The sequence below is a fragment of the Rhinatrema bivittatum genome, chromosome 4 (assembly GCF_901001135.1).
Source record: "Rhinatrema bivittatum chromosome 4, aRhiBiv1.1, whole genome shotgun sequence".
Taxonomy (NCBI): Eukaryota; Metazoa; Chordata; class Amphibia; order Gymnophiona; family Rhinatrematidae; genus Rhinatrema; species Rhinatrema bivittatum.
In genome coordinates, this window is record NC_042618.1 from 328,564,382 (window position 1) to 328,708,560 (window position 144,179).

Sequence of the window (144,179 nt, forward strand, 5' to 3'; positions counted from 1 at the left end):
TAAGGGAAGTTGGGAGCCTGGCTTGGGTCTGAGCTTGCAGGCAGGACTCTCGTCAGGGACTGGTCTCTCTCTCTCTCTCTCTCTTTTGCTGACTCATTTCCCTGGATTGGGGTAAGTGTGCTTTTTAATTTTCAGCGTTTTGGTGTTCTGCTACATGGGGTGTAAGCTGGTGGTCCAGCCTCGCCCCCATTTTGCCAACCTGCTGCCTGTCAGCAGCAGCCCTTGGTTGTCAGAGAAGCATCGTCCTCTGACAGACTGACAAAAAAAAAAAAAAAAAAAAAGATTGTAAAGTGAAGGAGTCTGAACGCTTCAACCTGACAAAGGACTTCATGTACCAGAATTCCCTGCTTCATGACGGGTTTACTTACAGTCTGCAATACAGCTGTAATTAGGACATTGAGAAACTCTCTGTCAGCACATTGCACATTTTCATTTTTTTGGCTTCGCTGTTCTTATTCTCTGATAAGCTTTCACTGCTGTAACCTAGATTAGAACAATGGATGTATTATGTGATGGGCTGTATTACTGCAGACTCGCGAAATTCCTTTCCAGAACTGCAAGTCCCAGCAGCCTCTCCTGCAGAACATGGGAGAAGTTTCACGAAAGTTCCAGGGTGTCTAGGGAGGGGGTCAGTAGCCCCTTCAGCCGGAATATGCTCGCTCAGCAGTTTGTAAAATGTTTGTTCAGCAAAACCAGAACGCATGTGTGAAAGATAAGAACTGTAAAGTGTATAAAGGTTTGCTCCAAAGGGGGCGTGGCATGCAGTTGTACTGAGCCTTTGTCTTAGCTGCATCTTGCTGGCAATAAAAGTCTATCTTTACGGATCAGTTGTCTGGGCCTCCTTACTGACTAAAAAGAGACGGTTACATTTGGCGAGCCAGCCAGGAGGTACCGGAGACGCTATTTTAGCTCTCCAGAAGGTCTGGTAGTTTGGTGGCGGAGCAGTCCCCCAGATACACCTGGTGAGTGGCCACCGCTGAGTTCAGCGATCAGGTTTCTGAGGGGATCGTTCCACAGAAATTCTGCCGAGATCTCTGGGTTGATGATCCGGGAAGAAGGCTTTCGTGACGATCGGAAGACCCCTGCAGGCGAGTATTATGGGTACATGGAAATAAGTAAAGACTAGCTAGCTCAGGAAATAGCCCGGTCTTTTCTGGCTGACCGAGGGGGCCTTGATCACACCCCACGCAGTGTGTTAGTAGGAATTATGCTCCGAAGACCACGCGGATAATCTGTATGGAAATAATAAGTAACGTATACGTTAGTGGGAATAGGTTTCTTGTTGTGTGAAAGAGAGTGAATGGCCTCGCAGTTCTAGACCGGGCGACCGCATTCTAGTCGGGGCAATTGTGACCCTTTGTGTCTGACGGATACGGACCCCTTACCTATCCGTCTTCCCTTCCCTCCTTTGTCTGTGAATTCTATCCTGATGGGAGGGAGCGGGTCGACTCCGTTAAAAGTCATGACGGAACACTATAGCGAAGTGTTCGATGAACATAAATGTACAAAATCCGGAATGATTCAACGATGCACCCATAAATGGCCCGGTTTCTGTGTAAATTGGCCTCCTACAGGAACTTTTAATTTCCAAACGGCCACACGGGTCCATAAAATAGTCATACGAGAAGGGAACCCGGGTTGCCCTGAGGATATACCATACATAACCGCGTGGATCGCAGTTATTGAAAATCCTCCGTCGTGGGCAAAGAAGCTAGTAGAGGGAGCCGCCCTCATAATGATAACTCAAGTACGCAAAATGGGGAACCGGAAGTCCCCAGTGTCTGTCTGTCTGTAAGGTACCTGGGAAAAAAAAAAAAAAAAAAAATTCTACTGTGGTAGATCGGTTAGACAAATTTCTTTTTGTGATCAAATGCATTATTTCTTTTGATAACTGCTATCTGTGAATTGCAAGCACATGTACCAGGGATTTTTTAATTGTTTTAAACCCTAATAAGAAGAGATTTTGGTTTACAGATGCTGCACAAGACTACTATACAACAAATTAATGTACAGTGTTAAGTTAAAATACTGATTTGATTACTGGAGAATGCATTTACTGGTGTTGAAGTTTAGAACTTGATGGCAGTTAAGGGTTAACGGCAGAGATAATTACAGGAGAGAGGAGGGGATCGAGCCAGAGAGAGAAGAAAAAAAAAAAAAAGGGACATTTGGCTAGCCTGGGTGAATGAAAATTGTTTCGTTTGTTTTAACAGAACATTATTGAAAGTTAGTTCATGGTGTGCGTATGTGAATAAAGATAGAATTGTGGTATGTTAATTAAAAGAAATTGTAGCTCCGAGTTTCTGCTGATTAAATTTATTCTCCAAGGTCCTTGCTAAAACTGTCTGTAATCTGACAAAGGATTGCTATTTGCAAAGAAATACCAGAACCAAGGGTCCCTTACAAATCATTTAGTGCCTTATGATGCGGGCTATTTTTAAGACATTTTATAGCAGCAAATTCATTGCGCCTTCACTCGATACATCCACAGGTTAGTCAATTATTCTCTAAAACCATGTTAATTATTGTTCTTACTTGTCTCCTATATATTATATGTTATTTAAAAGTTACATTGGAACGCATGATAAAATATGAACTCTCTTTTGCTGACGCAGTTTATTTTGAAGCTGTCTCTGGGAAATTTAGAGAAATGATTAAGAATGGGTTCTTTGTTAAAGTTTTCCTTGTTGCTTCTTTGGCTAGCAGTAGTTAAATATGCAGAGCTACTCCCTGTTTTAAGGAACTGGCAAGATAAGACAGCCAAGCATGTGCAGCGCTGACTGTGGGAATTACAGGATGCCGTTTGTAAAAAAAAAAAAAAAAAAAAAAAAACGGAGAAAACAAAGACTTAATATTAAAAATTTTTGATTCAGTGGCAGGCGCAAGATAAGGATTATTGGAAGTTGTGGGCAAGAAAAGGGCCACTATGCAAGATTAGGAACAAGAGCAAATATGAGTCGGCCCAAATGATAAAGTAGTAGCACACACATATATATATATATATTGCAATTATGTTCTTTTACCACTGGTGGGGGCTGGGCTCTGGCTATTACCATATGTTCTTAGTGTTTGCAATGTAATTGGTACAAGGCTTCCAAGGGTTTGATCATCACTCCTGCACACCTAAAGCGCCCCCCCCTGGATCCTTGCCTGCAGATCCAGGTTGACTTTATTGAATTAACCCAATGCCAAACTTACAAGTATGAAGGAAGCAATGTTTTGCAGCTTCTCAGCCTCGTCAGAATTGATTTGCCTCCAGGCACAGGTCACCTATTCAATTCCCAGATGGACTGTGATCTTTTCATCGTATTTTGAGATGTATGGGAACAGGGATCAGGAAGAGAAGAAAAGGGGCCCGTCCCTGCAACCAGGAACTTAATAATAGACCTGACATCCGAAAGAACCTGCAGAAGGCCGAAGGCTTTGAGGGCATGAGCCTCAGCCAGTTAAAAGCTATAACAGACCAAGTATGTGGAAATAGAGAAGTGGAAGAGAAAAGAGAGAAGCAAGTAGAGACATGAAGGAGAAAGTGACTGTTAGCCGCCGCTCTCGAGGACACTCAGGACGGGAAGGAGCCAAGACAATGGCAGACCGCGAAGAGGAGGGGGAACAAGACCCCCCCCCCTTTTGGGAAAGAATCAGTGTGCGTACTACAAAAATGAAGGCCATTGGAAGAGAGACTGTGAAGAATGGCAAAAGAAATACGGGAGCCCTGCAGTGAATACTAACGACAAAAATGGACCTGCACCGACACAAAGGGGCCGAGGAGGAAGGAGATTGGACAACCCCCGCTGGCAGATGGCGGAGGAGGCGACAAGGAGCATACAGCCTGAAGAGATCGGGAGGGAAGAATCCCCACTGACCCTCTGGTGGAGATCCATGAGGTAACACAACAAAAATCAGGGGCCTGTTGGACTCAGAGGCCAACGATCTGTCATGACTGCACCAATCGGCCCCCCCCGACGAAAGAGACTGTTTCTATAGTGGGTGCCTCAGGTCAGGTACTCACTGCCCCTCTGCAGAAAGAATGAAGTATACAAGTAGGCGGGACCATGGTATCCCTTATCGGATGGAACCTGCTGTGTAAGCCTCAGACCACATTGAGATTTCAACCAACAGGGGAAGCTAAAGCCTCCTTCGAGGACCATCCAGTGATACTCATCTGTCCCCTCCAAGAAGAATGGAGACTACATCTTCCCATAGTCGAACGAACCATCGAACATCGATATGAAAACAACACCCCCCTCAACAAAAACGAAGACAACTGATGGATAGAGATGAAACAGAATGCACAGGTGATTAATCAACCTCAATACCCCATTCCATATATGGCCAGTCAAGGAATCCAGATACATCTGCAAAGACTGTATGATTTGGGAATTCTCAGGCGAATCCGATCTGCTTGGAACACCCCTCTACTGCCCGTAAAGAAACCCGGTTCTTCTGACTACCGACCTGTACAAGATTTACGGAAAGTGAATGATCAAGTAGCAGATCTAGTAGCCCTTGTACCAAATCCATACTCAATCTTGGCTCAAGTTTCCCCTACCTCCAAGTGGTACAGTGTCATTGACCTCAAAGATGCTTTCTTCTCCGTTCCAGTAGCAGAAGAATGCCAGAAGATCTTTGCCTTCACATGGGAAAATGCACAAACTGGAATCAAGCAGCAGTACACATGGACTCGCTTACCGCAAGGATTTAAGCACTCACCCACGATGTTCGGGGAGCAACTGGCAAAAGACTTGAAGATGTACCAAGTCACGTATGGGCCAGTCATACAGTATGTGGATGACCTTCTGTTGTTTCGTGAAACGTATCACGAATGTGCTATAGCCACACTCCACTTATTAAAGACGTTGTACTCAAAAGGATACCGTGCAAGTAAAAAGAAGGTGCAAATTTGTGAATTGGAAGTAGAATACCTGGGATTCCAGATCCGGGAAGGTACCCGTTGCCTTGGAATATCCCGTACCAGTTCAATACGAGGTCAACCTGTACCCACTTGCAAGAAAGAGCTCCGAGCGTTCCTTGGAGCTGCAGGATACTGTAGGTTGTGGATTGCTAACTACGCTGTTATTGCCCAGTCCCTGTACGACAAGCTGCGGGGAAAGGAGGCAGAATCTCAGCCTTTTCAGTGGGAAAAACCATGAGCTGAAAAGCTTACAGCAACTGAAAGATGCCTTGATTGAGCCACCTGCTCTAGGATTGCCAGATGTAATGAAACCGTTCCATCTATTCGTCGATGAAAAGAAAGGCATGGCCATTGGGGTATTGACTCAAACTCTAGGCTCATGGAAACGACCTGTTGCATATCTGTCAAAAGGAATGGACAATGTTGCAAAAAGATGGCCTGGTTGCCTTCAAAGCATTGCTGCTGCATGCTTACTGATACCCGAAGCTGTTAAGCTAACATTTGGACAGACTTTACAAGTAACAACTCCTCTTACTATTCAAGGACTACCAGAGACCCATGGATCAAAATGAATGACTAATTCACGTCTCGTCAAGTATTAAGCCTTACTGTGTGAAACACCTGAACTTCAAATACAGGACAGCAAAAACTTGAAACCGGCCACTCTTATGCCGGCACCTGAACCAGTTGCCCATGACTGTGAAAAAGTCATGACTACAATACATTCCAGTAGACCAGACCTGAGGGATCAACCCTGGCAGGGAGCTTGGACTTTATTCACTGATGGGAACAGCCAAATCATTCATGAGATACGTTCTGCTGGATATGCTGTTGTATCCAAAGATGAAATCATTGAGGCTCAACCTTTTCCCCCAGGAACGTCTGCACAAAAAGTTTAATTAATTGCTCTTACTCGAGCTCTGCATTTGGCAGAAGAAAAACTGTAAATATCTATACAGACTCTAAATATGCCTTTCTTACAATTCAAGTGCATGGAGCATTATAAAGGGAAAACAACTGAACAATCAGGCTTCAGGCAGTCCTGGAGCTCATCACCAACGACTGCTTTCGCTCTTAAACTCTGAGCAAAAGAAAATACCAAAAATTATGACTGCAGTGTACCAGAATAGATTGGTTTTAGATTACCCTCTGGCCCAGGAAGGAGGGTTTGTGGAACATTTAACCTCTCCAATTGTTGTTTACAGGTAGATGACCAAAGCAAGGTTATCCAAGATATCACTGATCGCATGGTCAAGATGGCACACGTCCCTGTCCAGCAATGGAATAGTGCTTGGGACTGGACCAATGGATTCCGTGGTTGGTTTTCCATAATTGGTGGATTTAAGAGCTTGTTTGTTATCCCAGCCAGTTTAATTCTGTTTTATCTTTTAGGACCCTGAATTATTCCTTTCTTGCTCAAACCGCCTTCGTCGGGTGATGAAGGACATTGCTGAACGCAAAACAGCCACGCAGCTCCTGTTACTGTACATGTATTCCTCTGAGCCTATAGAACCTGTTTAACCATCCTCATGTTTTATCCTGGGCCATCTTCCCATACATGACAAGTTCGGGCTACAAAGGGGGGTGGAGCCATTAGGGCCCATCCGTCTCAAACCCGTGAAGAAACCATCGGACTGTTTGGGAAATTAGGGCCCCCTGAGAACTCAAATTGCTAATTTTTCTTGTTACTGTTTCTTTCAGTTCCACAGTTGCGTTGTGATGGTGTGATACTTTTCATAGTGAATGATAAGTATCAAAGGGGGGAATGAAGGAGTCTGAACGCTTCAACCTGACAAAGGACTTCATGTACCAGAATTCCCTGCTTCATGACGGGTTTACTTACAGTCTGCAATACAGCTGTAATTAGGACATTGAGAAACTCTCTGTCAGCACATTGCACATTTTCATTTTTTTGGCTTCGCTGTTCTTATTCTCTGATAAGCTTTCACTGCTGTAACCTAGATTAGAACAATGGATGTATTATGTGATGGGCTGTATTACTGCAGACTCGCGAAATTCCTTTCCAGAACTGCAAGTCCCAGCAGCCTCTCCTGCAGAACATGGGAGAAGTTTCACGAAAGTTCCAGGGTGTCTAGGGAGGGGGTCAGTAGCCCCTTCAGCCGGAATATGCTCGCTCAGCAGTTTGTAAAATGTTTGTTCAGCAAAACCAGAACGCATGTGTGAAAGATAAGAACTGTAAAGTGTATAAAGGTTTGCTCCAAAGGGGGCGTGGCATGCAGTTGTACTGAGCCTTTGTCTTAGCTGCATCTTGCTGGCAATAAAGTCTATCTTTACGGATCAGTTGTCTGGGCCTCCTTACTGACTAAAAAGAGACGGTTACAAAAGGACACTGTTTTAACAAGATAGAGGCTTGGTGCTGTACCTACTCTCTGGGGTCGAGCTTGTGAGGAAGACGCAGCGTGGTCTCTCCGCTGCAGGCAGCTTTCGGAGGTCTCCTCAGTTTTTGCCTCCATGCCGCGCACTGCGCGATGCCCCGCATGCAGGGAGCTGGCCTCTCGCGTGTCTCGGGACGGTCTGTGTGCTGGTTGCCTCCCCGGAGGGGAGGTTCATCTAGGCCGAACGAACGCACCGTTTCGCATGCTAAATCGTGCCAGGGTGTTGCAGGAACGGCGGCCATTTTGAATTCCTCCGATGCTGCCTCAGTGCATTCTGCTGCTGATGTGGACCTTGTGCCGGCTCCCTCGCCCCCGATTTTAACTCCAATGGACTTACCTGATGGGGATTTGCCTCGGGGGGTTCTTCCTGCTTTGCCCCCCCCCCGGGCCTTTTTCGACAGAATTCATTTTATTAATGCTTAGTGCATATCTGGCTCAACTGAGCCAGCAGCAGTAGCCTCTGGACCCGGTTTTACACCCCCCCCCCCCCCCAACAGTCCCTAGGGTGGAGGAGTCCCCAAGGAGGGCTGGGGGTTGCGCCTGACTCGGCTGTGGTCCCATGAACCTCTTGGGTATGGGTAGTCGCACAGCTCTCTCTACCGGCCCCTCCTCTTCCTCCTCCTCAGGACCCCTTTGGGAATCTAGTTCTGGATGACGTAGCTCCACAGGTAGAGGGCGATGAGCCCAGGGTTCTCCAGTTATTTCAACGGGAGGAATTAGATCACCTCATTCCACACGTCCTGGAGGAGTTGGATTAGGACCCTCCACAGGAGTCACCGGAGCCCATTACCACTTCCAAAAAGGGGGATCCGGTTCTGGTGGGGCTCCGGCCAAAACTTTTCCATTTCATCCCAATCTCCTGCAATTGTCAACTAAGGAATGGGACACCCCTGAGGCATCCCTGCGGGTCGGCAGGGCCATGGACAAGCTATACTCGCTCCCGAAGTAGTACCTGGAGCTCCTTAACGTGCCTCGAGTGGACTCTCCAGTGACGGCGGTCACTAAGAGAACTACCATCCCGGTCACGGGAGGGGCCGCCTTGTGAGATCTGCAAGACCGCAAACTCGAGGTTTATTTAAAGCGGGTTTTTGAAGTATCCGCTTTGGGGGTCCGGGCGGCAGTCTGTAGGCTCCTTGATGCAGCGAGCAGGGTTACGGTGGGTCCAGCAACTTCTTAGTTCCCGAGACCTTTCCTTGGAGGAGGAGCAGCAAACGGAGCGCCTGGAAGCGGTTATCTCATATAGGGCGGATGCCTTATATGATCTTCTCCGGGTCTTAGCGTGGTCCATGGTGTCCGTTGTCTCGGCGAGGCATCTCCTCTGGCTATGTAACTGGTCCACGGATTCTTCATCTAAGGCTCAGCTGGGTTCGCTCCCTTTAATAGGGAAGTTACTGTTTGGGGACGAGCTGGACCAGCTGATTAAGTCGCTGGGCGACAATAAGGTGCATAAGCTGCCGGAGGACCGGCCTCGCAGCTCCAGGGTCTTCAGTTCCTCATGCACCCGTTTCCGGGGGCAGAGTTGTTTTCGAGTCTAGACCTCTGGCTCACAAGTCTCCTGCTTCTAGATCACAGTCTTGGTCTCAGTCCTTTCACAGGCAGTGGCCCGCTCGCGATACCTTTCCTCAAGGAGCAGCCTCTAAATCCTCCCAATGAGGTGTTGCCGGTCCGCTCTTTGACTCCCAGAATAGGGGGACGTCTCTCCCTCTTCCTCGGCGAGTGGACAGAGATCACCTCGGACCGGTGGGTCTTAGATATTCTACAACACTGTTACGCTTTAGAATTTGCTCGGCCTCTTCAGGACTGTTTCATCTTCTCCCCCTGCGGGCCGTCCGGCAAATGGGAGGCTGTCCGCCAGACCCTCGCTCTCCTTCGTACTCTCAGGGCCATCATTCCAGTGCCGCTAGCGGAATACAGGCATGGCCACTATTCCTTCTACTTCGTGGTTCCCAAAAAAGAGGGGTCCTTTCGGCCAATCTTGGACCTCAAGATGGTCAACAGGGCTCTCCATATTCCTCACTTTCAGATGGAGTCCCTTTGGTCGGTGATTGCGGCGGTACGCCGCGGTGAGTTCCTGGCCCGGTTGGACTTGACGGAGGCTTACCTTCACATTCCCATCCAACAGGACCATCAGCGTTTTCTGCGTTTCAAGATCTTGGGGCAGCATTACCAATTTCAGGTTCTACCCTTTAGCCTAGCAACGGCGCCTCAAGCCTTTACCAAGATCATGGTGGTGGTAGCGGCGGCTCTTCGGAAGGAAGGCATCCTGGTCCACCCTTATCTCAACGATTGGCTCATCCGGGCGAAATCCAGCAACCTCTGTCAGCAAGCCATCGGCAGGGTTCTGCATCTTCTTCAGTCGCTGGGCTGGGTGGTCAATTTTGCCAAGAGCCAGCTCACCCCATCACAGTCTCTCGATTTCTTGGGAGCGCACTTCAATAATGAGGTAGGCAAGGTATCTCTCCGAGTGCAGCCAGCGCTGGCCCTTCAGTCGCAGGTACGACGTTTTCGGTGCCTGCTTCCCCCTACTACCTGGGATTATCTACAGCTTCTGGGTACCACGGCCTCCACCATAGATGTGGTCCCATGGGCTCTGGCACACATGCGACCGTTACAAAGAGCTTTGCTTTCCCGCTGGAAGCCGATCTCCAGGGAGTTTCAGGCTCCTCTGCTGGTTCCTCCATTAGTCAGCACCAGCCTCTCATGGTGGCTCAGTCTGGACCACCTCCTGCAGTGAGTGGACTTGGAAATACCGCACTGGATAGTCATCACTATGGATGCCAGTCTCGCAGGCTGGGGAGCAGTGTGCGGCCGGCTCTCGGCACAGGGCCAATGGACCCCGGAACAGGCAGTCTGGCCGATAAACCGTCTAGAAATGAGGGCTGTCCGTCTAGTGCTCGAGCGGTTTCTCCCACAGGTCCAAGGCTGTGCGGTTCGCATACTCTCGGATAATGGTGGCTTATATAAACCATCAGGGAGGAACCAGAAGTCATCATGTGTCGCAGGAGATGGACATCCTCCTTCCTTGGGCAGAAATCCATCTCTCCCATCTAGCGGCCTCGCACATTGCAGGAGTGGACAATGTCCAGGCAGACTTCTTGAGTCGTCAGCACATCGATCCCGGAGAGTGGGAGCTGTCCGAGCAGGCGTGAAGGCTCCGCGCTTCTTCAGCCGACGAAGGGAACGCGGGGTGGAAGGCGAGGATGCCCTAGTCTTGCCGTGGCACGTCCTCCTCTATGTGTTTCCACCCTGGCCTCTGGTGGGAAAGGTTCTTTGATGAATCGAATTGCATCCGGGTCCCATCCTCCTGGTGGCTCCGGAGTGGCCACGGTGTCCGTGGTCAACCTAGCTGTGGACGGTCCTCTGCGCTTGGGCCATCTTCCAAACCTTCTGCGGCAGGGTCCCCTATTTTTCGACCAGGTAGAACGCTTTTGTCTTGCGGCCTGGCTTTGAGAGGCACAGACTAAGAAAGCGGGGCTATCATGAAGCGGTCGTTTCTATGCTTCTAAAGGCTCGGAAGACTTCAACTTCGGCGGCCTATGTCCGGGTTTGGAAGGTATTTGAATCCTGGTGTGTTCCTTCTAATATCTCACCACGCCGGGTGTCAATAGCCCAGGTTCTGGCTTTTCTGTGAGGGCTGGACATGGATCTGGCTTACAACTCATTACGAGTTCAGGTGGCAGCCCTCGGGGCTCTTTTGCGCCTGGCAGGACCTCCGCTCTCATCTCATCCGGATGTCGTCCGCTTCCTTAAAGGAGCGAAGCATGTCAAGCCTCCGGTATGCAGTTTATGTCCCTCCTGGAGTCTAAACTTGGTTCTTCGGACCCTGGGAGGCCCTCCTTTCGAGCCCCTAAAGAGGGCCACTCTTAAAGACCTCACGATGAAGACGGTGTTTCTGGTGGCTATTTGTTCGGCCTGTCGGATCTCGGAGCTGCAAGCCCTGTCATGCAGGGAGCCTTTTCTCCGTATTACGGATTCGGGAGTCACGCTGTCCACGTTCTTGCCGAAGGTGGTTTCTACCTTTCATTTGAATCAATTGGTGGAACTCCCCTCCTTTTCAGATGAGGAGTCCCATCAGCTGCAGCGGCTTGACGTTAAGCGCGCACTCTTGCGCTATCTACAAGCTACTAATGATTTTCGCTTATCAGATCATTTGTTTGTCCTCTGGTGTGGGCCTCGGAAGGGTCACAAGACATCGAAGACTTACATTACCTGCTGGCTGAAGGAAGCTATATCGGTAGCTTATATTGCTGCGGGCCAACAGCCACTGGTGGGCGTTAAGGCGCATTCTCTTCAAGCTCAAGCAGCTTCTTGGGCAGAGATCCAGGCGGTGTCACCGCAGGAGATTTGCAGAGCAGCGACTTGGAAGTCATTGCATACCTTCGCTCGCCATTATCGTTTGAATCTTCCGACTCTGGAAGTTGGTTCCTTTGGGGCTCAGGTCATCCGAGCTGGGCTTTCAGGGTCCCACCCTACTTAGGGGAGCTTTGGTATATCCCACGGTCTGGACTGATCCTGGTACATACAGGGAAAAGAAAATTATTCCTTACCTACTAATTTTCGTTCCTGTAGAACCATGGATCAGTCCGGACGCCCTCCCTTGGTTTTTGGGGGGTTTTCTGGGAAAGCTTCCTACAGCTTGTCTGTCTACTGATTTGTTCCTGGTCCTACCAGGCGGGTGTTTTGACTAGGGGGTCATTCTGCAAGTTCTTTGTTAGTTGGCGTTTTTAAGTTACTATGCGTTTGGAGGTTTTCCATTCGCAGTTTCATTTGTTCTCAGATCCATCCACATTGTTTGTTCTTATTGCTTGGATATACTTAATACTGAGGGGACACAGAGGGCGCTCTTACTAATAGGGGTCCGCCTTCTCAGCTTTTGCTCTGACACCATCTACTGGAAGGGGGAAACAACCCATGGTCTGGGCTGATCCATGGTTCTACAGGAATGAAAATTAGCAGGTAAGGAATAATTTTCTTTTAAGCTACACGAGTGTCTGCCCTCACATTTTGCTGTGACCCTTGTTAGTGCGAACCTTAAATATTTGCTGATGTGGTAGCAGCTGGCAGAACTCTTACAGCTGATAGATACTCAAGCTGTTTTACAGATCACGGTAGCTTTTCACGTGGCTTACAAAAGCTTGGTTCTGCCTGATGGGTACAGACCTTGTAAACGCTTAGCCAACAATTTTACTGCTGTTCAAGAAACTTTATTGGCATGGCAATTTATACACATTCCTAAAGTAATACATTAAGTATTAACAAGGAAAGCGCAGACTCCTGCCAACTCAAGTGCTTCATTTCTTAGTTGGTTTCACAAGTCTGTAAAGCAGGGATCTCACACATCAGTACTCAAGAGCCTCAGACAGGTCTGGTTTTCTGGATAGCGCACGCATTAGACAGGAGATACATTTGCATACACAGGGTCTAAAAGGGTCAGATTAATCTCTCTTATCGACATCGGTCATACAAAGATCAGATTTGCACACATTGAGCAAAAGCCCATTGGTCCTTTGTTGTAAACAAATTTGCCATTATATCTTTGTATTTTCATTATCTAACATTAAAAAGAAATTTGTAAAAGTATCACTAATTTCAGTTTAGAAAGGGATGTTCCAGAGCCTGAGGTTCTATTACATTCTGTTAATCTATTTATAAATAGCTGAAGGCAGCATTCTCTATTGGTAGTACAGAAAAACAAACAAAAAAACCCCACCCAGGATAGTTTTCAAGTTTCATGGTACTGTATTATTGCAACTTCTGCTGCAGAGTTAAAATAAGCAATATTTTCATAGCCACAACAAGAGGTCACCTTGACAGATAAGGAGCTTAAGTCAGGTTGTTGAACAGCAGGGTCATTCCATGGCATAAAGGTTCAGAAAATTCTGGGCTTTTTTTTTTTTATTAAAGATAAAAAGGTTTACTATCGAAATAAGAAAGGAAGTTGTAATTCTGACTAGTATTTTGTTATTGTACTCCAATGATAATTTATTCTAGTTGACTGAAATCAAAGGGGGGGGGGAGGGAAGAGGGGGTAATTGTGAAAAAACTGTATGCAGTGGTGCAAAGGCCACAGATATTTTTTACGTGTGGGCTTCACACTAAATTTTCAGAGGGAACGTACACGCGGACTTCCCCTTTGAAAACAATCCCAAAAAAAAGGACCTGCCTGCATTTACACCTGCTCCTTTGTGCAGGTGGTTTCTGAGAAACATGAGGTGTGTGCTTTTGAAAATTCAAAAGTAGGTGTGTGCAAGTGCAAACCCCTCCCCAATCCCACCCCTTACTGCGGGTAAATATGCGCATAGAGGCCCTAGATGTAAATTTTCTAAAAACCCATTACCTAGAGAAACGGCTTTGAAAGAACAGGTATAAATTCTACAGCAGGACTTTTATTATTAATAGGCATCTGTTTGCCCAAATAGGGTTATATGAAGAGACTCTTCAAACTGAGTTATGTAGCCACCCAGTAAGCCTTCCTCACCCTGAAGCAGATGGATCTTCCTATTTCTGCGGAAATAAAGCATGGTAACATCTTGTGTGCTTCCAGCAGCCCTGGCCACTTTTCTCCCTTAGTAATACAAAAAATAGATAGCACCCAGTACTTGCCATGTACTTTCCTGGAAGTGGCACATGGTTAAAGTACACCCCAAGGATTGGGACCCACTAAGGACTCTTCAGGTGCTTCTGCTTATGGCAGAAATTATTTAAAAATGCACAAGATAAAAAAAAAAATAAAGCTAATGCTTGCATTCTATATTTAAAAGAAAATAATATTTAAAAGTAAGAGCCAGTGGTAGGATACTCTAGCAAAAATGCTTTCACAGTTAACAGAACAATGAAAACTTATAAACTGGAGGAAAAAAAAAAGCCAGATGTAAAACATACTACAGAATATAAAAACATTAAGTTAACAATTTCGTACCATTTTTCTCCAACCGTAGCAGTGTTGGAATCAAGATTGTGCCTGGTACACTAGCACTCTGATTTGGACTATGCTCTTCTGAGCACATGGAACATGCTTCTCATAGGCAGCAGTACTGAATTCTAACAAAAGTAAATCAAAAACCGCTGTTTCCAAAGCAGTCCCTGAAACACAGGACATACATCTTTGGATAACAAAGCTTTAACTGCAGCTATCAAAATATAAACGATGGGAATCCAAGAACATTTTCTTCTTACAAAATTAAAAAGTATTCCAAGTGCAACATTCATTTTTTGAGATAGCAACGCTATTAAAAGAAACAAAAAAACAAACAAAAACAAAAAACAACCACCACATGGACAGTGTGCATAAGCCCACAGAAAGCAGCGTAGGGCCCTACAGCCCACGTAAATTAGATGGCAAACACCCACATAAGTTATACCGATGTATAAAGCAAATTTAAGCACTAAGCTTGCTTTGAAAATGATCCTTTCAAAACTTCTCACACACAATTACACCTATTATGTGCGCATAAATTTTATGTACACGCTTTTGAAAATGCAGACGTACAGTGTATGCATGTAAGTGCAAACCTCTTCCTAAACCCTTGCCCTGGGAACACCTCCACTCTGGTTACATGCATACAGGTTACACCTGCCTAAGTTTACTTGCACCAGGGTTTCCCCTACCCTCTTCTAGAGGTACGCCTAAGCCAGTCGGGTTTTCAGGATGGCTACAATGAATATGCATGAGATAGATTTGCATTCAATGGGTCTCCATCGCATGCATATTCAATATGAATACCCTGAAAACACAACTGGTTAGGGTAAGGCTCCAGGAGAGGGCTGGAAAACAGTGGCCTACAAAATTGGTTGGGGTGGTTTTATAAACAAGCCATTTCTGCAGGTGAAGCATCATTTTATCTGCAGAAATGTCTTAGCAAGTTACCTGGACAGGGGGCAATTTTCAAATGGACTTGCATGCATAAATGTCTTTTTTTTTTTAAATTAGCCGGGGTGGGGGAGGGGGCAGTTTTGTGCATAAAATATGCACAAAAGCAATTTCATGTGTACATATGAGCCAAGAGGTATTCCTGGGGGTGAAGTCATGATTCACACACATTTATGTTGGCACTGGCTCTACGCAGACCTGTGAGTTTTCACAGACTTTAGCTCTGCAGGCTGTTTGAAGATTACCCTCATAAAAAGGACAGTTCCTGCTCCTTGGAGCTTACAATCAGTTAAGACAGGACATAATGCTGGAAAGCAAATAGGCGTCTTTCAGCTAAGACAAAGCTATGACAGAGGTGGTTTGAAGTGCTCAGAGGCAGGGGTGAATTGAGGATCGAGTGTGACAGAGCTGAAAAGCTAAAAAAAGAAAAAGCGAGAACTTTGATTATGTATGGTGTTACTGATCAGCCCATTTAGTGTACAGGGGAACAGAATATCTACCCCAGACTTTGACAAGTCCCTCTGCTACTGAAAGGAAGCACTTCAGGCTGGAGATGCGAGGCCTTCCGCCCAATTGCAGAAGGGAGTTACACTTACACCACTGACTATTATGCTGAACTGGTTGAGGGATTGTGTAATGCAGACCACCAGACTCTTCAATGGTGATATACAAATACATTGGAGTTCCAGCCTTCCACTGTCGAGAGACAAGCAGAACTCTCCCTGTCCATCTCCCTCTGCCATCCGCTAATTACAGAAACTCTCTGTGGCTTAAACCTTACGATAGCTCACTGTGTGTGCCAGGGCTATAATACTACACTTGAAGAGGTTGTACATCGGTCTGTTCAGCTTCCATGCATTCATGGTAGGCCAGTAACTACCTTTTCTTTTGCCTAATCAAGGCTCATGATTGAAACAGAGATATCAGCCATTAGAACCAGATACATAAAACAGAAATAGGATTTTTTTTTTTTTTTTTACTGGTATAGGCCAAATGCATTGATATTTTCCCATTGTCTAATACATCTGGCCCTCCCTGAGCTCTAGTGCAAAAGGGCTTGCCGTACCTTTTGAAAGGGCTTTTAAACATCTCGCTCTCATTCACCCCACAAGATTTAAAAAAACAAACAAAAAAAACACACTACTCAAAACACAACTTGTTACTAAAAAAACAAACCATGTAAGAGAATAGGTGTCCTATTTTTAATTGAGCCAGCACCAAACCGAGGGAAGACTGTCTGCTACCAACGACAGAACAGGGCTCAGGTGGATCATTCTAAAGCTCTGCTCACTAAAAGCTCTTTTATAATGATCACAGCTTTCATTATAAAATGCTGCGAGTTTCAGTTGTCACATAAAATGCACCCTTTTATTTGGTTAAAAGAACCAAAAGAATCCCTGGGTAAGATCCCATACTCCATAAGCTTTATAAAACTATGTAAAAACAAAAAAAAAGGAAATCTATCTCCCCTAGGGAGCAGGTAATTCATTGAAGAGCAAGGATGTGAGCACCCTGTTACCTGGAGGACAACAGTCAAATAAATAAGAGGTCCAGAAGTTGGAGAGTACAGCTCTCCAAGAGGAACCAGGCAATCCATGTCAATGCTTGTTCTGAGCAACGATCATTAGCACACACAGCTGATGGAGAAGGTTCCCACTTGCATAGAGTATTTCCAGTATATTTCTTTAGGGTTCTGATCAAACAAACTGAAAAATTTTTTTTTTTTCTTTTAATGTCTTTTTGTCAGCTGGGTCCAGTTTACCATTTGATATCTAAGCTGTTCATGGTCTGTTTTGATGCACTGTATTTGGTGTGCAGCGTTTCTTGGACCTTCTTGGAGTCTGTTCCTTCTAGCCAATCCTGATACAGTTTCTGCACATGTGCACTGGCTTCCGGAGGTCGAACGGGCACCGTCGTGTACGCTTGCTCCATCTGCTGAAGCAAAGCTCTCTCAGGTTTTCCATCTTCCGTTTGAGCTTGGCCTTTTCCATTTAAGCAACCTTAAAACAAAAACAAAAAAGTTGGCTGTGATAGGGCGAGGTAAAAGAGCAGTGTTTCCCAACCTTTTATGCCCAAGGCACACCTACATTAACAAAAATATTGTGCAGCACACCAACCTTCATAGGGCAGACAACACAGACATGGAGAGGACTCATATGGCCAAAAGAGCTAGGAAAGCACTAATATCCCAGCAGTATCTCTTCTAAAGTTATAAAAAGGAAGAGGGGGCAAAGACACATGAAGCCCTCACGATGGACCACCTCATTCCATATACAAAATGTAGGAGAAGTGAGAAGCCAGTGTGTTGCAGGGAGCTGGCTCAGTTAGTTAACTTGGCTGTTGTCAGAGCTCCTTGACCACTGCTGCTCCCAACACTCCAAATGAGTCTCATCCAGTACTCAATGGACACTCTCCCCATGTCACTCAGCCTGGGGATAAGACATAGGCTTGAAGGTCAAAGACGGGGAAATGAGACAGTGCTGTGCATTATGTATGCTGCACAAAGCAGAACCCAGTTATCTGTGCCCTGCATGCTGCCCTTTTATTGCCACTCTCCAGGCCTCATGCTGTTGCTAGGAAGAAGAGGCATGCACGATTACATGTTCTTAGAAACTCCTACAAATTTAAGAGCTGGTGTCTCTTGTAGTTGCAAGATGCTCAAAGCAGAATCCAGAGGCTGGCCTGGATCTGAGCCATAGGCAGTGGTAACATTTTCATAGCACAACTGATCAAGCCTAAAGGTACACAAGAAGCCAGCGAGGGTTCCAAGCTTGAATTCTAAGAACACCCTCTCCCCCCCCCCCCCAAAAAAAATGGATATTAGGCTGTGTCACTATAGGGGGCTGTGGCAAGACTGGGAAATCCTGTGGGGGGGGGGGGGGGGGCGGGGGAAGTGACATTATTTGCTTATATTTTCTATTCAGAAAAATATATATAAAAAGCTTAAAGACAAACCTACAAAAATAAAAGCAATCTCAGAGCAGAAACACCAGGAGTATAAAAACTTTTGATATGTACTAAGAATTGCTGCTAGTTTAATCTATATACTTGCACTTACTCAAAAAATCTCATTGCATTACAATTATACCTTATTACTTCTCTTCTGTTTTGAGTTGTGCTTTTTTTTTTTTTCTATTAAAGGTACCTCATGCTAAAGCACATATTACCTTTTGCCTGGTATTTTAAATCCTTTATGTTGTTATTGTGCTATAAGCTATAAGTGACAAAACACCATAGAAAAAACATGACAGATAAAGACCATACAGCCCATCCAGTCTGTCCAGCCACATCTCCTACTTAGCGTTATAGTCCCTTCCTATCCTTCAGAGATCTCCCTATGCTTGTCCCATGCTTTCCTGAATACTGATACCATCCTCATCTCCACCACTTTTACAGGGGAAACTGTGCTTTGTCTACCACCTTCTCCATAAAGAAATATTTCCTTAGATTATTCCCAAATCTACTCCCTTTCACCTTCATCCCATGACACCCCATTCCAGAGCCCAGCCTCCCAAGCAACTATTTTTTGGTGGTAATTAAATGTCTATCATGCAGTTTCAGACTGCTGTTAATCAGCACCATGGACCCAGTTTTGCCAGCAAACAGAAAAGTGTGTCAAGGCAGAGCCAGCTTTTACTAGAAAAAAAGCTTCTGATTTTCTTTTTCTTTTTTACCAGGGTCTCATGAATCCAATTTAACTCTTACCTCCAGGACAAGCTAGAACCTCCACGAAGTGATAGGGGAATTTTCCTCTCTTTAGCTTCAGGATCATGTTTTGGATGTTTCTAAAGCCGTAGGCTGCAGCGAAGCGCAACACCGTCTCACCATCTTTTTCCAGGGTAACCTCATGAAAGTCTTTATTTCTGTGAAACAGAGTCTGACTTCAGATCAAACATGTTTGCTTACTATAAATGGTATTTTCCGTAGATAGCAGGATGAATTAGTTATTACATGTGAGTTGATGTCATCTAGCAGCTCCGAACAGACTTGTCTCTTAAAGCTTATAGAGCTTTGAGCTCTACCGAGCATGTATGGGAGTTCTCACGCAGGCATTGCTTTGTGAGCCTCCTCAGTCAGTATCAAAGCTGAATCTAGCTATGTAATTGACTCTCCAAGGAGGTGGGTAGGTATTCCATGGCCAATTCAACCTGCTGTTTATGGAAAACACTGTTTACAATAAGCAAACTTGCTTTTTCCATCGATAAACAGGCTGAATTACCCATTACATGTGGCGAGTCCAGAGCGGAGGGTCACAGTAGAGCAATTATTTAGTAAGCAACCTGGACTCCACTGTGGAGAGTAGACTACAGCACAAAGACTATGCAAAACTGCTTGTCCAAATCTACTATTAGATTTTGAAATGTTATCAAGACAGTAAAGAGATGTGAATGTGTGGACTGAAGACCACATTGCAGCTTTGCAGATATCCACGATGGGTACTTCTTACAGATGAGCAAGAAAATAAGCCATAGCTCATACATGATGAGCTTAGACTGACTCCGTAACCTGCAATCCTGCCAAGTTGAAGCAGTGATGGATGCAATCAGCTAACCAGCTGGATAAAGTTCACTTAGCAACTGCTACTCCAAGGTGGTTAGGGTTGTACAAGACGAAGAGCTGTTTGACGTTGAGGTTGAGTACATCTTATAGTATGCCAAGGCTCGTTTGTAGTCCAAAATATGAAAGTCTTTCTTACCCTTGTGTGCATGAGGCCTTGGGAAGAAGGTAGATAGTACTATAGATGGATATGGAAAACAGACTATAGGTAGAAATGCTGAATGTGTTTGGAGGACCACCCTGTTTTGATAAAACTGCAGATACAGAGGATAGTGGCTAAGAGCCTAGAGTTTGCTAACTTCTCACCAAGATGGCTGAGATGAGGAAAAGCACTTTCCAAGTCAGTAATTTCAGAGAAGTGAACTCTAATGGCTCAAAAGAAGGCTTCATCAGTTGGGACGGGACTACATTAAGCAGGCTTCATTGGGAAGGGACGGGACTACCTTAAGATTCCACGAAACAGACTGTTTCTATATCTGGGATTTGATGTGCCAAAATCCTTTCGTAAAATGAGATATACACGGATGAGCGGAGACAGAAAACAAACCAAAGTGTGATATGCCGGGCTGGCACTCAAATGGACTCTCACTGAAGAAATGGCGAGACCAGAGTTAGAGGGATAAAGCTAGTGTTGTGGAAGTTTGCATGAAAAGGGGTCAGAATCATGTTGGCACCAGATGGAGAATTTTTTCCATTTCAAGGCATAGTTTCTTCTGGTGGAAGGCTTCCCAGAGGAAACCAATATTTCTGATGGCAAACAGATTTGCAATCACTCTGAACTCAAAATCCAAGCTGTGAGATTGAGGGCTGACAGATTGGAATGCTGACAGATTGGAATGGAAGAGTCCCATTGTCTTGAGTTAGAAGAGAGTGTCTGACCCTAGAGGGAGGACTGCTGAAAGCATGTTGAGATATGCATAGGCGGGTGCAGCTTGAAAAGCTTATGCACTTTCTTGCCAATGGAGAGGTACTGGTGAAAAAGCATATATGAAGCTTTGACCCCAATTGATTAGGAACACTTCTTGAACTTGTCTGCAATCGCTTGTTAAAATCAGAATTGATTTAGTTTTGTGTTTTGCTGTGATGCAAACAGGTCCACTCTCGGTAGGTCCAAAAAGTTGAAAAGTGTTTGCTATTGATTGATGCAGAGACCACTTGTGAGGTTGAAAAACTCTGCTAAGGCAATCTGCAAGAGTGTTGGATATGCCTTGTAGTTAAGTGGCCTGAAGAGAGGCCCGATGTCTTTCTGTTTAGTTCCATATCTCAGTGCCTCTCAGCAGAGAGGTCATGAACTTATTCCCCCTGCTTGTTGACATAGAACATGGTGACCTGATTGTATTAGAATGCTTTTTCCTTGGAGAAGATGCGTGAAAATGATGAAAGCAAAATCATATCGCTTTAAACTCCAAAAGATTGTTTTAAAAGAGGGTTTCCAGATGAAATCTTGGGTGCAGAAAGATCCCATATGGGCCTCCCAATCTTTGCTAGAAGCATCTGTTGTGAGGATGAACTGATGGGGAAGTAGTTGAAGCAGGGCTCAATTCTGGAGCATGTGAAGCTGTAACCACCACTGCAAGTCCTTGCCATTGGTGGTGTGATCCACAGTACTGAAGAGAAGGTTTGTGTGAGTTGATCCCACTGAGATTGGACCCTACTGTAGACAACAGATATGAAGGTGGGTTAGCGGAACTACATGGGTAACTGCTGCCATATGACATAAGAGTACGAAGAGCTTCCTGGCTGTGGAAGCCGGATTGGACAGTTGTTTCCAGATCAGCAAGGATATGGTAGTCATTCGATTGTTGGGTAGGAATGCTGTCTGTAGTGATGAGTCTATGCAAGCCCCTATGAACTGAAGGCCCTGGGTGGGCTTGAGGTTTGGCTTCTTGTTGATGAGAAATCTTAAGCTTTGTATGAGATGAATAGTCACGTCCAGGGATTGCAGAACTGCTTTTCATGACTATGCTGTAGCCAATCGTCAAGGTATGGGAAGACTTGTATTCCCTGATAATGCAAGTATACTGCTACCACCGTGAGGCACTTCAGGAAGACTCAGAGCAGAAGATAGGCTGAAGGGAAGGAATTTGTACTGGTAGTAGGAAGAATCCACTTGGAATTATAGGTAACATCAATGGGAAGGATGAATTGGGATGTGGGTATAGACATCCTTGAGATCCAGTGCACACATCCATTCATCTTGCCAAATAAATGATAGAATTGTGCTGAGGGAGTTAATTTTGAATTTCTTCCAGAGGATGTGCTTGTTTAGAAGCCTTAAATCCAAGACTGTGACCAATCACTGTTCCTCTAAGCTATGTGCATGTGGACAGACCGTGAACCCTGCGTGCATGGCAAAACACAGTGTGCACAAGAAATCCCAATATTTTTTGCATTATACTGGCTCATGGCACATACATTTTTACTCTGCTTATAAAATGTTGCACAAAAGAAAATTTGTGTAGATAACCTTTCAAAAATTAGAGGGAACATTGGTCACAATCCTCCAGATTTCTTGGGGATGAAAAAGTACCTGGAATAGAAACCCTGCATGTGTGGCAATGCAGGGATCAGTTCCACTGTGACAGATCTGGAAAGAGATGAATAGCGAGGAAGGGATTGGGACTGGGAGAAATGCAACTGTATCTATACTGCACAATCCTGATGACACAGGAGTCCTTGTTATTGGATGCCATTTCTCCAGAAAATGTTGAATTTGTCTCACTACTGGAAGGGAAGGGAGGGGATTGGCCGATGGGATCAAAAACTAGGCCCTAGTTTAGGTTAGGCCTACTGAGTGTTTTTTTGCCGACAGCGCTCCTGTTGTCTATATTTGGCTGGAAGCTGTTGGCACTGTGCAGGAAGAGATGGAAGCCGGTACTGCTGAAAAGGCTGGTAAAACTATCTGTGGAAATAGGGTCACTTGGAAGGATAGTATTGCTGTTCTGGTACCATGGAGAGTGACTGTGCTGCCACATTTTGGTCTTTTATTTGGGAGACTATTTTGGAGCTTCTCTATGAAAAGGTGGTCTCTCAAGTATGGGAGGTCCGCTAATGTCTCGTGAAAGTCCTCATGGGTGGAACTTGTTCCTAGTCATGCCATATTTTGCACTCTGCTAGAAGCTGCAGAGATACATGAAATGGAATCAAACGTACACGGAATGGAGGTATTGGATGGCTTTTTCTATATACCAGAAAGGCTAAGAAAAGTTATTTGTGATCGGAAAAGATTGATACAACTTCAACTTATGAAGACAGTCTAAGTATTGCACCATGCAGAACTGGTGGATGGCAATGAAAGCGGAAAGCATAACAATCTGGAACATTCTTTTGCTGAAATTGTCCATGGCATATGATCTTTGCCCAGCAGGGAGTTGGAATGAATGCGAGAATTCTTTGCTTTTTAGTCATAGCAGATTCTGCTACTATTCATTGATGTGCAGATGAATCACACCAAAGCCTGGTGATTGTTGGATCCTATGCTTAAAAGTCTAGTTTAAACCTATGGTTTAAAAAATTTATGAAATTGGCGTTTCTCATAATTTAATCAGTAGGACTTTTAGAATGTCGTGATCTCATAAGAATGCAGGTTCAGCCGGTGTATCCAGAATTTTAAGAATTCCAAGTAGTTCTGAATGTGGGTCTTTATCCTTACAGATATGAACACCTAGTGCAATTCCTAACTTTTCCACAAATTTTCACTAGGTAAGATTATCCAGAGAGGAGGTGTGGTCCAGATGATTTGATGGTATTCCAGTGGACTGCTCTTCTGACCCTAGGTGTACAGACTCGCTCATCCAGGACTCCAGTAATGAAGAATGCGACACAGGGGGCTCCTCTGGTTCAGCTTTCAGAAGAGTGGCCTGGTCCATTGCCTCAGACAGACTGGAACCTGCTGCAATTGAATGTGATGAAGAACTGCTAATTCGGGGTTTTGATGATGATGGTACACCTATAGGTGAATGTGGTACTCCTTCTGTGGAACTGTGGAAGTGAGAATTGAAGAGAGACTGGTATGTTCCATCTGCCTCTTGAGAGAGAGAGAGGTAAACAAACTTCTCACTAACCCCGCAATTTTGTCAAGCGACTATTGTGTTCTCTGGCCTGGGATAGGTAGAGGTGCATCCTCTTCTGACATCAAAACAGTTTCTGGCACTATAGCTGGTGGTCTGAGAAGAGCAGAACTACTGAACACACAGGATCCACTGATTACAGGCGACGACCTTCAGCTAGTAACCAAGGAGATATTAGTGTTCTGACTATTGGAGGAGATAAGGGTAATATCACACTTTCTCCTGCATATCTCTGATGACTAATATATTACTGTTTAGGCAATCCTGATTGGTCTAGGGAAACAGAATGGTGCAAAGGAATCGAATGCCTGGACATTCCAGAAGTCCTTGAGGCTTTCATATGTTTTTCTGCTGCCCCAGGGGAGGAGTAGGGGAGTTGAAAGCTTGAGTTGGCTCTGGGGAGGAGTTGAAAGCTTGAGTCGATGACTGGCCAGGTATTTCATGGAGTGAAATATGTCGCATGCATTGAAGCCTGCATCCGGTGCACTAGTGCACTGGGCCAGGAATGCATCATTGTGTCAAATCTCCAATGCATCGTACCAGTGGTGAGTGTATAGTGTGCGTCAAACACTGGGCTCCTAGGTGCACTGTGTGTCGGGTGCATTGGTGCGCTGTATGCTTAGGAACATCAATGCACCATGCTTCTGGTGCTTTGGTTTACCAAGTTTCGACTGTGGCGTGGGATCATGCATTGGACAAAGCTTTGTAGCACCATGGGCCACCAACGCCAAGGAGGGGCATGCCGATGATGCCAGTGCTGATGTACTGCAAAGCTTATGTTTTTTCGATGCAGGCTGGGCCAGCTCCAAGGAATGATGTCATTTTTGCTTCAAAGCAGAGCGGCCAGCTGAACTCAACCCCATGGCCTCAGCCTGAGCAGACAGGGGAGTTTTGGAAGAATTGTTGTTCAAGCCTTTTCCCCGAGGAGACAGACATTGTACTGCGGAAAGATTTATTACGACTCTGAAAGATTTTCGCAGTTCTTATATGTGCAAGGCCCTTCACTGTGAATGTGGGGACATTCATCCACAAACTTCACAGTTTCTGGTTTTGGTTGGGTCCCAGACAGTGATCGGAGTACTCTTGGCAGTCTTTAAGCAACATGATCCTTGCCACACGGACAGTTCTTAAATCCACACACCATAGCAGACTTTCTTCTGGCCTGACTTTTTTTTTTTTTAATCAAAAAGGTTTGAAGAACAATAGAGGAGAGACTAAGATACATGTCTGTGCTTCTGCTCAGACAAAAAGAGACTGAGGAGACTCATGAGGTAACATGTTCAGCAGAGCTAAAAGCTCTGCAAGTTTGGAGAGAAAAATCCGTTAAATGCCGCTGGATGATATCACCCCACATGTAATGGCTAATTCAGCCTGCTTATTGATAGAAAATACAACTTTATTCATCATAAGAGCAGTTCTATTGAAGCCAGTCCTCAGGCCCAGACTGGCTGATCTGATTCTCAAGTTCTTTACTGAATATACCTCAGATTTGTATATCAACTTTTTTTTAGTGCCAACATATGCAAATCTCATGTATATTCATTGTGAATATTCTGAAAACCAGACTGGCTAAAGGTAGTGCAAGGTCCTGCTACTTCAAGCTAGCTTCTTGACTCATATAAACTATGTACTAGAATACAAAAGCCAGGATCAGAAAACTTTCAAAGCATTCAAAGTTTGAAAAGTCCTTTCAACTGTGCAGCACAGGAAGGTTTAATTTCTTGTGACTCTAGCAACCGCAACTGTGGTGTCGTCCCGTCTACGTTCCTCCCACTTGCCCAATCTCCTACTACCCCCATTACCTCTGAGTGACCCATAGCCATGCATGGATACATTCTTTAACACAAAGGAACAACAACAAACATGGATAATGGATAAAAAGGCCACATATATCTATATATATATATATATATATACATACATACACACACACACACACCTCTCTAGACAAACTGGTTCCCGAGCTGGTATGGCAGTTGCCCAAAGACCATGGTACACCACCACCTCCACTGCCCACTGTAACCACCAAGCAAGGCAACATCAAACCCAGGCCCCCCACCTTGTCCCCAAGCAAGGGGGCCTCCGACCTGCGGCGCCAGTCCACTGCTGATCTGGACTGTGATGCCCACCAGTACCATGTCTGAAATGCCCCTACTGGCCCGGTAACTGCCATAGGCATGAGGTAGGGGGCATCCTTGCCTCATGACCCCCACCAACATCTAGCTGCAGCTGACTTCAATCCCCAACAACCATCCCTCCAGACTCTCCTGCAGGGTGCTGATAAACATATCATAGCCGATGAACGAAAGATGGACTCTGTCCAACTTAAACAAACCTTTACACTGGACATCCACCCATTCGTGCCTTATCTGGTGACCATCGAGCTTGAAGTCCATACTAATCCCTGGTAAGCATCGTGCTCTAATAGTGGAATTGCTGTCTAAACTGGCCTATACCATCTCTCCGGGCAGTTCTATTACGGGCAAACACTTAACGTATTGACAGTTGAGCACAAGGATGCCGCTTGATTGTTGCCCCAGAATATGGTTTGCTTATCCTGCAGCTTATTTTTCAAAGCACTAGAGCCACCAGCAAGGGAAATAACTCGAGGAATGTGTTGTTCCGAGTTAATCCTACCTCCACCCATGTGTCCGGGTCCAGGCACAGTGGCCATACATCCAGGCAATACAGCCCAAAACTGCATCCTCCAGAGGCAATAGAGAGTATATCTAAGTCTCTGCTGGAAAGTGGAAGCTCCTGCCACAGAGATACCCCGAAGTTGGCCATGAAGGATACCCAAATGGGGATGTCGTGATGAGGCCTGCGCGTGCACCTGCAGTCACCACAGTCAGTCTTCTAAGGAGGATCCTTCCCGTGGGTATCCCTCTACATGCAAAATTCAGGTTGCCTACGATGGGTTGCAAATCTCGGAGAGTCTGATTCTTTGCTTTTGCTGCTTTGTTTGACCTATCCTGCAACTTCACCACATTATCCTTCATAATCTGGATATCATCTCCTCGGAATAGAGCTCAATGCCTGAGAAATGAATACAGGTAGTGGGGTCTTCGATCTTCTTCTGATTCCAAGGGACTCCAAAATTGGTTTCCATAGCCTGAAAATTGTGGAAGAGGTATGAACATCAGTTGAACTCGCTTGTACCAGCGAATAAGAAGTCGTCCAGATAATGTAGGATGTTATCGACCCCGGAACGTTAGCTGATGTCTAACGAAGCAAAAAGAGCTGAACAAATTGAAATAGGCACAAGACACCTAGCAGCCATGGGCAACTGATCCCATCTCATGCTACTTCTTCCCATCTGGTGCATATTCACCCTAAGACTCTCACTACCTCCTTTTTATTACAATGGCAACAAATTGCAGTTAGCTTCAGGGCCTGCTGCTCGGATTAAACTTTCTGCTCTCAGAGGTACTCCACCACCGGCAACTGTTGCACTGACCTGGCCAACCTCTGAAGAGTTTGCTCTTCAATCTGACTTCTCCTATATCTCCACTTTATCCCAAATAAGAATCCTCTGTTTATCTCATATCCTCTTGAGGTCAGTTCCTGTTTTAGCCTCTATCACTTGCTCCAGGGGAGTGCTTCATGAATGCACACCCTTTCCTTGAAACAATATTTCCTGATAATATTCTTGAATCTACCATTTTGGAGTCTCGCATACCGTCCTCCCATTCGAGAACTCTCCCTTCATTCAAAAGGTTCATTCATTGTGCTTCATTACCATCCTCTAGGTATTTGAATGACCATGCTACACTGTCCCTACAAGCCACAGACCAATTCCGAATCCTATGCCAATGGGGAATCCACCAAAAATGTGGCCTGTGTGCAACCAAAGGGGCCCCTGCTGAACCACATATGGAAGAAGAATGTGTACCTCGCGCCGATTACAGCTGAGACACCACCGGTCCCAGTGAATAACTGTCCACTGCAGACCAAGGGTGCTGGAGAAGCATCAACCGGTATCCACCTATGAGCACCCCTTTGGGTCAAGCACCAAACAGCTCCAGGTCCCCACCCAGAACCACTACATCCATAGGACCTCCATCCACCCAGCCTGGATGAACCCTGCCCTTGAAAAGGATCCTCTACGTGCATTCTTCCCCTATACTGACCTCCCTCCCCTCCCCACACTGCACAACGAGCCCAGGGAGTCTCCGGTGAAAGGAACGAAAGTTCTTTCTAAAAGGTTATTCACTGCAATTATTTTTTGCCAGAGGAAGAAGTAATTTGCCTTTAGTAAACTTTGAATGGGACTTGACCCTGGCTTCCTTGGTTCAGGGCCCATTGCTCTGACCTAGGCTACTACTCCACTCTGCGAAGGATGACACAAGTGTCCAGCACTGCTCGAACCCCAGTGCTCTGGCCTCCCTGGCCCCTAACCACCTCAGTCAACCCGGGTTGCAGGGAGGGTGACCAGCCATGGAACTCTCCCATCACCGCTGCAGCATGGTCAGCTGTGCAATAGCCAGCCCCCAATCCGGTCTATCAAACTGGAGTCAGTTCAGCCGATGCTGAACAGCCCCCACCAGGCCGTACAGCCTATAGCATGACGAGAAGCTCCTCGACAATTGAAGCCTCGACCCTGGGCATACCCTTGTCTGCCACGTCCCCCCTCACCTCAGTCGCACTCAGCACCAATCGCCCGCTCTTCACATCGGCGAATGAGCTCAAGGTCGGCTCCTACACGGCCTTGGTGCCTCAAATGGCTATAGCCATGACCAAGAACATCGCACCACCAACAATTGTGCTGGTGGCCTGGCTCAGCTCCAAGCTGGTACCGTCTGCAGGAACCCCGAGAAGACACCTGAGCGCAAGCTTCCCCAGGGGGATTGAGACCAAGGTGTGTGTGTGTGGGGGGGGAGGGGGGGGGAGGTGGATCCACCCAAGCCCCAGCCTCCCTCTACTGCGACAGCAGCAGCAAGGTCTTCTGCTGTTAGCCTCGGCTGAATGAAGCTGGCTTGGGGGAGGGGGGGGGTCTTATCTATTTATTTATTTAGTGTTTTTTCTTGACCGACCTTCATCAGAGATATCATGCCGGTTTACATGTAACAAACCAATATGGTCTGCGAAATACCCCCGACCCACTGCACACCTCACAACCCCCAAGTGGAGAAGCATGGCCTCTCCCGCAGCCACCCCACCAACAAGCACTACGGCGCCATGACTGCTGTTACCGGGGTGGGGAGGTGATCACTGCCCAATGCTACACGTATTCCAGCACGTTGTTTCAGCCGCGTGACCCCAAGGCTTGCTTTAGAAAAACAAAAATTTTTTTTTTGCCTAGTGGGGGTTCAAACTCGCCACCAAGATAACCCCAATGCTGTATGTCCTGCTGTACGTGAGTTCTGTTGAACAGTGATGCTGTGAAAAAAGTGTCACCGCCCGTTCCTTGCACCGGTGGCAGAGCCCAAGGTTGGCTCCTCCACGGCCCCTAGCGCCTTGAATGGCAACAGCAACTAGCAACATCCTGCCACCAACTCGGACCATGGGGGAGCGGTCACCGGGCTCCCCTGCCCCATCGCCAGCCACTTGATCCCTAGCCCGCGATCTGCCTTGGCAACCCAGAGCAGATGCACCCAGTGCTGCACTGCCCCCCCCCCCCCCCCAGGCCGCCAGCGGAGACTGTACCTTTCTCTGCCTCAGCTGCACTTGGAATTATCGGCCTCCCGCTCACCGCGCCAAAGGCTGAGCCCAAGCCCAGAACTTTCATTGCCTCCTGGCACCTCTACAGCAGCAACGACAACTGGCAACATCCTAGGCCGGCATTGTCTCCAGGCATCCTGGCAAACCCTCCCTCCCCCCCGAACATGCAGCAGCCTCGGGGCCCAAAAGACACACAATTCCACAAGCGCATAGCCACCAGGGTGCACACCGAGCCAGAGCACAAGCAGCACAAGAGCCCCTCTGTAGCTCAAAACCAAGGAGGGCCTGCAGATCCACCCCGCCCCCGACCTCCCTCACGCCCGATGGCATCAGCAGTGTTTAAATAAAGCAGAGGTTGCATGTGAACCATTGAACTTTGAGCTTATAAGTAGCTCACTCCCAGCCTTGAACCACCGTCAAGCCGCCGCACGATCCTGCCCCGCCACGACCGAAGGACGCCTCTCCGACACCACACAGCTGCCTTATCGCCCTGCACTGGGGCCTTCTTCTGAACACTGGCCGGGAGCAAAGAGGCCGATGCACCTCGGTCATGGCCCTTTAAACGGGCCAGGTCATCAGCCAGTGACCTCTCGACCCCCTTTCCCCTCACCTGGCTGTGTCACCATCGAGCCGGGCCGAGGAAGGAAGGGGAAGGGAAGCTGCGCCTTGACTCCGCTCACCGCAACACTGAAGTCCCCCTGGCTAGAGGCAACCGGCTGCCACATGTGGCGCACGGTTACAGGAGGGCCACGGGCAAGGGGGCGCAGGCCCACTTATTATACATCACATGGCACAGGAATGAGCTGGAAGGACAGCTCCTCAAAGGCAACTCAAAAGGTCTTGTTCTTAGAAAGACTAATCTCCAGTGAAAAAATTTAAAAGATTCAAGAACACTGCAGGAAAAAAAAAATTAGCTGCTACCAATGGACTATGTAATAGATACGCAAGATCTGGCTTTAAATTTTCAAACATAAAATTCTACTTACTTTAAAGCTTTGTACGTAATTTCCTTAACATCTATATCAAACAGCTCCTTGGCAGCGTATTTAAAGATGTGTTCCAGATAACCATCTGATCTTGTTCCATGTCGCACTATTTCCCCATCCATATCACCAAACCTAACCAAAGAAAAATAAGGAGTTCAAATCCAGGACTAAAGAAAATCTAATTACCCAGTCAACCCCAATTACAGACATAATTTAGCAGCACTAAATTTTGCTACTGGAATTTAGGGAATTCTGGCATGGAAAGAGCCTGCTGCAGACCAGCAGTGAAACCGTGAAAATAACTGGACCCATAACACCAAAGCAAATTACATCATGAATGGTCACTGCAGTGGGTATTTATATATATATGTGTGTGTGTGGAAGAACAAGGAAACTGTTAGTGCCTTGTAACAATACGTATATACCCTTATACACTAATGGATCAGACACAGGCACAACAATTTCTTAATTTAACCTGTAATTATTTCACTAAAAAATTAAAAAAACAGCCTGGTAGAAGATCAAATTAAGACTTGATCAACTTTAGTGCAGGAAAACCCCTGGAAATAGTCCAACATGAATTTCAGAAATCTTCACAACTTAGATATGGTCTCTTATCTTCATAGGTTGCAGTCTGAATTTGAAAAGCTGGCAAAAGACTTTTCATTCTATAGATCTTACTTAAAGATCTCACAATATTTATAGCAGACTGGAAAAAAAAAAGGAAAAATATAGGTCTTTGTTTCCATTCTTCCATAGTGACAAATTCTAAGAAGAATTTCTAAAGGGGACTCAATGCCTGTCAAAGAAAATGGCTTTAAGATATTTTACAGATAGTAGTGTACCCTACATTGATTACACAGATTTTGGACTGAACCATTTCAGCTCTATTGTAGCTTGGCAGGCACCTTTTACATGTTCTGAGATTGTCATGTGATTAAAAAAATATACTAGAAAGATTCCATCTTGGATATACAGGATCACAAAAAAAGATCTCTGCCTATGAATCCTGATGTTTCTACTGGGTTGCAGGCCATCTCCTTAAGGCAGTTTGGCATTATATCGCAAAAGCCTGGACAGTATTAACCTTCCATCCAGGACTGGTTCCAATACATACAGGCTGCACACAGTGCAGCAGACAAAGAACTAGGGAAGTCAGAATTTAAATCCAACCAACACTTCTTGTGACCTAGGACAAGTTATTTTATCCTCTATTGCTTCAGGTACCAGCTTAGATCATGAGCTAATCCACAATGAATATACATAAGATAAATTTGCATACACTGCCTCCATTGTATGCACATCTCATGCATATTCCATTATGGATATCCTGAAAACTAGACCTGTTTGTGACTCTTAAGGACCAGAGTTGGCTACCTCTCACTTAGGGTCTGATTTTCAAAAGCATTTACACGTGTAAATGCATTTAACCCATGTGAGGGGGCTTCTGAAAACTGCTATAACAGTTACATTTACATGTTCAATTCCTTTAGAAAATTACCCTCTTAGTGTATATGCTTTGAAACCTTGAGCTTAGATCTGGAAAGATGTTGCATGGTGGGCCTTCCTAGAATCCAAAAAAATGGGGATTTTGGAAGCTCAAAAACCCCAGAGCCTGTTTTTGTTTACCAGGCCTTATTTTTGGAAGAGCCCAGATTTAAAGAACCAGGTCTTCCCTTTCTTGGACTGTTTCATTTTTGGAACTATGAATTGTGACACATTGAAAAAGGTAGTTTCCTATAGTAGCTGAGACAATACAGGAAGATCTTCTCATTTGTAAAAAAAATTGTTTTTGTTTTAAGTTGTTAAAATATTGCAGAAATATGTAGTGACCCCCTTGTCCCTACCATAGAATAATTTAAAAGGTAGTGAGTGTGGCCTAGGTCCCGAATTCTAGTAATGTAATATTTATTTTGATATCAATTTGCACAGAACTTCAAAACAATATACAAAAACATACAAAAGCCAATAAAAACATTACTTGATCCAATACAGTCGTTTAACCTCTACTTTTGGTTATGTTGTGATTTTGTGCTGTTACAGAGAAGTGTGGCATGGCTTTTGCCTACTTCTAAGAAATGGTGTACATGGAAGACCTCAAAGGTAGTGTTTCCTAACCAGTGTACTATCAAACCTGATTAAGTGTGCCATAGAAAAGTCATCACCTACTAATGCTCATACCCAGACTAACACCTGGTAGAAACAATGTAATTTGTTTTGAAGGGTCATGAAAGACGGAACTACAAAATAAAAAACACAAGACGCACCAGCAATGGTAACTGACGTGGAGGAACGACTTTTTGAGAACATGTAGTCAAACATGCCTCTTCGTTCTAGCTACAGCATGATTTCCCAGAGTATATGGAAATTAATGGGCACTATGCAGGACACAAGATAGCCAAGATAGTTTCTTTTGAGTAGCATGCTGAGCACTGGCTGTGACTGACTTTGAGTGCTGGGAGCAGCTCTGGCAGCTACATGCGGCAGCAAACACAATTATCATAGGGCTTGATTCATCAAGGCATTTTCCCACAGACACAGAATGGGAAAAATGCCTTCGTGAATCAGGACCAGAGTTGGCTGCTCATGCCACAACAGACTTCCTTCTACATGCAAGTGCAGAAGGGAGGAGTTGGTCCATTTTCAGGAGTTCTTGTGTCTCCACCCCCAGTTCTCCCTGCATTTTCAAAATTTGAAAGCGAGATTGGTGGGACTTTCAGTGCTGTTATAGCTCTTCTTTTGGCCACACGAGTCCTCTCCATGTCTGCACTGCCTGTGCCACACCACATTTTTATTAATGAAGGTGTACCTTGGACTTATAAAGGTTGGGAAGCAATGCTGTGGGAGTGGGTCCTATGTCAATATAAGTGAGTTCTGAGTGGGAATATGCGATTCTACATACGTTTTTCAAGAGAAGCTGGTGATGCAATGGTGAGTACTGGTAAGCCTGTTGGTGGCAGGAGTCCTGCCAGACTGGAAAAACCAAGTAAACTGGAGTGCCAATGGAATGCTTCTAGATATTGCCAAGAGGCACCTAGATGGACTATGGACCACAACATCATTCCCACCCATATTCAACACGACAACTGTACCATTAATACTGTGAAAGAATTACATAACCTGGCATCATACTAGACTCCAAACTAAGCTTAACCACGCATACCAAAACTCTGCAGAAATCATCTTTCCACAAAATCAGATTACTTAAACACATAAAATCTATATTGGACCCAGTCCTTTATTCTCACTAGCTTGGACTACTGCAATTACCTTTTTTTTAGGACTCCCACAATCCACTATTAGACCACTTCAACTCATACAAAATTCAGCCAGACTGCTCTCCAATAACAGGAGTTTTGATCACATAACCCCCTACTCTTTACAAACTCCATTGGCTACCCATAAAAGCAAGTTTGTTTACCGTAAACAGTGTTTCCGTAGATAGCAGGATGAATTAGCCATGCTGTCTGGGAGCATGTATGCGACCCCTGTAGGCAGAGATTTTCTCTCAGTAGTCACAGAGCTTTGAACTCTGTGCGGCTGCGCAGTTGTCTTCCCGCACGATTCAATGTCCTCCTCCTCAGTCTCTTTGTAGCCAAGCCAGTATTCATCAACAAAGGATTTTTTTTTTTTTTAAACTTTCTAGGGAGATGGGCGGGATCGCATGGCTAATTCATCCTATCTACGGAAACACCGTTTACGGTAAGCAAACTTGCTTTTTCCCGTTGATAGCAGGCTGAATTAGCCATGCTGTCTGGGAGTCCCATGCTTTCGGGTTGTGTCCGTGTAGAGTTTGTTAGAAGCTGAGGACACTAACCCGCAGAAAGGTAGACAGTCTTATCGATGTTGAAGGTTTGACAAGACTGCTGAACCAAGTGCTGCATCAGAGGCTGCTTGTTGGTGCAGACAGTAATGAGACTTGAAAGTATGTATGGAGGACCAAATAGCTGCTTTACAGATGTCTAGCATTGGTACCTTCTTATTTATTTTATTTAAGGGTTTTTATATACCGCGGTTCGTTAGCAAACATCACCTCGGTTTACAATGAACATAAATTAGCAACAAGCTTTACAATCCAAACATAATTAAATAGGGATACATTGTTGATAACATTAAATTATAATACAATTTAAATAAATTAACTTAAACTCAATTGACAGGGGTGTAAGGAACCAGAGAATCAAATTAATGGTATATTATTAACAGTACAGATCTTACAAAGTCAGAATTAGATAATAGCTAAATAACAATATTAATAATATTGCAAGAAAACAGTCGCCAAAGTGTGTTTAATGTTATTATATAATAGATAGACTGGAATGGGAAGATAAATTATATAAATGTCATATTATAATTTTACAGAAGGGACAGGATCACAGATTGTAGGTTTGTTTAAACAGCCATGTTTTTAAGTTCTGTTTAAATTTCTTGTGGCAGGGTTCCAGGCGCAGATCAGTGGGCAGTTTGTTCCACAAGTTGATTCCAGCTATTGTGAATGTTCGTTCTCTCGTTGAGACATATTTTATCTGTTTAAGCGTTGGAGTAGTTAGCTTAGCCTGGTGCGTTTTTCTAATTGGTCTGTCTGAAGTATGGAATGTAAAGAACTCGGATAACCAATGCAAGTCTTGGTTATGTAATGTCTTGTGAATAAGGGAGAGTGCTTTGAATGTTATCCTAGATAAGATCGGAAGCCAGTGCAGGAATTGTAGAGCTGGAGTAATGTGTTCGTAGCGGTGCGTGTTAGTTAGCAAGCGTGCAGCTGCATCCCACCTTCTTGAGGTGGGCGACTGATGCTGCTGTGGCCCGTATCTGGTGCGCATGAAGCTTTTTATCTAGTGTAATAGAGCGCTTTTCGTAGCAAAACAATGCATTGCGATAGCCCGCTGGCAATAGTTCTCTTGGAGACGGGTTGACCAGGAGCACTGGGGTTAAAAGAGAGGAAGAGCTGAGAAAGTCTGGAAGGAGATTGAGTTCTCCCGTTTATAGTAAGCTAGAGCCCGTTTACAGTCCAGTGAGTGCAAGAGGCGGTCTCGCTCATTGTGATGGGGCTTCGGCACGAAGGTCGGTAAGGTTATGGTTTGATTGAGATGGAAAGTGGACACCACCTTGGGCAAGAAGGTGGGGTGAGGTTGAAGGGTAACTTTGTTGTGGTAAAATTCCAAGTAAGAGGCGTAGTGAGCTAAAGCTTTGAGTTCGCTCACTCTTCTAGTAGATGTGATCGCCACTAGAAATACCACTTTCCAGGTCAGTTATTTTTTGTGGCAAGTTTCTAAAGGCTCGAAAGGAGGCATTATTAGTTGTTCCAGGATAATGTTAAGGTCTCACGGTACAGGTGACTTTGACACTGGTGGCCAGAAGTGAAGCATGCCTCGCATGAATCTGGAAGCCAGAGGGTGATTAGAAATGGGAAGGCCACTGTGGGGGTGATGAAAGGTTGCAATAGCACTGATGTGCACCCTAACTGATATGGTAGCTAGACCATTCTGGTAGAGAGTGTGGAGGTACACCAGAAGATCTGTAGTGGTAGAGGAGAACGGATCAAGTTTCTGTGATCTGCACCATTCGGAGTGGCGATGCCATTTCCCTTCATAGTTGCGTCTGGTTGAACATAAGAACATGCCATACTGGGTCAGACCAAGGGTCCATCAAGCCCAGCATCCTGTTTCAAACAGTAGCCAATCCAGGCCATAAGAACCTGGCAAGTACCCAAAAACTAATGATGCATTAGAATTAGACAGTGAGGTTCCAATAATAAGAAAAGTAGTCCAAGTGCCTGTAACTAAAAACTCACCTGAGCTAAAAAATTTCTAACTTATCCCTATCAATTAAGAAGCAGAATGAAAATACAAACAAAATCAAACTTTGAAATGTTTGTATGCTAATGCCAGAAGTCTAAGAAGTAAGATGGGAGAATTAGAATGTATAGCAGTGAATGATGACAGACTTAATTGGCATCTCAGAGACATGCCTTGAGGCAATAAGTATAATTTCCACATGGAAAGGAAGGCCAAGGTGTTTTAATATCTGCCTTTCAATCTTCACGTCATCAGGTGGAGGGAGTGATGCATCGGATGGAGTGAACCTCCTTCCTGTGTGAGGAGCTGTTGGTCAGGTGAGGCTATGGAAAGCCGGATAAGATACGCATACCATGGTTGTCTCGGCCAAGCTGGAGCTATGAGAATAATGAACGCTATGTCTTGAATACATTTCTGAATGGTCCATGATATGGGTAGGCACAGAGCAAGCCCTCCATCCATGGAATGAGGAAGGCGTCTGGAGCGCACCGAATCTTGCTGGGGTAGATGGAGCAAAAGATTTGAGTTTGCCGGTTTTCTTCTGTGGCAAAAAAGATCAATTGTTGGGAAGCCCCACTTTTGAAAGATGGTGAGGGCTACCTCTCGATTTAAAGTCCATTCGTGTGGGTGAAAAGCCCTGCTTAGGCGATCCGCTGCCAGACCCGGCAAGTAGGTGGCCTAGAGGGATACATTGGCTGTCTCTGCCCAATGGAGTATCCAAATTGCTTCCCGACAGAGTGTCCATGAACCGGACCCTCCTTCCTTGTTTATGTAAAACATAGCGACTTGGTTGTCTGTACACCATGAGGTGTTTCCCTCTGACCTGAGCAGAGAAGGTCTGTAGGGCTGTCCAGATTGCTCGGAGTTCTAGGAGGTTGATTTGGTATTTGGATTCCTCGAGAGACCACAAGCCTTGTGTCTTGAGATCAGCCAGGTGAGCTCCCTGTTGCGTTCATGCTTGTTCTCGCCCTCGCTCCACCCTCTCTACCTTTGTGGCGACTCTCTTCGGCTCTGACGGACAGATGCTGCCACGGCTTCTCCTCACCCCTTCTCCCCGGAATCCCCGGGCTGGCCTGATGCTGCGGATCCGCCATGTTCCTGATGACGTAAGGGCGCGCGCGTGCGCTCCAGAGTTTGTACCGGCAAGGGCGCAAACCTCGGGGGCGTTCCCCCATACTGACGTCATCCACTTCCAACTTAAATGGTCTTTGTTTGCTACTACGAATTGAGTTAGCATGGGGAAATTTCTCTCTGCTGCTCTGCCTCCACAAACCTACTAAGGGGTACCCGCTCCTCGGGGGCCCCGCTCTCTCTTCTTGATTTCAGACTGCTAAGACGGGATCCGGTATTTGCTCCTCGAGGGCCTATGTCCCTGAATGCTCAGAAGACTCCTTAATGCCTGGAAGCGATTGCAGACATGAACACTGTGAGTTCTATTACAGATAGGAATCGGTAATCGTTATATGAGGTCTTATGTTCCTAATCTCTGAAGACTCCTTTCTGTCTAAGACGTTATCGCAGGTACGGAGATCGTGAGTTGTCATTGCAGATAGGAACCGGTACTTGCTCCACGAGGGCCTATGTTCCTAAAACCTTCCAAAGACTCTCTTCTATTACAGAAGCCACCTCATACACAGATATTGTGAGTTTTTATTCCAGACTGCATATAGGAATTAGTACTTGCCTACGGCTCCTGTTCCTGAATATACTAAAGACTCTGTTGCACTGAAGCAATTACAAGATATCTACAATTGTGAGTGTACCATCTTCTACTGGTTATGTATCCAGCATACCCTGTCTACTCACTACCTATAGTCTCTCTCTACAGCTCAGCAACCCAGAGATCACAGTTCAGTATCTGAGAGACTTCAGCCCTGCCGGGCACATCAACCCACTACTGCCACCTCTGGTGCTTCTACTTCCTGTCTAATAAAGCACTATGTGTTTGTCTCCATACTCCAGCCTAGCCGGTGGCCCCTCTCAGGATATCCTCCTGGGGGCGCTGTCATCTGCCATCGGCCCAAGGATTCACCACTTTCCATTCATTGTTAATTCCTTACACTATTAGAGTGGTATCATACAGACTGCCACTCTGTGGGAGCCAACCCACAACAGATCATTAACTCCATCTACGGAGTACATCACTCTGCTGACTATTCCCCTCTGAGGAAGCAGATCCATATCAGACTGCTAACTCCGCCTCCCTGGCGGGGTGATCTACATCAGATTGCCAGCTCCTCCCCTCTGGGGGAGCTGATCAATAATAGATTACTAACTCTGCCCCCCCACCCCTTGGCGGGGTGAGCGCTAACACTCCCCAACCCTTCCTGGAGGCATCTGTTGTGAGTATTAGCTGGTGAGGAGGAACCCAAGAGTTCCCATGGACAGGTTGGTGGGAGAAAGTCACCATTGAATGTCGATCATTGGTTTGGTTAGCATTACTTTGCTTGTTAGCATTTGTAGGAATTGCGTCCATTGTTGTTTGAGGCCCCATTGTAAGCGACCCATTTGTAGTCTCGTGTGAGGCACGACATGAATAGCTGCCGCTATATGACCCAAAAGCTGAAGTACCTGATGTGCAGAGGAATGACATTGGCTGCGCAAGCGTTGTGCTAGGCAGGAGAGAGTCAGGAGTCTGTCTTGTGGTAGGTAAGCCCTCCCCGCTACCGTATTGATCAGGGCTCCAATGAACTGTAGTGACTAGGTAGGTTGTAGGTGCGATTTCTCGTAATTTATTAGGAAACCCAGGTTTTGTAGACAATTCATCGTGTGTACTGTGTGTGCTTTCAGAGTATTGGGATCCGAGGCTACTAATAGCCAGTCGTCCAGATAGGGGAAGATTTGGATTGACAGTTGTCTGAGATGAGCCACCGCTAGACATTTCATAAACACTCTCTGGGCTGAGGAAAGGCCAAATGGCAGGACCTTGTATTGGTAGTGGCTGTCCTGGATTAAAAAACAGATGGGTGCATGTGAGTATGCCTCCTTCAGATCGATGGAACACATCCAGTCATTGGGTTGTAGGAGAGGGAAGATGTTTTTGAGAGAGGTCATTTTGAACTTTTCTTTCTGAATGTGTTTGTTGAGGTTCCGTAAGTCTAGGATGCGGCAAAGTCCGCCCGACTTCTTTGGAATGAGGAAGTTTTGGGAATAGAATCCTTGACCCCATTGTTGGTGTGGAATCTCCTGGACGGTCTCTGAAGTAAAAGATCTGAGACTTCCGCTTGAAGGGATGATAACTGGATTGTTGCCCCTCGAAGAGGGGCTACATGAGGAAGCGGTGGGGAGTTTATGAAGTTGAAGTGATAACCATCTCGAATTATCTCGAGAACCCAATGATCTGAGGTGGTTGACTCCCAAGCGTTGTAGAACTGAGAGTCGTCCTCCTATGGAAAGCGGTGGGGGATGGCTTGGCAAGTTTCAAAAATTTGGAAGCGGCTTCTGAGGAGTTGTCGAGCTTTGTCTGGGTTGTCTCTGCTGGTGTGGACGTGAGCGAGGCAGTTGGGGTTGGCCTGAAGGTCTCGGCTGGGTGTACTGTTGCGACTGGTATGGATGAAAAGGTCGGAATTGGCCTCTTGGATACGACCCTCGCTTGTAAGAAGGGTAGTACCTTCTAGATGTAGTGTGATTTTCTGAGGGGGATGTAAGGGACAGCACTGCTTTGTTCCTTTAGATGTGAAACTGTTTTTGCCAAACTTGTCCCCGAATAAATTATCTCCCTTGCACGGTATGTCCGCTAGCTTTTCGTGGGCATAGTCTCTAATTGCACTTGCCCATAATCAGGCAAGGCATTTGGCTGCGATTGCCGCCGAAGATGTCCTAGCAGAGGTTTTGAAAGCCTTATAAATACTTCTTAGCAAATGACATAAGCCTTCTTCCATATCTAGGAAGGGTTGTGGCAAGGTTTCCTGGGCCAAGAGACAGGCCAGTCGTAAGGTTTGCAAACACTCGTACAGGTTATGTAAAATTGATGGTGGTGAATTGTTGAAGATAACATAGCAGTGTGATAATTTTTTTGCCCAAGTATCTGTGGTCTTTGCCTGGTGGCACATTGGTGTGTAGTTTGGATCTTTTGGCTTTTGCCATCGCAGATTCTACCACAATGGAAATATGAGGTAATTGGGCAGACGCGTAGACCTCATGCGAAATTTTAAGTCTGTTTTTCGTGACACAGGGAGGGTTGAGAAAGGGGATTCCCACATCTTGTTAAGTACCCCGTCCAGAACTAGGTGTGGTGGTTTGGGCTGTCAGTTCCGGTAGCATTTCAAAGATTTTCAATTTGCCTTCAGATCGTGGGTTTGGGATTTTCCCCGTTTCCATCTTGAGTAGATGTCCCACCTTTTCGATAAATTTTGCATCTAAGACAGATCTTCTGGCGATGAGTATGGTTCCGGTAATCCTTCTAGTGGATCCGAGGGCATACCCGTAGAGGAACTTGGAGAAGAAACAGATATCTCTGAATCCAGGCTGTGCGAGTGAACGGAAGCTGGAGAAGGAGGATTCACCGTGTCCCCAGGCCTAGGAGGGAAGCAATCGGGGGCGAAGTAGATGGGGAAGCAGTTGGTTGCTTGACCCTCGTCTCCATGGACTCTAAGTCTGCAAAAAAAAGAAGAGAACTTAGAGCTTGTGAGGTTTGGAGCATGGCCTTAGATGCCAGAGTGCCAGGCGGTGGAGGAGTTTGTCCTCTATTGACTGGGGGTCTTGTAGGCAATGCTCCAAGTAGAATGTCTTGCACCCCTGTACGACCCAACTGAGGACCTGGCGGTATCATGGGAGATGGTCTATGCCTCTTAAGTAGGGGTTCCTGCAGTTGAGGTGGTAGTCTTTTCCTTTTGGATACAGAAGACAAGTCAGAGTAGAAGGAATCTCCACTTCTTGAAGGACCCTTAGAGGATGGGTTTCAGGGTCTGATAGTAGTTCCACATCAACATCAGGACTTTCTCACGGTTGTTTTCGGTGTTGAATGTCCTGAGCATTCCGAATGCGTCGATGGTGTTGCAGGAGCATGGTGTTTGGAATGCTCTGTGTGTTTAGGATGCGATGAATGCTTCTTATGGCTAGAGTGCGTCATATGCGCCAGACGCATCGTATGCTTTGATGACTTCAGCGCTGTTTCCCGCCCGACGCATCTGGTGGTTCTCCCCACTGAGGAGATAAATTACCCGATCCTTGGGGTTTCTGAATAGGCGCTGGAGGTTGTGTTAACCTGGGCCCAATGACTGGAAAGGCACTGGGTGGGCCTCACGGGCCTAGTGAGGATGCCCTCTTCTTGGTCGACGCTTTTTTCTTCACTGGACCCGTGGAGGTATGGGTCGACTGCGTCGGGACATAGGAGCCCGATGTCTTGAGTTGCACCATTTTTTCAGTGCATTGTCGCTGCGCTCGGGGGGGGACATCCGACCACAGTCCCGGCAGGAGGACTGGTCATGGTCCAGCCCAAGGCAGATATAGCAATAGTTATGTCCATCACAGATGGACATAACTTTACTGCACTGGCAGTATTTGAAGCCATACGGTTTTGGAGCCATTGTAGGCAAAAATCACAAAAATCCTGAGAGAGAAAAATCCCCGTGTGCGGACGGCACACAGAAAAAAAAGAGACTGAGGAGGAGGGCACGGAATCGCGCGGGAAGACGACCGCACAGTCGCACAGAGTTCAAAGCTCTGTGACTACCGAGAGAAAATCTCTGCCTACAGGGGTCGCATGCACGCTCCCAGAAGCATGGCTAATTTAGCCTGCTATCGACAGGAAAAGTTTTATATTGGATGCGCCATTTTATCAATTATTCACAGTCTCATCTACAGCAATAACACCTCCTGGCTCTCCGCATCACTACACATTTACACACCTTGCAGAAACCCTTAGGACAAAAAATAAATTATTTTTGCAAATCCCTTTGCCAAAAACTACAAGATTGGTCACTATCAGAGAATGAGCTTTCTCCATAGCAGGCCCCATTTTATGGAACACCATCCCTCCAGAGATACACTTCATTAGTGACAAGAAAGCCTTCAAAAAAGCCCTCAAGCACCATTTGTTCCTTCATGTTTTCCCCAACCAATGCACTCAATAATTCACCATAACCAGTTTTATGGTTTTTTTTAATTCATATACTATATTATTTATTTTTATTTTTAATTCAATTTGTTAAATCTTTTCCCTCAATTTTATTTAGGCCTCCAATTAAGTATATACATTACATTTTAGTTACTTTGTTTATCTTTATTATTTTATCATATGTATGCATCCTATTTTAAATTTTTATGTATGTATTGTTGTTACCCGCCCTAAACCTTGGAGGGCATGGGATATAAATAGAATTAAATAAACAAATAAATAAAGGGAGATCTTGTGACCTTATCTAGTTTCCTCTGACAAGAATTCAGTGAGATGGTATTCTTCCATAATCTCAACAATACTCACAACTAAACAGACTTGTTCGGAGATTAAGATCTAAATGCTAGAGAGAGGAAGCGGTGTATTTTGTTGCTGCTGCTTCTCTGCTTGAATCCTGACTTACCCCTTTGTGGTGATTTTTATTGTGAGTGGACTGCTGTTATCTCAGAATAAAAGTTTGTAACTCTGAAATATAATCTATGGAGTGAGACTATTTGCTTAAACCCAGAATTGTGGGTTCAAGGTGCAAGTGCCAGCATCCAAAGATTGTAGTGGTGCAATCAGATGGGAGGGCATTTTACCTATCCAGCAGGAGAAAATAGTGCCCCTTCCCTCTGAGCCAGCTCCAGTCTACCATTTACCCAAAGTATTTTTTTGTAAACATAACAACCCACATGCACTGGTATCAGGAGCACAAAAACCAGCATTAGATCCCTTTTATTTTATGTGCCCCAGGGTTACATGTGCAATTACATTCTCTAGTGTAAAATATGTTTCAGTGCAGAGAGGAAAATATTGTGGTTTGTGCAAGTTCCAGTTTCCCTAGTATGAAGGGGAAAAGTGGTGGTAAAGGGCTGGGAAAAACCTCTACTTGGCCTCACTACTACACCAGGTGAATTAGGAGGAAGACCGAAGCTGTAAAAGGTCTACTGAAGGACTCTGGCTTCAGATCTCCATCTAGACATTCCTGGGGGCATGTGTCCGAGAACCATGAAATAGAGAACATTTGTGTTTGGATTTAAGGAAACCATCAACTTCTCCAGGGTAGGAGAAGTATTAGCAGTCCTAGAGAACTGGAAATGGTGTCAGACTGAAAACAATTTGGGCAAGGCCCTGTACAGGACTTATTTGCTCTGACCCAAGATATTTCCCGTCCATATTCAGAGGCTTTTGTTACACCAACAATTTTGAGGTTTGGAGCACAGTAAATGGGGAAGAGAAAAATGTATTTAATTGTTGCTGATATCTACTGAAAATATTTAATTCCTAGGAAAACTGCAACTGAACTTGTGTTATCTGCCTTTCTGAATGAGCTGGAAAGAGACAGTAAATATTTTCTTCAAGTAAAAAGATTGTTTTGGGAGCCACATCCACTGTATTGGATTTTGGCAAGTGAAAGTGTGTAAAGAATTTCTTCATTTTGCTGGAGAGCCTAACATCTACTGACCCTCTGTTACAAGAGGCACCTACTATAAAATATTTTGTGTGACCAAATGAGCTGGGCAGTTAGTTTGATAACTCCATTAGTGTTTAAAAAACACATTAAAAGAAAATTGGTTCTTACCTGATAATTTTCGTTCCTGTAGTACCAACGGATCAGTCCAGAAATCCTGGGTTAATTCATCCCTGCCAGCAGACGGAGACAGATTAAAGCCTCGCTGACACTGCTTGAAAACCTCTGGTGCCACTTGCAGTAGCTCAGTATTGATCTGTACCCAAGCTGAAAACAACACTATGCACAATAACTGACTAAAAAAAAAAAAAAGTCACAAATAACTTGAATAAAGTGTATTAAGTTTACAACAAAGAACAGAAGTTTGCTGACAAAGTTATAGCTGAGCAGATGACTCTCCCTTCTAACCCGGGTGGGTTCTGGACTGACCCGTTGGTACTACAGGAACGAAAATTATCAGGTAAGAACCAATTTTCTTTTCCCTGTACATACCCGGATCAGTCCAGAACTCCTGGGATGTACCAAAGCCTCCTAGAGAGGGTGGGACCTGGAGAGTCCCGCTCGCAAGACACCTTCACCAAAAGATCTGGAATCCGAAAATCCCAAATCCAACCTGTAATGCCTTGCAAACGTATGCAGCGACTTCCAAGTCGCTGCTCTGCAAATTTCTTGCAGAGATACCAACTGCGCCTCCACCTGTGAAGCAGCCTGAGCCCACATCGAATGAGCTCGCAAACAGTCAGGAACCTGGCAGCCCTTGAGAATGTATGCTGACCCAATAGCCTCCTTAAGCCACCTGGCAATTGTTGTTTTGGAGGCCTTGGTACCCGTTTTTGGCCCGCTCCATAACAAACAGATGATCCGATCTTCTGAATTAATTAGTAACCTTGAGATAACGAAGCAAGGTTCTGCGGACATCTAACATCCTAAGCTCCCAAGCATGCTGCGTAGAAGCATCCAAGTCTGTAAACGCTGGGAGCTCGATAGTCTGATTAACATGAAAGGCAGACACTACCTTTGGGACAAATGAAGGAACCGTACGCAATGTAATACCTGAATCAGATATTTGAAGAAATGGATCCCTACACGACAAGGCCTGCAATTCTGAGATCCTCCTAGCGGAACAAATGGCTAACAAGAACACCACCTTGAGAGTCAAATCTTTAAGAGTCGCTCTCCAAATAGGTTCAAATGAAGCATCACACAATACTCGCAGAACCAGATTAAGGGTCCAGGGAGGGCAAATTTTCCACACCGGAGGCCTCAAATTCTTAAATCCCCGAAGAAACCACAGCACGTCCGGGTGAGAAGACAGGGAATAACCCTCAATTTTGTCTTGTAAGCAAACAAGTGCCACTACCTGCACCTTAAGGGAATTAAAGGCAAGACCCTTAGCTAAACCCTCTTGTAGAAAAGACAAGATGTGAGATATCGAGGCCTGAACCGCAATAACCCCTTGTTCAGAACACCAAGTTTCAAACACTTTCCAGACCCGAACATATGAGAGGGAAGTGGATTGCCGCCGAGCCTGTAAAAGTGTAGTAATCACCGGTTCTGGGTATCCTCTCCTTCGCAAGCGACGCCTCTCAAAAGCCAAGCCGCTAGACAAAAGTGATCTGCCTGATCGGAAAATACGGGACCTTGACTAAGCAGTTCCGAGAGGTGACTCAGGCTCAACGGTACGTCCACCACTAGATTGACGAGATCCGCGAACCACAACCGACGCGGCCACTCTGGAGCTACCAGGATCACCTTTCCTGGCTGCTTCTCTATTCTGCGCAATACTTTGCGCACCAGCGGCCATGGCGGGAATACATACCGTAAGACTTTCAGAGGCCAAGGCACAACTAGAGCATCGACACCCTCGGCCCCGTACTCTCTCCTGCGACTGAAGAACCGAGGAGCTTTCGCATTAGGCCGAGTCGCCATCAAATCGACATGGGGATGGCCCCACCGTCTCCGGACTCCGCCAACTCCCACTCGCCTGGATCTAAGGTTTGACGACTGAAAAAAAAAAAATCAGCCTGAACGTGGTCGACCTCTGCGATATGAGAGGCCGCCAGCTGAATCAAGTGCCTTTCGGCCCACTGAAACAACTCTTGCGCTTCCATCACTACCCCTTGACTCTTGATCCCGCCTTGGCAATTGATGTACACAACCGTTGTGGCGTTGTCTGACAGAACTCTGACCGAACGTCCCTGAACAAGGGGAAGAAAGGTTTGAAGTGCCAGCCGTATCACTCTGGTCTCCAACCGATTGATTGGCCACGAGGCTTCCATCACCGACCAAGTACCCTGGGCTGACTTGCTCGCAGACCGCTCCCCAACCAGAGAGACTGGCGTTGGTAGTGAGAACCACCCACTCCAGAACCTCTAGGCTGATTCCACGCTGTAGATTATCATGGAGTCTACAGTCTTCCAGACTGTTCCGCGCTGACACATCCAGCAAAACCGGTAAATGAAAAGCCTGCGACAGAGGATTCCATTTGTCCAACAGAGTCCTCTGAAGTGGACACATAAGCACGAAGGCCCATGGTACCAATGCTAGGGTGGAAGCCATTGAACCCAGAACCTGTAGGAAATCCCAGGCTCGTGGAATTTTCAATGCCAATAAGCGGCGAACCTGAGACTGAAGTTTGAGCATCCTCTCCTGTGTGAGAAACACCCTGCCTTGGCTCATGTCAAAACGAGTGCTGAGGTATTCGAGTACTTGGGACGGCTCTAAGTGACTCTTTGTCCGGTCACCAGCCAGCCGAGAGACTCCAACAGGTGAACTACTTTCTGAACTGACGCACGGCAACCCTCCAACGACTTTTCCCGAATTAGCCAATCGTCGAGATAAGGGTGTACCAATACCCCTTCGCGTCGAAGAGCCACCGCCACCACCATCATCACCTTGGTGAATGTGCAGGGAGCCGTCGTTAGCCCTAAAGGCAAAGCTTGGAATTGGAAATGTTGACCCAACACCATGAACCGGAGAAATTGCTGATGTGCTGGACAAATTGGGATATGCAAGTATGCCTCCATCAGATCTAGGGATGCCAAATACGCCGAGAACGGATCGCCACTATCACCGAATGGAGCATTTCCATTCAAAAACGTGGGATATGTAAGGACCTGTTGACCGATTTGAGGTCCAAAATGGTGCGAAACGTCCCCTCCTTTTTCGGGACAACGAAATAGATGGAGTAGCGACCCCTGCCCTGTTCGCAAGGCGGTACCGGAATCACCGCTCCCAACTCGCGCAACCTTCGCAACGTCTCTCAACCGCTCAGCGCTTTATTGAAAACCCGCAAGGGGAGACTAAAGAAGAGGTCGGGAACGGAGTGTGCAAATTCTAAAGCGTAACCGTCTCTTATCACTGAGAGTACCCACTGATCCTGTGTGATTTTGGTCCACTCCCCGTAAAAATCCACCAGCCGGCCCCCTATATAGGGAACAGCGGAGAGACACCCCGGAGCCTTACCGTCAGCCGACTTCCTGCTTGTTACAAATTTTAAGTTTAAAAAAAAAAGTTAACAAACACAAAAACAGAGCTTCTCTCCCAGAGCTATCCAGCTCAACACAGCTGCTGAAATAAAGGGAGAGAAATCCTCCGACCAAAGGAAAAAAGGCCGGCCTCATGAGGGAGGGATCTGGACCACCAGATTTACACCCCACGGTACAACTTGGACCTCGACCGGTCCACCTTAACCGAACAGAGAAGGGTTCCTCAAGGAACCAATCCCCTGGGAGGAAGGCTCACCCACAAAGAAAAATCTAAAAGGAAAAAACAGCAAGGGTAAAAAGAAAATCCCTGCAGGTTAATGCACCAGCCATCTGCTGGAGACAGATAAATACTGAGCTACTGCAGGTGGCACCAGGGCTTTATCTGTCTCCACCTGCTGGCAGGGATGAATTAACCCAGGAGTTCTGGACTGATCCGGGTACATACAGGGAAATACTAGTTATATTAATAACTAATGTTGAGGAAGACAGACTAATTAATCCAAGTTTTTTCTTACAGGCGCAGCATAAGGAAAAAAGTGGATAAATGAGGCCTGATATTTTTAAGTCAGCATCTAAGTGGAGTAGTAGTAGTAGCTGCTAAGTGAGGAGAATGACATAAGAGTGGCGATTACATTTAAAGAGAAGCATGGATGATTCATATTCAAGCTGAAACTTGTACTGAAGACCATCCTGCTTCCTGAGAACATTTTGGATGCATCCAATACTAACCACTTCAAAGGTTGCGACTGGTTCAGCATTTATCTGGTGACTCAGATGCACTACATGGGCTGCTGAAGAAGTTCATTTGCCAGTCATACCACCACCTGATCTAACACCAGAATTTAATACTGAATGCTAGTCTTGAAAAGTTTCATGAGTATTAGATAGGAAACCAAACCAAACTAGATCCAGTGACTTTAAGAGCAGAACCTGGTATTCCTCAGACACTTCCTATGTAGCTTCTCCTTTTAATTAATACTCCCTTATGGGTTTATTTGACATTTAGTCATTCATGACATGATTACTATTTATATTCATTTTACCACAGAAACTAGCCCATATTAGAAAGTGACTTGCATGGAGTAGTTTATAGCTATCGGCTCCTGTGTTTCCAGTATACTGCAAATTTTCCTAATCTGCATTTTAGTTGACTTACCCCTAGGTGTGCTCGTGTCATCCCTCTACAGGGAGTAAAGAATTGCTGTGGTGAAAGGAGCATCTCCTTCTCTTCCAAGGTAGGGTGATCTTCAAATATCCCATTAGATCCACCCCTTTAAAGAAGCAGAAGTGGGCCCACAGCAAGTCTACAGTATGTCATAATGCTGGTTCAATGGGATGCTGCTACCAGGCCAGCGGCATCCCTTTCAGCCCATTGCCCTAACAAGTTGCCTACACTGCCTAGTCGGAAATCCCAGTTTGATTTTCCTGTTAAGTCTTCATAATACAGTTTGTGCTACAACAAAAATTTAGAAAAGCAAGAAGTCTCAGAGACAGAAAAGGCCCATGCTTGGATTCTTGAAAAAATGATGTATTTTGCTAGGATGACACAGTAAAGTGGCAGTACTGCCACTCAAGACAAGAGCAATTTGGAAGACCTACTTACAGACTCTCTAGGGGGCATTCTTCCACTTCTTTCATGGAGATCTTGGTCTGTTCCATTATCTGAGCAATTTCCCCTGTGTATCAAAAGTAATACATTTTGAAACAAACAAAAAAAAGATGGGACAAATTTCATTTTTGTTGCATGCGTGATATGTAGCTTTTTCATATTTTGGAATTCTTTGATGCCAAGATAATTTTTGAAAATGCTTTCTACTGAGCAAACCTCACATGTGTTTAGTTACCTTAAAAAAATGCATCCCTTTTTAAAAACAAATATGGACTAGATTAAAAAAAAAAAAAAAGCTGAGGCACAAAAAGATAAAGCCTGAATCCTGTATGCTCAATCCTTGTATTTTTCTTAGAGAAATCCGAACTATAGGTAAATAGATGCAAGAGGGTAAAATCAAGACTGGATCAGCCTGTCTTTTTCCACACAGTGATTTAGTCACCTTTAGCTTATAAATGATTTCCTAACAGACTGCAAAATGGAAAGGAAAACAGGTTAGTCTCTTTCTGCTGTCATCTGTTCTTACTACTTGTGATCATATGATGCTTCGCTTCCTTCCCTGGCTCAGAAATTTACATGTGTTATGACTACTAACCAATGACAGGGTAGTTCAACGATATCACAATTTGTTCGGACTTCCTTGAGACTACAACTAAACTGGCCTGTTTCTTTATAACAAAATACAAAGATGTGCAGCGCAGGAAGTGGTCAGGGCATAGGAAGGAAGTGAGGTTGGGGGTGGAGCACTGTATGATCAACTATGGCAGAAAATTTCAATGAAGCTGGCTGAATTAGTTCAAAAGTTATGGGGGGCAGTGGGGTGAAGGAGAGGAAGAAATAAGAGACTATGATGTTGCTATTCAGCACCACATAGCCATTATAGTCAGACTTAGGGGGTTATTTTCTAAAGCTAGCGTACGCGAAAAGTCCCTTTTGGTGTGCGATAGCTAGATCGGGGAGGAGTAGCCACTGGAAGGGGAGGAGTTGGGGGCGGCACCGGGGCGGACGATGTGAAGACAGCGCGGACAGCGAAAAGGTAAGGAGCTTTTTCGCTTCCAATTTCATGCTCAATAGCACCACCTTTTACGATGGCGCTATTGGGTGCAAAAGCAGGCAGCGATTGCACTGCGGAGGTGCGATTGCTGCCGGCTATCGCAGGCCCACCCCCCTCTTTGCCCCCCCTGCCCCGCGCGATTCATAGAGCTGAGCGTCGTTAGAAAATCCCGGCCTTAGCCAGCTAAGTGGCAATGTCTGAATATTTGCCCATGCTCAACCACTGCTACTTCATGTGGGACAGGATGAGAGTATTCTGAGTCGGATCTACTTTTCTGGCTCTTATCTAAGTTAGACAAATCAATGCCACTGGTACAGCGATTGGAAATTACAAATAATCAATCTGGAGCAGCTGCTCGATCGCTGGAATATAAAGATATTGAAGACTTAAATACCGATTTATAAATTATTTGTTGGAACTGGTGTTTAACAACATTTTATGACACCTACCCTATATTCAGTGTATACTGGTATGAATGAATAATTTGTATGATAATTTTAAAAAATGTTAAGGAGTGGAGGGAAAGTTTCATATAAACTCATTGGTGTCTCGGCACCACGGTTATGTGGTGGTATAATCATTAACTGACCCCCTCCTCCTGTGTGCAATTTTTTTTTACTATAAAAGGTTTTTTTCACCTATGTAAACTCTTCCGTGAAGTGAACGTAAAACTTAATTATAAAGCCATAACAGTGCTGTGTTTAAAGAGCTAAAAATGCTCTACTTTTAAGGTATTATGGAGTAAAGTTCAGACTTCCCTTTATGGTGTTGGTATGCGCTGTCCAATTTCCAACAAAAGTCCCGACACAGTCGATCAGTGTTTCAGACTATAAGTCTTTCCTCAGGGGTGTGAAACATTGTAGAGCTGCCAACTTGCTGGGAATCTGGATGAACTCCATTAGGTGTGAGCCTCTGATGAACTTGAGGTATACGACTCTTGACGGGGTGGCTCTCACTCCATCACCGGAAGAGGCTCTCACTCCGTCACTCTTCCGGTGACGGAGTGAGAGCCACCCCGTCAAGAGTCGTATACCTCAAGTTCATCAGAGGCTCACACCTAATGGAGTTCATCCAGATTCCCAGCAAGTTGGCAGCTCTACAATGTTTCACACCCCTGAGGAAAGACTTATAGTCTGAAACACTGATCGACTGTGTCGGGACTTTTGTTGGAAATTGGACAGCGCATACCAACACCATAAAGGGAAGTCTGTACTTTACTCCATAATACCTTAAAAGTAGAGCATTTTTAGCTCTTTAAACACAGCACTGTTATGGCTTTATAATTAAGTTTTACGTTCACTTCACGGAAGAGTTTACATAGGTGAAAAAAACCTTTTATAGTAAAAAAAATTGCACACAGGAGGAGGGGGTCAGTTAATGATTATACCACCACATAACCGTGGTGCCGAGACACCAATGAGTTTATATGAAACTTTCCCTCCACTTCTTATCTAAGTTAGTCAGTTAAGTCTCGGACAGCTATTTGGATGTCCTATAGTTAGCCCGTTAAACTTATCGGGCTAACTATAAAAAATTATATTCCGTGTGGCTGCACCACTGAATATATCAACTAAGTCAGCCAGATAGTGACTGAATATTGGCCTCCATGATCTTATAAGACCACTTTCCCTGTAGAAAATGCTAAGGAAAAATTTGGTCTTACCTATAATTCTTTCCTTAAGTCTAATCAGACCAGTACAGACACATAGGTTTAGTCACTCTACCAGCAGATGGCAATAGAGAACTAGAAATCTGCTATCAGTCTATAAAGGGTCCAATGCAGCCTCAGCTCATCAGCAGTGCTGAGGATGTGCCTTGGGATATAGCATCTCTCCAAGCTCTCTCACTGTTGAGAGTCCCAGTTATGCAGTCTGGAAAGGGCGAATGAACAATGGAAAGCGAAAATAAAAAACTAGTATCCTCATTCTAGCATTGGAAAACAGTCTCCATTTTACTGCATTACTTATTATACTGCATTATTTTATAAAAATAATGTGGTTAGGTTTAATATTATGTAATAGTTTCTTTTTGTATATTTTGGATTTGGTTAATTTTTGTCCTATGCTTGTTAATTTTAAGCATGTAATAGATGTACTGTTTATGGGTTTTAAATAGACAGCAATGTGGTATTCCCTCCTTATTTATTCATATCAATCCTATCATATTCTAACACTGCAGCAGTTTTCTAGTGCAAACCGTTATACATAATTCCCTAACCACGAGGGGGGGGAGGGGGGGTGGTGAGCAAGGTGAACGAGTCTTGTGAAAAGCACCAGAAACAGCAACCAGCCAATGGCTGACCAGGGATTAACCAAGGGCTTTTCCTTGCTTGTTTTACTTCTACCCTCCACCCTCAAATCTGAGCTGGATTGCCAGTGTTTCAGCAAATCCAAACCTACTTACCTGATGTGAGCACACAGTCAACATCCTGAGAATTATACAAGGCAGCGTAAAAGTCCTCCCGCAAGGCTTCTAATTTTTTATCATAGCATGGTGCCAAGACTACGTGAAATATTTTATCAGGAGACAGATTCTGTAAGAGATGCATTAATAAAAGGAGAAATGTTATGTATAAATGGTACAGGTTGCAGCAGAAAATCAAGCACATTAGGTTGAACATTCGATAAGCTCCTCTGAAGTATCTGTTTTTAGTCCTTAAAGGATATTTAAGACATGCAGAAATGAAAGGTCCTGGAAGGAAAGTCTACTAGACTAAAAACTGAGGTTCATATTCAGCAAGCCGGTTAGTTGAGAAATTATCCAGCTAAAGATAGCTGGCTAACTTGTTCCATGTATTTAGCTGGATAGATGTCTGGCTGAATACACTTGCTTAAAGTTATCTATCTACATGTAGCTGGATAATAAAAACCTAACCAGCTATGTTTGAATATAGCTGTTTAGGTTTAAATTATCTGGCCTTGTATGGTCAGACAACTTGCTACTTATCCAGATATTGTCAAAAGATATCTGGATAAGTAGTGCTGGGAAAGTTAACAAAAAAAAAAAAAAAAAAAAAAGTACAGGGCTCTATGATCCAATTTTCTCCCCCCATCCAAAAACTTACCCACACCCGATGAGCTCAGTGCAGTGTCTGTCAAAGCTGTGCTGGAAGTGTGAATTGTGCGTAGTTTACATTTCCAGCACAGCTTTGACAGAGGCTGTACTGGAGAGGAAAATTGGTTCTTATCTGCTAATTTTCGTTCCTGTAGTACCATAGATCAGTCCAGATTCCTGGGTTTTGCCTCCCTGCCAGCAGATGGAGACAGAAAATGTTTCATTGACACTGTACATAACCCAGTAGGCTATCTGTAGTCCCTCAGTATTTATCTGTACCCAAGCCAAGAGGTCAGCAACAACCATAAATTCAAAGCAAACTTCCTCCCCTCTAACGAGCCAGAAGAAGGTGAAGTTGCCCAATAAAAGACAATGGAAAAAACTTGTTTCCCATATTTAACATAAGCGATCAGATTGAAAACCTCCAACTATTACTTGGTGACTATTACCCAATTCGGAACCTCCAATTCCTCAAAAAGCTCGAGATTGGGGTAAGTAAGCCACTATGAAAGACTATCCTGGCTTCCTCCTCTAATGGAAGAGGAAGATGAAACTCTTTCAATAACGGATTCCAGCAGGAGAGAAGAGTCCCCTGCAGGAGAGAAGAGGCCATATATGTGCATTAATTCTAATGTCGATGCCACATAACCCAGGACCTGAAAATAGTCCCAGACACTGGGCACCAAAAGCTCTAGCAGAAGCCTAATCTGACTCTGCATTTCAGCAATCTCTCTGCCAGCGTGTCAAACTGAGCTCCCAGATAATCCAGAGTTTGAAAGAGGTCTAAATGGCTTGTTGCTAGATTCACCATCCATCCTTGAGGCTTCAAGTGAATTGGCAGCTTTTGCACGGATTGTCAGAGGTCCTCTGATTTCGCACGAATGAGCTAGTCACCCAGATATGGATGCACTAATACCTCCCTCCTTCTGCAATGTGGCCGTCCCCACCACTATCACCTTAGTGAAGTTATGTGGTACCATTGCCAGCTGAAGGGAATGGTTTGAAACTGAAAATGTTACCTTAGCACCATGAACTTCAGGAATCTCTGTTGTTCCAGCTTAATGGCTATTTGCAGATATGCGTCTGTCAAGGTGAGAGATGCCAAGAATTCTCCCATGCATACCACCACTATGACAGACAGAGTTGGACCTCCATTTCCATATGGAAATGGGGAACCTTGAGAGACATATTTACCTTCTTTATATCCAGTATCTCTTGAATTGGATACAGGGGGAAAAGAAGCAGGATGCTTAACTTAAAATTGACCTTTAGCCACACTAAGCATAGTGTGTTCAGGGTTTGAGCAACAAACTCAGCAAGAAATCTCTGTGAAAAAAGAGAAAATCTGAGCAGAGTCCAAAGCAGCTCTTGATCATCTCACAAATAGGAGGCCCAAACTCATATGTCTAAGGTGCAGCATGACAAACTGCCACTGGTTGGGTTGGCTCTGTCTTTGCTGCCTCCTCTAATACAAAGAGTAGGGTGACCTGAATATTGGTGAACAAGAACTTGCCTCTATCCATAGGCAGGACTTAGGGGACCCTGAAGGCCGATTCATGATTCTTGAGGGATCTTTATATGGAAAGAGTTTGTTAATATTTATGATCCTAACTGTGGCTCTGAGGAATTTTTTGCTTCCCTCTTTGCTAGACTTGAAGCTTTCTCTTTAAATATGATCTTGGGTGGGGACTGGAATCTGTGTCTTAATTCTGCTGTAGATAGATCTGGTATAGCTACGAATGTTACCCAGGTCCCAGGGAGCCTTAAAAATATTATTTAATATTACGATGTCAGGGATATAGCGGGTTAACTACTTAAGTAGTTGGGATTATACCTTCTACTCTGTTAGGCATTGCACATATAGTCACATTGATTTTTTTTGTGCAGTTCCTCCCTGTTTAACACTGTAGTTAATTGCAATATTCTGGCTTTCTACCGTATGTTTCAGATCATCCCATTTTTGACTTTTTCTCTTATGAGTAATAGGAATCTATGTAATAGATGGAGGTTGAATCTTTCCCTCCTCAAGAACCCTGATTTTTCTGATAGGATTCAGTGAGCGCTACATGATTTTCAAATGCACCATGAAGTTGGGGATTATGATCCTCTGTTGAGATGGGAAGCAATATTCTTTGCGAGTCATATTAAGAAGCAACAGCAGGTTCAGCAAATTACCCTACTGCAAAGAATGAAAGATATTGAAATTAAATGTAAATCCAATTAATGTCTCAAAACATATAGGCTATCACAATTGGCTAGGGATGAATTAACTAATTCACAAATCCCACAGATTGAGAAAACTTTTAGGTTTATGAGGCAAAAATATTACGAACACGGCAATAAGCCAGGTTCCTTGTTGGCATGGTTGACTAGCACATGGACTTGCTAGTCATGTTATTGGTGCTATTAAAAGTTTTATCTGGTACCTTGTTACACTTTATTTCTCAAATTCTTACTGAATTTCAACATCATTTTGTTTGTTTGTATGAAAAATCCACTGGTGTTGCAGATGGGGAGGTTCTACAATTTTTGGAATCTGTCTTTCTCCTCAAACTTCCTGCTGAGATGTGAGACTCCATTTCAGAAGCTATTATGAGTTTTGAGGTAACTAGGGCTATTAGTACACTGGTGAATCAGAAGAGTCCAGGACCAGAAGGTTTCCCATTGTTGACTGAATTATTTAACTACCTAGGTACTTCGGATGTCTCAGCTGGAAATGTATTAGATGCTATCATAACTTTGGTCCCTAAGCCATAGAAAGATCCCTTGCAATGTAGCTCCTACAGACCCATTTCATTAAAAATTCTGGAGAGATATCAGGTTAACGGTATGGAGCACAGTGCACTGACAACCCTTGCTCCATTCTCTCCTGCATATCATAGGGTGGGTAGGTATAGTCCCATTATGATCTCATACCTTAAAAATATGGTATATAGTCCATAAATTATTGGATTTTCCTGTGGAAGGTCCCTCTATTTCTTCTTTGACACGTAATCCTTCCATATCAGTGACCATTGTCTGTAGATACTGCAGATTGATCAGTTAAGGGCCTGAAAGTTTTAGATCAAATATGGGCAGGACAGCAGTTAAAATCATTTGCTGATCTCTGTGCTGAATTTGGCATACTTCCCCATACTGTATATATCTGTGGGCAGTTGCGTAGAGATTTATTGGGAGGGGACGGTACCATTGTGTACTTGCATACAGGATTGGAGGGGTTATTAATGACTGCTATCTTTCATACTAAATTGATCTCTCGATTATACATTCACCTACAGGATGGGATTAAAACACTGAAAACTAGTGCATTACTCATTGATCGATGGAATGTTGATTTAGTCCTTACATTAGATGAGGATGATTGGAGGGACATTTGGCGTGCTACTCTAAAATTATCCAGATGTAATAAAAATAGGGAACTGATGTTTCGAATTTTACAAGGAACACAGAGATACCCTCTGTACGTTGCAAAATTTAGTGATGTAACCCCACTGTGTTGGAGAGATTGTGGCAGGAATTCTCAGACTTTGTCTTAAGGCACAAAGCTTATTTAGCCAAAAAGAGGAGCAGCAGGCAAGTGTGCTCCTCCATAGGGGCCCCAGCGACAGGCTAAGGTGGGCAGGCGAGACTCTCGGGGAGGGTCAAGTGCTTTTCTACATCTGCTAGACCTTCAAGGTTATTGGAGTGGCGATGCTGACGACAAGGATCCCTCAATAGGGTTCAGGGATCAAGATGATGACCCTGGAGGAAGCCCTTCGGGGGCAGCCATGATTAAGGTGGTTCAGGAAGAATGAGCTGTGACCTTTGATTCTGCATGTGCTAGAACAGTTGGGAGTTGAAATTTCTCAGCTGGGGGTCTGACCATGAAAGGGGCTCCCTGTCAGGGAAGGCCTGCGGGAGCTCCCCAAAGCCTTTTCATTCCATAGAACAGTAAAGAAATAGTTTCGCTGGGAGTGGGATATTCCATAAGTGGGACTGAAGGCAGGGAGAGCTATGGCTAAGCTCTGTTCCCTGCCGGAGGCTGATACTTTGTCTGCATGGTCATGAAGAAAACCACCTGGGCGAAGAATTCAGCTATGCTCAGGATCGGAAGTTGCCGATCCACCTAAAAAGGACGTTTGAGGTTTCAACCTTGGGCATGTGGGACTAATTGCGGTGGGTGCATAGCTCGCAGGCAAAAGGGACAGGTTTCCTTGGCCTCTGCTAGACAAGTGGCATGGCTAGAGGTAGCTGTGGCTTATGTAGCATATGCGCCCTATGATCTGTTTTGGACATCATGCTAGTATTATGATGTCAGCGGTATTGGCTGGACATTTTCTTTGGTTATGCAAAAAAAAAAAAAGGGAGGGTGGCTGGAGGGAGATTGTCATAAAAAAGGGCCAAAGGTCTTTGGATCAATGGGTAATGGATGTGATAAAATGTGACTTCACCTAAGATATTGCTTGTCTGGTCCAAGAAGACTCACGAGTTCCCCTTGCATGTCATGAGTACAGAGACGCCATGAACACCATGCTAGAAGCATTTACAGCATTCTGGAGCCGATGGTGATTGTGCCTCTGGAGGAATACGGGAAAGACAGATATTCAAAACAATTTTGGAGTGTCAAAGAAAGAAGAGACTTTACAGCCCATTCTGGATCTGAAAATGTTCAGTGCAGTATTCCATGGAAACATTGAAATCAGTAAGAGTGGCGGATTGCAAAGGGGAGTTTCTGGCATCAGACAGAGAGGCTTCTTAGGACATCAGAAGCTTCTGCGGTTGGCTCTAGGCAAGCATTTTCAGTTCCAGGAGCTCTACAGTTAGGACTGGAGACTGCTCTTTGGACTTTCACCAATGTGATGGTGGTGGTAGCTGTGGTCCTGTGAAGAGAAGGGTTCTTGGTACAGTTCCTCGAAGCAAAGTCAGAAAACATTTTGTGCTGCAGGTGAAGCAGAAGTTGCAGTTTCTGGGCTGGGTGGTGAACCTAGCATAGCGCAGCCTTATTCCCTTCCAATCCCTGGGAGTGAGGTTCGAGACCAGGTTGGTAAGTGTTCCTCACAGCGGAGAGGGTAACTAAGTTGCAGGCTCAGATCCATCTCCTATTGTGGCTTTGGCACCCAAAGTGTGTGAGGTTATTTGCAAGTCCTGGGCGCTATGGCTTCTGTGCTGGATTTAGTTCTATATAGAATCTCTCCTGAATTCACCCTCTGAGGAATTTCAGCTCCCAACACTGCTTCAAGGGATAGCCAGGTCTAGTCCTTTGCTTTGGTTTTCTTGGATCAATTTAGAGCGAGGAGTGGAGTTGGGGATCCCAGATAGGGGAGTGATAACCATCGACACCAGCCTGACGATGACAGATGGCTCAGGGTTGGTGGTCATGTTCATGTGGTTTGAGTTTTGTCAGACAAATGTGGCAACAGTGGGCTCAGTGGCTGTTTGCTTGTGCAGAAATGTACTTGGTGCCACTGGCAGTGTCCCATGTAGCCAGTGTGGACAATGTGCAAGTGGACTAACTCAGCTGCAGCAGGTGAACCTGGGAAAATGGGAATACTACCAGAAGCAATGGAGCTAATTCAGGCCAGGTGGGGAATTCCTCAGAGGGCTCTCATGGCGACAAGGAAGAATGCCAAGGCGAGCAGTCGAGTGTACAGCGCAGAAGGCATTAAAGTGTTGGTTCTTCTGTAGTCAGTGAGCATTCTATTATATACTAATGGCGCCAGAGGGGCCATGTTGACACTGGTTTGCAAACTTGGTAAATCTCAGTCTTCAGTCCTCTGAAGTTAGGACATCTTCAAAGCCTGATCCGGCAGGCTCCAACCTTTTCAGATCGGACAGATCGCTTTTTTTCTGGTGGCCTGACCTTTGATAGGAGGTTGTTGCGATTGAAGGGGTGTTCAGAAGCAGTTATACTGCCTTACTTCAGGCCAGATGACCGTTTACTTCCTGGGCTTATGTCAGGGTGTGGAAGGCATTTGCGTTGAAGAAGGGATGACCCGACTTGGGTGCTGGTCCTCAAAATTGGGCCTTTCTGCAGAAAGGCCTTGTGAAGGGGTTGGCATATAACTCTTTTCATATTCAGATTGCAGTCTTAGGCTGTTTTTGTCAAAGTAAGGTGGATGGAGTTTCTTTGGCGGTCCATTCAAATGTGGTTTTCTGAAGAGCGCCAAGTGTTTACAACCTCCTTTTAGGTGGGTATACCCCTCTCGAACTCTCTATTTAGTGCTTAAGGCTCTTTGTAGTTCACCTTTTGAGCCGTTACAGGAGGAGATGTCTCAAGGCTCTTTCTCTGAATGTGGTGTTTCTAGTGGACAGGCGAATTTCAGTACTTCAGGCCTTTTCATTTAGGAACCCCTTTCTTCAAATTTCAGTGAATGGGGTTTCATGACAAATGGTTCCATCATTTTCACTGAAGGTCTTTTTTTTGTCATTCCTAGTCAGCCGGTTGAACTTAACACATTTTGGCATCTGGATGCGGCAGATCCAGAGAGTTATATTTGTTGGATGTCTGTCGGTGTAGGAAAGTTATCAACGGATTTTTGTGCTGTTCAGTGGTGCAAAGAAGGGGTGCAAGGCTTTGAAAATTAAGACTGCATGGTGGCGGAAAGAGGCCCTAATTTCAGATTATATTTGAAAGGGAAGGGTGCTTCATGAAGGGACCAGAGTGTAGGCAGCTTTCTGGGTGGAGTGTCAGTTGGTTTCTCCGCAGGAGATCTGCCGTGCAGCAACTTGATCGTCGCTTCACACTTTCACCAGACATTACCAAATAGATGTTCAGGTGCCCGATGAGGTGCTATTTGGGGAGCATGCATTGCGAATTGGTCTTTCAGGTTTCCACCAGGTTTGGGGGAACTTGGGTACATCTCACTTGTCTGGACTGATCTGGGGTATGAACAGGAAAGGAAAATTGGTTCTTACCTGCTAATTTCCATTCCTGGAATACCACAGATCAGTCCAGAGCCCCACCCTATTAAAGACCAATATCTTGGCTATGTGTATCATTTATTTATTTATTTATTTAACTCTTTTCTATACCGACATTCATGACAAGTATCATATCACATCGGTTTACACGGAACAATGGGGTAATAACTGTAAACAAACCATTTAACAAGAAGCAAAGTTACATTAAAACAAGGAGAGATGAACTTGGGGGGCTGAGGTAGCCGGAAAACAAAGGATAGAGGAGGTAAATAAAAAAATAATTGGCAGTGGATGTCAAGCTGTTTAGGTGGCATCTTGTAGGTTTCTGAAGGTTATGGGAAGGCTTGAAGGAATAGCCATATCATAGAGAAGACTGAAAAGTCTTGTTGTTATTGTTCAACTTTCAGGGGTTTCGATCCCTGCTGTGGACACAAGGGTTCTTGTTGAAGGGCTCTACCTTTATTCCCTTGCTCACGTAGAGGTGAGACTCAGGTTAGCTTTTGAATTTGTCTACATCGTGGCTTGGGTACAGGTCAATACTGAGGGACTGCAGGTGGCACTCTATTTTAGGTAGCAGTTTCAGAAAAGTTTTTGTTCTCAGATTCCATCTGCTGGTAGGGATGCAAAACTCACTTGTCTGTACTGATCTGTGGTATTCCGGGAACAAAAATGAGCAAATAAGAACCACTTTTCCTAAAGCACTCATTACATATAAATGCCATGTAGATGAGGCTATTAGTTATTGCCCCCCATGCCCCAAAAAAATCACCATGTGCCCGATGTGCACGCAAGAATTAACGCCAGCCCTGGAGCTGGTGTTAAGTCTTGACGGCAGTTAGGTTAGGAAGACGGACACTCAATTTACGAGTGTCCATTTTCCTAACCTGCACACACCTCCTGGATGCCTGATGCCATAGACGCGCTAGGGACGCACAATTTATCACTGGTGCTTCCTTTTTAGCACAGCAACTCATTTTCCTATTGCATCGGGTGGCCAGGAGAGGGGGACGTGTGCACGTTGAAAAAACTTGCAGCCAGTTTGGATGCACTTTTTTTCATGCTTGATATTGCATCGGGCAGAAAACTTCAGACGGTTCCTTTTGTAGGCTGCAGGGCAGTAATTAGAGTGGCTAACCAGTGCCTCCCCTCCCTCCCTGCATTCACTGGCATCAGAGAACACGGGAAGAGAAGGAACAGGCTGTTTAGGGACAGCAGCTAAATATCTGAACTTTCTGCAAGTTTTGTGGCCGCCTGCAGGGAGTTTCCAGATTTGTATAAAGCAAAGCTGACCTGTCACCTTCATGTCTGTCTGTCACAGAAAAGTCCCTGGGATCATTAAGACATCTACCTGGCTAACAATTTTATATTGGTTTGCCATTTGCTTTTTTTGTCCCCCTCCCGCCACTCCAAAAATAATGCAATCCTAGTTACCAGTTGTCTGGCAAAGTAGTCCTTCACAAGCGAGCCCATAATCTGTTGTGGGGACTTTGCAGTGCAAATGTGTGGAGTAACTGGATTGCCGAGTACACGCTCTGCATACCTGATCCAACCTAAATTAGACAAAAGACTATGATAAGTAACCCAAGCCTACACAAACAGCAAGACATAGCCTGGTTTCCTGAAGGTGATCTGGATTGCATCCCTTACCTGCTCTGACACTTCATGGCTGCTGTCACCTATTCAAGTGTCTATTTGGTTTAAGACCATTTACAAATCAAAGTGCACTAATGAATTAATTAAAAGGACTTTTTTTTGGGGGGGGGGGGTGCAAAGGTCAGGAAAAGAGAAGATTAAAATGTTTAATCTAAAATTAACCCATAAGAAAACAAGGGAGGCAACTGAATGACTATACGAGCTTCACCACGCAAATATTTAATGCATTACAATATAGGTACTAAATAGAAATCCTTTGCCGTTTATAGGTTAATTTGGAAATAACTATGCTATATCAGGAAAAGTCTACATGGAAGCTGAATTAATATTTACAACCAGAGAAAGGTAAGCAACACATGGATTGATCAAAATGTAGCCTCTAAACAATTTGTGGTCTGTCTAGTGTTCATAGATCATATTAGCAGGGATTCGCCCCTTAAAAAGGCGCAGGAGTTGATTGCTGTGAATCAGACCTGGGTTTCCCCAAATGACCTCTGAGCTCCCTGTGAGAGAAACTTCTACCTGTGTGCAGCGCCACCTGCCACCAACAGGCCAAAGATCAGTCGCTGTCCCAATACTATCAGCATCATAAGCCTTACGTTTATGAGCAGCACGAATCACTGCTATCAGACAATAAAATATTCAACATTTAATGCTGTCAGATGATTGTCTAAAGTCATGCCTTCTTGACAAAATGCAGTATGGGTAACTTACAAAATGATCTACATACACTAATTGTTTAAAAGAGGCAATAACCAAGACACGGAGCAGAAATGGACTGAAAGTTATGGAAAAAAGATCTGAATTTTACAGTGCTAATAAGACTGACACCAGTGTCCAAGATATGAACTTTAATAGCGATCACAGCACAAGCAGCATAAGATTCTCCCAACTTGGAACTGGCTTAAATGCTATCTGAATTTATTTAATAAGGTCAGAATCAGAGGTACTAGGTGGAGTTTGGCTGCAGAGTGTTTATGCAGGGGCTCTAACAAATACTTCTTTCCAGGAATAACGAAGGCTCAGTCCATTAGTCATTGTTTAGTTATGTAGTGGCCTTGGTGAACAAGAAAAACAAGAGGGGGTTTATCTGCCTGCTGCACTCAAGCTTGGGGTTTCTGCTGAGTAAGCAGCCAGTAGATCTGGACTCCAGATGTGAAGCAGAGCACGCTGGCTCAAACTGGAACTCAGGGATTCTGCTTTTAGTCACAAGACTTACAAACCCCCATCTGCTCTAGGACAGAATTCTCCTCTGCAAATTTAGAAAGCCTTAACTATTGAGTAAGTGTGTCCACTCAGCGATGTCTCCAGCATGGAACTGAAGAGTTTCCATCTCCTGATTTTCTGTTAACTCTTAAGGCTAGGTAAAATATCAACCCTCGCTGACCAGAGCCAAACAAATTCCCAGGACTCTGCTAAATAAAGAACTTGAGACTTGAGGGATTCTGGGTTTCCATGTACTTCATAGGAGGCAGGGCTGGTGCAAGGCTATTAGGCACCCTAGGCAAACCTTTAAGCTTGGGCCCTATCCCTTACACACCTGCCTATAGGCAGCAGCTCTAGCATCTCTCGCCCTGCTCAACATCTTCTTTCATCCTCTGCCAAGTCCTGCAACCCTTTGTCTCCTGTCCACTGTGTCCAGCATCCCTTCTCCATCCCTAGCCAACCTCTCCTCCCCCCTAGTATCCCCCCTCAGCAGACAAGCATCACCCGAATCTTTTTTGCAGATAGAGTGCTAATGATATTTCTAGGAAGCTGGCAACCCTATCACCCTCCCAGGAACTCTACCACCTACCTCCCACCCTTCCCCAGCATTTGCTCCTTGGGGAGCTGGGGGACTGGTATGGTCTTTGTGTGACACTCCCTCCGGGCCAGTGCCAGGGTATTGGACACCCTAGGCAGACCTTGAAAGCCTTGTGTCCACCTCCTCCCAGACCTCCCCACATACAATTAAAAACTATGTATTTGTAACAGATTTTACATGAAAAAGGACAAAATACAGTCTTGAGGAAAAAAAAAATTCACTTACAACATGTATAATCATATTTACATCATGTTTTGGTGCCAACCAGAAAACCCTGCTAAAAAGCAACACAAGACACTTGGAACCCATATGGTATTAAACCTATTGTAAAGTATGTTAGGTGTGAGCTTGGCCCTCAGAAAGCCATGAGTAAATTTAATTACAAAATTACAATTAATAAACCTCCTATCCAAAGCAGCACTCAAACAGCAACAACCCTACCTTTGAAAAGATATTACACCAATGCTCCTCCTATTTGGAAAACAGAACAAACCAGGCTGCTATAGACCCCCTAACACAGAAACTACACAGCAGCAGAATACCTCACCTCAATTACAAATGCAGAACGCAGACAAATCCTCACCAAAAACAGAATAAAGAGACCATAAAAGGAACAGACAAAAATTGAACTGGAAACCACAACAAGCCACTGCAGTGCAACAGTGGAAAAACAGAAACATCACCATAAAACAAATACAATCAAGATATAAGACATCAATCATAGTAAAAGCATACCAAGAAAATGAATATTTCAAAACAGCTGACAGACAGAACATGCAATAATACATCTCAAGTTCCCAAAATCAATAACATATACATCTAATTCCCTGCTTTCCATACCTGGGACAGACAGACACACACACACTTCTCCCCCTCTAATGCACAAGCTGGGTCTACTATTCTTTCCTCTTGGGGTGTGGGCCGATGCTGCTCATTGGCCAATGCTGCTCTTGCTCCTGACTGCAGTGATTGCACCTCCTTCCTACCTGTGCAGGCCCATCCCGGCAGGAATAAGTTGCTGCAATCAGTCCTGCCTCTGCTGTGCTGCCTCCAAAAATGTGGTGCTCTAGGCCAGAGATGGCCAACTCCGGTCCTCAAGAGCCACAAACAGCCCTGGTCTTCAAGATATCCTCAATTAATTTGCATAAGAAATTTGCATGCACTGCCCCCAATGTATGCAAATATTTCTCATGCATATTCATTGGGGATATCTTGAAAACCAGGCCTGTTTTGTGGCTCTTGAGGAACGGAGTTGGCCCAGCCTGCTCTAGGCAGCCACCTAATCCACTTAGTTTTTCTACTGGGCCTGCATTCTCTCACTCTGTTATACATTCTTGTTCCCTACCCAACCTTTTCCTCTTACTCCCTTCTTCCACTGCCCCCATTCCCTTCCCGCTACCTCAGATCGCCTTCCCCATGTATAGGAGTGTTTTGGGGGACCACCTTTTTTCCCTCCTCACTCTGCCTAGTCATAAGGGGGCAGTATTCAAGTTTACGTGGGAAACATCTTTACTTGCATAAATCTGTTTAAAATTGCACTCTCCCCCCCCCCCCCCCCCATGTTTGTGGGTAAAAAGTGCATGCAGGAACAGTTTCAGAGAGCAACATACTTTAACCCACAGAAAGAAGTGGGCAGAGTTGGCCTGGGAAGGGAAAGCACAGACTACCCCTTCAAATCACCACACACCCTGTACTCCCACTCCTAGCCAGGACAAAAAGTACTTGCAGTGTTCAATTTACCCAGATTTCCAAGAGGGCAACACCCCAGGGAATTTCCCTTAAAAATAAATAAATAAATAAATAAAAATTGCTTGCAACGTTTCACAACTGCCCTCAAAAAATAAAACATGAACACCCCCCTTCCTTCCACCAGCCCCCTCCCCAAAAAGCACCAGAAATAATCAGCGCCAGCTTTGGATTTTTAAACGACATATTGAAAGCCAATCCAGTTCAATCAATTAGTACAAGATATTTTGCTCAGAATTACAGCCATTTGGGGGGATTTGTATCCTAAATCAAATAATTTGTGTTACTGTAAACCGGGGTGAAGGCTAATTGCTAAACCTCAGTATATAAAAGCTCAGAAATAAATAAATAAATAGAGTACAGACATAAATTAATAGAGATAATGTCAAGCGTCTGTGTGCTGACTGTCTTCCCTCTCAAATTATCGCAGGCCCTAATGAATTCATTCTTCTACCCTTCCCACACAGGGGTAAGGAGCACAGGTGGACAGGAAATAAGATTTCACTAGTACATTTAACAGGGTCGCGATGCAGGACATTGGCAGTCATGGAAAGTTTCAAAGGCTGCTGGTTATTTGCAAATTTAGAATGCTTTTCTCTAAACTGGATCTACATTTCACACAAACTGTTCAGCCAGCTGCAGCAACTCAATTCAGAAGTTAACTACTTACATTTTTGTAGTTCCTTTAAAAGTAAAAAATGAATGCATTTTTAATCCTAAATAAAATTTACAATAACTATTCAGGATACTGTACAAAGGCAACAAACAGCTATGCATTAATTTTTTTTTTTTTTTTTTTTAAAGAGTGGATGAAACCATGAGAAATCCCAGGATGCATATTCAAATCCCACTCTGGCCTCCTTGAATGACCTGGGGCTTCACCTTGCACCCAGTTACTCAAATGTAATTACATAAACATCCTCCACTTCTTCCTTCACCCCTTTGGAGGTAGCCTAGGTTCAGCAATGAGCTGGAAAACTGCAAGACTGGCGCCTTATCTTCCTGTGCGTTTCCACTGTCCACATATATTGTACTCCTAGCAGCTGGGCTGATTTTGGAAAATGCTTTGCTCAAAGTGCCTTACAATAAATCCTAGTACATTTGCCATGCTGTGTAGGAGAAAGGTCTGCATGCAGTCTTGTTATATTTTTATACTGCCTTCCTCAAATCAACCCAAGATGGTTTATATCTAGCACTAAGTAATCAGGATACATAAAACAATGTCAATAAAATATAGTATGTCTTGTCTAGCAGTTCCTTCCTATTTCACTTTGCAGGTAATTCACTCATAATTGCTAACATACTGCATCCCAATGAAATCCAGCCAAATAATGCAGTTTTTATTTTTAACGCACCATTTGTAGGAATCAACAGCATCTGCTCAAAATCCACCAACTGGCACAGAAATGCACCAGTAGCTCAATAAAGGCTGTGATGGTTTATTTGGAACAAGAATCTAATTTGAAAGCAAGATTTTTTTTTTTAATTCCAAAAAGTCTACAAACAAATTACTTTCAAAAGTTGGCTTTGTTGAAAATAAATTGCTGCTACAAGTTTCACTTCCAAAAAATAAAAAACTAGTTCCAGATTTTAAATGTGCAGAGTGTCTTGGACTGAAAGCCAACTGGTCAGTTGATCTCCAATAACACAGGACAAGTCACAAGATGTAAGGAGACTACATGGCAAAAGAAGTTCCTCTTTGGAGCTGGAACAAACAAGCAAGGGGAACGCCCCAACTCCTTGTGTAACAGACCATGGGAATAATAAAGATGCAGAGCAAAGTCAAAGCATGGTAGCAAAGTAATCTTACTCCAATTCCAACATTTAGAAGAGGTGGTTATAGAAAGTCATGTGAAATGGTTGTACTTCAGCTTCAGAAAGGCACTAACTTGTTGAAATATTTCAGGGGGGTTATATTCCCCCCCCTCCCTCAATCGTGGCGGATTGGCATGCTCTGATGGGCCAATCACATGACCTGTGTCGGTTACAGTGGTCCCATGCCTGCAGAGTCAGTGTGACCCAATACCAGGCCCTGCGGCAGCACTTCTCTACAACAGGAGACTCTCCTGAGGCTTTCCAGCTCACTTCATCTTTATCACAGTGGCGGCAGTGGCAATAGCGGCTCTATGAGCCTGTTTCAACTGCTCTGAGGTGGCACCCCCCTCCCCAACCATCACCATGGCAGCAGGGAGAAATACTCTCACTGCCCCTCCTCATACCTGGCTTTGGCTGCTGCCTCTGCTGGTGGAAGGCAGCCAGTACATTTCCTGCTGCGTTACAGCCTGCATGAACCCTGGTTCTGCTCTCAATTGCCAGCCCCCTCCCCCCTCCCCTCATGCTCAGGCCGTGGCAAAAAAAAAAAAAAAATTCGGGCCTTGCAGCCCACTCCTCATATCAATGGACACCGCCCAGGAAGCAGCAAAGCTGGCCCACCCTATTCTTCTGGATCCTCCCCAACTTCCGATGTAAGAAAATAGTTTTTTTCTTTGCGAAAGAGTGTGAGTGAGTGAACCTGTGTGTGAGCATATGTGAGTCAGTGAGCATATGTAATAGAGCATGTGTGTGATTGTATGAGTCAGTGAGCCCCTATATGAGCATGAGTGAGTGTATTAGACAGTGTTTGTAAGAATGAACAGATGCGTTAAGTGTGTGTATTAGAGAGAGAGAGAGAGAAGAAAGATTGTGTGCACCCCACCCCTGCTAATCCATGACAATTTTAGGAGGATTAAATGAAAAGTTCTCAGGTATGACAAGCAAGAGATTTGTTTTTATTCCTATTTTAATTATTGGTTGGTAGTTGAGATAGCTGCTGTTTTAAAATATTTTATTGGTGTTTTTTTAAAACAAAACTGATATGCATTTTTAATTACTGAATGTTCTACTGAAATATTTATTTTTATTAGCATGCTTTCATTATTAGGATTAATGTTTTATATTTCTTGATTTTATTTGATGTTTTCTAAGGAATGGTGGTGATTTTGTTTTTTCATTGTTGCACTGTACACAATCAGGCTGGTTTCGGTTTTGCCGGCACATTTCTATTTATATTTTATGGTCTCTTTATTTTGTGTTTGAAGGGTTGTCTATGATCAGCATGTGTGACTGAGGTGAAGAATTCTGCAAGAGATAAGTTTCTGTGCAGGGATCTATAGCAGCTTGACTTGGTTCTGTTTTCTGAATAAGAGGTTTTCGGGCCTGGGGTAATATTTGCAGTGTTGCTTTTTCATAAATAGGGTTGTTGCTGTTTGAGTGCTGGCAGTTAATGCTATTTAGTATAGGAGGTTTACTTAAATGAAATATAATTATAATATCTCTCAAGGCTGAGAGCCAAGTCTGTACCCAAAAGAAAATTGGTTCTTACCTGCCAATTTTCATTCCTGTAGTACCACGGATCAGTCCAGACTGTGGGTTATGCCTCCCTTCCAGCAGATGGAGACAGAGAAAAAAACTCAAAGGCCACCCCACTGCATCCCTTCAGTCTTAAGAATATCCAAGCAAAACAGTAATAATATTAACCATAACAATGAACCAAGCAACAACTGTTATAGAGTTAACTTTTTTTTTTTTTAATTAATGGCTTGTAATTACAAAAGCAACCTGTAGCCTTCATCATCTGCTATAGCTGTCTGCAGTACAAGTGAATATGAGCGTGGACTCGTCAAACACTTATCTGGGTGGGCGTCTGGACTGACCCGTGGTACTATAGGAACGAAAATTAGCAGGTAAGAACCAATTTTCTTTTCCTTGTACGCACCTGGATCAGTCCAGACTGTGGGATGTACCAAAGCTTCCCTAGACAGGGTGGGAGAGTCCCGAGCGAAGAACCCCACTGCTAAAATTGACATCCGGGGCATGAACATCCAAGCGGTAGTGACAAGCAAATGTACGAAGCGTCTTCCAAGTGGCCGCTTAACATATTTCCTGTGGCGTCACCAACTGGCATTCAGCCCACAAAGCCATCTGAACGAATGGAATGTGCTTTCAATCCCTCGGAGATAGGTTTTCCTTTGCAAATGTAAGCGGATGCAATAGCCTCTTTCAACCACTGTGCAACGGTTGGCTTAGACACTTTCTGACCCTTCCTAGGACCGCTCCACAATACAAACAGATGATATGAATATCTGAAAGGATTAGGGACCTCTAAATAATGCAAGAGCACCCCGTCGCACAACCAACAGCCATAGCTCCCTCGCATGCAGATCTTCAGAGGACAAACTGGAAAAGGCCGGGAGTTCTACCAACGGACTTAAATGAAAATTGGAAACCACCTTAAGTAAAAAGGAAGGAACCGTGCAAAGTGACACTCCTGACTCAGAAATCCTCAAAAATGGCTCCCTACAGGAAAGCACTTGGAGCTCAGAGATTCTTCGGGCTGAGCATATGGCGACCAAAAGCACCATCTTCAAAGTAAGGGTCTTCAAAGTAGCCTTTTTAAGAGGTTCAAAAGGTGGAGCACACAAGACGCGAAGGACCAAATTAAGGTTCCAGGAGGGACATACCGGATGGACGGGAGGATTCAAATGCCTCACTCCTCTGAGGAATCGAACAACATCCAGATGTGAAGCTAAGGAGTTACCCACTAGGGAGCCTAAGGCAGCCACCTGTACCCGGAGGGAATTAAAAGACAAACCTTTTGCCTAGCCGGCCTGCAAAAAGGCTAAATATGAGCTACCGAAGCTCGTCTGGGGGAGTAAATCCTGATCACGACACCACGTTTCAAAGACTCGCCATACTCTGATATAAGAGAGGGAGGTAGAAGTCTTCTGGGCCTGCAACAGGGTAGTAATTACATCTTCTGAATACCCTTTCTTCCTTAACCTTCGCCTTTCAAAAGCCAAGCCGCTAGACAAAAGCGATCTGCCTGGTCGAAAAATATAGGGCCTTGACGGAGCAGATTGGGAAGATGACTGAGTCTCAGGAGCCGCGAACCATGGGAATCGGGGCCACTCCGGAACCACTAGAATTACGGTCCCTGGATGAATCTCTATCCGGCGTAGAACCTTGCCTACCAGAGGCCAGGGCGGAAACACATTTATTTATTTAACATGTTTTGTATACCGTCCTTCGGTTTCGCCATCAGAACGGTTCACATCATATTAGTTAAACAATGAATGAATCATATTAGCTAAACATCTTTGCGTCATAATAGTTGAACAGAGATTACTTCAAGGAGTCTATAGTTTGTATCTTAGTTTAAGAAAAATTTGTGTGTCTATCCTTATATGAGGCATTGAACGTAGTCATAGGTGTCCTAGTGTTGTGTTCAATGTTATTGTGTTGCATTGAGGTTGCGGATTTTCTTGGAGGTTGGTTGCGTGGAAGTCTGAGGGATTTTGAGGGGGGCCTTTGTTCATGGATCATAGGTTCTTTTTTGGAGCATGGGGTTCGATGTATTTGCTCAACCATTAGTTTTGCTGTCCTGTGATTATTTTGTAGAGGATTGTTAGGACTTTATATTCATGAGAACTGATGTGGGCCATGGGAGGACTAAGGCATCGACTCACTCTGCTCTGTGATCTCTTCTGCGACTGAAGAACCAAAGAGCCTTGGCATTGTCTTTTGTCGCCATCAAGTCCATATTGGGATATTCCCACCTTTGCGCGATGAGAACCATTGCTTGGTCAGACAGTTCCCACTCCCCTGGATCTATTTGCTTGCGACTCAGAAAGTCTGCCTGAATGTTGTCTGACCCGGCAATGTGAGATGCCGCCAGTAGAGCTAGATATTTTTCCACCCAGGTCATGAGCTGCTCTGCCTCGTGCTTGACTCTTGGTGCCGCCTTGACGGTTGATGTAGGCCACCGTCATCGCATTGTCAGAGAGGACTGACCACTGACTGTGCAACAATGGGAGGAAGTGCCGCAATGCCAACCGAACCGCCCTGCCAACCGAACCGCCCTGGTTTCCAGACGATTAATCGACCAGCTAGCCTCCTCCTGGGACCAGCTGCCCTGGACTGAGCAGGATTGACAGACTGCTCCCCAACCGGAGAGGCTGGCATCTGTGGTGATCACGATCCAATCTGGAACCTTGAGATCTACTCCGCAAGTCAGATTGTGAGGGCAAAGCCACCACCCAAGAGTGGACCTGGTGGGATCGGTGAGTGGCAGCGGGAACTGGAACTCCTCCGACTTGGGGTCTCAATGGTTTCATATGAACAAATACCCAGGGGACCAACTCCAAAGTGGATGCCATGGAACCAAGGACTTGTAGATAGTCCCAGGCTTTGGGGAGCGGCAGCGACAACAAGTGACAAACTTGCTCCATCAGTTTGGTAACTTGGTCCAGCAGAAGAAATACTTTTCCGAGCCTGGTATCGAACCATGCTCCCAGGAAGTCCATCACCTGTGACGGAACTAGGTTGCTTTTGGCTTAATTGTCAACCCATCCTAGCGACTCCAGAAGATTGACCACTGTGCTGACTGCTTGTATGCAGAGGTCTCTTGATTTTGCTCAGATGAGCCAGTTGTCCAAGTAGGGATGAATTAGAAGCCCTTGTTTCCTTAAGGCTGCTGCCGCCACCACCACCATTACCTTGGTGAATGTGCAAGGGGCCATAGCCAGACCGAACGGAAGTGCAGAATTGGAAATGCATACCTAGAATCATGAATCGCAGAAATCTCTGATGATCTTCGCAATGAGTATATGCAAGTATGCTTCCATCAGATCCAGGGACGCCAGACTCTCGCCCTTGCGAACCGTAGCGATCATGGAACATAAGGTATCTTGAGGGCCTTGTTTACCTTTTTGAGGTCCAGAATAGGCCGGAAGGATCCCTCCTTTTTGGGACCACAAAATAAATGGAATAGCGTCCCATTTTCCAGTCGTCCTTGAGGACCTCCTTTATTGCCCCGAGAGCAAAGAGGACCTGCCAACCCCATGGGAGGCTAGAGACCTTCAGCCGGCTGATCTCCTTACCGTTCCGGTCTCTTAGTTTTTGTTTTTTTTCTTTTTGTTTGGTTAATTAAGTTTGTTTAAAAAAAAAAAACCAAACTAAACACTGCCTACTTCTACTCTTTTTTTTTTTTTTTTTTTTTTAACTAAAGAATCAGTACCCACTGAGTGTTGTACCCATGCCATCTGCTGGAGACAGAGTAATACTGGCTGACTGTGGGTGACACCGTGGTATATATGGCAGAGTTAGTCAATTCTTTCTCTGTCTCCATCTGCTGGTGCAGAGGCAAAACCCAGGAGTCTGGACTGATCCGGTACGTACAGGGAATGTAGTTTTTTATTTTTTTGAATGAATAAGCAGTGTGTGGAGCTCGTTGTGTATACGGAGTGTGACAATACAATATGTGCAACCACGTTTTGGCAAAGCAAAGCAATTGATAAGAAAATTATTTCCTTACCTGCTAATTTTTGTTCCTGTAGTACCATGGATCAGTCCAGACTGTGGGTTATGTCCCCCTTCCAGCAGATGGAGTCAGAGCAAAAATTGAGAGGGCGGTCCCTCATGACTGATACGCCCTCTGTAAACCTTCAGTATTAAGAATATCCAAGCAACAAAGAAAAACCCCTTGGATGGATCAATACAAAAATGAATATCAACTAAATTGAACATCAACTATAAATCTGAATAGGCAAACTTGCAATGTGAACTCTCAGTCAGTATCAAACAGATCCTGAAATGATTACACAGTCGAGCTGAAGGATTATCCCAAAGAAAAAACCCCAAAATCCTTAGGGTGGGTATCTGGACTGATCCATGGTACTACAGGAACGAAAATTAGCAGGTAAGGAAAAAATTCTTTTCCCTGTACGTACCAGGATCAGTCCAGACCGTGGGATGTACCAAAGCTTCCCTTAAATAGGGTGGGCCACTGATATCCCAGCTCGAAGGACCTGAGCCCCAAAAGAACACGAGGTTGTTGATTGCAGATTCAAGCGATAGTGAAGCACAAAAATGAGGAAAGACTTCCAAGTGGCCGCTCGGCAAATTTCCTGCGGAGAGACCACTCTGCTTTCTGCCCAGGAAGCTGCTTGAGCTCGGAGAGAAAGAGCTTGAACAACATCTGGGGGCGAATGCCTCGCGCCAATGTACACAATAGAGATTGCGACCTTCATCCATCAGGCAATGGTGGTCGTGGAAGCCTTGTTTCCCTTCTTGGGACCACTCCAGAAGACAAAAAGATGATCTGATAAGCAGAAGTAGTTAGTAACCTCCAAATATCGAAGGAGGACTCGCTTGACATCTAGGCACCTGAGCTCCTTGGAATCCTCATCCTGGAATGATGGCAGTTCCACCAACTGATTCAGATGAAAAGACGAGACCACCTTTGGAAGAAGGATGGCACGATACCAGAGGATACTTCGGAATCCATAAAGCGTAGATAAGGCTCTCTACTTGACAAGGCCTGCAGCTCCAAGATTCTGCAAGCGGAACAGATGGCAACCAAGGAAACTGTCTTAAGAGTCAGGTCCTTGAGGGTAGCGCTCTACAGCGGTTCAAAGGGCAGTCTGCCAAGAATTCGAAGGACCGAATTCAAACTCCAATAGGAGCATAGATTGCGAATCTGTGGTTTCACATGCTTTACTCCCTTCAAGAGCCGGACCACGTCCGGGTGTGTCGCAAGAGGAGGGCCATCCCGATGATGAACTAGAGCACCTAAGGCTGCCACCTGAACTCGGAGAGAATTGTAGGCTAATCCCCTCTCCATCCCTCGCTGTAAGAAAGACCAGATCTGGGCTATGGTCGCATGCCATGGAGAGAGACGTGAGGACTGGCAGCGAGCCTCAAACACTTTCCAAGCTCGGACATAGAACATGGAGGTGGAAGGCTTCCTAACCTTGAGAAGAGTGAGATAACCGCCTCTGGATACCCTCGTCTCCTCAGCTGGTGCCATTCCAAAAGACAGGCTGCTAGACAGAAGTGATCTACCTGGACGAAAAATACTGACAGATGCCCCAGGTGCAGCGGGCCATCCACCGCTAGGTTCACTAAGTCTGCGAACCACGGTCAATGAGGCTACTCTGGAGCCACGAGGAGCACGGGCCCCTGGTGACCCTCTATTCCTGAAAAAGCACGGAGCCTTTGCGTTCCTTTGCGTGGCCATCAGATCCAGATGGGGAGTCCCCCATCGCGTGACGAGTAGTGCCACTGCCTCCTGGGACAGTTCCCATTCTCCGGGATCTAAGCGGCTGGAGACTTAAAAAATCTGCTTGAACATTGTCCACCCCTGCAATGTGAGATGCCACCAGATGAGACAGGTGGAGTTCCGCCCACAGCATCAGCTTGATTGTCTCCCAAGTCACATGGAGACTTCTTGTTCCTCCCAGACGGTTGATGTACGCCACAGTCGTGGCGTTGTCGGAGAGGATTCGAACTGCTTGGCATTATACTAGGGGCAGAAAACGCTGCAGCGCAAGATGGACTGCTCTTGTCTCTAGATGGTTGATTGGCCAAGTTGCCTGTTCTGGTGTCCATTGACTATGTGTCAAGTGCCGACCGCACACTGGCCCCCAGCCCTCAAGGCTGGCGTCTGTTGTAACGAATACCCATTGTGGAACCCTGAGCTCTAGACCTCGGAGCAAATGATCCAGGTCGAGCCACCAGGTCAGGCATGTCAGGGTGTCCTTGGGTATGGGGCGGTATCAGCAAAGGAGTCTGAAAATCCTGAGATCCCGGCTTCCAACGGGAGAGTAATGCTCTTTGCAGGGGACGCATGTGGTCAAAGGCCCAATCTGTCGTGGAGGCCATGAAACCTAGCAACTGTAGATGGTCCCAGGCTGTGGGAAGTTGGAGGTCCCGAAAACGCTGAACCTGAGCAAGGAGCGAGTGGGCCCGATCCAGACAAAGAGAGACTGTGTCCACTTTGATGTCAAAATGAGCTCCCAGAAAGTCGAGGGAACAGGGTCCCTTCCTTCCTCAGGGCCGCCGCCACCACTACCATCACCTTTGTTAAAGGTGCAAGGAGCGGTTGCAGGTCGAATGGCAGGACCCGGAACTGGAAGTGCTGCCCCAAAATCTTGAAGCGAAGGAAGCGCTGTTGTTCCTTCAGGCGGGGATTTGAAGATAAGCCTCCGTCAAGTCCAAGGACACCCGGAACTCTCTCCGGTGCACCGCAGCAATCCCTGAGCGTAGAGTTTCCATCCTGAAGTGTGGTATCTTGAGTGTCGTTGACCATCTTGAGATCCGGGATCAGCCAGAAGGAACCTTCTTGCTTGGGGGCTATGAAGTAGACGGAATAATGGCTGAGTCCTTGTTACGGTAGTGGCACCAGAAAAAACTGGCTCCCAGATCCAGAAGGCATCTGACATACTGCACCCCATTTCCTCAGTCCGCACTGAGAAAAGACAAACCTGTCTGAGAGGTCGAGCAAATTCGAAAGCGTAACCGCGCTGTAGAATATCCAGGACCCACTGGTCTGAGGGAATTGTGACCCACTCCTCGTAGAAGAGAGACGGGCGTCCTCCTATCCAGGGAATCGAAGAGTGGGTCAGCAATGTTTCATTGTGAAGATGTAGTGGCAGTCCCTTGGGTGAGGGTGTCTCAGGCTGATCTTCGTCCCCGAAAGGAATGAGACCAGGATTGCGATCAAGACTAGGGAGGCCTGTGGGGCACTAGCCACGCCTGGCGGAAGCTTTGTTGTCCTCTGAAACGGTTCCGCACGGAGCTGTATGTTCTGGAGCTCCGAGGACAAGCTTCCGGTAACTTTGTACCTTATTCTCCCCGAGCAACTTAATAATAATTCATCTCCTCTCCAAACAACAACTTACCCTTGAAGGGAAGGGAGCCGAGTTGAGACTAGGAGGAGGAGGAATCTGCGGACCAGTTCCTGAGCCAGAGGAGGCACAGAGCTGAGACTACATAAACCATAGAGCTGGCCAGCACCTGGAGAAGATCCTACAGCACTTCCACGCATACACTATGACGGCTTCTAGCCTTTCCGCCTGCTGGACCACCCCTGGAGGTAGGTCCTGAGTCCCGAGTAGTTGTTGGACCCACCGGAGTCATGCACGCTGCATCAGGGAACTACAAACAGCAGTCCGAACTCCCAAGGCGGATGCTTCAAACACTCTCTTCAAATACCCCTCAAGTTTATGGTCCTGCAAATCTCTAGTCACAGGAATAGGTGTCCTAGTCGTGACTGCTGATACAGACGCATCCACCTTCAGTACCTTAAGTAGTTCCAGGGACTCTTCAGGGAGTGGATACAATTTGTCCATCGCTCTGCCAACCTGCAGAGAGGCCTCCGGAGTCTCCCACTCCCTGGACAGCAATTGGAGGAGCATAGGAAGAAAGGGAAAGTCTTCGAAGGTGGCTTGAGCCCTGCTAGGATGGGATCCTCTCTTCGGTGCAGTGCTGGCGGCAGGAGCCTCCTGGGGGGCCTCAATATCTAATTCGGCCAGGACATGTGAGATAAGTGGATCCAGCTCATCGCTCTGAAAAAGGCGTAGAGTATGAGGAACGTCCCCTTCGACTTGCGCAGAGGGCGTCGGGTCATCTAGATCAGGGTCCACTGCAGGGGCCATCAGGAGTGGAGGGACAGGACCGGTTGGATGGGCAACTGGCTGAACCCTGGAGGATCCCGAAGGGGCCACTGAAATGGCAGGGCCAGAAATACTGGTGCTGTACCATTCCATGAGGTTACCGATCCCCAAGGCCCCCCTACCACGTCCGGGAGATCCCCCAGGTGGCAACTTTAGGAGAAGGGGGAGCCAAAACCACATCCCGGTGCTGGCTGAGCCTTGCCAAATAAGCCCCATGCATCAGCAGAAATATTCTGTGGAAAAAAAGGCTCCGGGGGAGGGATGGCCGGGGGGGGGGGGGGGGCCTCTGAGGGCGGCTCTGCGTCGGGGAGGTGAGCCAGAAAGAGAACCGGAGGAGAATGAGGTCCATCCGGGTCTGAATCCCCGGGAGGCAGCGCTGGAGCAGCAAGTAGTGGATTCAAGATGGCCGCTGTTCCCGCGTTGGATGGGAACGGTGCCGACCTCCTCAGAGCCTGGCACGCATTTGCATGCAAAACAGACCGCCCTCTAGGGCTCGAGGTACCCTCCCTGCCGGGGAGGTACCAAGCACACGGGCCTTCCCGGGAAGCTGCGATCCGGGCTCCCTGCAGGTGCTGCATTGCGTCAGCCGCGGCATGGAGGCAAGTAAAGAAGGGCTTGAAACCCAGACCTCTGAAATCTGTTGATAGCAGGAAGAAATCAAAGTCCTGCGTTGCCTGACTAACTTTGACGACCCGGTCCGTTTTGTTTTTTTTTCAAGCTAGAGGGATGTTGCGTCTCTGAAGCTTAGGGGCTGCCGTGAGGAAACGACATCTCCAGGCAGCGAGTCCTGTAAAAGGAAAGTTAACAAACTTACCCCCAAAACGATACAGCCATAAATAAAAAGAGATGACAGGTCTGCCACTGAATGAAAGCTCTGCCTGCAAGCCTGCAGCAGGAGAGCCCATTGAAAGTATAGCAAAGCTAGAATAAAAAGCCTTTTTTTTTTCTTTTTAAATAAGCTGCTGGGGGGAGCAGGGAATTGATGTGGTGAAAACGAGAGTCCCCCAAAAGAAAACAGGCAAAGTGCTGGAAGAAAGTGGACGGAGGGGAAGAAAAAATATGGGAAAGCTTCAAAGCGTGTCAGGTCAATCCAGTAAAGTAAAGCAGCCTTGCTTCGGGAGGAGGAGGGAGAGGACTGGGGCTGCCCCGGAGACCAGCATCCATTGACGCGGCCAGGGCAGGCGAGCGTAGGAGAACCGTCCACTTCCTGGTACCTGTCATTTGAAATGACAGATACCAGCGTGTCCGTGAAGCGTTAGGCCCGCGCACCCAGGTTACTGTATAGGCGCTGTATAGCGCTCTATACAGTAAAATGGGTTGCGGACGCTTCTTAGACGCAGCTTACATTTGCAAGCTATTTACATACAGGATCGAGCGGTAGGTGAGCTGGACTGTGCGTGCGGCAACTGCGGGTGCGCCGGGCACTAACGCAGCTCTTCCTACCGCTCGTTACTGGATTGACCTGTTAGTTATTTAGGAAAAATGTGAAATGTATGTTGGAGATTTTTTTTGGCTCAATTTTGTCAGGTTCCAGGTCACATAATGCAACTCTGAAGAATCAACTTAGACGTGCTTTTGGGAGCTGTTGAAGCACGTGTTGCAGGCAAAGTGCACAAGGGAGTCGGACAGATACCGGTGGGCTGGTTTTGAAAAAAATTCCCCTGACTGATATTTTCCTGCAGTCCATCCCTGCCCTCAACACGGAGAGGAGGAAAAAGGGGTCAATAATTAGGATTTAGCAACTTATAGCCTTTGGTGTTTGAGCTAACTCTTATGGTGATCCATTCTAAGGGCTTATTGCATTTTGAGCAGATTGACGTTGCTACTACACTTTTTATTTTGCTCCTTTGCTGGGTTGCCAGCCCATAGCAAATACGAGACCATTTTGTATTCTATAGCCCCGCATATGTTTTAATTGGGTATATATTGTTCTTGGTTCCAGAGCAAGTCACTGCCATGTTTTCTGCCTAAATGCAAAGATAAGAGAGAGTGCCACCAGAACACCAACTCTGCATTTCTTACCAGGGCAAGCAGAGGCAAACATTGGAAAGGAATGCTCATCATGGGTCTTCTGCCGATACCGCTGCACAAATTCCTTCTGACTCTCGAGGATACTGAAATCAGCAGCTAATGTTGTATCAAACACATGATGCACTCCTGCAATACAACACAGAAATTAACCACTGTAGACCACACTTCCCCAAAGGGAAGAAGCCATCCTGTGGCATGGAAAAAAAAAAAAATTCTATTTCCAAAACATAACAGCCTTGCCAAAGAATATCATATTCAGGTTTTAAAACTGGGAGCCAAAAACAAGTGGGGTAGGGGGGGGGGGGAGGAACACCCCCCCCCCCCACACACAAAAATCATAAAAGTACATCTTTACAAGTTATTCACACAGGCACACCACACAAGAGTTAGATTAATAGTCAAAGTAAAACAAAAGTGGATATTTGTGATACATTGACTTTATATATTTACATTAAAAAAAAAAAAAAAGTTTGGTCCCAGAATGAATTCCTATATATTATTCGCTGTCTTGTAAACTTGTTGCTCTCTATCCTAACATTTCCCAGCTTTCTGCTTCCCTCCACTCTACCCGCAGGCACAAGCCCGGCTTGACCTCTCCTGCAGGTCTGATAAACAACAGCTTACGTCATCCTGTTTCTTTACACTCCCGCTCTAAGCCTTCTGGAATCTTTAGCCCCTCACTAATCAATAGGCTGACTAAAGTACTTCTAACAATTAAGAGATTGAGGCATATCAGCTTTAAATTAGAAAAGGCAACAGTGAGCCGTGGTCACCTCTCACTAACCGCATGCATTTGCCCCCCCCTCTGTCTCGTGACTGAATGAACAGTCAGTAAGTGGCCCATGGTGCAGAAAATGCTGCGTTTGAATACTGCAAAGGAATGTACAAAAAAAATGAAATATACCAAGGCTTTTGAGGAAACCGCACACTCGCTTGGCTGCATCGGCTACAGAGAGATGGAATTGAGCAGCAAAATAAGGCAATGACTGAGGACATATGGACACCACCACCACCTTGTGTTTTGATGCGTCACATTTCTAGAGAAGAAAAACAGACCAACAACATTAAGACATACAAACTCTACAAACAGAGAGAAATTTAGAGAACATGATTTTTGGCAAAGCTATTTTGAAAAAGGGTATTCTAGCACTTAATTATTCATGTAGGGATATTTGTAATTTGCCTTCACACACCTGCAACCAAAAGCAGTGGACAGAAATTCAGATTTAATAATGCACATAATAAACACCAAAGCAAAAACGAAGTCCTAAAGAGAGAATTATTAAAATAAATCAAAACCATTTCCGAACACTCAGCCCTGGAAGCTCTAACCTTCCTCCGAGATGATACTGCATGGAGGAACAGTACCCTATATACCTGCGGCTGTATTCTCTTCCCTTCCTTGTGGCCTGTCATACAGAATCACAGACCATGCCACAAAGAAACAAAGCAGTGGCACAAGCTGACTATGGCAGCAGCAGTCACAGAGCAGCACTGAAGGGGAGGCTCGGCTGAGCAAGAACAAAGAGAAAAGGGATAGATAGGAGATGGAATACATGAGTGGGAGAGGCGAGAGAGGGGAAAGAGTCACAGCCTGTATCAGCACTTAATCAAGCCAATGCAATCAGATGCGGTTGGCAGAGCACACAATTTATTCCTCAGTTGTGTACACACATTTTTTGTGCCCAAATTTTATTGCTGATGTAGCAAGGAGTCTTACACACACAAAAAAAAGCATGCACAGAAAGCATTTTGTGTACATCAATCATATTTTATATGTGGAAACCATCATTTTTGTGCACAAAATACAGAGTACAAGTCCCAGCATCGGAACTCCAGCTTCTGCCCAGGACTGGAGTAAAATTTCCATTGCTAAGAAAACAAGAGGTAAGATGGTAAACCTCTCTGCATTGGAGGTTAATAGTTTATGCCATCATTAGCATGGAATTTCTATGCAAGGGTGCTAACTTAAAACACACATTTCTGTGCATAAATCATATTTTTCTGTACTCTAAGGGGTAGATTTTAAAACGTTCACGCGGGCATACATGTGCACGCACTACCCGGCACGCACACACATACGCCTGATTTTATAACATGCGCGCGCACGTTATACAATTGGGGGTCGGCGCACGCAAGGGGGTGCACAATTGTGCACCTTGTGGTCGCTGAGCCACGCTGCCTTCCCTTCCCCTACCTCCACCGCCCTGTCTCCCCTACCTTTTTCCTTTTTTCACTTTTGGTTGAAGTAAGTTGCGCGCACTGGCCAACTGCCGGCGCGCGATCCCCGGCACAGCGGCAACGGCCGCTGTGCTGGGAGCCTCTGACCCCGGACCGCCCTGCCCCTTTTGCAAGCCCCGGGACTTACATGCGTCCCGGGGCTTTACGCGTGTTGCCGGGCCTTTTGAAAATAGGCCTGGTGCACGTGACCTTTTGAAAATCTGGCCCTAAGCCTCTTCTTTGTGCACATTTTCCAACTCCCGATGCAATGGCATAATAGCTTACTGCATCAGAAATTAAAAAAAAAAAAAATTAGCTTGTGTGTTAAGTCTGTCCTGAATTTCAGTGCATGGTTTTAACGCTCTAAGGCGAATTTTAAAAGCAATGCATGCGCCAAAACTGGGAGATACGCGCAGAAGTCGGGCCGGTGTGCGCCAAGCAGATTTTAAAAGCCGCTTGAGGATGCGTGTATCTTCCACTGAGTGCACAAGTAAAAAAATGTTTCTAAAAAAGGGGCAAATCATGGGCCTGGTCTGAGCATGTCAAGGCCTGGCACGAAACGTGCGTGTGAATACTTACGAATCCTTGCGCCCGCTGGGGATCCCCTACCTCGTAAATTTACTTCTGTATGGATGACATGCAAGTAGTAAAACAAAATATAGGCAAGGTAGCGGGGTTTGGAAGTCCTATTCCTGAACTGGGAAAATGGCACCTGCGCATGTCGCTTGTAAAATTCCCCCACTTACGCGGTAGAAGCGGCATTTGCCTTCACATGCACGTGTCCATTTAAAATTGCGTGCACATATCCGCGTGTCCAGGCTATTTTATAACCTATGTGCGAATACATGCGTAGGTTATAAAATGGGAGCGTTTCCAGGCGCAGGCTGATGAATGCTCGCACATGTGCTCCTGTGCACCTATTTAACAGTTACAGCTTTTGGCATCGGTCCCAACATTCAGGGCTCAGAAGCCATAAAAAGCAGCTCTAGAAATGTGCCCTGTGTCCATATAGGGAGCATCTCAGCAAAGAACTGCTATAAAGCTGCCTACATTTTAAACTGTTATCTTTACTATCTTCTCTCCAACTTGATATTTAATATATAAAATAATTTTAAGTATGGATCTAGTAGCCATGTTGATACAAGACCAAAATGGATCCTTTTATTGGACCAATAAATGAATTAAGTTGTGGATGCATCTAAGACAGTGCAGTCTTAAAAAAGCTCAAGGACATCATCTCTGGATAATTTTCAGGCTGATCAAACCTAAAATTTAAAGTACTTCATACGCCAAGAAATTCACCTTAAAAATGGAGAGTGTCACTTTCAAAATAGCCTGAATTTTCCAAACAGACTTACGCGTACATGTCCGCTTAAAAAAAAATTCAAGGGTTGTCCCAGTACCCGGATTTTTATTACCTGCAACTTTCTGCGCTTGCATTCGTATGCATACTTTTGAAAATATAAAAAAAATATGTGCATAAATACTTTTCCCTGCCCCCACACCACCTACTGGAACGCCTACCTCGAGTGCAGGAAAGTTTGCATGTGCTTTTCCCTGCACCCCAACCAGTAATCTTCAAAAGTCAATTTGCATGCATAAAGCAGGAGCTGATGCACATAAATCCTTCTAAAAAATTACCCCATAAAAATTACTTGTCTACAATCCTACTGCTTTAAAATTTACATTCTGAACTTGCAGCAATCACGGTGCCATTGGTGTATTTTTCGTTCTTGCTTTAAGGTCTTGTGGTCCTGAAGGCATGAAATGATGGGACTGCAAATGCACTTTCAAGCCATCGGGCACTGAGAGGAGACCAAGCAATGAAACCACTGCAAGGACTGGTGCACGATAAACTGGAAAACTAGTTTATAATTGTACTTTACATCACTTGCCATTAAATGATAACCAACTTGAAAGACTAGAAAAAGAAAGATTCAGCATCAACACATCCCAAAAGACTTGGTCATAGTCATAGAATGAGGATAAAGTGGTTTGACAGGGATTATGGGGGTCATTTTCAAAGTCTCATGCAGGAGTTGTGCATGTAACTCCTACCCCCCCCCCCCCCCCAAAAAAAAAAAATCGTTATATACGTGCCAAAGTAGCCTCGGTGCACAGTAAGCAACTTTTCCGAAGGGCAGGAGAACACATGTAAGGTCACTGCTGCACGGTACAGAGTGCGCATACAAAGTGGGCATTCCAGGGAGGGGTTTCAAAGCATACATCAAACATGTGTGAATACTCTCACATCTGCTCATCAAGTCAATCTACCATCTTGTCTGTAGTTTTTGGGAGTGGGTGGGGTCTAGGGCAAACAATGGAGGGCATGAGGGAATTGGTAAAAGTCTCAGCCAATTGGTGCTTGGCGGTACAAGCACAAGATATTGCATACATCAGCCAACTTTATAAAATAGCTGCCTCTGCACATATGCTGAAGGTTATTAAGCATTAGAGATGTGCTTAGTTTTTATCTGCTGGGTCGGGCAACTCGTGGAAAACTTTGTTTTCCAACGGGTCGATTTTTTTCTCAGCAATTTTTGCCAAAAATATAAAAACCACCCCAACCCTTTAAATTTACTTAAATACACCCCTCCCCCCCCCCAAGACTTACTAAAAGCCCTGGTGGTCCAGCGGGGTCCTGGGAGCGATCTCTCCCTCTCGGGCCATCGGCTGCCAGTAAACAAAATGGTGCCACATGGTAAGGGCCCTTTGCCCTTATCATGTGACAGGGGTTACCGGTGTCATTGGTCGGCCCCTGTCACATGGAAGGAGCAATGGATGGCCCGTACCATTTTTTATTTTTTTTTTAAGTAAATGTGCCCCTCCCCCCGCGTTAACCTGAAAAACGATTTTTCCCTGAAATTTCAGGGAAAACCCAATCATTTTTCGGGTCCTCCGACCCATGCCGAATTGGACAATTTCTTTGAAATTTTCCAATTCGGCAAAAATGAATGCACATCTCTATTAAGCATACAGATCACACTTAGTTAATGCATAAAATATATTTATGTACTTATTGCCAGTGCACCATTTTGCCTTGTGGATTCCTTTTGTGTTTTTGAGGAGGCAGCAGGTCTTGAGCTGTGCTCTAATTTCTATTAACTTTTCCTTTGGATGGGGAGTTTTCCACCCTCCCGATTCATTTTAAAGACTTAAATTTATTTAAGTTTGGAGTCCCCACTACTTGGGACCCAGTAAAGCCAGTTTAGGTTTTGTTCTATTATCAACTGGGAGAGGCTCACTTTATACAAGATGGACCTGAGATTGAGATCCAAGGAGAGGATGACTTCCCATCCATCCTAAGGAGAGGAGGAAGGCGAGAGAGGAGAAAGGAGTTGGAGTAGATCCCAACTGGGCCCATGAACATTTAAAAAGATGAGGAGAAGAGGAGTTATAGGTATCTTCATGATACTGAATAGGAGGCGGATCAGGAGGACTTGGGCCTTTCAAGTACAGTGAAGAGACTAAGGAGTTCAAAAGGAGAAAACTACAAGGAGTAAATTCCATCAATTGATACTTCACCCACATTGGAAAGGAAGCCATTAATTTGCCTTATATCCAATGGCAGGGAAGATAAAACGTGCCTCGGTATATAAAAAACCCTTAATTAAATAAATAAATAAATAAATAAATAAATATAAATGAACATGCTTTAACCTCAAGAAGTTAAGACTATGAAAAGTCATTGACTTAAAAGGACTACATCAATTGGCTTTACCATTTGATTTATTAAAAAAAAAAGACTGAAGGAAGTCACAAATTTTCTAAAAAGCACTTGTAATATCTTAAAAAAAAAAAAAATGATACATCAGCTGCAAAGAACTTCACTTCATCAATTTCATCTCATCAGTAAAGAGAAACATTGGAAACAACCAAAAACTCAATTCTTTCACTGAGTTGTGACTTTAATGATTATCAATGTTGAGATCATTACTGCTGTATACAATGCATTGACTTGAGACAAAGTTAATGCAATGCAAAGGATCTTGAAAGGTATCTTTCCCTCCATACAGGAAATCCTGGAAAGTATAAATTATGGCATAATAAGTGTTCCATATTTGAGATATGACCTCTGCAACTATTATCCGGGTTCATTCATTATAAGGGTTATATGTGAAACAGGCACGCGGTATTTTATAAACTGTGCAACTCCTCCTCTACAGTTTATAATGTAGAGGTGTAACTTTAGGCACACCTATTTATATGTATGTTATGTGCTGAGTTACACACACTATTGAAAATTACTCTCTATATATTATATTTAAATTTAGTACAAATGTTACAGATATATATATATTAAGATAAAGGCACCAATGAGAAGAAACCTTGTATGGTCACTGCCTGAGCTTGATGATTCACGTTTACAATTTAATATGATAATATACTAAAATTCTAGTTCTCCAGGATCAATAATTACCAAAACTGTATTTTGTTTCCACTATTAACTGGCCACATTTCACCCATTAGAAGTTTATTTAAAATACCTGCAAGCCCACCTTATCAGATAAGCCTCTAAGAGAGTAAAAGAAAGATAGTCAACAGTAAAAACAAACATAAAAAATAAGAATCATATCAAAAGATACTAAATGCCACAAAAATATACTTGCCCAACAGAAAAAAAAATGAATAAATAAAAAATCACATATAGGAAAATCAGTTTTTAACTGCTAATTTTCATTCCTGTACCACCACAGATCAGTCTAGACTCCTGGGTTTTGCCGCCCTGTCAAAAGTTGGAGACAGAGAGTTTCACTGACACTGCACCACCTGCAGTTTCTCGGTATTGACCTGTACCCAACCCAAGCAACAACCATAAATTTCTAAGCAAACTCCCACCCCTCCAACGAGCCAGAAGAAGGTGAAGTTGCCTAAAAAGACAATGGAAAACTCGTTTTCCAAATATAACATAGGCGATCAGCATTGAAAACCTTCAGCAACTCCGTACTACAGGAATGAAAATTGGCTGGTAAAAACCAGTTTTCCTATCCCTTTATGTACCCAGATCAGGCTAGACTCCTGGGATGTAGATAAGCTTCCCTTAACTCAGGTGATACCCAGAGAGTTCCGCTCATAGAACACTCTCAAAGCACATGGAAGCTAGGCAGTATCTAAGCAATAATGCCTAGCAAAAGTGTGCATACACATTCCCAGTAGCCGCCCAGCAAATTTCATGCTGAGACACCAGTTGTGACTCAGCAAAGGAAGATGCCCGAGAACATGTGAAGTGCACCCCTAAAACCCCCGATGCCCTTTAGAAATGAAAGTTGACTCATTTGCTTCCATCAGCCTTCGAACAAATGTAGCCTTACTTCCCCTTGTTTGGACCACTCCACAGTACAAAGAAGTGATCCGATCTACAGAAATCATAAGTGACCTTTAGATACCTCAATAATCCACGCCTCCCATCTAAGAGCCTAAGCTCCCCCGTGTGAGGTGTAGAAGAATCAAAATCTGGAAAAGCTGGAAGCTCCACTGTTTAACTAAGATAGAACAGAGACTGCCTCAGGCAGAAAAGAAGGCATCATGCATAAAGATACACCCGAATCAGACATCTGTAGGAAGGGATTTCGACACAACAGCGCCTGGAGCTCCAAAGTTCTCCTGGCTAAAACAAAAAGCCACCAAGAAAACCATTTTTAAGAATCAAGCCCTTAACAATAGCTTTCTTTAGTGGTTCAAACAGAGCCTCACACAATACTCTAAGGACTAGTTTCAGATTCCAAGACAGACAAAATTTCCATACCTGAGGACACAAATTCTTAGGTCCCCAAAGGAACTGCATAGCATCCGGATGTGTGGCAGAGTATAACCTTGCACCTTACCCTGGAGACAACCCAAAGTGGCTACCTGGTCTCTCAGACAGTTAAAGGCCAGTCTCTTGATCAGAACCTCTCTGTAGAAAAAGCCAAAATATGCAACACCACAGCCTGAACAGGCAGAGGCTGCACTCCGTAAACAGCAGACTAGGACCTGAAGATCCTCAAATTCGTACAAACGTTAAGGATGCAGAAGGTCACCTAGCCTGCAATAAGGTTGAAATAACCGCTTCAGAATATTCCCTCCATCTCAGTCGTCTCCTCTCAGAAGCGAAGCTGCGAGACAAAAGTGAGCCACCTGACTCAAAATGTTTTGGGCCCTGGTGGAAAAGGTCAACCGGTGTCCGAACCTCAGGGGTCCGTCTTTGGCCATGTTGATCAGATCTGGGAAGCATGATCAATGTGGCCATTCTGGAGATACCAGAATCACGTTGCCCAGATCTTTCTCTATCCACCATAATTCCTTGTCCACCAGAGGCCACAGAAGGAAGACAAAGAAGAATCCCTCTAGTCCACGGCAGCATTAGGGCTGATTCCTTCTGTACAGTGTTTTGTTTAGAAGCTGTAAAATCGCGACGCCTTAGTATTCTCTTTGGTTGGGTTACCCCCATCTTCCGTGAATGAGACATCGTTGCCTCCGACAGCAGCCATTCTCCGGAGTCTATCTTTCTCCAACTGAGAAAATCTGCCTGAACATTGTTCATTCTGGTGATGAGAGACACTGCCAGCCATTCCAAGTGCTGCTCTGCCCAGAGAATCAACTCCAGGGCCTCTGGAGCCACTACCTGATTCTTGGTTCTGCCTTAATGGTTGATGTAGGCCACCGTCATTGCACTGTCTTATAGGATCCGAACTGGATGGCCACATAACCTTGGCAGACAAGTAAGCACCACAAAATGCACTACTCTCATCTCTAATTGACTGATCGATCACAAGGTCTGTTCCAATCAGTGGCCCTGCGCCGACTGATCTTGCCAAACAGCCCTCCATCCAAAGACTTGCATCGGTCATGACTATTACCCAATTGGGAATCTCCTATTCTGCACCACACTTGAGATTATTGCGAGTAAGCCATCACGAAAGACTGTCTCTGGCTTCCCCCTCTAATAAAAGAGGAAAATGAAACTCTAATAACTGATTCCTGCAGGAGAAAAGAGCTGCTGCAGAGACCCCATATGTGCAAATGCCCAATGCATTAATTCCAATGTTGATGCCATACAATTCAATATCTGTAAATAATCCCAGACCCTGGACACCGAAAGCTCCAGCAGAAGCCTAATGTGACTCTGCAATTTCAGCAATCTCTCTCCATGAGAAAAAAATCTCCACCAGCATGTTAAATTGAACTTTTGATACTCCAAAGTTTGAAAGAGGAATAAATGGCTCGAAGCTAGGTTCAACACCCATCCGAGACACTTCAAGCACATCGATACCTTTTGTACTGATTGTCGACAGAGGTCCTCTGATTTTGCATGAATGAGCCAGTTGTCCAGACACAGATGCACCAACACACCCTCCTTGTGGTGGGGACAGCAATGCAGCTGTCCCCACCACAATGGAGCTGTTACCAGACAAAGGGAAGGGCTCGAAACAAAAAATGTTCCCTTAAGACCATAAACTTTCAGAATCTCTGGTGCTCTGGCCTGACGGCTATGCACAGATATGCCTCTGTGAAGGCGAGAGATTCCAAGAACTCTATTTTGCTTATTGCTGCTATGACGGACCTCAATCATATGCAATTTCTTCCTCTTGTAGGAGGTGAGAAAGCCAATTTCTCCATCGCAATCCTCAGATGTCTCATGATCCACATCCCCTTGGATGAACATTACCAGGGACAGTCTTCCTGCGGCATTTGCCCACTGTGACTGATAAATGGGAGATCCGAACACACAATCCCTACATAGTAGGTTGCTTCGCCTTTGCTGGGCATCCCTGCAGAAAGGTCTGCAGGCCCTGGAAACATTCCACCCAAGAGAAGGATAGATCCATATTGGAGCCCATAGGCGCAACCTTGCTCTCTCCAACCTCTCTCTCTCGGGGAAGCTTCTACCCTCGAGAACAAGGATGGAGGAGAACTGACTGTTGCCTCCCCTTCCACTCCATTCCCCTCCAGAAACACCATAGGCTTATGAGAGAATGTCCAACATGGGCAAAAGCTGTAGTAGTCAAATCACTTTGAGCATCTAAATAGCACTGACACAAATGGAGAGAACATGAGGACTGAATTGCTTCGGACAAGCCTCATAGATAGCAAGGCACCTGGAACTATTCGTCCCCGGCGCCCAGCTCTCCTGATCTTCGGCTTTAGGCAGTCTCTTGCATGCACACCAATGCACCCGGGCGTACGTGCGCATCCCTCCAGGACACACGGAAATATGCACTCAAGACAGTCACAGTTGTACAAGCACAAGTACATATGCAAATACGCGCTTGTATAGGCCGTGGTTGTACATGCACAAGTTCCTGCGAAAATATGTGATCCGGTCTAGGTTGCGGCCTTACATTCTCAAGTACCTGCGCAAATACACGTTCAAGTCCAGGTCGCAGATGTATGCACTCCAGTCTAAGTCGTGGCCTTACACGCACAGGTCCCTGTGCATGCAACCACCATGCAGCAGAAATGCGGGAAAGGAATCACTACTGTGGCCTACCATACAGCTAAGCAAAGCCTGCCTGCACCTTCAGCGTGTTTAGGCCCAGAACCATTCAACATCCGGCCCCAAAAATCACTGAAGGCATGGAGAGCTTCTCAACAGCTCAGGCCTTTTGACCAGCCGAGCATCCCCCGCTGCCTGTTCCGCTAAACAAGCTTTGCGCATAAGCAATTTAAAACCGGCAGAAGACCTCCACCAGAACCAGAGACTCCTCCTTGATGCAAGTGTTTCTCTGCACCTCCGCGGGACAGGGAACCGCCGGTGACAGCTGAGGAGGGAATTCCCCTGCCTCTCCCATTGACGCTGCTAGGGAAATCTAAAATAGCTGCAGTTTTACACTGACGGTAAAAGCCTCAGCGCTAGACCCCATCACCTGTGAGGCTCGTTCTACTGGTGCAGCCATGCCGCTTTTGCCACATGCCCATGCTGTTCCTCTCCGACCCATGGCACCACCAGTACCTCAATGGCAAGCAGGGGAACAGACCCTCAGTGCCACAGAACCAACACTCAGTCCCCTCCGCAGGCAGCAAAACTCCTGAAAAACCCCATCACAGAGCTCCCCAAGCTGCTAAGATAGCTCCCCCCATGGAACCCTGATGCTGCACAGATTCCTCTAACTAGTTCCTTATTTTGTTTTGGTTTTTTTAATTCTCTGAGAACAAATAAAGATACAGAGAAACCAATATTTTCCTTTGGTGCAGAGGGTCCAGTTCCAGGAACAGGCTGCATGTCAGATCAGAAAAGATCTGCCAAACTTTAGTGACCCAGCCCAGGATAAACCATTTAAAAAAAGGGATACTTCCCCTGGACTCGCAGTGCAGAACTCTGCTGTCTTATGGGGGCATGAGGGATGTCCACCCCACGGACCTCCGGACTGAGCTATCAGAAAGGTCACCAACCTCCTGCTTGTCCGCCTCAAACCAGGGGGAGTGGTCTCATCAGAACCTCACAACCCCGGGAGGTCCAGAAATGTTCATCTTTTAATCTTTTTTTTTTCTCTCCCGACTGCAGGTTTTACACCATATGCGGGAGACAGAGAAATACTGGGACTGCAGGTGGCACACTGGGTTATGTACAGTGTCAGTGAAACTTTCTGTCTCCATCTGCTGGCAGGAAGACAAAACCAAGGAGTCTGACCAATCATGGTATGTATAGGGAACAAGGGTTTTCTGCCATTTAATGCCCATGGCATAAGTCGTCGATACATTAGGCCCTATGTATTATTTTACCTTTGATTTTATGAATGTGCGTTTGTAAACTGCCCCGTACCTTGGAGAGTGCAGTCTATAAATACATTTAAAGAAATAAACAAATATGTATTGGGCATTTTAAATTTCAGAAAACAAGGTAAACACAGAATCAGATATACCTAAGAGTAATCTAAACTCTCAAGTTGGTCCCTGAACAGAAAAAGTGCTCAATTAATGAACACACAGCAATTTCTTCAGATTAATAAACTAAAGAACATGCTGCTAATTCATCTCGTACTGCCTTCCCTATTGGTTTACTAGGTCATTATTGGCTGAGCCCAGAATCCTCTCTATCTGCTAACACTTTTCTTGATAAAAACACGGTTTTGGCATCCTACCTTATTAAGATTAAGGACTCTGAGAAGTTCTTCTTGATTCTGTTGGGAAATTCTGGTGCTCTCCTCGGGGGTTACACAGTTGTCACAGGCCAGGCAGTCACTGAGGAATATTTTGGCACTGGCTAATTTGTGGAACTCACTTTTCTGCAAAATAAAAAGATAAAACTGGATGAACTAATTTCAGCATGTGGTTTTCAGAAAATCCAATTATGAGATTTTTTTTTTCTATTCTGTACACAAAAAAAAAAAAAAAATTCTCATTTAAAAGCAATATTACCAACAAATAAAAAGCATAAATAAAATATGAAGATATTGAGGTGGTCAGCATAATATGGATTCAAAGAGGAAGCTAGCAATAAGTGAATAAATGTATTCCTATTAAAAAAAAAAAAAAAAAGTGCATACACATAACAACAAAATGTGCAAAGATGATCCATGTGGGTAGAAGGCGGAATCTGGTACTGCTCACGTCCCCGTCCCCAGACAAGTTCTCATCTTTTGAGCATGTACAGAACTATACTTTGTCCATTATCACCCCCAAGGAGCATTTTAACCTAGGTGACATGTTCAGATAACTATGTGGAAATGCTCCAAATACTCAAAGTGCCATGCTGGATCACAGCAAAGCTCCATCAATCACAACATCTTGTCTTTGTCCATAGCTGTTCTCAAATGGTAGATGCAATTTCTTGCCTACTCCCAATGCCAAGTGATAGGTCTCTTAAGTCACCGGGGGGGGGCAGATGTAATAAAACCCACCATTTAAAACAGCAGTTACATTTTAGTGCGAGCTTTGTTTAACACATGCAGTGAAACTAGTAGTACTGCAGAATATAGTAAGCTAAAGGGATGCAAATTAAGGAGAAAAACAAAACAAACGAACACACACACTGGATGAAAAAAGTGCTAAAATGTAACTGAATGCAGATATTTATGCTAACCATGCAGTGACTCCAGCCTGCCAGTATTGTCTTCAAAAGCAACTGTGAACAGACTAGCAAGAACAGGCAACCATAACTGTACTCAACCAACCATAAACACTGAACTCACATAAAATTATTGGTACTCCAAGCTAGGTCTGGACGAACCCTTACCAGTAATCCCTTGGGACCCAGAGCCCCACAGGAGGATTACTGACACACTCATGTGGCAGCAGAGGGTGGGAAGCTGAGTCCATCTGTCTACTCTAAGGAAAATGAAATTATCAGGTAAGTAATTTCTCCATTTCCTAGCGTGTAGACAGATGGACACAGGACCTGTGGGATGTACCAAAGCTACTCCCCAACAGGGTGGGAGGCTGCCCGCAGTCCAGTCAACATCGCATGTGCAAAGGCTGCATCCTCCAGATGATAAAAACTGGAAAAAGTGTGGAAGGAGGACCATGTCGCAGCTCGGTAGATATTAATGGGCGACAACAGAGTAACCTCCACCCATGACACTGCCTGAACCCTAGTAGGCAGTGGATTTCCAGCATCCACATATGTGGCCACGACGACTTCCTTAATCCAACGAGCTCAAAAATGAAATGCGCCCAAAAAATAAGCGCCTAGAAGAAAGTATGGCAAGGCGCACGGACAACCTGTGCACCAAGTTAGCCACATAAAGTCTGTGCATGTAAAAAAGCGTGCCCAAAAACGAAGCGCATAATGCATGCGCAGAGCCATTGGCCTATAGAGGGCAGCAGAACATGCACAAGAGCATGTAAAATACACACCTGCTGCCTTTCAGCTGAAATAGCAGCTATGTCCACGCCGGGAAACCCAGCTACTGGACCAAGGCACACCTCTGAGGGACCACAGAAATTACCTCAGAAATTCTCAGCTGGGGGAGGGACCTTTAGGTATCACCACAGGAGAGCAGGGCTTTCTGTTCCTGAATTTAGAATTTCAAATTTCTCCTTTCGAAAAGCTCAAAGCAATCCACATAGGGAGATGCACATCCACCATCTGCTGGAGACAGAGAATTCTGGCAGCCTGGGGTCACTGCAGGGTGATGGATACTGTGATGTCAGCTTGCTCCATCTCCATCTGCTGGCAGGGGAGCATAAGCCCACTGGTCCTGAGTCCATCTGTCTACACGCTAGGAAATCTGATTTTATTTGCCCTTTCTTGCCAAAATAGCCTTGGATGAAAGAATGTGCCCACAAATTAGGATGCACAGCACCCAATAGCTGAGGGAGGGGGAAGGATATGATAGAGGTCTATAAAAGCATGAGAAGACTAGAACAGATAAATGTGAATCGGTTATTTACTCTTTCAGATAATACAAAGCAATTAAGCTCTGGAATTCATTGCCAGAGATTATGATTAAGGCAGTTAATGTAGCTGCGTTTAGAAAAGGAGAAATTACTTCTTACCTGATCATTTCCTTTTCTTTAGTACAGACAGGTGAATCCAGAACCAGTGGGTTATGCACCTCAACCAGCAGATGCAGATGAAGCAAAGCTGACAACATGGTATATATACCCCTGCAGTGACATCAGCCTGCCAGTATTCTCTGAAAAGCCAACTGTGGACAAACTAACAAAAACTTGATTATTAATAGATAACCATTCCAGTACTCAGCCAACAGAAAAACACTAAGTTCAGACAAAGAATAGATTAACACTAGTCTAGGGACTGGAGTAACACTTACCAGTAACCCTGGAACAAGCAGGAGGACAATAGCACAAACATCCAGCTGCCAAGGGCAGAAAAGTATCAGGTAAGTAGTAACTTCTCTTTTCTTAGCAAACAGATAGGTGAACCCAGCACCAGTGGGATGTACCAAAGCTACTCTCGAACAGAGCGGAAGGCTGTCCATGATCCTGTTAAAATTGCACGTGTGAAGGCTACGTCCTCCTGGGCCTGCACACATCGCAGCTCAGCAAATGTCGATGGGAGATCATCTAAACTTTGCCCATGACACTGCATGAGCCCTAGTGGAATGAGTCCTAATCTGACTAGGCAAGGGCTGATCAGCATCCACAAATGCAGCATGACTACCTCCTTAATCCAAAGGGCTATTGTAGCCTGTGACGCTGGTTCGCAATGTTTACTTCCACCGTGAACAAACAGGAGATCCATCTTCCTGAGAGGTTCAGAAACCTCCAAATACCTCAAGATATGCCTCTTAACATCCAAGTGCCGAAACAGGCGATACTCCTCCCATCCCATTTCTTTCGCATCTCAGCCCATTTCCCTGTCCAGAGATGGCAGGGAAATGGACTGATTCAAGTGAAAATCCGAGACCACTTTTGGCAAAAAAAGGAAGGAACAGCATGCAGCCTACCCGCCGAACAAATTGCCAGAAGAAACACTGGTTTCAAGGTCAGTAACCTCAAGGAAAGAATTTGCAGCAGGCAAAAAACTAGGGCTCCCTAGAAAATCCATAACTAGATTAAGACTCCACAAGGGCACTGGTTAGTCGCAAGGGAGGACAAAGAATCTTCACTGCTTTCAAAAAATGGGCCACATATGGATATGCCAACAAGGTTTCACCATTCACCTGACCTCGGAAAAAGGCAAGAGCCACCACCTGTCCCTTTAAGGAATTCAGGACCAACCCTTCACTCAATCCATCCTGCAAAAAATTATTAAATGGTTGGGATCTTAACCGAACAAGGAAGAACACCTTGATCTTCACACCAAGCCTCAAACAAACACTCACCAAACCTGCACAAGGCTAAGGAAGTGAAAAACTCTCATTCGCAGCAAGGCGGCAATCACTAGTAGAATATTCACGCTTTAGCAACTGAGCCCTCTCAAGGGCTACATAGACAAAATCAAATTGGATCTTCATGAAGAACAGACCCCTCCCATAGCAGATCCCTGTGCACCGGAAACCGGAGGGGAGAATCCACCAGGAGCTTTCACAGATCTGCATACCATTGTCTCCTGGGCCAATCTGGTTCCACCAGAAGCATCATCCCCCTGTGACTCTCGATCTTCCAAAGCATTCTGCCAAACATGGGCCATGGGGGAAAAGCATAGAGAAGTTTGTCCTTCGGCCACTCCTGCATGAGGACATCAATGCCCAAGGACATTGGATCTCTCCCGTGACTGAAGAACTGAGAAACCTTCGCATTGCGAGAAGTCACCAGCAGATCCAGAAACGGAAGGCCCCAGCGATCCAATGTTAGCTGAAACACCTCATTTGACAATTCCCATTCTCCTGGCTGAGAAAGTCTGCTCTTACATTGTCTTTTCCTGCAATGTGCGAGGCTAAGATCTCCTGAAAATGCACTTCCACCCATTCCATAAGTTGAGCTATTTCCTGCAACACTTGCTGGCTCTTGGTTCCTCCCTACTGACTGATTTATTTATTTAACATCTTTTCTATACCGACATTAAAATACACATCATATTGGTTTACATTGTAACGAAAGGTTGAAATTACATGGAACAAGGGGGGGGGGGGGGAGAACTGGGAGAGGATATGCGTAAGAGAATAGGGGCTCAAGGAGCCAGAAAAGTCAAGCAAGGGGAAGGGGAAAAGGGAGATGAACATATTTACAAAATTACAACATTGCTCGTAGTCATGAGAGAGAACATAATTACATAATTACAATGGGGGGGGGGGGGGGGGCAAGGGGTGGGTGGGGGGTCGGCTAGACTGGGAAGGCCTGGTGGAAGAGCCACCAGGCCTTCGAGTGGTTTACATTATCTGGACCACTCGACTTTGCAATTGGTCGCCAAACTGAAAGCATGCCAACCGGACGGCACGGGCTTCCAGCCGACTGATGCGCCATAGAGAGCTCCTGACAGTGAACTCCCTAACCCAGGAGGCTCAAATCTGTTGAGAGTACTAGCCAGGCCGGTGATCTTAGGGAAACCCCCTTTCTTAGATGATCCGCATGTAACCACCACTGCAGGTGAGTGCAGACCTCCATCGGTAAAGGAGGCCGAATTGAATAGTTCTGAGATTGTGGGCTCCACCAAGACTGAAGAAGACGCATATGCACCCTTGCCCCACAGCACCACGTCCAGGATCGCTGCCATCAATCCGAGCATCTATAGCTAGGACCACACTGTCAGGCTTATTGTGTTCATCAAAAGATTCGCCTGCACTATCAGCTTCTGAATACGGCTTCCTGGTTGGAACATCCTGCCCTGCTTCGTGTCGAATCGAATACCAAGAAACTCTAGTGAGCAAGATGGCTGAAGATTGCTCTTGGCCAGGTTCACTACCCAACCTAGCTCCTGCAACAAAGAGATCATCTTGCGTGATACCCGGAGACTCTCTTCCAGACTCTTGGCCCAAATCAGCAAGTCATCCAAGTACAGGTGTAGTTTGATCCCATCCTCTCTCAATTCTGCCACCACCACCACCATAACCTTGGATAAAGTTCTGAGCGCGGTGGCCAAACCCAAAGGTAGCACTTGAAACTGATACGAAATACAGAAACAGTTGATGGTCTAGCCAGATGGGAATATGCAGGTTCGCCTCGGGCAACTCCAGAGTCATCAGAAACTCCTCCATCTGTACAGCTATTAACACTGAGTGCTAGGTTTCCATGCGAAAACGAGTTATATGTAAATGAGTGTTGAACCCCTTGAGATCCAGGATGGGGCAAAAAGAGTCCTGCTTGGGCACAACGAAATAAATAAAATATTAGCCCACAGCCTGAGGAGTCTTAAGATACATTCCACTGCCTGTCTCTTCTGCATGAATATGTCCAGAGGAACACTGCGAAATTCCAATGCATAGCCATCTTGTATCACCTCCAGATCCCACTGGTCTGATGTGATTTTGACCTACCTCTGATAAAAGAGAGAGGTGACCCCCTATCTCCTGTTCCTGGGGTGAGACGGTACACCTTCGTTGGGAGGCTCGGGGCTCCACTACCTGAGCCTGTGCTCCATCTGGGCTGCCTGGGACGAAAAGGACTGAGACCTACCCAAAGGTCAAGCCCTCTGAAAAGCAGCTCCTCTATAGAGTCGAAAAAACATTTGGTTCCCTTAGTATGACCTCTCATGCTGAAGAATTGTGGTGTCTGTTTCTTACCCTCTGGTAACCAAGGACCCTGGACTCACCCCACTTATTAGCCATTTTCTCCAGTTCACTCCTAAACAAGAACAATCCTTTAAAAGGCAGCTTCATAAGGTTAGATTTGGAGGCTGCATCAGTCGACCAATTTCTCAGCCATAACCGACACCTGGCCGCACTTCACCCCTCTGGCCTAAGTGAGGATCATATCGCAGCCTGCATCTGCCAAAAAGGAAGCTGCTGATTCCATCACTGCCCTGGCAGTCACACTAGATTCAACCACCTCCTGAGAGAGAGGCAAACAAGAGCAAGCCACCAGGGAACAACAAGAAGCTATCTGCAAATTCATATGTCATTGCTTCAAAGGCAGCTTAAGAATGGCCTCAAATTCTCCTATCTTGAGCATTCTTCAAGGCCGCTCCCCCTTTTTTTTCGGGAATAGTTGTTCGCTTGGTAACACACACTTTTGGAAAGTGCAATTGCTCTCGCCTAGCTGGGTCCAGGGAGTACAGTCCTTCCAAAACTCATCCTCTTTGAAATTAGCTACCGGGGCACCCCACTCAAGATCAATTAAATTCTTGAATGGCCTCCATAATAGGGAAGAAACATGAGGCTTTATGCTCAGACATGGATTCAGCCCCAGGTACTCCCAGCATCTTCAATGTCTGGGAAATCAGAGCTGGTAATTCATCTCTATGAAAGAGCCGCAATCCTGGAGGAATTTCCCTATCCTCCAGGGAGTAAGGATCGGCTTCATCAACTGTGCCATCTGGGTCCCTATAGTAACGCTAACACAAGTTAGAGGAAATGCCAGCCTGAGATGCCTGAATATGACAAGCAGCACAGAGAGTAAGGCAGACAGTTGGTGCCTATAGCAAAGAAGCCTATCAGTACACTGTAATAAGTGTCTAAGGTGTGTGTGTGTCCAGCTGTATTCGCACTGCAAAAAAACTAGGCATCCAAAATTTAGGAGCTTACTGTGCCTCGATGGGTATCCAAAATCTGGGCTCCCTCGAGGGCGCTCAGATAAGCATGTGCAAATGAACGCGCTCCTAGCCAACTAGACATCCAACCAGGTGCCCAAATTGGATGCCTATCTGGACGCACTCACACGAACTGATGGAACTGAAGAGGACAGCCTAATGTGCAGGAAAAACTGCGCGAAACGCCAATGCAGTCGACCACGTAGCGAACTAGAAAAGCCTGAGAGTGGGGCCTAGCCAAAAGGCTGCCCACATCCCCCAAACTCCCCTGGAGGTGGGAACAAACATTGGATCGGCATACTGAGCACAGAGACCGAAGGAGAGAGGAATTCCTACAAAAAAATCTCTTCCTTCTCTGAATGTTTGTTTATATAAATGTTTGTTATATTTATTGATATATTTATTTATTTTTTACTCTTTACCTGAGTTCAGCCCATCCCAGATGAGAACAGAATCAGTCTCCAGCTGGGGGGGGGGAGGAAATATACCTTCACCACTGTGCTCGGCTTCCTGCACCTGCTGTCTTTCAGCGCTGTTTTTGAAATTTTTTTTTTAAACAGCTAAATACATGCCAGCTGAAAACCAACTACCAGACTAAGGCACTCATCTAAGGGAGGGATCAAAGATATCACCTCAGGAATTCTCAAATGAGGGAGGGACCATAAAGGTAAAGGTATCACCACAGGAGAGCAGGGCAAATCAAAATGTACTTCTTTTCTCCTTCTAAAAACTTAAAGCAATCTCCAGTAGGGAGATGTAGTTCCACCATCTGCTGGAGACAGAGAATCCTGGCAGGCTGATGTCACTGTAGGGGTATATATACCATGATGTCAGTTTTGCGCCATCTCCATCTTCTGGTAGAGGTGCATCTGGATTCACCTGTCTGAACGCTAAGAATGGTTTGGATAAGTTCCTGGAGGAAAAATCCATAAACTACTATTAATCAAATTGACTGCAGGAATAGCCAGTGCTTATTACTGGTATTAGTAGTATGGGATTTATTTGCTGTTTGGGTATTTGCCAAGTACTTGTATCCTGGATTGGCCACTGGACTTGATGGACCCTCTGTCTGACCCAATATGGAAATTTCTTATGTTCTTAATCTCACATACAATGTCATTTTGGCAAGGCATGGCAAAAAAAAGTATAAGCTCTCTTGGGCAGACCCCTACAGCTAAATGCTATGCTTAAGTCAGAATGTACAATTCTATAGTTTTGCTTGTTTTGTAGTTATTCAGTTTTTTGGGTTTTTGTTTTTTGTTTTTTTAAACTAAACTAGCTGTAACAAAACAAAAAAAAAATGCATCCTATTTTTGCAAGAATATTTATGGACCTAAAAATCAGAGGAATACAGTTTTTATAGAATGGACATCAGTTCTAATCCTTTCCTATAACCCTACATTGACATATTTCAGTTTCAGTTTACTGTATCCACTGCTGCACATAGTGTTGGTCAGAGATAAAACAAAAGTAACAAATTGAAGAAGGCATATAGAAGCAGCAGCAAGGACTACAAAGATAAGAAAAAGGTTGGGCTGCCTGTACAGAGTGGGTAATGCTGATATTGTTTTCCTAGAGACCTTTCGCACAGAGCAGAAACAAAAATACTTGGCACATTATTATAAGAGCACAGAAAAAAAAACAACCCATCAACCCCAAAACCATACCTCCTCATTTTCATTGTTGGAGCATGCTGTATCTACTAAGGTGTTCTGGGTGTCATCAGTTTTCTGTTTTTTACTACACTCCTGGAAAAAGTGTTATAAAAAGAAGCTTATAAAAAAGTCACACTGAAAACCTTAACAGAGAACGTGACTGATCACATGTTAGCATTATTAAAGAATGATTCCAGAAAACTGTAGAAGTATGTACATTATCTTTGTTATAAACAGATGTTAAGTTACTTATTACATTCAATAATGATACAAGCAAAGTTTGCTCAATGGCAGCAGGTTGATTTTTGGGTCAGGGGAAGGAAAAAAAGTTATTAACTTTTACCTAACTTTCAGGACATATGCAAACAAAATAAAATTACAAAAATTTAACTAGCAAAGTGGAATATAACAGGGAAGGCTGATGCATAGCAATATACCACAAAGTGACCAAAAATAAATGAAGCCTACCAGAATTATAATGTGGTTTTTGCTGCTATTCTAATTTTACATGCCTTTTTGCTGTGAAGCTGTAAATTATTTCCTTACAAGCCGTTAAGCCCGTTAAAACGGGCTACATTAACATTTTTTTGGATCATTTCCTTCCCCCTCATTCTCCCCTCCCACCTCCCCTCAGTCCCTCCTCTCTCTCCCCCCCTCCCTCCCTCCTCCCCTCAGTCACTACCCCCCCCCCTCCCTCCCTCAGTCCCTCCTATCTCCCCCTCTCCCAGTCACTCCCTTCAGTCACTCCCCCCTCCTCCCCTCAGTCACTCCCCCCTCCCCCAGTTACTCCTCTCTCCCCCCTCCCTCCTCCCCTGAGTCACTCTCCCCCCCCTCCCCTCAGTCACTCCTCCCTCCCCCCAGTCACTCCTCCCCTCCCCCCCCCCCCCTCAGTCACTCCTCTCTCCCCCCCTCCCCTCAGTCACTCCCCCTTCCCTCCTCCTCCCTCCCCCCAGTCACTCCTCTCTCCCTCCTCCCTTCAGTCGATCTCCGCCGAAGACCCGGAGTGGCGGCGGCATGCGCGCGAGGGAGGGACAGTCTTCCTGGAAGTCTGTCCCTCCCTCGCGCGCATGCCGCCGCCGCTCGGGTCTTCGGGCCGCCGCTGCCGCCGCTCCTGCCCGGGTCTTCGGGCCGGGGCCGCCGCCGCTCCGGGTCTTTGGGCCGCCGCTCCTACAGCGCCATTTTTATTTTTAAGAGGCACACTGTGACCGACGTGCTCGCATGCGCGGTAGAGCTGCTCTCTACTGCGCATTTGCGGCACGTCGGTCAAGCTTCGTTTATTAGGTAGGATGCTATTCTTATTATGTTGTCATCCACCCTGGGTGAATTTCATATTCAAAAAGGCAGATAATAAAGCCAAGTAATAATTATAATGGATAAATTAACTACCTGATAATTTCATTTTCCTTAGAGTAGACAGATGGACTCAGGACCAATGGGTATTGTGCTCTTCTGCTAGCAGATGGGAGACGGAGTCAGATTTCAAAGCTGACATCACTCTAGATATACCCCTGCAGTAACCTCAGCTCTTCAGTATTCTCTTCGAAAAGCCATTGTGGATATATCTTTGCTTAAATAACTTGATTAAACTTGAGAAACTCGAACTGGTTCAACAAATTTCCAAACTGGAGACTGCGAGTCCACTCAACCAATTAACGCAGACACCAGACAAACTGTGGGTGTCTTGAACTAGGGACAGGCGCGGCTTACCCGTATTTGCTTAGTCTCGAGGTTTGTTACCCGAGGTTCTCCTTTTCCAGGGCAGCCAGGGCGGGATGCTATGTCCACCTGCCTACACTAAGGAAAATGAAATTAATTTCTCCATTTCCTAGCATGTAGCCAGATGGATTCCGGACCAATGGGATGTACAAAAGCTACTCCCGGACAGGGTGGGAGGCTGCCCGTGGCCCACTTAATACTGCCCTTGCGAAGGCTGTGTCTTCCCGGGCCTGAACATCCAGGTGGTAGAACCTGGAGAAGGTGTGTATGGAGGATCACATCGCCGCCCGACAGATCTTGGCGGGCAACAGCAGCTTGGTTTCTGCCCAGGAGACTGCCTGGGCCTTCGTAGAATGAGCCTTAACCTGTAGAGGTAAGGGCTTTCCTGCCTCTATGTAGGCTGCCTTGATTACTTCTCTGATCCAGCGGGCTATGGTCACCCGCGAGGCCACTTCTCCTTGTTTCTTCCCACTGTGAAGAACGAATAAGCGATCCGTTGTGCGCACTGGTTCCGATCTTTCCAGGTATTGCACCAGGAGTCTGCCGACATTCAGGTGGCGAAGAAGGCGTGAGTCTTCAGAGTCCTTATGTTCATCCAGAGCTGGTAGCGAGATGGTTGGTTCAAGTGAAACTCAGAAACCACTTTTGGAAGGAAGGAGGGAACAGAGCACAGTTGTATGGTTCCAGGTGTGAACCTGAGGAACGGTTCCCGACAGAATAGAGCCTGTATTTCGGAGATGCGACGAGCTGAACGTATTGCCACCAGGAATGTAGTCTTCAATGTTAAGAGGCTTAGTGACAGACCGCGTGTTGGTCTGAAGGAAGCCCCAGTTAGGAAGTCATACTAGATTGAGATTCCATAGAGGCACCGGCCACTTTAGGGGTGGTCAGAGTTGTTTAACCCCTTTCAGGAAGCGGGACAAGTCCAGGTGGGTTGATAGCCGGATACCGTCCACTTCTGGTCTGAAGCAGGTCAGTGTGGCTACTTGGACCTTGAGGGAGTTGAATGACAACCCCTTCTTCATACCATCCTGTAGGAACTCCAGAATCATGGGAATCTTGGCTGTCCGCAGGAGAATCCCGCAGTCCTCACACCAGGCTTCAAATACTCTCCAGATCCGTATGTATGACAGGGATATGGAGAACTTGCGCGCTCAGAGCAGGGTGTCAATCACAGCCTTTGGGTACCCGCGTTTCTTCAGACAAGTCCTCTCAAGGGCCAGACCGTAAGAGGGAATCGAGACAGATCTTCGTGGAGAATCAGGCCCTCCGGAGAAGGTCCCTGTGTGGAGGTAGGCACAGAGGGTTCCCCGCAAAGAGTCTTTGCACGTCTGCATACCATGGTTGTCTTGGCCAATCTGGGGCCACTAGTAGAACTAGTCCCCTGCGCTGTTCTATCTTGCGGATGACCCTGCCCAGTAGTGGCCATGGTGGGGGGGGGGGGGGGGGGGGGGTGTACAATAAGTCTTTCTTTGGTCAAGTCTGGACGAGAGCGTCGATTCCTTGGGATTGCGGCTCATCTGTGGCTAAAGAACCTGGGGACTTGGGCACTGAGATGGGTGGCCAGTAGGTCCATGGCTGGGAGATCCCAGCGATTTACTATCAATTGGAAGGCTATGGTAGACAGCGTCCATTCCCCTGGGACCAGCCTCTCTCTGCTGAGGAAGTCTGCTGAGATGTTGTCTTTTTCCTGCAATGTGGGAGGCAGAGATCCCTTGTAGGTTTATCTCTGCCCATGCCATGAGAGGGTCTATCTCCAGAGACACCTGCTGGCTATTGGTTCCTCCCTGGCGGTTGATGTAAGCAACCATTGTTGCGTTGTCCGACATTACTCGAATTGCTTTGCCTCGGAGTCTGTGGCTGAATTGCAGGCATGCTAGTCTGACACCTCAATCTTCCAGGCGGTTTATGTTCCATTCCGCCTCTTCCTTGTTCCATTGTCCCTGGGCCGTCAGTTCCTGACAGTGAGCTCCCCACCCTCGCAGGTTCGCATCCGTGGTGAGCAAGATCCAATTCGGTGGAGATGTGCTTACTCCTCTGCTTAGGTGGTCTTCCTGTAGCCACCACTGAAGCTCAGAACGTACCTCTGCTGGTAGTTGGAGACAAATTGAGTAGTCTTGGGACAGTGGGGAGCACTGGAGCGGTAGCATATGGGCCCTTGCCCAAAGGACGACTTCCAGGGTTGATGCCATGAGGCTGAGGACTTGAAGATAGTCCCATATCCTGGGGCGTGCATTGGTCATCAATCATCGTAAGTGTTCCATCAGTTTCCTTCTCCTCGGGGGAGGGAAGAAGACTTTGTTCTGTTTGGTGTCGAAACGGGCCCCCAGGTACTCTAGCAATTGAGAGAGTTGCAGACTGCTCTTGCCCGTGTTCACGACCCAACAGAGTTCCTGCAGTAGGCTCTTGACTCTGCTGGTCCCTTGCCAGCCCTGATTAGCCAATCGTCCAGGTAAGGGTGTACCAAGATCCCTTCCTTCCTCAGTGTTGCCGTCACGACCACCATGATTTTGGTGAAGGTTCTGGGGGCGGTTGCTAGGCCAAAGGGTAGTGCTTGGAACTAGTAATGGTGACCCAGTATCGCAAAGCGCAGGAAGCGCTGGTGATCCTGATGGACTGGGATGTGAAGGTAGACTTCGGAAAGGTCCAGGGAGGTTAGGAACTCTCCCAGTTGTGCTGCCATTATTACGGAGCGAAGAGTTTCCATGCAGAAGTGTAGAACCCGCAGATGACGGTTGACGTTCTTGAGGTCCAAGATGGGCCGGAAAGATCCTTCCTTCTTGGGAACGATAAAACAGATGGAATAGCACTCCATATTTTGTTGGGGCGTGGGAACCGGAGTTATTGCCTTCAAACTGAGCAGTCTTGTTAGAGTGGTTTATATTGCCAGTCTCTTGGAATGGGAGTGACAGGCTGACATCATAAATTTGTCTCGAGGGATGCTGCGGAACTGACAGTAACCTTCTTGAATGATGTTTAGAACCCATTTGTCCGACGTTATCTTGACCCATCTTCGGTAGAAGAGGGCAAGTCAACCCCCCTATATCCTCTTCCTATGGATGGATCGGCCCATTCTCATTGTGAAGCACAGCTGGAACCTGCCCCTGGGCCTGCTCCTCTCTTGGTCTGTTTGTTCTGAAAGGGCTGGGGCCTTCCGGAGGGATGAGGTGCCTTTGCCCTTGGTTCTTCTGGGGAAGGGACGCTGAGATCTTTTGCCCCTATCTTCTGGTAGCCGAGGCACTGTGGATTCGCCCCATTTCCTGGCTAACTTCTCCAATTTGCTTCCGAACAAGAGAGATCCTTTAAAATGCATTCTTGTGTGCTTCGCTTTAGATGTCGGGTCTGCAGACCAATTCCGTAGCCATAGTTGTCTTCTGGCAGACCCTTGCACCTGATCGGGGCCTAGCCTAACCAAAGTTGCTCAACCCAATCAGAGCTCCCTTCTAACCTTGCCAGGCTGGATTTGGTACAGCAATCCGAGCTGTGGAGACCAGAGACCTGAATTTAAAGATTTTTTCCTTACCTGGTCTCGGTGCTTACCAATCGTGTGCCAGATGGTCTCCAGTTGTAGGGGGAGAGGGAATTACCTTCACCGCCATGCTCGTTTCTGTACCCACTGCCTTTCAGCCACACTGGGGGGCTAAGTTCACGCCGGGAACCGGCTTCCAGACCAAGGCACACCTCTGAGGGATATCTGAGATCAACCTCAGCAATTCTAGACTGGGGGAGGGACCCTTAGGTATCACCGCAGGAGAGCAGGGCTCAGTCTTCCTTAAGGTAAATTTATTTCTTCTTTGCTGTAATTCTTAACACTATTCTAGTGTGTGGGATAGTGTCTGCATCTGCTAGAAGATGGAGAGATACTGAAGAGCTGAGGTTATTGCAGGGGTATATCTAGAGTGACGTCAGCTTTGAAATCTGACTCCGTCTCCCATTTGCTAGCAGAAGAGCACAATACCCATTGGTCCTGAGTCCATCTGGCTGCACGCTAGGAAATTATTCTGTTAATTAAGTTGTTTTATAGTATTATATATTTGTTTTTAAAATGTTTCAAGCAGCTAATATAAAGTTACTAATTTTAGAATTTCTATTTCAAAGAGAACATCAGCAAAGAAACAGTTTTGATTATTGCCTCTTATGGAATGAAAATGACCACGCAACTACACTGGTTATGCTTTGATTGTAACCTTGATATGACACCCAGATTCACTTAACCCATCCAATAGGACAGCCCAGTATTATAGCTATTATTCCAGCTAATTAAAATAAGCAAACAAAAACTTAAAGAAGGTAATGGTGTAGACAGGACTAAGTGGAGAGGGAAGTTCAGATTTTTGTCAGAGTTCCACATGGGCCTTTCCAATTTAAAATACTAAGATGTTTATTAATAAATTTTGGAGCAATTGTTTGTACTAGAGCAAATATGTTTGCTAGATCTCCACTCACCCCTAAAATTTCAGTTCTTTCAGGGATGGAGAAATCCATCAAGTTAGTACAGTTAAAATAACATAAGCACTTGCTGACTTCTATAACTCCTGAAAAATTGGGGAGGAAAATCTAGACTCAGAAAATATGTAAACAATGCACTCTTCCAAAAGCTCTCCAAAAAAAAAAATTCCGGGGGACTCTAATACAGAGCAAACAATATAATACAAACATACATTGAACAGCTAACAACGTATCCTCCTGGGTCAAACACTTCCAATAAGATTACAGCCCTTTAAAGCCAATAGGGAAAATAGGCTAAATGAAAGCTCACATATTAAAAAAAATAAAAAATAAAAAAATCAATCCGTAGTACGTTTACCTTCTTGGTGCAGTTTTCACACTTCATTTGTAGTTCTTATTTCCTTTTTTTGTTATAGAGTTGTTAATTCTTATTTACTATAAAATCTCGAAGAGTTATTTCTTTTTTTTTTCTTCCCTGACAGGCAGAAGACAAAAAAGAAGAGCAGAAGATCAATTGAAAGTTGTGTTTTTAACCCCTCCCTCGGTTTCAGTGCTATTAAAAAAGCAAAACGAAACAAAATGATCCTGCTCAACCTTGCGCCGGTGGTGTTGGGAACTGCCAACCACAATCCCACACCCTTCTGTTTCTGTCTCGCAGGCCCAGCATACCTCCGCGTTTTTATTGCGGCAGGGAAGTGACCATCAAGGCGGCGACCAATCGAAGTCCAGGGGCCTGGTCCTCTCCCCCCGCCATCAGCCAATAGAGTCGAGCCGTGGGCGGGCCCCGTTGTGACAGCGTGCACGATAAATAACTTCACACCGCAGCCCTTTACTACGACCGTCTGCCAAAGATTAGGTCCCCTCCCCCACATGCTAAATAAAAGAATCAGAAATGGCCTGGGATGCCCCAGTGTTTTAATTAACTCAACACCGGAAAACACTCTGTTTATTATTTTTAAGATTATTTTTAATTGATTAAAATTTCATCATGCTGTTTTAACAAGCGTGTTGACAGCAAGTCAAAAGTGAAGGATGGATCTGTACTCAAATACACCAGAATAGCTTTTGTTTGTTGTTTGTTTGGTTTTTTTTTCCGGCTGCAGGAGCATCTGACCCGCCAGCGATAGACAGCCCTGACTCTGCCTATTGCGCTTCTTTACCGATAATCTCGAATCAAATTCGAACAAACCAACAGATTCTGCCAAACTAGAAATCGACTGCACGGTGAAATAACAAAGCAATTCACAGTATTTATAAAACGAATCTAAGAGATCAAACACTTTAAGTTTGCTGAAAATAAAACAAAACCACTAGACTTAAAACCATCAAGAAGCTTGGGTGGTCTTTTTTTTTTTTTTTAAGCATAGTCTCTTTCTTGATGCCAGTTATTATTTTAATTGCCGTAATCTATGGCAACGTGATCCTTAAAAATTCCCCTTTTGCAAAAACTCCGATTTTCAACACAGAAAATAATCTTTGTGGCCGCTGCTCCGACTGGTAATTACCAAACCTCTTTTCATACCACAGTTAATTATTTTATACATGAAGGCGCGAGAAAGGTGCGGCGGAACTAATTCTGTTTTGTCAACACTAAACCTACAGGCACGGGCTGGGGCAAACGCTAAGCATTAAAAAAAAAAAAAGAAAAGCTAACTTTAAGCGAATTAAGAAGCTTTCTGCTGCCGCTTCACTTTAACAATCAATTTACCTTCTTAAGCAGAAATGCCTTCCTCCTCCTCGGTGACTGTCCCGAAACTCGCCGCCCCCCCCCCCCCTCTCCAGCTTTGCTTCAGAAGCAAACAGAAACCGGGTAAATCGTCACCGAGATGCCTTTTTTTTTTTCCTCTTCCTGCGATGTCACGAACTCTCGGGTGTCCCTTACTTGCCGCACAAAGCGTGCCCTCCCTCCTCCTCCTCCTCCTCCTCCTCCTCCCCCTCTTTGCCGGCCTTCATTGTGTACCTGAAAGAAGTCACGTAGTCGCCGGGGGCAGGGAGCTGCGAGAGACAGCGCCGCGCTGCTGCGAAGGGGAGATCGCCTGCACGGCCCCGAGAAGAGGGGGAGGGGGGTGGCGAGGAGGCAGCTGCCTGAAAGGAGGAACCGCAGTGACGGTGACACAGGCGCCTCCGATCTCCCGCACCGCCCTGGCCGCGCGGCGGCGTGGTGAGGCCAGCTGCTGGCTTTTAGTTTTTGGTTTGCCGGAGACGCCGGCAGGCCGTTAGCTGAACGCAGATGCTTGCAGGCTTTTTAGGTAAATGCGGGGTGCAGCAGCCTGGTGTCCGTCTCCACAAATTGGCGGAAGGCACCGATCCATAATAAATGCCTCTGGAGGAGGATGAAATAGATGTGACCGTGAATCATCGTAGCGCAGCAGCTTGTCAGTTGATCTTGCTGACCGATTCTGACAATCTAGGTGGCGCATAGCATGAGATCCTCTACATATGTGTCTGTTACGAGCCTTTTGAAACAAAAATTAAACATTTCAAACTGCTTCGAGGAAGAGTTAAATAAGGACAGTGCTAGGTTTATAGTTCGCCACTTTTGTCAGTTTTGATGTGTTGGTAGCTGGGCTATTTTAAAGTGGGTAAGGGGTTTTATCTCTGTCCAGCCCCTCAGTGGGAATTAGGAGAGGGAAGTTGGTTAGGGAAATTTGGGAGAAGGGGTTTATTTTTTATTGGGGGGACCCAGGGATTGGGGGAGAAGGGGTGTTTTAGGGGTGAGGTCGTAGGTAGTATGCATAATTAATGTTGACTGATCTTTTGTTTTATCTTCCACGATTTCCATATTGTTAACCTTTTTAATATAGTTTTAGAAGTGTTTTATAAAATTTTACTTGTCCTTTACTGTTTCTCTTAACAAAACATTGTATTTCATTATATTATTTTGAATCGTATGTTTTATATTTTTATTGTAAACCGATGTGATGTCTTCCACCAACTTCGGTATATAAAAACAAATAAATAAATAAACAAATAGTATGAAGCTGTGATTGGGTTGCTTTATTAATTGTTATTGTTTTGTAAATGTTTGAGCAGCTGATTTAGTCCCTTGGCTTTCCTAGTGGGAATGGGGGTGAGCCTAGCTATGCCTCTAGACTGGCAATATATTATGAATTGTATTGTAGTGTATGTTTGTATTTTTTATTCTGTAAATCACTTAAGGTTGAACTTTGTTCAAAGAAAGCGGTCTATAAATGTAACATAGCATAACATGCTGCAAAGACATTTTGTTAGTTTATCATCTCATTGCCATCATAGAGCTGGTATGGTAAATTGACAGCTGGCACTAAGGCACTGTCTCCAGAAGGACACAATCACTCATCAGTCCTGCCCCCTGCTTTGGCCCATTAATACTCAGTTGTGAAAGTGTTAAAGCTGTATGTGATCTCACCAACTTAGCATAAGAAATCCAAGATCTCTTGTGAGTCACTTTCATGCTAAGATGACACAGAAGGGAGACACTGATATGTTTTCATACACCTCCTGTATCCTCTCTCAAATATATACCAGTAAGAGTGTGCACAGGGACCTTTTCATTTCTTTTTTGCTTTATTTATTTAAAATAAAAAAAAAATGCAACAAACCATATTAAAAAAAAAATAAAAAAATGTCAGTGCTCTTCAATGGAAAAAACAGTCCTCCTGGGGCATGCCCTCTGAACTTTCTTACTATATTTTTCTATTTCCTCATGTAGCAGGGGCAATCCCTGGTCGCTGGAGCCTTGCTAGTGGTATGCTTAGAAATGGCACCAGCAGTGGTGTGCAGTCAACATTCTAGGGATCCCCAAATCCTATTTGGCATCTTTTCTTTTTACCATTTTTTTTAAAACTGTATTTTCATTAGCCTGCACACAAGTCAACAGGAGACAATTTGGCCCCACACAGGCCCAGTGGAGACAAGAGACTGCAGCAGTCATCAACTTGTGTAGGCTGACAGGACTCTGTGACTTGGCCTGCTTCAGCCCAACCCAGGCGAGGATCACGGCACACTGAAGACCATCCAGACCGAAGGTGACTGTGGGAGGGGTGGGGGAATGGGATGGTAAGAAGGAAAGGAAGGTGAATATGCCACAGATAGGGAGGGGAAAGTGAATCTGCCAAGGAGGGGGGAGAGAAATGAGAGCGGAACGTTATTATGCCAGGGGAGTGGGGGAGGGAGAGGAAAGGGAAAGTGATTATGCCAGAGAGTGTGAGGGTAGAGGGAAGAAAGATGAATATGCTAGAGGTGAGAGCGGATAGGAAATGGAAGGGAAAATGAATATGCTAGAGGAGTGTGGAGGCAGAGAGAGTGAAGGGAGGGAATATACCAGGGGATAGGAGAGGAGAGGGAGAGGAATGGGAAATTGATTATGCTAAGAAGGTTGGAGTTAGGGGAGAAGACAGGGAAGGTGATTATACTGGAGGAGGGAGGGAAGATGCTGTGCATTTAATGTATCTCCTACTTTGAATGTCATTGCACACCCTGGGGCCGATGCAATAGAATGCGCTCAGCCTAGTGCACAGCTTGACGTGCATTTTGGATGCGCTAGAATGACTCCCAATATAGTAATGGGATTAGCGCATCCAAAACGTGTTCTCAAACAAGCACGTAGCTAATAGCGCTCATCACATGTAGATGCCATGTAGATGAGGCTATTAGCTTTTATCCCGATGCAAAAAATCACCGTGCATCCGATGCGCATGTTTTAGCATGGAAAATTTAACGCCAGCCCTGGAGCTGGCGTTGTCTTGCCGCGTGTCAAGGGTTCAACCAAACAAACAAAAAAATACTGCTTTTCTGTGGTTCCTCTTGCTTAATATCGTCGCAGTACTAAATAGGTGTTGTAATCCGGAAGTGGATCCTTAGGCCGACCGTCGTTGGGAGGCGGTCGGGAGGCAGACACGCACAGCCGTGGAAAGCTCTTCGCCTGGAAACCCGTGACGCCCCCAGAGGAGCTGTGAACGCCCGGGTCGCTAGGACTTAGGTGACTTCGCCCTGGAAGTCCGAGGTCCCCCCAGGAGGAGCCCGTAGGGACCCGGACCGCTGGGACTTAGGAGAGAGGCTGGCGTGGAAGGAAACCCGGACCGGAACTGGAACAGGAGTGAAGGCAGGAGAAAAGGTGAAGACAGACCGTGATCAAGGCAGGCAGCTGGAATCAGAAGCGAGAGTCAATCCGTGGTCAAGGCAGGCAGCTGGAATCAGAAGCGGGAGTCAATCCGTGGTCAAGGCAGGCAGCAGGAATCAGAAGCGGGAGTCAATCCGTGGTCAAGGCAGGCAGCAGGAATCAGAAGCGAGGGACAAACCGTGGTCGAGGCAAGCAGCAGGAATCAGAACAGGAACGCTGAAACTGGCAAGCAGGAACAGGAGAACCTGGAACAGCAACTAACTCACAGAAGTGACCTCGTTGCAAGGCAAAGCAGGAAGGGCTGGAGCTGACTTAAATCCCCCGCCTGTGCTGACATCATCCAGGGGGCGGTTCAGCACATCCGGGTGCTGGACTGTCAAAAGGCCGGCCCTCGCGCGCGCGCGTTCCCCTCCGGGGGAGGAGTCATCTGCGGGACTCGGCGTCTCCCACGAGGCAAGACCGTCGCCATGCGGCCAGGCCGGCCCCGGATCCCGCGGCTCGCGGCAGGACCCCGGACCCCGCTGAGGAGGTAAGGACCCGGTTGCCAATGCGGCGACCGGGGCCGTAACAATAGGAACTAAAGAAAGCAGCATCATGAAAAAATAAAAAGGCTTGTTGGAAAAAAAAGCATTTGGGGGCGCACAATATACATGCTTCAGGCCGGGTATATTGTGCATGTGTATAATGCCGGTAAATTAGCTGCCGCGGGATAAAACGAATGCTCATATTGAGCATCCGTTTTCGTAACCCGCACCCAGCACACGTCTCCTGGGTGCCTGATGCCAAGGACGCACTAGGGACACCCAATTTATCCCTAACGCGTCCTTTTTAGTGCAGCAGCTCATTTCAGTATTGCATTGGGCGCCCAAGAGAGGCGGATGTGCGTGCATTGAAAAAACAGGCGCCCAGTTTGGATGCACGTTTTTTCGTACATGATATTGCATCGCCCCCCCCCAACTGGGCCTCAGCAGACTGAGGCCAGCATTGTTGTTACTTTCTTCTGTACAGAATGGCCCTAGCCAGGCCTAAACCCTGGCCGGTGCCATTTTGTATGGAAGAAATTAAAACTGGCCCTGGCCTTGGTCTAGCACAGCACCAGTGGAGCAGGAGCGACCAGAGATTGCTCCTTCCACATGAATAAACAGAAAACTGTGGTAAAAGGGTTCAGGGGGAGGGGGTGAATCAGAAGGGAGGCCTGGGAGGACTGAGGTATTTTTGTCATCCGTGGCAACATTTTAAATCAAAATGAAGAAAAGGAACACAATTTCATTTGTTTTTCTTTTGTTTCATTTTAAAAATGTATTGAAACGCAAACGTTTGTTAATTTACCATTTTATTTCAAACAAATACACACATCTCTGTGACCTGCTCTTTGCCTCACAGAGCCATAGATCTGAATGATGTCAACAGTGAAGCTAATTCTTTGGTTTGTCTTGAAAAAGCTCCCACCTGTCTCATTTAGAAAGCTTTCAGATTTCACAGTCAACTTAAAAGGATATTTAGTAGTAGGCCCCAATGGATGTCTCATGCATGTTTTCTCTGTGTTTCGTTTCCCAGAGGTTCTGGCTGCATCTTTCATAGTTTTAATTTATTCAAGTACTAATAATTAGTTTCTATTGTTTTTATGTAGTGTAAAGTGAGAAGTCATAATTCAAATCTATTTATTTATTTATTTATTTAACATTTTTATATACCGGGCTTCATGCAGGATTGCATATCAGCTCGATTTACATTGTAACTGAAAAAAGACATGCATAAAGAACGCAATTTACATAGAACAGGGACTAAAAAACTTGGAACGAATACATGGGTAAAATTAACTTAACATAGTATAAAAAATGTGAAAACTGGAAATTATCTTGATTGCACCACTATGCACCACCAAATCTAGTGGTGCATAGTGGGCACGTTGCCTGGGGTGAAATCTAATAAAGATCTGAGAAAATTGGGAATATCTTTTTTCTCCTCCCGCAGGCATATGCAAGCTTTCTTTATTGGTAACTTGAGATACTCCTTTTGAGGTGAGCTCATCCAGTTGATAGGTTTCAAGTACCACCTGACACCTAGGTTGATGACACCTAGATTATCTCTACCATGACCTCTCCTTTTCCAGGGCTGTAACTAGGTGTGGGCAAGATGGGTAGGATAGAGACATATCATTTTTCTTGGTACAGCTATTTTTGTGATGAGAGAGTCCAGGTTCGTCTACCATAGCTGAGAGTGCTATGAGGGTGGCACAGTGGGTAAGGAGGAGCGATGGCTACAGGGCTATGTGAGAAGAGCAGCTGGGAGGGGGGAGGGGGAGGAGAGATGGAAAGAGAATTGGGGGTCAGAGTGGAGGGGGTAGACAGAGAATGGGAGGCTTGGAGATCGAGGTGAGAGGGAAGTGCAAATACCTTTGCCTCCCCTGGGCATTAAAATGCCTAGTTCTAGATTTTTCCGTCTTCATCCAGTACTGGTCCCCTGTGAGGCTCTTTGCCATCTCTTCTTCGATATCACACCACACCAACTCTACATTCAAAAATCGAGTCCTTTGTCTTCTCCACCACTTCTGCTCCCCTCTTTTCTATCACATTACATGACATTGGTGTTTTTCCAATTTCTGGGGTTCATTTAACATTTCCCTTTTGTTCATTGCCTTTGGCAATGGGTTCTTTCTTCCTCCATGAGACAACTAAGATCCTTTCTCCCTGCACAGTCAAATTCCCAGCCCCCACCCTTGACTAATGCACCTGCCTCCATGCGTCCCAACGTTTGAACACTCCTAAGATAAACTTGGTGAGCAAAGGAGAAATGCCTTAATATGCCATTGAAATGCATTGGGGTTTGGAAACTTTTAGAAATGGGAACGTGAAATATGATGACACATTTGATTAAATAAGAGAATCTTCTTAATGAAGAAGAGTTGGGAACACTGCTCTTCTTTGACCTACCCCCATTTCTTACAGTGGTCTTTGGCAATCTATTCAGAATGCATTAGCACAAATCAGATTTCTCTTCTTGAGTTTCTCCACAAACTCCTCACTTCTTATGCCTTGAACTCAAGCCTCTCATTCTGTCTGTCAGGGTGCTGCACTCCTCTGACTCTGTCTGCCAATAATCTCAGCCCTCACTTTCTATGCTATGACTCTGTAGTGTTTGCTACTCTACCTCTTATAGCCTGAGACTCTAGGTAATCACTTCTACAGGTTTTCCATCCCCATGGAGCCAAAGGAGAGAGAGCCTGAGCTAGGAGTGGAATTCCTAACTTTGGTGTGGGCATCACTCAGCGCTGTCACGGAGCCAGCATACTGTCCTCAGTTTCCCACGTCATTAGAATTTAATGATACAGGCATTCCTCCAACATTTAACACGTGCATCTCTTTAAGTCTGGCCCTCAAAACCTTATTGCTTAAAAACAGAGAAAGCTGCCCAAGGTCAGAAAAAAATGATAGGAAAAATTCAAATATTTAATAAAATATTTGCAAGGAAATTTAAGAGCAAACTGAAGCCCCCCTCAGCTGTAAAACATGAGGCCTCACCAAGAGAAACTGCCTTCTCTTTTTAGGAGTAGCCTTGGCTACATCTAGATACACCTTGATCTTAAAATAAATCAACTCTTCCTTCCAGTGTTTGAAGAATAACTTGAGCCAGTCTCTGGCAGGCGCTATGGCCAGAGTCACTCTTTGTTGCGATCGTGGATCCCTGGGCCAAGGGGGAGTTGGCACTACCTGTGAGGAGGAGCCCCACAGGACCCCACCGTTGGCTTCACCACTACCAGCCCTCGTTCCCCGCAGGTTGAGCCCTTGAGTACCATGGCCGGCTGGACTTACATGGGGTTTCAGGTGCGGAGCATCTTGTGGTCCCAGAGGAAGTGTGGGTCAGGGCCAGGCAGTGAATCTCGTTCGTGGTCCAGGCATGGGTCAGGGCAGGCGGCGAGTCTCGTAGTCCGTAGTCCAAGCGTGGGTCAGGGCAGGCGGCAATTCTCATAATCTATAATCCAAGCATGGTTCAGGGCAGGCGGTGAATCTCGTAATCCGTAGTCCAAGCATGGGTCTGGTCAGGCGGCAAGTCTTGTAGTCCGTAGTCCAAGCGTGGGTCAGGGCAGGTAGCGAATCTCATGGTCTGTGGTCCGAGCAATGTTCAAGGATCCGGAACTCAGAACTGGAACAGGATCCTCCAAAACAGGAGCAGGAGCCAGGAAGCCAAGGCAAGGTCTGGAACTAGGCCTTGCCTAGATATAGGCCGAGGTCAAGGGGGTGGAGCTGGGGCACCTCCTGAAGAGGTCCCTTTAAATGGAAACGAGTGGCGCGTGTGTGCGCCTAAGGCTGCCGGGAGGCAGAGGAAGCCGGATGGCCTCGGCCGTGCCGGCGGGAGAAGCTCAGCATGGGGCAGCCCGCAGCCGCCACCAGAGTCCCTGGGCCAACTGGGATGCTGGCGCGAGGCTGGTGAGTGAAGGGGGCCGGCCACGGGCCTCTGCGTCCGATTCCCATAACACTCTTAAAGTTCCTGGACTAGCTGCTTGCTCCTCAGAATGAGTCCCTTGATGGGCAGTTCTTGCCTTCCACCAGCAGAGGGCCTCCAGCCCTCAACAGGCCTCTTGGACAATGTGCAATCCTCCAAGTTCCATGGCCCATTCTTCCTGCTGGTTGCCATCATGTTCCTGTCGGGACCCTGGACCCAGTGTTATGAACCCTCCTGTAGCAGTGCAACGGGAGGCTCCTTACCTCTTCCTGGAGGCAGCTCCGAAGCCGGGGTCTTGCCTACGAACTTTCCAGGATTTGCTCCAGGGCCTGCCTGAGGCTTGCTTGTGTCTACATGGACTTCCTGGTTTTAGCCACACCCTTCTCCCTAGGGGCCGGCCCGCAGCACTCCTCCTTAGTTATAGGGCCAGCTAGGTGTGGGCCATCCAAACTCCTCCCAGGGATTCGCCGGTCTGCAGCCCTATAAAAGGACTTCAACTTCCAGTCAGCCTTGCCTTGCATCGGAGTTACTTCGTCTCTGGAAGCTCCTGCTGTCCAGCGCTCCGACTGGCCTTTGTCTTCTTCGTGGAGCTCCTCGTCTCGCCTGTATCTAGAACCTTGTCTTCATTGCCTGAGGTCCCCGTCCAGGTATCCTGGTGTCTGATCTCCCTGATGTCTGTTCCTGCGATGTTCCAGCTCTCCTAGTCCTCCAGGTGACCTCCGTGAGGGTAAATCCATTCCGTTTGGTTCCTGTTCCGGTCACTGGAGCCTTTACCAGCTGGATTCCTTTCCTGCACTTGTCTCGCTCTCCTCGTGGTCTGTGACCAGCCTCCTTGGGCTGTGTAGGGCACGCAGTGGGACAGGGTGGTCCGCGACCAGCCCCTTGGGTTCGCCCTTGAAGGTGGGCTGTGTAGGGCGCCCTGAGAGACAGTGCCAATGTCTTCCTTCCCAGCTTCTCGTCTCGCCTGGACTTCGTCAAGTTCCTCGTCTCTGATGCCGTTGCATCCGCCCTGGTGTCTTGTCTTTCCTTCAACCCTCGTCTGTGATGCCATCGCATCAACCTTGGTCTTATGTCTTCGTGTCAAGGCCTCCGTCTGCCCTCATCCTCAGGCTGGCCTGTTGCTCCATGCCGATTCTAAGCGGCAGGTCCGAAAGGGCTCAGAAGAGTCGGAGGACCGTTCCCCTACCAACATCATCTGTTGTAGGCTCTGGGAGCTTGCAGGCCTGGCAGAGGGTAAGACCGTGTTCTGCCATGCTGGGACACGTCGCCAACCCTCGGTTTGGTCCTGGATCCATCTGGGGTCGGGCTGAGGCCCAAGGGCACACTAAATACCCACCCGTTTCTAACACCCAGTTAAATTTGAGGCTCACAGCCTGCATGTGACCAGAACTTGGTCTGATATTTACTGCTATATATTGTGTTCCCAGTTTTTTTCTTAATTTGCTTTATGTATCCAGAGTTCTTGTTTGGTCCTAGTTTGCTTTGTGTATCCAGTGCTCCTGCAGTGGTCCTACACTGTTTTTGCAGGTGCCTTCATATCTCCAGGTTTTCTTGCAACAGTATTACCCTGCTTTTGTGGGCACCTTCATGTCTCCGGGTTTGGCTTCTATATTGCCTTAGTGTATGCCTTGTGTTTCCTGTTTTCCTGCCCAAGTTCTTCTGGCCACCAGCACCTACCTTTTTTGTTGAATCAGGGTTATTGTTGATTCTTGTACTAACCTAGGTGTGTTTTTAGTTTGTATGTTTTAATTTGTTCCCTGCCTTGAACTGTGGACATGTGCAGTCTATACATTTTGTAAATAAACTAAATAAAACCCAATAGGAAGGTGGCTGATGAAGGCAGAAGATGCCTGTCTCTGCTCTTGTAAGAACGCATCAGATGGGCCCTGCCTGTGTGCTGCCTGCTCTTGGCTTTGCAATCATACCTCTGGCTGATTATGTTGTCATACAGAAGACTCCAAGAAAACAGTCAGTTCTAATCTGCCCTCAGAAATAGACTTCCATTCACCCTGGCTGCACTCCATTTCGTACTTCAAACATGATGAAAGCTAATAAATCTTTAACACAGGGGAAAACTGCTAATCAGACACCTTAAGGATTGCAAATACTTATTTTTTAAACATCTCTAAAGGAGAAATTATCTTAATGCATAATAAATTAATGAGCCACAGATTCTGGCATCTAATTTAACTCAATATTCTACAGCTTATTATGCAGAAATATGGTGTCCTTAATAACCACCTTGCATAGCACGCTGCTTCTTCCATTAAATTTCCAGCATAAGAATGTAAGAACATAAAACATAAGATATGCCATACTGGGTCAGACCAAGGGTCCATCAAGCCCAATGTCCTGTTTCTAATAGTGGCCAATCCAAGTCACAAGTACCTGGAAAAAACCCAAACATTAAATACATCTCAAGCTACTATTGCTTATTAATTAATAGCAGTTTATGGATTTTTCCTCTAGGAACTTATCCAAACCTTTTTTAAACCCAGTTACACTAACTGCTGTAACTTCATCCTCTGGCAATGAATTCCAGAGCTTAAGTATGCGCTGAGTGAAAATGAATTTTCTTAGATTTTTTTAAATAGTAATTTCATGGAGTGCCCCCTAGTCCTTCTATTATCTGAGAGAGAAAATTATCGATTTACATTAACCTGTTCAAGTCTTTGTTACGGCCTGGAGGTGGACCCTTAGTCCGAGATAGGGTTAGCGCTACCTAGGAGAGAATCAACCCTCTTCGGTTCCTACTGTCGGAAGGCAAGGCCAGGGAGATCAGCAGTTGAACCAGTACTTCGCCACTGGAAGCCCGCGGTCCCCCCAGGAGGAGCCTGTAGGAACCCGGGCCACTTGGACTTAGGTGATTTGCAGAAGACTGAAGCTAGGTCTGGATGCAGGCGCCTCCTGCAGGTCGTGGAATCCAGACAGATGGTGCCTCCAGCAGGTCATTAGTCAGTCCAGAAGTGAGGCTGAAGAATAGTCAGAATCCAGTCCAGTGGTCAAAGCCAGGAGAATGGTCAGAAGCAGATCCAGAGGTGAATCCGGGAGGATGGTCGGAAGCCGGTCCAAGGTCAAGCCAGGAGAATGGTCGGAGGCCAGTCCAAAGTCAAGCCAGGAGAATGGTCGGAAGCCGGTCCAAAGTCAAGCCAGGGGAATGTTCGGAAGTCGGACCAAGAGTCAAGCCAAGAGAATCCATCCAACAAGAGAGGAGAAGCAAAAGCAGGAATCAGAAGAACCGGAAGAGGAATGAAGTAGTCCAACAGCAGGGAACAGGAACTCAGGAACCAATCGGACAAGAGGCCACGATACCAAGGCAAGGTCTGAGGAGCAGACCTTACCTTATATACCAGAACTAAGGGAGGAGTCCCAGGGAGGAGCCACGACAACTTCCTGTCGTGGCCCCTTTAAATTTAGCCTTCAGCCGTGCACGCGGCTCTATGCAGACCTGGAGGGGGAGGAGACAGCCTGGCAGGGAAGGAGCTATGTGGCCGGGCCTCAGCAGTGGCAACAGCCGCGAAGAGAGCATCGAGGAAGGCTGCCTGCTCCTGCAGGAGCCTCGGAGGCGGCCCAACGCTGTGGGTAAGTGCTCGGCCCCGGTTGCGGACCGCCGCAGTCAGCGGCCATGACAGCCAGCCCCAGTCGCGGACCACCACAGCTGGTGGCCATAACAGTACCCCCTCCTTTAGGCCTCCCCCTAGAAGACTTGGGTTTTCCTGGGTGTTCAGTGTGAAAGTTCTTGAGAAGAGTCTTATCCAGGGTGTTCTTAGCAGGCTCCCAGGAATTCTCCTCAGGCCCGAATCCCTCCCAAGCTAGGAGGTATTCCCATGTGTTGCCTCGTTTCCGGACATCAAGCATCTCACGCACCTGATATATATTCTCCTCCTCTGCCCTGGGCTGTGGGGCTTCAGGAACCTTCCGAGTAGGCCAAGTGAGGACCAAAGGTTTCAGAAGGGACGTGTGGAAGGAATTATGGATTCTTAATGTGGCTGGCAAACAAAGTTGATAAGTCACAGGACCTAGCTGTCGCAGCACCAGAAAAGGCTCAATATAACGGGGGGGCTAATTTATTTATTTTATTTATTTATTTATTTAAAAACATTTCTATACCATCTTTCACAAGCAAATAGCTGACCAAAACGGTTTACAATAAAATGTAAAAAATAAAACAATAATCTTAAAAATAAAATAAGATAAATAAAATAAAAATAAAAATGAAATAAAATGAAAAATAGTATCAACTAATTAAGTAAATAAAAATAAATATACTGAAAACAGTAAAAATAAAAGTAAAAATAAAAATGAAAAATGAAAAAAAAAAAGAAAAACTATAAAGCAAAAATAGTAAAGTAGGAAAAAAAATACAATTGATTAATTAAACCCCTAATTCTAATAATTATCATTTGAAATTTATATTAACTATACTAAATATTTACAAAAACAGAATAAAGTCAGAAATCAACAAAAATAAAAATCAGACTAATACCTCTAAAGAAGTATCAGCTACATGGAAGGGACTCTCAAACAGATGTGCCTGGTGCTTAGCCACACCTTTTCTCCAGGACGGAACCAGGGAGCTGGTCGTCGATGCTTGTCGGCAAATGTCTTAGCGGTGTGAGCTGCTTTACGTAGCATCTGTTGGGTATGAATCCAGAGCCGTCTCAATTGTGCAGCAGTGAGCTGGGCTGCTGGTGATGGAACCGGCAATGGCAAAGGCGGCCTGGGTTGTCGTCCAAATACAATCTGAAAAGGTGAGGCCCCAGTCGAGGTACAGGCATGCGAATTGTGAGAGAACTCAGCCCAAGAGAGGAGTGTCGCCCAGTCGTCTTGACGGGAGTTGACATACATCCATAGAAATTGTTTTAATGTATGATTCGTTCGTTCAGCCTGACCATTGGCTTGCGGGTGAAACGCTGTGGTAAAGTCCAAAGAAATGCAAAACTTCTTACAGAGATTGAGCCAGTAACAGGCCGTGAACTGAGGGCCGCGGTCAGAAGCGATGTGCTGCAGTACGCCATGGAGGCGGAAGATATGCAGCATGAACAGTTGAGCCAAATGAGGAACTGATGGGAGGGAGGGTAGCGGGGTGAAGTGGGCCATTTTTGAAAACCGATCCACTACTACCCATATTACTGTGTTTCCCTCTGATGGCGGAAGATCCGAGATAATGTACCCCAGAAAGGGCAAAGACTCCTGTTCAAAGATTAATTTTTCAGTCTTTGCATAGAGACGATTCTCTCTTAGGCATTGTAAAACCTGGATAACATGTTGTCGATGCGTCTGTAAATCAGAAGAAAAAATAAAAATGTCGTCTAGATAGACTACTACGCAGACATAAAGCAGGTCTCGAAATATCTCATTGATGAGGTGCTGAAATAGTGCCGGAGCGTTAGTCAATTCGAATGGCATGACAAGATATTCATAATGTCCATCTCTGGTGTTGAAAGCTGTCTTCCACTCATCACCTTCCCGAATCCTGATTAGATTATACGCTCCTTGAAGATCCAATTTTGAGAACACCCTGGCTCCCTGTAGGCAGTCAAAGAGTTCAGTTATTAGCGGCAATGGGTATCGGTCCTTGATGGTGATAGCGTTCAACCCACGGAAATCAATACAAGGACACAGTGTCCCATCTTTTTTTCCAACAAAGAAGAAGCCAGCCCCGGCTGGAGATTTGGATCATTGAATAAATCCCTTCTGTAGATTGTCTTGGATATATTCGGTCATAGCACGGGTCTCCAAGGTGGATAACGGATAGACTCTACCATGAGGCGGGGTAGCTCCAGGAACCAGATTAATGGTGCAATCAAATTCTCGGTGCGGGGGCACGGTATCCGCAGCCTTTTTGGAAAAGACATCAGCAAATTGACTGTACTGGGAAAGCAAACCCTCAAGATGGGAGGTACAGATGAAACCACAAGAGGGATTTGATCGTTTAATGCAGGTCTCCTGGCATACTGGACCCCAGTAAAGAAGTTTTAAAGACATCCAGTCGAACTGTGGATTGTGACGTTGCAACCAAGGAATGCCAAGAACGATTGGATGAATGGCTTTCTGGATGACATAGAAGGTGATACGTTCAGTGAGATTTGGTGCAATGTGGCAATCCAATGGAATTGTGTGATGAGTTATTCTCTCCGGTAGGGGATCTCTGTGGATGGAAGATAGAATCAACGGCCTTGGACACAAACAAGTAGGGATGAGTAGTTGTTCCACCACATCTTGCAGGATGAAACTTCCTCCGGCCCCAGAATCTACTAGAGCCAGCGTGGAGAACTTGTGGTTTTCGAGAAGCAGAGTGACATGCAGAGTAAGTGGGGGAGCCGGTGAAGTGATGCCTAGGGTTACTCCCCCAATGGAGCCTAGGCTTGGGAGTTTCCCGGACGCCTAGGACACCGAGCAATGAGATGGTCCGATCCTCCACAATATAGACAGAGGCCTGCCTTACGGCGTCTTTGCCGTTCCTCTGGAGAGAGAGGGCCACGTCCTAACTGCATCGGTTCTTCGACAGTCCCGTCAGTGGTGGATGCAGTTCGAGAGACGGGGGAAAAGGGGATGAGAAGAAGTAGTACCCGTCATACGCCTTCTGGTGCTCAGTCCCTCACGAGCCCTTTCCTTTAGACGGCGGTCAATTCTGGTAACTAATTCAATAAGAGAGTCCAAAGAGTGAGGTAGCTCGTGGGCTGCCATTTCGTCCTTAATTCTGGATGACAAACCCTCCAAAAATATGGTCCGGAGACAGCTCTCTTCCCAATGGAGTTCAGATGCTAGTGTTCTGAATTCAATAGTGTAATCTGCCAGTGGACGACCTCCTTGTCGAAGTTGCAGAAGATTGGACCTATCGACTACTTGTTTTCCTGGATCATGGAATACTGTTTGGAATAGTTCCAAGAATTTAGGAAGATTTTGCAGGACTGGGTCTGACCGTCACCAAAAGGGAGAAGCCCAGGCCAGGGCCTTACCCTCTAACAGAGACAAGATATAAGTAGTCTTTGTAAGGTCATCCAGAAAGAGTGAAGCTTGAAGACGGAAGTGCATACTACATTGATCAAGGAATCCCTGGCATAAGCAAGGTTCACCAGAATAACGGGGAGGAATAGGTAATGGAATAGTTGGACGAGTATTTCCCTGCATCACAGATGAAAGTGGTGATGGTGGGGGAGCTGTCTGAGCCGCAGCTACCGAATCGAGATGGGCGTTGAGTCGCTCCAAGGAAGACACTATGGATTCTAACACTCGTTGCTCCATAATTTTCTGGGCCAGTCCAGGAATGACCTGCAGAGCTGAAGCCTCTGCCGGGTCCATGGCCTTGGTATTCTGTTACGGCCTGGAGGTGGACCCTTAGTCTGAGGTAGGGTTAGCGCTACCTAGGAGACAATCAACCCTCTTAGGTCCCTACTGTCGGAAGGCAAGACCAGGTAGAACAGCAGTTGAACCGGTACGTCGCCACTGGAAGCCTGCGGTCCCCCCAGAGGAGCCTGTAGGAACCCGGGCCACTTGGACTTAGGTGCACTACTAGAGCCATGCTTCCCTCTACTAGAGTACAGAAAGGGGTATCTAGTGAGATTGAAATCACCCCCTATGATAAGGTGTCCTTCAGCCCATTGCTGCAAGACACTAGAGATATTTTGCAGATAGGATCCCTGTCCCTGATTCGGTGCGTAAACATTCACTAGGGTATACAAAGCTGCCCCGATTTTAAATTTAATTATAATATAGCGGCCCTCAGTGTCCCTAAGCACAGATAACACATCTATGATCAGATCTTTGGCAAAGAGCACCCCCACGCCTCCATACTTATTATTCTTATTAGCAGCTGCATAATATTGCGTCGGGTATTGCGGTGAAACCATGAGTTTCTCATAGCTTTTTTTTAAATGAGTTTCTTGGCACAGTAAGATATCCACCTTTGTCCTGCCAATATCCTGAAATAGATTTTTCCTTTTATAACAGGAATTTAATCCTTTAACATTCCAGGAGAGAATTTTCAAGTCACCCATTTGTATAGCATATGGAGATTATAGATAATTCACCCAGCACAACACTACAGAGCTCCCAACCACAAGCAGGATAGCTATAATATAGTGTCCCTTGCATGAACCCAGGCTTGTAGGTCCCCCCTATATCCCTCCCCCCCTCCCCACCCCTTCCCTTTGTATCCATTGCTGGACATGAGGACTAATGTCACCTCCCATGACCTGATTGCAAGCGTGTTACCCATCTCCCCTCTTAGAGTATTACCTTAAGGTATATAGATTAGATACCCCTCTATATTAGAAAAGACACATAGAGATGTTACCATAACCATCTCTTCCCAATAATACCATGTGGGTCTCAGACAGTGATATGCTTACCACTAGACCTCTGTGTTACCTTACCAGATCTAAAGGAAAAGTACCCAAGTAATATTACTGATATATCAGTCTATTTGGACATTCTCAGTCTTTGTTGGTGTGGTAGCCGGGGACATCTCGTGAGTGTCTGCGAAGCCTTTTGCCTCCCGACTGTACCCGTTGCCATCTTTGAGCTTTGTCCAACGAATATGGTTGGTTGGGTTGCTTTGGGATCCTCTAATGCGGTCATCATTCCAGCGGCTCGGAGTAGGTTTAGTGCTTCATCCACCTTCTGGACTTTAGTGGATACCCCCTGAATAGTCCAAAGGGGAACAGCCAGCGATATTTATGATTGTGAGCTCGCAACACTTGCAGTACTTCACGGAACTCCCGTCTCCGGCGAATGGTAATGGGGGATAAATCTTGGAAGATTTCTATTTTTTTTCCCTGCCATTGGAAGTCCTGCATATTCCTAGACTGTCGTAGGATTTTCTCTTTGAGCCTGTAAATATGAAAACATACCACCACGTCCCTAGGCACATTTCCCTTGGCGGATTCAAGTGCGCATGGGGTCTTTTTTGGTGGCTGGGTGGGGGCAGGTTTAAAGACAGGAAAATGGGGTTTGCTAACTGGGGTGCAGAGCTCTGAGGGGTAGAGGGGATCTGTGTTGTGTGTATGAGTATGTGCTGGGGGTAGGATAGTAGGGGATTGACTGTAGGGGTGGGGTTGCAAGGGGGATAGCCTTGGTGGAGGGGCAGGTCACTCTGGACTAGATGCCACACTGGTGATACCTGTTTGGGGGAGAGGGCCCAACAGCATCTGCAGGGAAGTCAACCTGAACAAAAATAAGCAGAGCCTCCCTAAATCCATTGACAAAAAACATAGGAAAAAAACAAGGCTATATATATAAACTTTAAAAGATGTACCAAAATCTAAATTCCACAGAAACTGAACTTAGTATCAGAAGAAATGCACAGTGATTTTAAGCTACTGCCTCTCAGCACACAATGGGCCTCAAGCAGTCTCAGAGACCACCGCTATTGCTCAATCATTTACTAGTTCAGTTTAATTTACTCTTTTTGGGTAGATGTGGTTTTTAGATCATTTATTTTTGGACAAAATTATTAAGAGAGAAAAATATGAGTTAATTTAAACTGAACCAGTAAAAGTCTGTGTTATGATTCTGCTCGTGGCCCACCAGTCGCTGCCGCCGCTTTCCTCACTGTGGGAGTGCCACTGCTGCTTTCACTCCTTTGCGGCCTGGAGGCCGCCGCTGCTCTTTCACGGCCGTGTGCCGCCGTCATTCCTGCCTGGTCACATGGCGGGGGTGCTGCCTCCAGTCTCTCCTTTGTGGCTTGGATGCCGCTGCTGACCGCCCCTCTCTCGCAGCGGGAGCGTGCCACCAGCTTCCTCTTTGCGGCCTAGTCGCCACCGCTAACACCGTTGCTGCCGACCTGGCCCTGGCTTCTCCGTAGGCATGCGGCCGCGCCTCTCTACTGTATTTAAAGGGCCCGCGGCGGGAAAAGCCCCACGGCCCTGTTTGATGACGTCACTCTGCATCTCCTCTTCAACCCTATAAAAGGGCTCTTCACCAGTTTCTTGTCGCCTTCGCAAAGAGCTGTCTGCTCCTGGATGCTCCGTTCCTGATCTTCCATCCAGGAGGCTCTGAGGTCCATCTTCACTCCTTCAAGGTCCTTTGTTCTTTGTGGGAGCTCCCTTGTCTTGTCCTGTGTTCCTGGTCTCTCGATGGATCCTGTGTCCTTGTCTGTCCCATGTCCTGATGTTCCAGTCTCTTTGGTTCCTGCGTTTGGATGTTCCAGTTTCTCCAGTTCCTGGCTCCGGGAGTTCCAGCCTTGTCTCTTCCTACCGGATCCAGCCTCCAGATGACCATCCGTGAGTTAAGTCTGAATCCGTGTCTGAATCTGTTCCTGAGTCCTGATCCCGGTCATTGGCGTCCTGTTCCGGTCCTTCTTCAAGTGCTGCCCGGATTCCCCTCTCTTCCCGAGCTTCAGTCCTGTGCTCATCCCATTCTCTGCGTGGTCCGTAACCAGCCTCTTCAGGTTGTGTAGGGCACACAGTGGGACAGCGTGGTCTGTGACCAGCCCATGGAGGGCTATGTAGGGTGCGCTGAGGAGCAGAGCCTGCCTGAGTCTCCAAGTGCCTGCGTCTTGTCCAAGTCTCCCAAGTGCCTACGTCTCGTCCAAGTCTCCATGGGGCTGATGCAATAATCTTTGTAGAAAGCAGGTGCTGACTTTTCAGCGCCTGCTTTCTTAATGATTGCATGGTGCCCGCAAGGGGGGGGGGGGGCGCCATGCAATATGTAAATTAGGGGGTCACGCTAGGAAGGAGTGGCTGCCGGTTATGAAGCCCGACGCCGGTAAGCCGAGTTTACCGGTGTTGGTCTTCATAACGTGGTGGTCTGCTGAGTTATTTTTATTTTTTTCTGCTTTTCTGTACTTCTTTTCAATGCGCTCACCTATTAACGCCTGCTCCAGGCAGGCGTTAATAGCTGAGCGATAAATGTGCGCCTGAGACGCATATTTAACTTTTTGCATTTGGAGTGAATGAGTAATAGCCTTATTCACATGCATTTGCATGTGATGAGTGCTAACTCATTCACTCCTCATCAGACATGCGTTAAATAGGTGCTAATCCCCCTATTGCATTAGGGGGTGGATTAGCACCTATTTAACCTGAGTCCGACAGCGGGTTAAACAGTGCGCTCAGCTGAGCGCACTGTATTGCATCGCCCCCCATGTGCCTTTGTCTTGTCCTTGTTCCAAAGTCATCTTCTGTTCTCAACCTCTGTCCGTCCTGTCGCACCTGCTATTCCTAGGCGGCAGGTCCAGAAGGGCTATCGAGTGGTCGGAGGGCTACCCCAGAGACCAGCATTGCATTGCTGCGTCTCTTCTGGTGCGTTCAGGTTCGACAGAGGTTAGGAGTGCTCCGTGTCTTCAGCCTGTCCACCTGTGCTCAGATACACCTTGCCTGCCATGGCGCATGCTCTGGGTTCTCCTCTGGGCTCGGACTATGGTCTAAGGGCACACACTCTGTCTCGATCAAGCGACTGCTCTCCTGCGCTTGCATCAGACTGAGCAATAGCGCTGGTCTCTGAGAATGCTTGAGGCCTATTGTGTGGCAGGAGGCAGTAGATTAAAATCATTACACATTTCTTCTGATACTAAGTTCAGTTTCTGTGGAATTTAGATTTTGGTATATCTTTTAAATTTTATATATGTAGCCTCTTTTTTCTATGTTTTTTTGTCGGAGGACAGTTAACGGCATCTGTTGAGGTGTAATTAATTTTTGAGGCTTGAACACAGATGATGAGATTAATCACAATCTGGAATATTAATGTCAATGAACTGCTTTGCATGCATTTAGCTGGAATTCCATACAAACGTCTAGGGTCCACAAGACATCTCTTAGAGATTCTTCTCAGTCAGCTCCACCCTATGCCTCACCTCATTTCTGACACCCTCTTCTTGATACATATTGCCCCTTTTGCTGGTTTTCTCACTGTAATTCCAAAATGTTGTGTGAGTTAGGGATGTGCATTTGTTTTTAACAAATGTGAATTTCATAACAAATAAGACAATTTTTTGTTCATTATGAAACCGAAAATCAAGTTAGCTGAAAAATTTCAGATATGTTCAGTTTGTTATTAAAGAAAAAAAAACAAAACAAAATCCCTTGGGCCTCCCTGGACTTTCCTGCCCCAATCCCCCAAACTGAAACAAGGCCTACTTGCTCCCCACTTGCTATTTCTGTGGAATTTTCAGTGTAAAAAAGGAGCAGGAGTGATCCGCAGTCCCTTCTGCACAGCTGACTCTCTGTTGCGCAGTGATGCTGGCTAACTCTGAGGCCAGCGCTATTTTGTTATAAGGCTGTACAAACATATGAACATAAGAAATTGCCATGCTGGGTCAGACCAAGGGTCCATCAAGCCCAGCATCCTGTATTCAACAGAGGCCAAACCAGGCCACAAGAACCTGGCAATTACCCAAACACTAAGAAGATCCCATGCTACTGATGCAATTAATAGCAGTGGCTATTCCATAAGTAAACTTGATTAATAGCCGTTAATGGACTTCTCCTCCAAGAACTTATCCAAACCTTTTTTGAACCCAGCTACACTAACTGCACTAACCACATCCTCTGGCAACAAATTCCAGAGCTTTATTGTGCGTTGAGTGAAAAAGAATTTTCTCCGATTAGTCTTAAATGTGCTACTTGCTAACTTCATGGAATGCCCCCTAGTCCTTTTTGTTGTGTGGCTCTGAAACACTGTCTCAGGGCTGGCTGGTGCCATTGTCTAGTGGGAGCCAGAGGGGAAGGAGTGACTGGGGATCTCTCCTGCTCCTTTGTACATTGAAGACCCCACAAAAGGGGTAAGTGTGGGCTAGGGAGCCCTGGCTCAATTGCAGTGAAGGGAGAAGGAGCTCAGGGAGGTCCTGTTTCAGATTTTTTTTTTTTTATATCTCTTTTATTGAAACCAAGGAGAACATTGAACAGTAATAATTAATAGGTATAACACTAAAATGGAAACACCAGAAGAAACATAGCAAGGCGTTCAGATGACATTTGTCCCCTGAGTTTCATTTTCAGATAAGGTTTTAACCCCCTCCCACTCCCCTGCACTCATACCATTCACACATCCCAAACACACAAACATTCACTTCAGGCTGCGATTTGGTGTCTTCTTAGAGTAAGGTGAGAGTTTTCTCCCACAAAAGAAAATACTCTTTTAACAAAAGGTGATATTTAGGATGCTGTATTGACGTTCTTCGCAACAGTTCCAGCTGGGCTTGTTGTTGCATTGACAGTCTCCAGTCGTGAACCACAAACCGAGGGTAAAGAGTCCGAGTTCCAATTAAGTAGAACTTGCTTCTTGGCCAATACGAAAGTTATTGAGGAATTTTTCACCCCCTTCCCTTTTTTTTTAATTTAATGTTTATTTTAGTTCAGCAAATGAACCCTCCCCCCCCCCCCCAACATGACCCTGAAATGGAAAAAAACAAAACATCCGAAAAGAGAATGTTTGCATGCACATTCCTATTATGAGTATGCAAGATGATTCTGCCCATGTAATTGTGCTGTGCTGAGGGTAGGATAGTAGGGGGAGTAGACTCTGGTAATGGGGGTGGGGGTGCAGGATCAAGCAGACCATCTTGTTAGTGAGTTGGTATGGATGGGCAGACTGGATAGGCTGTAATGGTTTTTTTTCCTCTGCCATCATGTTTCTGTGTTAGCATAAAAATAATTTTCTAGGGCTGTCATCTCCGGGGCTGTGCTCTAGCTGGGTGGCCTAGAAATGTGCATGCTAGCCAAATTAAATCTTCACATGTAAAAGCACAGTAAAATCATGTTCTTGGTGGAGATTCCAAATTATTATTTTGTGGTTCCACTTAAAGCTTCTTTCACATATAGTTTTATTTCACCTTTGCGGTATGTGTTTTTAAAATATCTAAATACAATAGCTTAAGGAAAAGTACGTCATGGCTTTTTTTTTTAAACAGTTTTGTTTGTAGAATTCATGTTTATACAAATGTCTTCCTCACTTTGAGAAAGTCATTTCATTTCTTGTACTTAAGCTTAGAGTGTAAGCTTGCTGAGGCAGGGACTTTCTACCCATGTAATGTTTAACAGTTTGGAATTCCAGGACTGCTCGGCAAGGAGTTTCTTTATGTTTGTCCCAGAATGGCACATTCATTTGGGACACTTTCAGGGTATTCATCAGAACCGTGGCCAGGCAGTTTGGCATCTATGGGAAGTGAAAAATCGAGCCCTCAATACGTGCACAATGTACAACACCATGAGCTGGAAGACTTTGTTAAATGTGAGTTCCCTCCCTTTATTACTTTCAGGAGGTCCATCTTTCATCTTATTTCTTATGAGGAAAAGGAAAGGGTCTGTATGGGCTCTTCCGTCAGGGCCCCACCCTCCTCCTCAACTGACCCAAATTTTGAATGGGTTCCTCTCTTCTTACTCCAACGGAATGAATCAGGAACAAATGGGCTTGGTGGCTTTACACAGGATTGCAACAGGACTACCACCTCATTAAGTCCCTGTAGCTCCCACAAGGGATGGGAAGTGTGTCTCATGTAGGGGTAATGACACTTGGGGCCAATCTTGGGATTGGTGATAAACCCTAAGTGTGTGTGACTGCAGTTCCCCTGCTTCTACTTCTGTGATAAATACCAGCAAGTAATTCCGTGGTAACTGTGGACCAAGATCTCAGAATTTAGAAGCACATCCAGCTCCAGTTACAAACTAACAATAGCATCCCTGGACTCACTATGGTCAGTTGTCGTTGGCCTGGAGAAAGCTTTGATTATGAGAATTAATAATACATTGCTTTTACTAACTGAATTGCATACTCTCATAAAGACTCAGATGCAGGCTGTAAGACATTTGGGAAAAAGATTGACCATGGTTGAGACTAGTTATAAAGAAATGTAGGGATGTCAAGCTACCTTGATAAATATGATACATCGTAAGTTAGAAATGTTTGAAAACAGTCTAGAAGTTATAACCACACGCATAATACATTTCCCTGATTTCATATGATATTTCCTATGAACATGCTTAGGAGATTTTATCATGAGTTTTTTAAAGCACATATAGAGTCTATCCCTCCTATTGTTAAAGTGTTTTACCTTTCCACCCCTTTTAGGGGAGGTGTGGAATCAGTTGATTCACCAAGGGCTGAGCTATCTACAACTTGCCTTAATTTTAAAGTGGTTGTGCAAGATTCTCAGTTAAATATTTCTTTTAGAACTAATCTTTTGGTTGATTTTGCACTTGAATTGGACAAAATTTGGACTATAAAGATGTTCTTTTGTCTTAGAAAGAATATGTTTCTTGGCTAGAAAGTAGCCGTTTCCAGATCTTTCGAAGGTTACACAAATAAAAAGTGAATTGTTTCTAAGTAAGAAACAGGAGATGATTTCCAAATTCTTTTTTTAAAACTGTTTATTTAAGCAACTAGAAGACAGTACAACTGTAAACAAGATATACAGCAACACCACTTAATCCATCATCTCGCGATATAAGCATTCTATCATAGGCAATCTTCATTCTATCCAAATACTCAGTGTCTTAACTCACTATTTTGAACATCAGAGGTCTCTATGGATGCCGGATCCCTTCCCCTCTCTTCCAAATGCTGCCAGTAAGACCCCAAACCTTGTTATAAAGAAAAGACTTCTTCCGTAAAGCAAATGTCATTTTTTCAATCATCGCTATATCGTGTACTTACTTATACCGATGAGAGAGCAGAGGTTGTTCTTTCCAGTGTGTAGCAACTGTAAATCTAGCAGCATGAAGAAAGTGATTTCCCAACTTACGTAAAGAACTGACAAGCTTCACATCAGCCCAGTGCCCCAACAGACACAACACTGGAGTGAGACTCACCCGATATCCCATGATTTCTATCATTTTAGCCTTCACTCCATTCCAGAATTTCTGCACTACTGGACATGCGCACCCTCCTCCCCACATCCCCTCCAACAAAGATGAGACATCTCTGGGGCAAACTTGGCATAGTATAGGGGATATCGAGATGTTCTTCTCACCAATTTATACATCAACTCTGTCTTATGACTACATACTGAAATGTTATGCACTTTTTCCCAGATCCCCTCAAGTCCTTGTCCATTAAGTGAATGCCTAGATCAATATTCCAATGTTCTATCAAAGAGGCATTAGTCTCCTCCTCATGTGTTCCAATAATTGCCTGGTATAAAGTAGCAATGCCCCTCTTATCCATTCCTGTAGCCAAAAACTCCTGTTCCACTCTAGAAGGTGTCTACCTAGTCCATGTCACCCCTTCTATCTGAATCATCTGGGCCTTAAATCTATCATGGCTTCCCCTAGTCTCTTCTCCCAAATCATATTCAATTTGCAAATCTTCAAAGGAACACCAACCCTAATTGGGCACATCTGTCCTAGATATCTTAACCCTGAACTCCACCAATTACGGAAGTCTGCATGAAAAGTGTTAATTGAGAGTAAGGGGTTCTTCCACAACACAGCCACTGGTGTGTGAGCATCCACAACCCTTCCCATCCTCTTACACATTCCCTGCCATGCCCTGAGTGTGTGCGTAATTATAGGACAGGAGTGTGCACATTTCCTAACCTGCACCGAAGTAGCAGGCATACAAGGCAATAATGTGATGTCAATACAACCTGCCATGTCTGCCCTATTAATCCATGCTCGAAGAATGACAAGACGTGACCCAATAATAACCTAAGGAAAGAGTAATGCCATTTCGCTGCCAGTATTGGATTTCCACAGCACACTCAGTTTCACCCTTGGAGCCTTCCCCTGCCAAACAAACTGAGAAAACTGCCCGTTAAGATTATCAAAGAATTTTCTAAGTAAATCTACAGGAACATGTTGGAACAGATATATAAGCCTAGGCAAAATGTTCAATTTGAGTATCCTATTCGACCCACCCAAGTAATCAGGAGTCCTGACCACCTCCCCAGGTCTTCTAATATTTTATTATAAATGGGAGTGAAGTTCATTCTATATAAGTCTGACCACTTATATGGAATATGTATACCTAAGTATTTAAAGTGCCATAGACACCCCGGTATTGCATGCTCAGTTGTTCCACCAGACAGAAATAACTCAGATTTCTGATAGTTAACCTTATAACTGGAAACCACTCCATACTCCTCTAGGACCCCAAGAACCCTGGGTGCAAATTGACTACATCTGTAAGATATAATAACACATCATCGGCATACAAGGAGATTTTATGATCTTTGCCAAAAAAGCGGTATCCTTTAATTTCTTTATCATCACAAATTACCTGGGCCAATACCGCTATCAAAAGGACAAACAGCAATGGTGACAGCGGACATCCTTGACTGGTATCCTTTTGTATTGGAAATTCCTGAGACAAAGACTCATTCATTAAGACCTGTACCATGGGGTGTGTGTAAAGTGCCTGAATCCAATTCACAAATTCCACGTCTAGATTAAAGGCACGTGCAAAAAGAAAATACCAATGCAATCTATCAAAGGCCTTCTCAGTGTCCAATGCTACTACCAAACCAGGAACCTGGTGCTATCTGGCAAGGGATATAATTTGAAAGGTCCTCTGAGTATTAGCAGTAGATAGCTTCCCTTTAACAAACCCTGCTTGATTCGTTTTCACCAACTGGGACAATATGGTTTTCAATCTCAATTGCAATGCTTTTGCCAATCCTTGATGCCTGCATTCAATAAAGATATGGGCCTGAAGGACCCAGGATCTTCTTCCTCCCTACCCTTCTTAAGGATTAACACAAATGTGGCATCTGTCAGTCTATGCAGGCAATTCAGTTCTCCCTTTAAATGATCAAATGCTTTGGCTAATGGCAGAGCGACCTCCAGAAAAAATTTCTTATAAAAGTCAAGGGGGAAGCCATCTGGGCTTGGGCTTTTATTTTTTATTTATTTTGTTTTATATACCGGCAACCGGCAACTTTTACCTGAAGGAAGCAGCTTCACTGCCTTCCCCAGTTTCTCAGTCATGAAAGGTTTCCTCAGCTGCTTCTTCTGCTCTTCCTAAATACTCTGTAATTGCCTCTAAGCAACATGTCTCCCTCCCAGCATATAAATCCGCATAGTAATCTCAAAAGGTCATTAATAATCCTAGCATTTCCCGACAACCGCCTCCCCACTGTCCTTATTTTGGTAATTACTGTACCTCTGGTTCTTTTTTTAACCAAATGCGCAAGCAATTTACTTGCCTTGTTCCTGTATTCATAAAACTTCTGGTGTGTAAAATGCATTGCCTTCTCTATTTTATCAGTTTGCAATAACTCCAATTCCCGCCTCCACATCAACAACTATCTCCAAACCTTTTTGGCACCACCCCTTTTGTGCAACGTAATCTCTCTTTTAAACGATTTTTCTTTTGCTTTGCGAACCCTTCTATGATAACTCATATATTCTTCTATGATTTTATCTCAGTGTACTGCCTTAAGTGTTTGCCAAAGCACCACTGGGCTATATTCTTCAGTGGAGTGAATTTCTTGGAAAGCTTTAATCTCCTTCATAGCATCTGCATAAAATCCTCCTGTCTTAGCACGGACATATTTAGGTGCCATGAGCATGCCCTTGGCAGATCTTGCAAAGTATCAAATGATAGCTCCATGAGGTGATCATCTGAGAGATTTCAAGGCAAGGATTTTAGAACGGGAAGTCCGTAGTTCCCACTAATCGACCAACTAGGGTTCACGAACAGAGGAAGTAATCTATGCAACTATAGTTATCATGTACAGCTGAGTAATACATGTAATTCAGCCACTAAGTCTGTCTCCTTGATTCACCACTTGATCCCTTTATTCTGCTTAGGTCCTCCCTGCCTTGACCGATCTACCCCCGGATCCATGCACACTGTTATGCCCGTTGGTCACAGACGGCTGCGACCTCTGTTGTTCACCTCCTTCTTTGCAGCCTTGACTCCGTTGGGAAGAATTGCGGCCTCCGCCAGCTATCGCCGGCCTGCCCACCATTCCTGAGCCTCCCTGGACGCCACGGATGCTGCCGACCGCCATCTTGCCCTCGGAATCCCCTAGGCACGCGCGCGCGCATGGGCCAGTCTTAAGAACATCATGGCGGGAACCTTGGGAGCGTCCCCTCCGGATGATGTCATCCTTCCAGGACATTTAAGCTGGCTGGCCCTGCCTACCTACGACTTGGCAACAAGTTTGTTGTGTTTTGGACATTGAAGCGTGGGCCCTTGGTCGCTGCAAGAGATGGCACCTCCCACAGGGCAGAGCCCTGCGGGACTTGCAGCAATAGGCTAGCTCTAAGCAGAGATAGACACAGAGAAAGTGAATCTTTATTGTACTGCAACATGGATGGTAATGTTCTGTCTGAAGACTGTAGTGGAAAGGCAGCACACAGTCTCACCAGGTCCCGAGAGGGAGATGGGTCCGGTAGTGGTCCGCAAAGCGGGGTAGGCCGAGAACCCAGGCCTAGATGAAAAAGGCCAGTGAGAGTAGATCCGGTAGTGGTCCACGATGCGGGGTAGGCCGAGTATCTATGAAGAGAGAGATGAGACAATGCAGAGACAGAACTGGAGCAGTAGTAATCACTCTGATGCTGGTAGTTTTAGTAGGAGAGAACCCCTGAGGAGCGGAGGTCCAGGATGAAATAAGGCCCCTGAGAAGCGGGTACCTTAGGCATACTTGTAGGAGGTAGGCAACCCCAGAGGGTAGGCAGGAGCGAGGCAAGGGCCCCGAGAAGCGGGTACCTTAAGCATCCTGGTTGGTAGCAGACAACCCCGGAGGGTATAGAGGAGCGAGGCAAGGCCCCCGAGGAACGGGTACTTAAGTTGTCCTGGAGCGAGAGAACACAGAGCGGAAGCGTCTGGTGGCGTGGAGAGATCAGCATGGAGAATTCCTTGCTAACTCATATTAGGAATCGTGAATGGAGTTTAAATATCAGAGCTTGTGACGTCATGCGGTGGGTTCACCCCTGAGGTTCCCACCATGATGCACGTAAAGGACGGGGCGCGTGCCCTAGGTGACTCTGGGAGAAAGATGGCGAATGCAATCGCCCATGCTGGACTGGGGACACCGAAGGGGTTGGCGTGGAGAAGCGGAGGCAGCCATTAACCCAAAAGAAACTGAAAAATGTGTTTTCTTTTTTACTGGGGATGTAATACTCCTAAAGTTCCAGGATATCAAATTAATTTTAGAATCAGCCATAATCGAAGATGTTTGATACCTGCCAGTGCCTTACATGTACATAACGTAAATATAGAGCTGTAATGTGCCAACCATTTAATAAAAAACGTTTGCTGTCTGCCTTTTTTAATTACAACCCGATTCCTGGCCTATCAACTCTCCCCTGACCCCCACCCCCCCTAGTCTTTGAAAAAGCCAAGTCTTCTTGCCGAACCCCCACCTGGAACAATTTGGCCCTTTCACGCCATCTTTCACCCTCTCCCCTTCTTCCAGTGACCTCATCCTATGGCGGGAGTCCCCTCGGGGCCAAGGATGCGTTGCCGTCTTCTAGGCATTCACCCCCCTCTGTCCCTCTACCCCACTCCAAACCATCTAGAAATCTCCAAATCTGTCTCCATTTATTCCATACTAACCACCATAATAGTTTGAACCCCCTTAGCCACGTAGAAATAGAAAGTTAAATCAAGATCATCCCTCCAAACCAAGTATTGTATGAAATGTTTAAACCCACAATACAGCTGATCCCACATTACTAATCGATACAAAAACATCTCTCATCCATATAAACCTCCCCATTTTCCCCTCATAAGCCCCCCCCCCTCTCTCTCTCCACCAAGGGCTATTTCTTTCAGCATTAACCCCTTCTCCCACCCACAAGTTCTTCTTTCTGTCTCGCAACGCTTCTCAAATGCTGTCATCCTGGCTTGGTCATCTTCCCCACCGCACATTCAGGAGCTAGTGCACCAAATCGCTCTCCAAGACTCCAGCATAATATAGCTCAGTCAGTGGGATATGCGCAACATGTTCTCCAGAGATAACTGTTCATCACAGATGCTGCAAGCTCCCAATATTTACAGATTTTCATATTTTGAGGCCCTCTTCCCACAACCTTCCCTTTCCCCTCCCCCTCTTCTCTTCCCATATTCCAATAAACAAAAGAGCAGAAAAAGCAACAAGAAAAACTAAAAGAAAAAATATCCCCACGGCACATGCTCATAGTCTCTGTCTGTCACCACTGATTATCTCATCCAGCTGTTGGGCTCCGCTCCGGCTGCACAGTGCGCTCAGGCTGCCGCACCCACGTGTTTAGGCCTTGTGCTGCCCCACTGCATCTCTCTGCCTCTGTGCCGGCACTGCTTCTCTTACTCGAGAGAGATGGCTCTGAACTTCCATCAGTGATTCAAAGATATTTGCACGATTATTGATCATCATTTTCAGATGAGCTGGGTATAATAGCGCCTAGGTAAGGCTTTTCTGCTGCATAACTCTCTTAACAACAGCATAACCCACTCTCTTTTTTGCACTGCCGAGGAGAAGTTCTGGAAAACCATATTTTTTTTAATTTTTCTATAAGATTTTGCCCTTCTCATTGCATTTAATATATGCATTTTATCGGGGGCCACCCGCCTGGGCTTGGAGCCGGTGCCAATGCAATGCGAGCTCTCTCCAACTTAATCCGTTCGCCCTTTACTTGCGGGCCCAGCACTTCAGGAAGCCAGTGCTCAAAAAACGTCATCAGCGCAGTACCTTCCTCACCTTCCGACAGACCCACCACTCATATGTTTCGCCAGTGGGCTCTATTTTCCAAATCATCCAATTTCCTGGATAATTGCACAAATCTTTTCTCTAACCCATCCATCTTGTGCCCCTTCTCTGTTACTGCCAGCTCTAGCTCCTCCATTCTTATCTCCATTGCATCCATCTGTGCCGAATCCTGCATGGAAGCCACCAATTCCATCACTTTCTCCACCACTATTGCCAGTTGTTGGTTAATCGTGGCCACAGATTTAGCAGAAAATGAATCAAAAAGTCCTTGGAGCTGCCTTGAATTCTAACCTGGCATTCCCAAAAGCAGGCCATTCATCGCTGGAAGCGATTTGGAAGGGACATCGTTCTGTCCAGTTATATTGTCGTGAGCACTATGGGTGGAGAAGGATATTAAGGTGAAGGCCTGGGAGCACTAGCAGCACATGTCTACCTCCTTCAGCACATCACGTGATCCCCAATTTCCAAATTCTTAACCTGATGATTTTAATATGTTTCCCAGGGGGTGTGCTCCTTTGGCTCAAGGCTTTGGCTGCGCATCAGTTGCTGTGCACTACTGGGCACAGTTTTAAATAACCTGATCGCTCCTGATATCAAAGGAGGAGGGGATGGTCTTACCGCAAACAAAACAGGAACGTGCCACACTGATGATTCAGTGTCTCCCTCCATCTGACTGCTCAGCTCCTCAGCTGCGCACTGCTAAGTGCAGTTTTATAGCGCAGTCACTGTCACAGAAGGAGGGGGTTGGTCTTTTTACTGCAGCCAAAATACGAATGTGCCACACTGATGGTTCAGAGACTCCCTCCCTTTAACTGCTCAGCTTCTCTGAGGAAAAAGCAAGTTCAAACATCGCACGAAATTCTCCAAAGCTTCCAATTTTCTAAGTATCCCATAGTTATCCTTAAGTGCAACACTGCAATTTGAAATATCCTGGGTCTGATGATCCAAATGTTTAATCTACATCCCTGTTCCTCCTACTTTCTTAAGCTTTTGGACTTGTCTGGCGCTAACCTTTAAAAAGGAGACAGAGCAGTTTTTAAACTAGAACAAAGGGGAAAGCTGACAGTTGCTCAGCAGCGCATGGTTTGGAAGTGAGGTATTTTCAAAGGATACTAATGATGCATTAGAATTAGGGCATCCCCACAGTGAGATTCCAATAAGAAAAGTAGTCCAAGTGCCTGTAATTAAAAACTCACCTGAGCTAAAAAAAATTCCAATTTATCCCTATCAATTAAAAAGCAGAATAAAATTGTTTAATCTTTCTGCAATGGCCTTTTCTTCTCTAAGTGCCCTTTTAACCCCTCGATCATCTAACAGTCCAACTGAATCCCTCGCAGGCTTTCTGCTTTGGATATATTTTTTAAAGTTTTTACTGTGAGTTTTTGCCTCTATGGCCATCTTCTTTTCAAATTCTCTCTTAGCCTGTCTTATCAATATATCTTACATTTAACTTGCCAACACTTATGCATTATCCTATTTTCTTCTGTTGGATCCTTCTTCCAATTTTTGAATGAAGATCTTTTGGCTAAAATAGCCCTCTTTCATCTCACCTTTTAACCATGCCGGTAATCGTTTTGCCTTCCTTCCACTATTTTTAATGTGTGGAATACATCTGGACTGTGCTTCTAGGATGGTATTTTTTAACAATGTCCACTCCTCTTGCACACTTTTTACCTTTGTAGCTGCTCCTTTCTGATTTTTTCTAACAATTTTCTCATTTTATCAAAGTTTCCCTTTTGAAAGTTTAGCACTAGAGCCGTGGATTTGCTTACTGTCCCCCTTCCAATCATTAATTCAGATTTGATCGTATTATGATCACTGTTGCCAAGTGGCCCCACCACCTTTACCTCTCTCACGAAATCCTGTGCTCCACTCAGAATGAGATCTAAAATTGTTCCCTCTCTCGTCAGTTCCTGAACCAATTGTTCCATAAAACTGTCATTTATGGCCGGAACAGTGTCTGAGATGACAAGGCTAGGAGCAGGGCCAGAATCAAGGAGGCAGGGTCAGTAATAACAGAGGTCAAGTTCCAAAGGTCAGATGTGGTCGAGTAGACAGGCAGAGGTCAGTGTAGTCAAGAATAGGCAGAGGTCAGTACCAGAGAGTCAGTCCAAGAGGTACTACCTGAGGGGATGTAGGAACAGATGGACGCTGGAACAGAAGGACGCTGGAAGAAAACAACACTGGAACAGAAGGACGCTTGGTAGAGTTGAAGTACGAAGTATGATTCAGATGGACTGAACCAAATCACGGTGAACCTAGAAGATGTGGTAGACCTGATCGATAAACTGAAGAGTAGTAAATCACCTGGACAGGATGGTATACACCTCAGAGTTCTGAAGGAACTAAAAAATGAAATTTCAGACATATTAGTAAGAATTTGTAACCTGTCATTAAAATCATCCATTGTACCTGAAGACTGGAGGATAGCTAATGTAACCCCCATATTTAAAAAGGGCTCCAGGGGCAATCCGGGAAACTACAGACTGGTTAGCCTGACTTCAGCACCAGGAAAAATAGTGGAAAGTATTCTAAACATCAAAATCACAGAACATATAGAAAGACATGGTTTAATGGAACAAAGTCAGCATGGCTTTACCCAAGGCAAGTCTTGTCTCACAAATCTGCTTCACCTTTTTGAAGGAATTAATAAACATGTGGATAAAGGTGAATCGGTAGATGTAGTATACTTGGATTTTCAGAAGGCGTTTGACAAAGTTCCTCATGAGAGGCTTCTAGGAAAAGTAAAAAGTCATGGGATAGGTGGCGATGTCCTTTCGTGGATTGCAAACTGGCTAAAAGACAGGAAACAGAGAGTAGGATTAAATGGACAATTTTCTCAGTGGAAGGGAGTGGGCAGTGGAGTGTCTCAGGGATCTGTATTGGGATCCTTACTTTTCAATATATTTATAAATGATCTGGAAAGAAATACGACGAGTGAGATAATCAAATTTGGAGATGATACAAAATTGTTCAGAGTAGTTAAATCACAAGCAGATTGTGATAAATTGCAGGAAGACCTTGTGAGACTGGAAAATTGGGCATCACAATGGCAGATGAAATTTAATGTGGACAAGAGCAAGGTGATGCATATAGGGAAAAATAACCCATGCTATAGTTACACAATGTTAGGTTCCATATTAGGTGCTACAACCCAAGAAAGAGATCTAGCATCATAGTGGATAACACATTGAAATCGTCGGTTCAGTGTGCTGCAGCAGTCAAAAAAGCAAACAGAATGTTGGGAATTATTAGAAAGGGAATGGTGAATAAAACGGAAAATGTCATAATGCCTCTGTATCGCTCCATGGTGAGACCGCACCTTGAATACTGTGTACAATTCTGGTCGCCGCATCTCAAAAAAGATATAATTGCGATGGAGAAGGTACAGAGAAGGGCTACCAAAATGATAAGGGGAATGGAATAGCTCCCCTATGAGGAAAGACTAAAGAGGTTAGGACTTTTCAGCTTGGAGAAGAGACGGATGAGGGGGGATATGATAGAGGTGTTTAAAATCATGAGAGGTCTAGAACGGGTAGATGTGAATTGGTTATTTACTCTTTTGGATAATAGAAAGACTAGGGGGCACTCCATGAAGTTAGCAAGTGGCACATTTAAAACTAATCGGAGAAAGTTCTTTTTTATTCAACGCACAATTTGTTGCCAGAGAATGTGGTTAGTGCAGTTAGTATAGCTGTGTTTAAAAAAGGATTGGATGGAGATCACGTGATGTGCTGAGCCGTGAGGACGTGCGGATCTCAGGCTCTCAGGCCCCCCACCCATCGCGGCACATCGTAGCGCGCAAATTGCTTTTCTTTCTTCTTTTGAGCCTTACCAGGTCTCACTTGCATGTCCTCCATCCGCACCTGGTGCAAGAACTCGCCGGCGATGACCACCAAAGGAGGGAGGAGAGACAAAGACAAACCGCGGGCTCCCGAAGCTAAAATGGCGGACAACGGAGCGGGTGAGTCGGCCCAGGATCCCCCGGCCCTCACTCTCCTGGACATTAAGGCCGCGATTAAAGAGGCGCTCGATGAAAAATGGTCTCTGCTACACACGGAGCTGGGGGAGGTCCGGGATTCTATTGCGGCCCTGCAGCCCCGCCTTGATCATCTGGAGGCACGGGTGTCGGGGGTGGAAGATGGCGCCGGGGCCGTGTCGAGCAACGTGGTGAATCACGGGAAGCTAATCACGGCGCTTACACAAAAGGTGGAGGACTTAGAGAACCGTGCTCGTCGGGACAATTTGAGGTTCCTGGGCTTCGCTGAGGATATTGCGGACACGGCACTTTGCCCCTTGCTTGAGGCCTGGTTACCGGAGGTTCTAGAGCTGCCTGCGCTCGGTGGGAAACTGGTGGTAGAGAGAGCCCACCGGCTAGGCTCCCGCCCCGCGACTTCGGGCCGGCCCCGCTTAATTATTGCTAAAATCTTAAACTCAGCCCATAAGGCTGAGATTTGGCGGGCATCCCGTAATAAATCACCGCTCTTATATCAGGGCAAACCTATCCGGATTTTCCAGGACTTCTCCTCTACAGTCTCTGAGGCCCGGCGGCGTTTCTCGCCTCTCTGCACTACTCTTCATAATCGAGGGGTAAAGTTTTCCCTATTGTACCCGGCTCGCCTTCGGCTGTGGCACAACAATGCTGCTCACACCTTTGACTCTCCGGATCAAGCTCAGCAATTTGTTGACAAGCTGCCTTGAAGAAGACACGGAGAAAGCCATATGCTATCCAACTACACCATGGAGTGGTGCTGCATCTACTGTTCGCAACTGAGGAGGTTTTTTTTTTTCCTCATTGACTCTTTGCTGTACCAGGCCTGGTCTGCAGACTGTTTGTGCATTTTTTAAGGTCGGACTGCGGGCTGTGGTCTTACAGGCCTACAGAGTACTAATCCTTGGCTGTGGCCCTGTGAGTGGGCGTCCAGTTGACGCATAGTTAGCTTTTACTGTATGTTGCATCCCATTGAGAGTTGTTCCTGATAATTTCTAATTGGGGGGACCTGTACACATCTCTACGGATCTCTAGCCTTCTTCATGAAGGCCTGGGTGGTGGGAAAGTGGGGACAGGGTATTTGGGCACAACAGGTGTCGGGGGGGGGAAGGGTAGGGGGGGTGAAGGGAGGAGGGGGCGGGGAGGGGTGGTCGGGGGGTGGGGGGTTTGGAAGGGGAGGGCCGGGGGCGATCAAGTACAACAGTGGGGGTTGTGTGTAATGGAGGTGACTGCATTTTGTGTATGGAGCGCTCGATTGATATACGGGGGGGCCTCGGCTGGGAGGGCCTTCTTCGTTCTAATTCTATCCCACCTTGTGGCTTCTATCCCTGTAGGTGTTCACAATGAGTAAATCCACAAAGTTGCTCTCTTGGAATGTGTGCGGTCTTCACTCGCCCATCAAGCGCACGAAAGTGCTCTCCTTGCTTAAAAAACATTCCGCTGACGTGGCTTTCTTACAAGAGACCCACTTAACGGATGACGAGCATGCAAAGCTTCGTAGGACCTGGGTGGGGGAGGTACGATATGCCTCGGCCTCCTCCAAATCAGCGGGAGTGGCTATTCTTTTTCATAAACAGCTCCCCATTACCATTAGCACGGAAATTAAGGACCCCCTGGGGCGTTATATCATTTTGGTTGCAGATCTGTATAATTGCAGGGTGGTATTTTGTAATGTCTATGCGCCTAATACCTACGATCCCCGTTTTTATAGGGGTCTGTTTGCGCACCTATTACCCTATCTATCAGACATCTTAATTGTTGGAGGGGACTTTAATACAGTCCGAGATCCTCAGGTGGATACATCCCGGAGCCGGGGCTGGGATTCGAATGCCGGGAGGGGTCCCACTCTGTTGGAGACTCAATTACAGCTCCTGGATGTTTGGAGGACCTTGCACCCGATGGAACGTGATTTTACCCATCTCTCGAGGGCGCATGGTTCCTTTGCTAGGCTTGACTATTTCCTTATGAGTACGCACGCTTTTCATCGTCTACAGGCGGCGGGCATTGAGAGCATAGTAGTCTCCGACCATGCCCCGGTGTGGATGGAGGTGCAGTTTCAGTCCCACGCCACGTCACAACGACATTGGCGCTACCCATATTACCTTGCCCGGGATGAGAAGTTCAAGGACTTTCTCCTACTTAAGTGGAAAGATTATGTGGCCAATAACCATGTTCACGAAACTCCACCCATTTTATTTTGGAATACCGCTAAAGCGGTTTTACGCGGCGAAATCATATCTTATACTGCCCAGCGGCGTAGGGTCCTGGACCGCCGCATTTTGGACCTGAGTGTACGGGCACGACGGGCCAGGGTTACTTGGATCCGTTCCCATTCGGCCGTAGACAAGGCTATATATTTGTCTAGCCAACACGCTCTCAATGCTCTGCTACATCAACGTGCGAAGAAAAGTTACCTATATTATCAATACAAATTATATCAATACAGTAATAAGGCAGGAAAACTGATGTCTAATCTTATAAAATCCGCCAGGCGCAGCCGCTATATTCCGGCACTCTGCACCTCCTCTGGAGGGGTGGTTCGGGATACCCCCACTATTTTAAAGTGTTTTCGGGATTTTTACTCCTCGTTGTACTCCTCTGAGGGAGGGGACCCGGGTGACTGTCAGAGGTTTTGTGAGGGCCTGTCCTTACCACAGCTGACCCTTGAGCAGAAGGAGAGGCTTAACGCTCCTATTTCTCAGACGGAGGTTTCTGCGGCCATCCACAGTTCTAAGTCTTTCAAGGCCCCGGGCCCCGATGGGTTCTCAGCGGAATTTTTCAAGTTTTTAAGGGAGTCTGTGTCCCAGCCTTTAGCCCTGGCCTTTACAGAGTTGGTGGGTCGGGGTTTTTTTCCCGCCCATGATAATTTGGCTCATATTATCCTGATACCCAAGCCTGGGGGGGACCCCTTACAGACAGCATCGTATCGCCCCATATCCTTGTTAAATTATGACCACAAATTACTGGCTAAGATTTTGGCCGAGAGATTGGCTACATGCATGTCTTCCTTAGTTGGGGAACATCAGGCGGGCTTTGTACGCCAAAGATATGCCCTGTCTAACATCCGTAAGATCCTTGCGGCTATGACTCTGAGCCAACGACTGTCCTGCCCATACCTTGCTATCAGCTTTGATGCTGAAAAAGCATTTGACAGGGTGGAATGGAGGTATTTGTTTTATGTTTTGCAGCACATGGGTTTTGAGGGCTTCTTTTTGCAGGCTATTCAGCTTTTATACACAGCCCCTCGAGCACGCATCGTGGCTAATGGCTCGCAATCGGAGGAGTTTGGGGTTGAGCGGGGGACCAGGCAGGGATGCCCGCTTTCTCCTCTCCTCTTCCTGCTGCAATTGGAGCCCCTGCTCCATAAGAT

The 144,179-nt window shown here is 45.7% G+C and overlaps 1 protein-coding gene across 5 annotated transcripts; it reads right to left on the bottom strand.

Moving 5' to 3' along the window:
- Nucleotides 1-13,135: 13,135 nt before the first annotated feature.
- Nucleotides 13,136-108,061, bottom strand: NARF (nuclear prelamin A recognition factor). Of its 5 annotated transcripts, none has more exons than XM_029600353.1 (12): nucleotides 107,661-108,061; nucleotides 106,059-106,175; nucleotides 99,548-99,628; nucleotides 90,931-91,074; nucleotides 79,554-79,686; nucleotides 78,641-78,775; nucleotides 61,355-61,473; nucleotides 52,373-52,502; nucleotides 48,910-48,982; nucleotides 30,453-30,584; nucleotides 18,884-19,041; nucleotides 13,136-17,178 (listed from the first exon to the last, which is right to left on the bottom strand). In XM_029600353.1, exons 2-12 carry the CDS (start codon nucleotides 106,083-106,085, stop codon nucleotides 16,937-16,939), a joined length of 1,374 nt encoding a protein of 457 aa, XP_029456213.1. In that variant the 5' UTR covers nucleotides 106,086-106,175; nucleotides 107,661-108,061; the 3' UTR covers nucleotides 13,136-16,936. The 5 variants fall into 5 exon arrangements, with proteins under 5 accessions (XP_029456213.1, XP_029456211.1, XP_029456212.1 ...); XM_029600351.1 differs by lacking the exon at nucleotides 107,661-108,061 and adding an exon at nucleotides 107,409-107,550; XM_029600352.1 differs by lacking the exon at nucleotides 107,661-108,061 and adding an exon at nucleotides 106,295-106,420.
- Between the last annotated feature and the right edge of the window lie 36,118 nt (nucleotides 108,062-144,179).

Bases quoted from the DNA above. Each gene is read 5' to 3' on its own strand.
- NARF (XM_029600353.1), bottom strand. From the start codon at position 106,085: ATGAAGTGTGAAAACTGCACCAAGAAG. The intron at 99,629-106,058 runs GTAAACGTACTA...CACTTTTTCCAG, and splicing joins GTGAAAACTGCACCAAGAAG to GAGTGTAGTAAAAAACAGAA. The intron at 61,474-78,640 runs GTAAGAAATGCA...TGTCTAATTTAG, and splicing joins GTTTGCCTCTGCTTGCCCTG to GTTGGATCAGGTATGCAGAG.